The sequence below is a fragment of the Oryctolagus cuniculus genome, chromosome 1, assembly GCF_964237555.1.
Source record: "Oryctolagus cuniculus chromosome 1, mOryCun1.1, whole genome shotgun sequence".
Classification (NCBI taxonomy): domain Eukaryota; kingdom Metazoa; phylum Chordata; class Mammalia; order Lagomorpha; family Leporidae; genus Oryctolagus; species Oryctolagus cuniculus.
In genome coordinates, this window is record NC_091432.1 from 37,718,664 (window position 1) to 37,862,842 (window position 144,179).

A 144,179-nucleotide genomic window follows, 5' to 3' on the forward strand; every position below is an offset into this window, starting at 1 on the left:
GACTGGGTGTTAAAAGACATTAATTATACTCCTTGCTCTGTTACTAACTGGCTAGGAGACCCTAGCTATAATACATATTATTCATTTGTGGGTTTTTTTTCTCCAACAGTCTTTTATTCTTCACAGAATGCCAAGCTCTATACCATGTCCTTAAGATATAAAAGTGAATAAGAGAACTCTTTTTCCTGAAGTTGCTCCAAGTTCTTTTGAGAAGATAGACAAGAAAAGCAAGTGTAACAACAGCAGCGCCAATAAGCGCTATTCCAGAAATAAGTACAGGGTATTAAGTGGGCTTAGAGTACAACACAGTTCTGCCTGAGGGAGGCTGGGAATGCATCCAGGAGGAAGTGGCAGTGGAACGGAGATTTGAAAGGAGAGTTGGGGTTCACCAGGGCAGTGGGGTGGGCCTCAGGGAGAGGAGACTATTCCAGGCAAAAGATACAGCACAGGCAATGGCATTGAGGAAAGAAAAGCATTTTGTTGAAAGCAACTGCAAATTGTCCAGAGAATAAAGGTTTATTGAGTTGTGCAGTAGGAGGACGAACAAAAGATAGAGGATTTTGTACCATATGCTGCCAAGCCTCTAACCATATCCCCTTGGCACTCGCTGCTCCTGTATATGTTGACTACACTTTCTGCTAGCACCTGGGATTCTGCCTGAGCATTTTCTCTGGTCTTAGGGACATGTCTTTTCTTTTCTTTTCTTTTTTTTTTTTTTTGAAGTTTTTATATTTTTTTTTATTTGAAAGGTAAGGAGGGAGGAGAGAGAGAGAAAGGGAGGAAGGGAGAGAGAGAGATGTTCCATGTTCTGTTTGACTCCCCAAATGCTGGCAACAGCTAGGGCTGGGACAGACTAAAGCCAGGAGCCATGAACTCTATCCCGTTATCCTATGTGTGTGGCAGGGATCCAGGAATTTAAATCATCACCTGCTGCCTCCCAGGGTGTGCATCAGCCGGAAGCTGGAAATGGGAGCAAAGCTGGGACCCAAGCCCAGGCAATCCAGTATCAGGGTGGCATCCCAACCAATGTCTTAACTCACTGCATCAAACACCCAGCAGATCAATGAGTCCTGAGCACACTTGAGGGACATGTCTTTTCCATTCACAGGGTGGACTGAAGTCCTGGGTTATGAAAGCCACCAAGAGCAGCCCTAGAAGGACAGAAGTTAGTTGGCTGATAAATACCCAACAAACTCAGCCTCTGAGGCAGTTTCTGTATAATTGCCTATGGGTTCTAATGTGTTCATAAACAAATGTTTTAGCTTTCTTCTCTTCCCTGTGGTACATCTCCCCACCTTGCCTAACATTGCTTCCTGGGATCACTTCCCAAATAAATTACTTGTACTGAAATCCTTGCTTTAGTGTGGGTTTCCTCTACAGTCTTCAGTGCAAGAAACTTACTTAGTAGTCCCAACATTTTGTGTGCCATTATAAATACTGAGATGTTTGCCTCCTGAAAGTGGGGATGGAATAATGCTAGAATGATAATGCAATTATCCTAGTATTTTAAAGATGTGGAGAAAACTCTCAGCATAAAAATGGCAAAGTTGGTTGTTTTGTTTTAATAGGTAACTTGAAAACACAAATGACAGATAGGCCAACTATCAACTCAGACCATGATGTAAAAGATAGATCTCCTTGGCAGCATGTAAAGAGATTAATATCTTGCAGCTTCAAGACTAACTATGCTGAAGATGAGGTATAAGATTTGATTACAAGACAAAGCTACAAAGGAGTTGAATGCACAGGTCTAGAAAGTCCTCTAAGTTTGAGTCAGGGCCCCAAACATAAATAGAATCCTAAGAATGAGGAGATGGGTATATTGGTGGATCTTCTTGGGAACATTCAAACTTCAGATTCTACTTGGTGTGCTGGGCAGCCAGAAGTAGTTGCCTCTCTGTAGACACAGAAGATCATCTTTCTGTGGTCTGGGAACCACGTTAAGCCTCCACTAGAGTGAGACTTATAGCAAGATGATCATGTCCTCAGGATCAGCCACTATCATTCTTCAGCATTTTGAGGAGAGTGGGAAATGTATTTTACTAATTAGATATAATTAAATTACTTAGCACATTTGTGTCTCTTAATGTGTACAGTTAAGAGAACCTTTATACTTTTCAAGTACTTTGTTTCAACTTACTGAATTTTAAAATAGGTTTTATTCTAAAGGTTTATGCCTTTGCATTTAATTTAATGAAAGTGGAAAGAGACAAAGTAAAGACAGCTTTGAGGATCTTATTTTTCAAATAACATAGTATAATAATGCTATAACACAGAACTATCAATCATTACAGATAATTCTTTTGGACAGCACTGACTCCAGATATACAGGATATATAGAACCAGTTTGGGCCAAGAAGCAACTTATTAAAATGGAAGCAATACCAAAATGACAGCAATGGACCATGAACCATATGGATCTAACATGATTACTGGTGGACCATGAATGTTGCATAGGGAATGCAGACAGGCAGCTAACAGAGATAAAGCCTGACTTACATTGCCAAAATATCAAAAGAAAATATGACTCTCAGAACTCAGTAATAACTCTGAAAACAAACCAATAAAGATGGGAAAATATTTGAACAGATGCCTTTGCTTTGCCAAAGAATATACATGAATGGCAATAAGCACATGAAAAAAATGACCAACATCATTAGTCATGTGGAAGTGAAAATTACAACCACAGTGAACTACCATTACAGACTTAGTAAATAGTTAAAGTTAAAACGTCTGACTATACCAAATGTTGGAGAGGATGTGACAGAACTAGAACTCTCATGGAAGAAGTCCATTACTAAATAGCTGGCAGTTTCTTAAGTAATTAACACACTTATCAATCATGTTGGGCAACTGTACACTACAGAGTTTTTTATGCAAGGGAAAAGGAAGTATATGTCTGCACAAATTATGCATTTTTAGAGCAGCATAATTTATGAGAGCCTAAAACTGGAAACAGCCTATATGCCTATCAACAGATGAATAGATAAAAGAAATGGTAGTATATTCTCAAAGATAAAAAGAATGATATATATAACAATACAGATGACTTTCAAAATAATTATGTTGAATAAAAGAAATGAGACAATGTCTACCACCAGACAAAAAAACAGGTTTGATTTAAGTAGTACTTCCCAGGCTCTGTGCTCCTTAATTGTACTGCAAACCCACTATGTGTGTAGCATCTCTCTAGGCCCCTCTATATCATTCCCATGTGATCCTGAGCAGGAAGAGTGGTAGGGATAGAGGCTATGTACAAATTCAACAGCATGATGTCTCACTTAACAAAGCTGATGTAGTTCTCCTTACTGCTGTGTAATTAAACTGTCAGGGTTAGATGCCAGCACCGAATCCTTGCTATATAAAAGCATCCCTCAACGAAATCAACTATCCTACCTGAAATTGATAACATATTCTAGATATGGATTTCTCTATCTTCCCTGCAGTGCCTTTATTTGATGGTCTAGAGAACGTCTCCTCACTGACCTATAATCCCGTCTCCTATCACCTCAGATAAAAGACTCACTTTGAGGCAAAGGGAATATGAGGCAGTCACATAATGATGAGATAAGTCTTTTCTACCATATATTACATCATCTGGAAAAGGCTGCTCTGATTGCTTCTAAAGTTAGCTAGTTTACCACTCTGAGGATTGCCCTTACAAAATTGGGGTACTGCTCTTCAAGATACAGAATATGTTTGTAACCAATAGCCACTCTGTGGTGCTATGTTTCTAACAAATAGAATAAAAAAAAAAGTATCTAGCAACTCACAGATGGGAACAAGGGACTTGGACTAACTCCAGCAACCTACCAGGGAAATTTGCGCATCCCAATTCCACAGTTTTAATTTCTGCTGGTTTCCATGGATGGGGAAGACACTTTTACCAGCAAACATAGTAAGATCTTCCTAACCCTAAGCTACACCTATTGCCTGTTCATTTGGGGCTCCTGTAGTGAGAAACAATAGGATATTTCTATATTGTCAGCAGTAATTCACTTCAGTTATAAAAAGAAGGTACAATTCTGCTATGTAGTTGGAATAGTAAAGAGTATGTATGGAACTCAGGTGATTTACTGGGTTACTTTTGGTACTTCCAGACTTTTGATAAACATAAACCATTTTTTTAATTTTTCGACAGGCAGAGTGGACAGTGAGAGAGACAAGAAAGAAAGGTCTTCCTTTTTCCATTGGTTCACCCCCCAATGGCCACTGCTGCCGGTGCACCCTGCTGATCCGAAGCCAGGAGCCAGGTGTTTCTCCTGGTCTCCCTTGGCACTTGGGCCATCCTCCACTGCACTCCTGGGCCATAGCAGAGAGCTGGAATAAAAGAGGAGCAACCAGGACAGAATCTGGTGCCCCAACTGGGACTAGAACCCGGTGTGCCAGTGCCACAGGAGGAGGATTAGCCTATTGAGCCGCAACGCCAGCCAACATAAACCATTAATTCCAGCAACCACAAGCTAAGAAATGTCAGGGATAAGAAACAGGAATCACTATGGGATGAATGCCTGGGTTATCCTTTAAGGCAAACAAGCTTAAAAAGGAGAAGTATTGGCTGGGAATTAGTATAATCTAAACAGGTGGTAGAGGAGGGAGATAATAAATATTAGTGGTAGCTTTAGAACCATCTACATTAGGGTGTTCTGTAGCTTATGCCATTAATCCTTTTTATGTTTTAAATAAACTATAACTATATACCACATTGAAGAAGCAATAAGGGGCCAGTAGTGTGGCATAGCAGATAAAACTGCCCCCTGCAGTGCCGGCATCCCATATGGGCACTGGTTCAAGTCCAAACTGCTCCTCTTCCAATCCACCTCTGATCTGGGAAAGCAGAAGATGGCCCTGCACCCACACGGGTGACCAAAAAGATGCTCCTGGATCCTGGCTTCAGATCTGCACAGCTCCAGCCCTTGTGGCCAATTGGGGAGTGAACCAATGGATGGAAGATTCTCTCTCTCTCTCTCTCTCTCTCCCTCCCTCCCTCTCTATGCCTCTCCTTCTCTTTAACTCTGACTGTCAAACAAATAAATAAATAAATCTTTTTTAAAAAGCAGTAAAATAAAAGAATTAGCCTAAATATGGAGTAGTAGATTTCAGAGAAGGCCTGGTCTGAAGCAAATGCTTTTGGTCTCCTGCCTATGTCCCTGCTATACTCACTGTTCTTTGTTATACAAGCAGGTGCACAGTGCAAGACTTCAAGGTTATTCCTAGGGGCTTTCATTCAATATAATGTATGCCTGATTTATATGATGAAACCTTGACAAAGATTGGCAGAATATCTCACCTTGCTAGCCCCTCAAATGGGAATACAACAAATATAAAGCAATGCCGCCTGGTCTCCCAGAGGTCCTCTCGAACATGGAGCACAAGTTTTCCACAGTAGTAATCTCATTTATCAATCTAACTTTATTTTCCTTCCCTTCTGAGTTTTACATCTTTACTAGTTGAGGAATAAGAAAGCCTGTATGAAGAGTACTGAACTGGATGAGTTCTACATTCACTTCTACTCTTAAACTCTCTACTTTAAGGACCAAGTCTAAGATTCACCCTCCAGAATTTCACCCTCTGGTGAAACCTATGTCAAATTGAACACATCTTAGTTCTTCTGCCTTCTCAGTACCAGCAGGAAGAATCACTTTAATACAGACTTATTTTACTTTCCAGTAGTTTTAGAATTGCCTGTCTGGTCTCCCCAGCTAGGCACCTTCTCAAGCTATCTCACCTAAAGTAGTAAGCTTCCAAGTATTTTTATTCTCAAAGTAATAATAATAACTTCATCCAAGTACTCACAACAACCTCATGAAGTAGGTTCTGTTATTATTGTTCTTATTCTGTAGAAGTGTGAACTAAGACTCAAGGATATTAAGTCATTTCCCCAAGGACACTTGGCTAGTAAGTGGAAGCATCAGACTTTGAACTCAGACACTCTGTCTTCTAAACTATTTTCTACTCCCACTACTCAATGACTATTTTTAATCATGTTTATCCTTCATGAAAGTTCTGTTTTGAAACATTTATCTGTACAAACAAGTTATGAATTGCCTAATTTTACTAGGTAACAATTATTTCATCTTATAATTTTTAATCAAAGACATATAGAACTTCCAGCCACAAAGTTGAACTAAGTAATGTGATAGCAAGAATGTAATCTCTTATAAAAACCATTTGTTTAATGAATGAATGAAAAAATTAGATTTTTATAATTCTTTCCTAAATTCAAAAAACACTTTATATTTAATAAATATAGAGGTAGTCTTGTGTTAGAGTATTCCAAATATCAAAAACAAGGTCAACAGGCCGGCACCGCGGCTCAATAGGCTAATCCTCCGCCTTGTGGCTCCAGCACACCAGGTTCTAGTCCTGGTCGGGGCGCTGGATTCTGTCCCGGTTGCTCCTCTTCCAGGCCAGCCCTCTGCTATGGCCTGGGAGTGCAGTGGAGGATGGCCCAAGTGCTTGGGCCCTGTACCCGCATGGGAGACCAGGAGAAGCACCTGGCTCCTGGCTTCGGAGCAGCGCTATGCGCCGGCTGCGGCGGCCATTGGAGGGTAAACCAACGGCAAAAAGGAAGACCTTTCTCTCTGTCTCTCTCTCTCTCACTGTCCACTCTGCCTGTCAAAAATTAAAAATATATATATATTAAAAAAAAAACAAGGTCAACAAGCTGTCATCACTTTCTAGACACAAAGTGATCTAAGGATTTCAAATGATAACTCTTCATCTACTGGATTTTCTTCTTTTGGAGGGGTTGAGAGTTGTTTGTGTTTAATGAAGAACCTCAAGTCTCTTTGCAAAGAACAAAATTTACTTCGGTATATTTGGCTATAGTGGTAAGCAATGAAACATCCAGTCTCATATGAGTGCTCCTGATAAGTTAATTCCTGTTTTCCATTTTGAACCCATATGATATAGTTACAGTGATCACTGCAAAATATAAGTCAAGTCCTATCCTAACACCTTCCCACATAATATACTGGTAGGGATGCAGCATTAAGATTAAAATTAGACCTAAACCTTTCTATGGCCTCTAAGATCTACTTTCCAAGTGAAATACTATATGATTATTTCTTCCCTGTAAAATTGAGCAGGTCACAGAATATCCATGATATTGTGTACCTTCTTTACACACCATTTAGTCATAGTCCACTCATCTATTCATTTTTTAAAGATTTATTTTTGGAAGTCAGAGTTCAGAGAAGGAGAGGAGGAAGGAAGGGAGGGAGGGAGAGAGGAGGAGAGAGGAAGAGGAGGAGGAGGAGGAGAGAGAGAGATAGATGACTGATTGATTGATTCATCTTTCATCTGCTGCTTCACTCCCAAGATGGCTACAATGGCCAGCACTGAGCCAGGCTGAAACCAGGAGCCGGGAGCTTCATCCAAGGCTCCCACGTGGGTGGCAAGGGCTCAAACACTTGGGTCATTTTCTCCTGCTATTTGCAGGCCATTAGCAGAGAACTAGATTGAAATTGGAGTAGCCAGGACACAAACTGGCACCTGTATGGGACACCAGCATTGCAGGAGCAGGTTTACCTACTGTGCCACAATGCTGGCCCCCACTCATCTGCTATTAAGACACAGAAATTTGAGTTGGCTCTCTCAGTGTCTCATACTTGAACGTGAATTGACAGCTAAAGGTTAGCAGGCATATGAGGAAAGCGTCTAACCTGAAAGAGTAAGATTCAAACAAAACTTTACTTAATATCCTCACAAATAAGAAAAGACACTGAAGATTTTGCATCCATACCACATACACACAAGTGGAGAAGATAAAAGACCTTTTGATTTTAAAAGTAGTCAAAGCAGACCAGTGCCACCGCTCAATAGGCTAATCCTCTACCTGCGGCGCCAGCACACCAGGTTCTAGTCCCGGTCGCCCCTCTTCCAGTCCAGCTCTCTGCTGTGGCCCAGGTGTGCAGTGGAGGATGACCCAAGTACTTGGGCCCTGCACCAGCATGGGAAACCAGGAGAAGCACCTGGCTCCTGGCTTTGGATTAGCGCAGTGCTCCGGCTGTAGCGGCCATTGGAGGGTGAACCAACGGCAAAGGAAGACCTTTCTCTCTGTCTCTCTCTCTCACTGTCCACTCTGCCCATCAAAAAAAAAAAAATAGTCAAAACAAAGAATCAATCAAATTCCCATCAACTGATGACTAGATAATGTGGAATACATATATAAAATGGAATACTACTCAGATACAAAACAGAATGAAATCTTTCCTTTTGCAACAAAATGGATGCAATTGGAAATTATTATGTGTAGTAAAATCAGTCAGTCCCAAAAAAACAAACATCATATATTTCTCTAATTGTGATAGTTAATATAGAATACAAGGGGCCAGTGCTGTGGCACAGTGGGTAAAGCCGCTGCCTGCAGTGCCGGCATCCATATGGGTGCCAGTTCAAGTTCCAGCTGCTTTACTTCCAATCTAACTCTCTGCTTTGGCCTGCGAAAGCCTGGGAAAGCAGAAGATGTCCCAAGTACTTGGGCCCCTGCACCCGTGTGGGAGACCTGGAATAAGCTCCTGGCTCCTGGATTTGGATTGGCGCAGCTCTGCCTGTTGCGGTCATCTGTGGAGTGAACCAGTGGATGGAAGACCTCTCTCTCTCTTTCTCTTTCTCTCTCTCTCTCTCTCCCTCTCTCCCTCCCTCCCTCCCTCCTTTCCCCCTCTCTGTCTCTCTGAAACTCTTTCAATAAAAAATATTTTAAAATATATAGAATACAAAAAGAAATATAGTAATAAAATGGACATCTTGTGATTTCATTCTTGTTTACCCTTGCATATACGCTTGTAAAACAGGGGTCTTTTTACTTTTTACTTATTGACTATTATGGTTAGTGGTGCATTAGGCCTGTGATTATAGAGTGAACTAAAAGTATGTCTTTGCAAAAATTAAAAGAGAAAAAGAAAAGAAGAAAGGAGGGGCATCGAGGCAGGGAGAGGAGGAGGAAGGGAAGTATGGTTATCTTCTTAGAAATGTACCTATGAAATCTGTTCTTTTTATATTAATAAAAATTTTAAAAACTAGTCAAGACAAATCATTTAATGGAAGGTTTACAAGAAAGGATTGGGGAATCTCTAAGAAAGTACAGAAAAGAACAAAGAGAAAATAGGAAAGGAGAAAGAAAATGCGAAAAAGAATGTAGAAGTTCAAACCTAAGGCCCAGGAGCCACACTGTGGTGTGGCCGACAAAACCACCACCTGCAATGCCCACATCCCATGAGTGCCAGTTCAAGTCCCAGCTGCTCCACTTCCAATCCAGCTCCTTGCTAATGTTCCTGGGGAATCGGCGGAGGATGGCCCAAATGCCTGGGCCCCTGCACCCACATGGGAGATTTGGAAGAAGCTCCAGGACCCTGGCTTCGGATTGGCGCAGCTCCAGCCATTGAGACTGTTTAGGGAGTAAGCCAGTGTATGGAATATCTCTATCTCTGTCTGCTTCTCTCCCTGTAAACTCTGCCTTTCAAATAAATAAATAAATATTCAAAAAAAAAAAAACCTAAGGTTCAATACCTCTCTATTGTGGGTACCAGGGAAATTCCAAAATTATAGAAGTGATGGAATTGCCAGAGAAGAGAGATAAGAAAATTTCCAAGAACTGTAAAATATGACTTTCCAGGAAGAAAGGGATGAGAGAAGTATAAAAGCAGCAAATCTTTATTTACCTCAACACAGGCAGTTAACAGCTAATTCCTAAAATTAACAAACCAAGAAGTAGCAGAGTAAGCATTTTATTTAGAAATTTAGGAGTAAATACCAAAATAAATAGCTATCAGAGTTGAAAGAAATCCCTGTGAGAAATGAGTCTGGAGGTTAGGGAAGGGTAGGTAAGAGTAGGTAAGGGTTGCCACAGAGTTCGTTTTCTATAATACTCATTTTTCATAAAGTTTTTGAAAAGCCATTTATATGCATGGATTTCAATCATTTTATGTACCAAAATAAACTTATTTTAATTATATTTTCTGAAAACTAAGTTTTTTTTTATTTGTTTTGAAGGCAGGCAGACAGAGATAGATTTTTTTTCTGGTTTTCTTCACAAGTGCGTGTGACAGCTGAGGCTGGGCAAGGCTGAAACCTGGAGCTAAGAACTCAACCTACGTTTTCCACATGGATGGAAAGCAACTACTTGACCCACATGGGTTGTGGGAATCCAGCTAGCTACTCAAGCTGTCACCTGCTGCCTCCCGTGGTGAGTATTACCAGGAAACGGGAAACAGGACAGTATTGAGACTCACACACAGGCTCTCCAGGGTTTTATTTCCAGATCTGCTTCTAATTCCAGTTTCCTGTTAATAGGTACCCTGGGAGGCAGCAGGTAATGGTTGAGGCAGTAGGGTTCCTGCCAACCACATGGGAAGCCTACTACTGAGTTCCTAGCCACAAGCTTTGGCTTGGCCCAACCCCTGCCATAAGGCATTTGAGAAGTGAAACAGCAGATAGTAACTATAGGTCTGCTTATCTCTGTTATCTGTGTTCTCTCTCTCTGCTTTTTAAATAAATGCACAGCTATAATAGATAAATTACTCAAAGGGACATGTTCCCCAAGGCATGGTTGCTCGCCTGGAAATATTGACCTTTTGGTCCCATTTTTGAGAAATGTTTCCCTTGTGGAATTTCTTTGGAACTGATATGGTTACTATAATTTTGGGTGTCTTTCTGGTCTGAGGACCATGCTTTAGAAAACTGATTTATTCTAAAGGATTCTGTGTACTGCCAGCATTGCAGCTCAGCTAGACGTATATGGCAGCCAAAGGAAGAAAATAAACAACAACAAAAAAACCTGATAAATGTGACTTTGGTCCCTTTCTGTGTTCCACGTATTCCCTGGCAAGTGTGCAATATGTTGTGATTGTTGGAAAAGCTAATTGAGCACTCAAGCCCCTGGGTACCCTCTCTCCTACTATCTACCCCTATGGAAGTGATGGACAGTATTCAACACAGAAGTTTGCTCAGTATTGATAACCTGGCAGTTACCCAAGAAATGATGATGAAAATGAGGAAGGCAATGGAAGAATGGGACCAAAAGAAGAAATATGGGAGTAGCAACTAGTTTTGGTAAATCAGAGGCCCTGTGAATTAACAATAATCCATAAGTTAAAGATTGGATCCATGTATAGAAAACATTGATTTTTTTTTTTTACTTTGAAAAAGATCTTCAATTTGTAGTTACTGAGCATCTAAGTAAGTACCAAGCACAAGATGTAGGGGGAAAAAAAAACAAAAAGCAATGACTAATACCCTTAAGTACTTTAAATTCTCTTGTTGGATACCTGAAATAAACATAAAAGAAACGTGTAGCTACCATCAGGACATCATTCAGGCCGTGTGTGCAAAAAGACTCTATTTCAAACAGACCAGAAATTAACAGAATAAATAAACTTCAAGAAAGAGTTAGACTTGAGTTATAATGCATGCCTGCTATCTATATGTGAAGCACTTTTCATGTATTCTCTTACAAACTATTCGTAAGTATTTAAAGGTGGTTATTATCATTGCCTCCATATGAGTAAGAAATCAAATAACATAACTGATTCACAGAGCCTGGGCAGCAGTGGAATATTAACTGTCTCATTCCAGACTTCTCATGCCTGCCCACTTACTGCATAGAGTTCTGAAGAATAGTTAACATTTGGAGAGGTGGAGATGAGAGAAGATGCCGTTGTAAGTGAAGAAAAACACCTTGAACTGAGATTTGCACAGGAGAATGCACAGCACAGTCAGCACCAAAAAGGATTTGATTGGAAGTAGCCCTGGACAAGTTGGAGCCAGACAGAGTGGGATACAAATCCTAGCTCTCCCACTTAATGACAATGTGTGAAAGGTGGAAAGCTCCCCAGCCTCTGTTTAAGCATCTATGAAATGGGATAACTGCCTCCAGCATCTCTTGTGAGATTTCAGTGGCATAACTTATGCTTTTAAAAAGCATCTGTCATGAATTCTTCTCTAAGTGGAGCAGGCATTACTGACGGTGGGTGGCTGTCAGTCACAAACACCTGGTCTAATCCGTCATTCAAAGCAAACACCTGCACAAGCTGGACTCTACATTATTCGTTGGATTCTCACGAGTTCTTTGCTTGTTTTCTTTTGACTGGCTTAAGTCAGTCCAAACAGTTTGTGCAGTCCTAGGAAACAAGCTGAGTTTGTCCTGTGCATTTTGGCACCCTCGACCACAGGATGGTGGCGGGGAGTGGGGGGCGGGAGTGGGGGTTGCCAGGAGGCAGGGAGAATGGAAAAGTACCCGGCAGTGCCTCCTGACTCCAACTTCCTGCTGGCGAATCTGCCTCTTGCTGACTCTGAGTCACCAACAGCATGCCTTCCCTCCCCTGCGGCCCATCCGCCCGTCAGGCCGGCAGCTCTCCTCCTATGCTGATTTCCCTCACTCGCTCCCACACGTGTGCTCAAGGTGGAGGCAACCGCGAGGAGGAGCACAAGGCAGCTGCTGCAGCAGGCATTTCTTCCCTAGCTAGAAAACTGATGGCTGCAGCAGCCTGGACTGCAGGGCCTGCCCAGCACCATGGCTCTGCACAGGTTACCTCACCCCTGTGCCTGGGAGCCTTCCATAGGATGGCGAACCATGTGAACCCCCGGCTTGGCTGTTAGAACTTAAAGGCACCAGAATTGCCTCCCTGGTAAGGAAGAAACCCTAAAAACATATCCTTGGGACTAGTCCAATGTACTGTGATAATGGGGCCCCAAATTTAGTGTTATATAATGACTAACAGGAAGACATCCACCACAGCTCTTCTTGAAGATGCTGTTCCTCAGCCAGAGATCAAGTTCTTCATAAGATCTTTTCAGTCTAACTTCCAAAATGGTCCTCTGCTGTAGCTCAGTATGCACTGTGAACTGGACTAATCAATCTCAAGACTGTCCTGGAACATTTGACAGAAACACACAATCCAAAATTCTGAGTTAGTACATTTGGTTGAGGCTCAAGGAGTATGTATGTGTGTGTATATATATATATATGTATATATGTATATATGAAACACCTTAGGTAATTCTACTGATCAGGAAGTGTGGAACCACGTACTGGTCAGTGATTGTCAGGTGCCCAGGTGGGCAGCCCTAAGGCTACGTTAAGGGGAATCAGTTGACACTGAATAGGAAGGGGTAGTTGCAGCACAGGGCTCAAATTCCCAAGAATTGTTATCATAGATTGAACCGTGACCCTCCCAAAAGATATGCTGTGCTCTAACACAAGGTTCCTGTGAATGCGACCTGATTTGTAAATAGGATCTTTGTAGATGAGATTTGTTAATGCTGAAGACATGTTGAAGTAGGGTGGGCCTTCAATTCAGTATGGCTAGTGTTCTAATAAGAAGAGAAAATGACAATTGCAAGGCAGACACACACAGACACACAAAGAGGACCACACGAAAATATAGGCGGAGATTGGAGTCCTTGCAACAAGCCAAGGAGCAACAGGAGTTTTCGGCAGCCACCAGAAGCTGGGAAAGGCAAGGAAGGATTCGTCTAAATTGTTGGGAAGGACTATGGCCTGATGGTGGCTTCATGTTACACTAGAAGGCTTCAGAACTGCGAAAGGATAGGTTTCTATTTTTTTTTTAAGCCAACAACTTTGTGGTAATTTGTTATGGCAGCTCTGGGACACTAGTGTACTCCCTGGGGTTGTTTTCTCTCTATCTTACACACACATACGTACACACACATTTAAACTAGAGCAGCTTGGCTATTTTGACTTATATCACATTTTAGAGTTCAGCATCACCTTTCATTTGGAGAAAGAGAGAAAAGGAGTTTATTGTTAACAAATATTTGGAAACTTACCACTTCGGCCAAACTAACCTGTAAGCTATTCTCCATGATGTCTCTGATGCTATACCTGTACCTACAATACTCTTTACATTTGGACAATTTACCTACTTTCACTTTTTAAAATATTACCCAACCACAAAATCAGAACTTGAACATGGTCTTCTCCATAAAGTCATTACTGATATCCCTTCAATGAGATGATTATTTCTGTGTTTGAATTCCAACCAAATTTTGGTGTTTTCTTTTAGAACCTCTGCCTCATTAAATAGTGTATTCTAGCCACATATAAGATGATTTAGTCCCCATCTTTACTGTATTCTATTTTCTATATTTTATCCATTTTTATATCCAGCTCCCCACTCTGATCCAATGCCTTTTACAGTACATTTCACAGAGAAGTTGGTATTTGGTGAGGATTTATTCAATAGAAGCTGGTGGTAATATTTTAGAAAGGACCCTATTCATTTGTGTTAAATAACTTGAGTAAGAAAGAATGTCTTTTGAGATCTCACATACAATAAACTGCTCTTAGTTATTTTATTTTTTAAAGGGTTTACTCTTTTTTTTTTCAAGATTTATTTATTTATTTATTTATTTGAAAGTCAGAGTTATACAGAGAGAGAAGGAAAGGCAGAGAGAGACAGAGAGAGGTGTCTTCCATCCACTGGTTCACTCCCCAACTGGCCGCAATGGTCAGAGCTGTGCCGATCTGAAGCCAGGAGCCAGGAGTTTCTTCTGGGTCTCCCATGTGGGTACAGGGGCCCAAGGACTTGGGCTATCTTCCACTGCTTTCCCAGGCAATAGCAGAGAGCTGGATCAGAAGTGGAGCAGCCAGGATACAAGCCTGCGCCCATATGGGATGCCGGCACTGCAGGTGGTGGCTTTTTACCTGCTACACCACATCACTGGCCCCTTAATTATTTTATTATAACAAATTAAAAAAAAAAACTCTATACCAACAAGATAATTCACTGAATGTAGGGTTTTAAAAAAAAATCAAAGAAAAGAGAGCTCCAAAGCACAAATATTTGAGTAAAGTAACTCAAAACTCTTAAGAAATAAAAAGAGTACACCTAGTGTTAAGGTGGAAAGAAAAGGGGCCGGTGCTGTGGCTTAATAGGTTAAGCCTCTATCTACAGTGCTGGCATCCCATATGGGCACTGGTTCATGTCCTGGCTGCTCTTCTGATTCAGCTCTCTGCTTGTGGCCTGAGAAAGCAGTGGAAGATGGCCCAAATGCTTGGGTCCCTGCACCCAAGTGAGAGACCCAGAAGAAGCTCTTGGCTTCAAATCATCCTGGCTCCAGTCATTGTGGCCAGTTAGGCAGTGAACCAGCAGAGGACCTCTCTCTGTCTCTCCCTCTGTCTGTAACTCTGCTCCTCAAATATATAAATAATTTAAAAAAAAAGATGGTGAGAAAAATATACAACTTTCTCTAACTTTGTAATCTTACATAACTGAAGAAATTATAGAATAGAGTCCTTTGAAACTATCATTTGCTAAATAATCATCATCCAAAACGTCCCACTGAGGGGCTATAGTACAAATGAACCCATTACAATGTTTTTGATTTAAGGAAATCAGTTGGTGCAATGAAAAGGCAACCCATTATTATCAACTCTGATTTGCTCTTTGATTATATGAGAGAATGTAAATTTTGCAATGCTTCTCAACTAGATATTAGTTTAAAATTCCCAAACATCATTTCCCTACCCCCTCAAAAAAAAATACCTGGCCCTTAATGTTTCCCATGCCATATTCTTTGCTAAAAGACTGGTTTTTTGTTTTCTTATTAGACAAATGGTAGAAATATTTGATATCCTAATAATCTAAGACAATAAGATCCTACACTTGGAACAAAAAAACGATTGTTAAAATCCAAGAAATAAAGAATGCACCTGAATTTGATAGTCTTCATTGTATTTTAATATACACACAACTCAGCCAATAAGAATTGAGCTAACTAGAGCTTTCAGCCTTACATAAACAGCCATGTATGTTTAGGAGACAGAATCTGAAGATTGTAAAAGATATTGTCTTAGGATTCTTAGGTTAGTTTCCAAAATATGCTTTTGTTTCAAATGCAGTCACAGGAATCTCTTTCAGTTTCTATGGCTTCCTTTTTTATTTCTTGAATGTTATAAGGTCAGGGTCCCTATGTTAATCATCGTTAAGTCACCTACACTCATCATAAAACCTGCTACAGTGTAACTATTCAGTGAAAAGCTACTGAATTGGATAAAAGAGTTTTTATTAATCCAAAGAAATCTTGCAGCATTGTAAGCTTTTCAAACATTCATTAAAATGTCAAACAGGATATTTGTGTATTTGTGAAACAAGATAAATAATTAAACAAATAATCAGAAAAATATAACTGTCCGGGATCTTCCAATCTCCAGGTATCTGGTTAACTGAGATTTCCTTTTACCCGAAGATAATGAAGGAAACTCAAAAGGCTTCCTGATGTGGAGAGCACAGTTTTCACACCATTTGCTGCAACAGAAATAAGGGGGTCTATTCTAGTTAATTGGGTAACAGCAGTACTTTTCAAGTATCAACAGTATTCTTTATTTAGTCATCGAATGATACCCATCAGGTTATCACGTACTGTGCTATTCTATTTTCATAAGTGTTCTTTCGTCACCAACACATTTTCATCCTTCTTAATATTTCCAATGGCATCACTTCACTCTACTAACGTAAAAAACAAGCAATCTAAAAATTACCTTCTGCTGTTTCCCACTCATCCACAGAGAGTGAAGTTGCCATTTATGGACACTTGCTGTTGCCATGTTTTTCATAAAGTTTGCCATTCCTCAAGCTGTTTTTAGCCCCCATATCCACGACACTTCTACAGGCATTTAGTATTTCTTTATCTGATGCTTTTCCAAGGCAATACCTCCGCCTCCTCATTGAATCATGCGGGCTGTCTCTTAATCGAATGATATTTTTTGAAGTGTTTCCTCACTGGAGCCCACAAGGTTGTTTCTCATATTTTCCCCCACACCTGCTTTGTATACTAACCTAAGGAGAACTACTTACATGGTTTATTGCCCTTTTTGGAACAGAAATTACGATATTTGTCATTTCCCTATTCTCCACAATCTGGCCCAACAATTGAAAGTGTCTAAAAATATCAACTAATACTTTATTAATCCCCAGAAAAGGAAATATTTTCTGTTTTTAATTGGTATTCTATAAAATACTGGCCAGATTAAAAACTTTGTACTTCAGTGAAATTGGCTTAAAAATTAGCCTTCCCACAGGATAGAAGAGGGTTGCAGAACTGTTCTCAAGACCTAAAAAGGCTGAAAGTAAATGGTTTAGGCTTGTAAGATATATGGTCTGTTTTAACTACTCATCTCTGCACTGCAGTAGGAAAGCAGCCAGAGACACTATGTAAACAAGTGTGATTGTGTGTCGATTAAACCTTACTTACAAATACAAGTAGCTGGCTAGACTTGGTTGATGGACATTAGTTCGCCAGTTGCCGCTCTAGAACAGGGATCAGCAAACTCTTCCATAGATCAAATCCAGACACATGCCTGCCTCATTTAAGTACTTGTGAGTTTAAAATGTATTTTATGTTTTCAAATAATTGCATTTCAAATAATTATATAAGCAATTACACAATGTCCGCTATTATGTTTCTTGTCTCACAAAGCCTAAAATGCTTACTATGTAGTCCTTTAAGGAAATGGTGCTGTGTACTGAATGATTGTGTCCCCCAAAATTTCATGGTAGGAACTTGGGGGCTAATGAAGTCGTGAGGGTGTAAAGCTTTTGTTTATGAACGAGGAAGAAACACAAGAGAATTCTTCATCTTGCTACTTTTTCCATGTAAAGAAGTAAGAAGACAACCATCTGCAGACCATACAGAGTACTTTCACTAGACATTAGAATTGTTGACGTCTTGATCTTAGCCTCTCAAACTCCAGAATAATAGGAACCCATTTCTGTTGTTAATCAGCCACTGATTCTACAGCATTAGTATGGTAATAGCTTTCTGAAATGACTAAAACAATTTGTTAATTCCTGTTCTCTACCGCAATGCGCAGCTTGATATCTGAGTTCCATGTACATTGGGTCAGAATTTCTGTCCCTTATAGTAAAGCCAAAACTTGACATTAATCAGGAAATATGAAGGGAAATTTCTTATGAACTCTTAAATGTCCTCCAAAAGTCATCTTCCTTCCAATAAAAGGAATCAACTTAATACAATTACAATAGCTCATAAACCAAGAGTTTCATTGATTTTCTGAACTCCTTTTTTAAGGAATCAGACAGACTTTTCAGTTCTACTTTGGAAATATGTACCTTTTTCCAAGCTACTGAAGCTATAGCTGATGTTACCCTAGTCTATGCTATTATCCACCTCTCACTCCATCCTAACCACTTTCTTCCTGCTCTTCCTCACACTTCAACTTCCATCTAGTGCATAAAGGAAGTCAGAGTTTTTTTTTATGTTCCATGTTGTCCCTTTATGTAAATTTCTCCAAAAGTTACCCTGATATAGCTATAATAAAATTCTAAACTCTCAAACATGACCTGCATGGTGTTGAGAGATCTATCTTCTACTTGCCTCCCAAATGTCAAATGGTAAGATCTGAACCTACATCACTTGGTCCCATATCCTTTGCCTTCTGTGAGGACCTTGAACTGAACAAAGTTCTTTCACAGAAGAAAATTTTGGCCTTGATTTCTCCTCTGCTGGAATAAATTTTTCCTGACTCTTCACATGGATAACATGGTCAATTTAAGTATCAGAGAGAAGGACCTAAAGTAGGTCCCTCCCCTGATTATTCTTTACTCCAGCACCTTGCTTAATCCTGTATCATAGTTTATTTGTAGGCTCTGTTTGTAGCATGTACCACTCCTGGCACAATTCTTGGCACTCATTAAACTGCATTTGTAAATATGTTCTGAGTACCTAACAAAATATAACAAGGTTCCTATTAACAATCATGAAACAACTCAATATTAAGTTGCAATTTAGCCATTCATAAGACCTTTTCAGATCTATTAACTAATTCAGTCCTCATGGAGAACCATGAAGTAGCTATTTTAAGCTTATTTTATAGATAAATATAATGAACCGCTCACAGGTTGAGTAAAATTTTTTTACAATGTTTACCACCAAATATTTACATACTGTCTCTTGGAGCTGTGGTATTTCACAGGGAGCTCAGAGGTAGAGACCCTGACCTGAATTCACCTCCACAATCTCATGAAAGTGTTGGGTATAGGGGTCATTATTTCTACTGTATAAAAATTACCTGTTTTAGATGAAAAGTGTTTCAAGAATTTAGATATGATGGAGAGTGAATGATAAAACTCTAGAATAAATGAGAAACTAGTACTCATGCTGTACATTTTATCTTCAATAGTAGACACAATCAGCCAGGCCTTGGTAGTGTAATATATAAGTATTACTTGAATGATGTTTCAAGAGGTCAAATGAGGGGAAATCTATCTTATTAAGGTCACTGGAAAGAGAATAAGCCAAAGAAATAAGAAGCAATCAAAACAGTTAAAGTAACACTGAGTCTGAGCCAGGTATGTACAATCTTCATATGTCTATTAATTTTTTAAATTAAAAGGTTTTTTTAGCTATTGTGAATTGAGCTGCAATAAACATTAAGGTGCAGACCGCTTTTTTGTTTGCCAATTTAATTTCCTGTGGGTAAATTCCAAGGAGTGGGATAGCTGGGTTGTATGGTAGGGTTATATTCAGGTTTCTGAGGAATCTCCAGACTGACTTCCATAGTGGCTTAACCAGTTTGCATTCCCACCAATAGCTAAGAGCTGTAATCATCCCAAATGCCCATCAACAGTAGACTGGATAAAGAAATTATGGGACATGTACTCTGTAGAATACTATACAGCAGTAAAAAACAATGATACCCGGTCATTTGCAACAAAATGGAGGAATCTGGAAAACATTATGCTGAGTGAACTAAGCCAGTCCCAAAGGGACAAATATCATATGTTCTCCCTGATCGGTGACAACTAACCAAGCACCAAAAGGGAAACCTGTTGAAGTGAAATGGACACTATGAGAAACAATGACTTGATCAGCCCTTGTCCTGACTGTTGATGTACAATTTAATACTTTATCCCTTTTAGTATATTTTTTGTTCTACTTAATACTATTGGTTGAACTCTGTAATTAACACACAATTATTCTTAGATGTTGAAATTTAACTGAAAAGTGATCCCTGTTAAATATAAGAGTGGGAATAAGAGAGGGAGGAGATGTACAATTTGGGACATGCTCAATCAGACTTGCACCAAATGGTAGAGTTAGAAATGTTCCAGGGGATTCAAATACAATCACATCAAGGTGGCATGTAGCAATGCCATCTCACTAGTCCATGTGATCAATTTCAGTTCACAATTGATCATACTGATAGGTCTAAGAGTCAAAGGGATCACACAAACAAGACTAGTGTCTGCTAATACTAACTGATAGAATAAAAAAGGGAGAAAACGATCCAACATGGGAAGCACAATACACACAGCAGACTTACAGAATGGCAGATGTCCTAAACAGCACTCTGGCCTCAGAATCAGCCCTTAAGGCATTCAGATCTGGCTGAAGAGCCCATGAGAGTATTTTAGGCATGGAAAGCCAAGACACTCTGGCAAAAAAAAAAAAAAAAAAAAAAAAAACCCTAAATGAAAGATCTCTGTGAGTGTGATACCAGTGGAAAGAATGGGCCATCAAAGAAGGAGGTACTTTTCTCTGAAGGGAGAAGAGAACTTCCACTTTGACCATGGCCTTGTAGAAATAAGATCAAAGTTGGTGAACTCAAAAGGCTTCCATAGCCTTGGCAACTCATGACTAGAGCCTAGGGAGATTACTGACGCCATAAACAAGAGTGTCACTGTGTACTTACTCCTCATGTGGGATCTGTGTCCTTAATGTGTTGTCCAATGTGAAGTAATGCTATAACTATTACTGAAACAGTATTTTATACTTTATGTTCGGTGTGGGTGCAAACTGATGAAATCTTTACTTAATATATACTAAATTGATCTTCTGTATATAAAGATAATTGAAAATGAATCTTGATGTGAATGGAATGGGAGAGGGAGAGGGAGATGGGTGGTTGCGGGTGGGAGGGAAATTATGGGGGAAAAAGCCATTGTAATCCATAAACTATATTTTGGAAATTTATATTTACTAAATAAAAGTTTTTAAAAAAGTTTTTTTTAAAAAAAGGAAAACTACAAAAAATATTCAAACAAGAAATTGGATCAAATGCAAACAAGGCAGAAAGAGTGAACTTGGTCTGGGAATTGGCAAAACCATCTCTCAAGCATTGGCTCACCATCAGTGAGTGGAGTGTGCATGGCCCATGGGCACATCAGAGGAACTGAAATATAGATTCATGGTATACATATTACATCTGAACACACCTATAGTAGAGGAACATGCAAAACTAATTTTGTTTGGCTGAAAGCACTCTACTCAGGGAAAAATGTACTATTAGAAGGTGTTGACAGGACAGAGCTGCCATGGGGGAAATTCCCCATTAGTATGAAATGAGTCAAAGGGACCTGAGCTGGTTCTCTGAGGACTTGCATTTAAATTGGTAGAAACATCACTCTGCTATGCTATATTGACAGAGGCACTTCCTATAGCCAAGTGAGTACAAACCTCTAGGTTTTCCAGGGATATTTTCACATGAATCATGAGAATAAAGGTCCTTGAGACTGGCATCTAAGAATGCTGAAGCCACTGGAGACCCATAATGAGTATCTACCAATATTTAAAGGTTTTCTAAATAAAAATGGTAAAGAACTTGATGAATATGTTTCAAAAAGTAGCCCAATAGGTTAATGTTACATTATCAGTTTGATATATGGAATAAGAACCAATGAGCACTCTGCAAAGCTTAAAAAGTGGGGGCAAGTGAGGGGAGACTCACCAGAGTGTTTTAGTCTGGGTCATCTGTTAACAGGAGCCTTGAGTCTAAACTTTTGACAGTATTGCTATCTGAGGTTATATATTTAAGCACTGTATTATCTTCATAGTGTTTTAGTGTTCTAGTATTAAACTAGAAGCCTTAGATCCCATTCAACATTGCCAATCTTCTCTTCCAACTTCTGTAGAATTTCCTTCCCTTGTCTGTAAAAGAGGTTGTACTAGCTCAGCATTTCTCATTGTGGAGTCTATCACATCCTGTCCCTGGAATATTCTTCGCCTTTTCACTACTGCAAAACCACAATCTCCTCATGAGCTAAGTCACTGATGCTCCTCCTTCTAGTTTTAGGTTGAAGATCTGTTCTTTAGAGTAAAGACTAATTGATCAGATTAGGTTAAGATTTGTATTAGGTACACACCTACATCATTCAAACTTGAGGGATTGGAATAATTTATCAATATGTGAATGTCTATATGGAGAGGGTATTTGGTATAGGGCTTAAGTCATCACTCATCCAATATCAGAGTACCTGATCTGAGTCCTGGCTCCTCTGCTTCCAAGCCAGCTTCCTGCTAGTCTGTATCCTCAAGGTGGCAGGTGATGGGTCAGGTATTTTGGTCCCTGTCATCCATGTAGGAGACCTGGATTGAGTTCCTGACCCTTGTTTAAGGTCTGGCTCAGTCCTGGTTGTTGTGAGCATCTGGGGAGTGAGTCAACAAAGGAAAGATCATGCTCTTTTTTTCTCTCTCAAATAAAATGCAAGTGAATAAATAATATTTTAAAATAATAATATCTAGATAGCACATTGCCTACAAACAGAAGAGGCTCAAAGACTAATTATTATAAAAATAAAGAAATTGGAATACTAATAGATATTAAATGAGAAATATTGAATTACTTGTCTTAAGGTTTGTTTATTACCATTATCAGATTCCTTAACATGTGAAAGACTGTGAAGAGCCTATGGAAAGCAGATGTATTGCATGTGGTGAATTCTAAAATATGATTTTATGGAAGAATTTTGCATTTACCATATTTTATGTGTCTCTTATAGTATACCCCTTAAGGTGTTTCTTTTCCAGCCTACCTACAGCTCCACTAAAGTTTGTTATTAAATCTTAGTAATCATTTCCTACAATGAATGCTGTCACAGGATTAAGGGACTGCAATAGTGGATAGTATTTCTCAAATGTGATTGATTATGGAATGCTTTTTAAATAAGACTTCTCCTGAGACTACTATTCTGTGGCATACATTTTAGGGAACCTTGAGATAGAACACCATTTCCTAATGTAACCCTTGAGGCTTTCGACCAGAATTAGAAAGCAATATGCTGTTACTGAAAAGAATAAGAAAATATGACTACTGAGACTTGAATAATCCTCAACCTGATTAGAAACCCAAAACAAGTCACTGAAGCTCTCTAAATCTCAATTATTTTATCAGTAAAATAAAAGACAATGATATCTTTCCTACTTCATAGGACTATTATTAGAGGACAATAGGAAAGTAAAATACAGAGAGGTCAGATTCTGGTTAAAGATATTAGAATGAACAAAGAGTTTATGTTCCTTTCTTCCCAAAAATATATTGAAATGACATTAAAGTGATGTTTTAAAAAGGGCTAAGATCACCAAAGAGGGATAGAGAAGAAAATAGCAGTATTTTGAAGATTTAAAGGCAGGTGGATGAATGCTAGTTGATTCAACTGATTCCTAAAGTACTGAAACCTAAAGACAAAAACAGATAAGTAACTTAATTTGACCTTTTTGGTCCCAGAATTTAATTGTAGGAATGAAGCCTATGAAAGGCCAGAAAGAGAGATGCAGAGTAAAAACAGTACCTGAAGATCTCACTTAAGGAGAAAAGAGAGAGGAAGACATAATTTCCTTCAAAAATAGCAAAAAAGATGTAGAGGATTAAAAATACAAGTCCTAGAACTAAATGATGAGAGTACTTCAAAAAGCTTGTGGAAAATAGAATTTGAAAATAAATTAATTTTGGTACAAAAACCTATGAAATTCAATTTTTTCCTAATAAGCATTTTCCATGAACTTTTTGAAATTTCCCATGTTTCCTTAGCGAAAATTCCAAACATTAGGAATAAAAAGGAATTACAACTATGGCATATCATCAAAAATTTCAGAACTCAGCAAAGGAAAATAACTGACAAATACTCAGGGGTTGGATGAGAAAGAAAATTAAAATACAATCAAACTTTTCCTAAGTAACAACTGAGTTGATAGTTTGCCTGATGTATTTGACCATAGAGATATGCCTTTACACTTATACAGAAGGTTTGCAGATGAATTAGTAATTGAGTAATTAGTAAATGAATTAGAAAACAAATCAAAGAAAACCAATGCAGTAGCAGGCATTATGGCACAGTGAGTTAAGCTAGCACTTGGAATGTCTGCATCTCATATTGAAGCACTTTTACTCCATCATCGTTCCATATAGCTACCTGATGTGGCATCTGGGTAGGTAGTAGATGATGGCTCAAGTATTTGGGCCCCAGCCACCCAAATGAGATACCCAAATAGAGTCTCTGGCTTCTGGTGTCATCCCAACACAGCTCTGGCTGTTGTGGGCATCTGGAGAGTAAACTATCAGAGTATCTCTCTGTGTCTCTGCCTCTCTCTCTGTCACTCTACTTTTCAAATAAATATTTTTTTAAATGAAGTTTCTCATTCCTGAAAATAAAAAATTGTATTGAAATATAGAAAACATAACAACACATCATTCAACTTTAAAATGTTTTCATAAAATTATAACATAAAAATTGAACACAAGGAGCCAGTGTTATGGCATAGTGGGTAAAGCTACGTCCTGTGAAACTGGCATCCGATGTGGATACTGGTTCATATCCCAGCTGCTCTACTCCCTGCTAATAGCCTGGGAAAAGCATCAGAAGATGGCCCAAATATCTGGGACCCTGTCATCCATGTGGGACACCTGGAAGAAGTTCTTTGCCTGGCCCATCCCTGCCACTGTTGCCATTATGGCCTCCTGGGGAGTGAACCAACAGATGGAAGATATCTCTCTCTCTCTCCCTCTCTCCCTCCTTCTCTCTTTCTCTCTCTCTCTTCCCCTCCTCCACTCTCCCTCTCTGTGTAACTCTGGCGTTAAAAATAAATAAATTTTAAAAATAAATGAACATAAGTGTAACAATACATTTTATAACTATATCAAAAGGATTTATTATTTTTCTTTTGTAGTATAAAAGAATCATCACAAACTTAGCAACTTAAAGCAACACACATTTATTCTCTCATATTTCTATGGGTCACAAATTCAGTCTAGCTTAATGTGCTCCTCTTTTCAGGGGTTCACAGGTGGCAATCAAATTTTCAGCTAAGCTGTGTTCTCATCAGGAGTCTTGACTGGAGACGACTATTTCAAGCTCACTCAGAATGTTGACAGAATTTACTTTTTGACTTTCTTCTTCAAATCCAGCAAAGAGGAAGAAAATAAGTCTTGTAGTGAGATGGAGTCTTATACAAAGAAACAATCATGAATGTAACAGCACATCACTTTTATCACAGTCTATTTGTTGGAAGCAAGTCACAGATCCTGTCCACACTCAAGAGGACATTATACAAGGGTATAAAGACCAGGGGGTGTTTATCAAACATAGTACAAAGTGTTCTCTCTGCTTTTATAATGCCCAGTCACATAATGTGGTAGAATTTGAGAGATCCAGATCTAAACCCAGTTCCTCCCTTTAAAAATGATTTTTAGTAAAAATTTAGAGTTATGTAACTGTTGTTAAACTCCAAATGTAGAATATTTCCATTGTACCAAAAGGATCCTTCACACTCACTTGCAGTTAATCCCTATATTCAGCCCACTCCCAATTCCAGGCAAACACTAATGTATTTTTGACTGTATGGACATCCAGCTCCTCCATTTTGTTTGCCACTTTGCAATCCAATCTACCCTTCTTTCACTTTTTCTGCTCTAAGTTGCAAGCAGCTAACTTCTATAAGCTAAATTCTCAAGGATTCCATATTAGCTACTTCTCTAGCACATATTGGGTTCATCCACAAGTCTCCAACTCAAATTTGATAAGCAAATTAGGATTTCAGTTTTTTCTCAACTGCCTTAACCCCTAGCCAAGAACATATTCTCCTCTTTTTGACCCTCTGACTCTTTGGGCAATGGTATACACCACAGTGTGTTGTTAAACACACAAGTGTGTCATTAAACCATTGTCAGATTAACATTGATCATAGTAGGAGTACTTACATTACAAATCAGAGTATTTTTGTTTTCTTTTTTGGAACACTGGTTTATCAGCTCATTACTGCTTGGCTTCCAATTATTGCTAAACTCTGGATTACCCTAGTTTGCATCTAGTTTCCAAGATGTCTCCAAAATAGCTTCTTGGTATTCATACCCTTGTCATCCCTTGTCATCCCCTCTCACACTGAACAGGAATAACTTGTGTAATCATTAATTATTGCAGAATGAATGATGTTTGACCAAGATTGGATCATAAAAGACCTGATGGCTTCTGCCTTACTCTCACTTGAATCACTCCCCCTGGGGAATGTCAGCTTCTATGACACAAGTACATTCAAGCAGCATTGTGGAGAGGTCCACTAGTAAGAAATTGAGGCCTCCAGTGACAAATCATATGATTGAGCCAGCTTACAAGCAGATCTTTCAGCTTTAAAATAGCCACATTTTGACTGCAATCTAATGACAAACTGAGCCAGGACCAAACAGTAAGGTCATTCATGGATTCCTGATTCACAGAACCTCTTTGAGAATGTAAGTGATTACTATTATTTAAGACACTAAGTTTTGGGGTCATTGATCATTTAACAACTGATAACTAACACATATCTTACTTTTTTTTAAAGCCTAAACTATAAAAGTGGCTTTGAAAAGGGACAGTTAATGAGACTACACGTAACATGAGAGAAGTTTCAGTGAAATCCTGAGGAATCATGAAGAGTCTCTTAGTAGAAGCTTTTGTAGAAACTGCAAAGTGAATAAAATATTACTGAAACCTGGAAGAAAGTGGATTCCTGATACATAATGGCAGAAAATTTTACAGAGTTGCCCTCTTTGGTAACCTGAGAAACAGGAAATGTACCTAATGAGTCAGCTGATCTAACTAAGCGGGTTTCCACGTGTAGTGTTGAAAGTGCTGCCTTATTTCTGCTGTTTATAGTAAAATACAAGTAGAGAGAGAAAAGCTAACGGAAGGATGGATTTTAAAAAGGGCCAAGAATTATTAGGCTTGAGATTCCCAGCCTCTTCAATTTATGATACTAAAACAATAAAAATAAATAAATAAAAACTTTGGGCAAAGATCAAATCCAGAACAATTTTAGGCAAACATAATCTAACGATGAAGCCTAAGGTGTAACCTCAGAAAGATCCAAGCCATCACCTGAAAAACTGTTCAATTAAATAACAGAGCTTCTACATAGCTTAAGGATGTTGACACGCAGCACTGTTGGCAGAATTTCAAGGAAAAGAAAGCCTCATCTCAAATAAATCTGTGGATATAGATTTTGTCTATTTAGCACCTTAGAAATGGTGGACAAAAAGTGATCCTTGCTATTTGGCCCTGTAAGAGTGGTAACAACAACCTTGACTCAAAATATTGGCCTGAAACTTGCAATAGCTGAAAAAGTTTCCACAACTCAATATCACATGCCCTAATTCTAGTGAACATATGTCCCAAGGCAAGTGCCTGGAGTGTAAGTGTATGTTTGCCTCTCATCTAAGCTTTCCGAATGCATCTTTAGTGTGTTATATTAATTGTGTTTACTCACCCTCTAGCCTCAGTGGCCCCATTTCCACATTCAGGGGAAGGGACAAAGTATGGGGAAAGTGTCTATGTCAGACCACCACAATAGTTACACATAAAAATAAACAGACACTCACACTATTTCCAGAAATGATAAAGATACAGGGATAAAGGAGGAGATGAGGAGAGACATCAGATTGGAGGTCTTGAAAATTTTAAAATCAGCTTTCTCCATCATTATTCTGAGTGTCTCTCCCAGACAGATTAAGAGTCCCTGAAAAAAATCAATCATTTTTAACCTAAGAGGAATGAGACAAATTAAAACAGCTTAAAATTCAGTGGGACAGGGAGAAATTCTCAAACAATATAGAGTGAGAGTTAGGGAGGCATTGTGTTGCCCTTGCCAATTATTATGAAAAACAGAAAGTTTGCCTCAAACACCAAAATAGAAGGATATGGGAGAGGGAGAGGGAGAGGGAGAGAGGGAGAGGAATCCTCCATCTGCTGATTCACTCTCCAAATGACTGCAACAGCCGGAGTTTGTTGACACCAAAGTCAGGAGCCCAATCCCAGTAACTGAGCCACCAGCTACTGCTTCCTGGAATGCGCACTGTCAGGAAGCTGGATCAGAAGTAGAGGGGCTGGGATAGCACTCTGCTATGGGATGTAGACATCCCATGCCCCAGCTAACTCCACTGCACCACAGTGCCTGCTCCTAAGCTTGAGTTAATAACTTCACCAAATAGTCATACTAAGCAAAAGTAAATGTAGAATAAAAATTAAAATATTAACCATTTCTCTAAATGAAAAATTAGGAGTCTGGTGTGAGAATGAATAAACCATTATAGAGTACACAAAAAAGAAGTAAGGTTTTCATAATCATTGAATTTAAATTTGCTAACCTAACCATGTTACTACAGATAACGATAGATTTGTATCCCACAAATAGATTCCTTTATGTATACACAGTCATTTTTATTGTCCTTGTAAGCCCTGAATTCAAAACCACTTCAGTTATTATCGCCTTTATATTTAAAATGGATAAATTAACTAATGCCTAACTGCTATAATGAAGATTATGGTTCCCAGATGGGGAAAAACTAGGAAAGCAGCTACCCCTTACAGGATGTTATTTCAAAAAAATTCAGTTTTGTTTCAAAATGTAAAAATAATTCCATGTCATCTGGTGGGACTACAACAAAGTACTTAGCTCTCTCAGTTCACATAACGGAACATGCTTAGACCATTACACCAAGTATCCTCTTTTACAGATTGTTTCCACTAGTTACATGTACTAAAGCTTAGCATAAAATTTAAAATGGTTTTATAAATTTCAAAATTATCTAGTTTTGAGCTATTTTCCAAAATCCTGACTTTATGATTCTAATGTATTCTGTCTCTAAAGAAACTTTCCACCACTTACCATGGGTCCTAAATGTACCATCCTTACTGCTAGGTACTTTGTTGCGAATCCTTCCTGACCCTGGAGATCATACCATCTCCCCCAGTGGTGGAACGGACAAGGCGGAAACACACATTCTCAGAGAATCACTTTCTAGCTGAATTCCCTTTCTCAGCCCTAACTGACATAGATGAAACATTCAGAAAGAATCTGTGATAAGAGCTGAGCATTTTGGAGGAAAATTTTGCTGTCCTTGAAAAGAGACAAACTGACAAAGTGCTTTCCATCCTATGCATTCTGTTGACTGTATACTGTTAGAATAGTGTGGATATATCTTCGGGGAGATATTCACCTAAAATTGAATGCAGAGTCCAGTGAACTATTAAATTTCCTAATAGGAGATCTCTAGATTTGCTAAACATAGAAATGTGCATTTTTATTCCTTTAAATATTATAATTATGCAAATCCATAACTTATACAAATCTAAACATCTAGTTCTATGAAAGAGAATGAGCATTGTTGGGGTGCTTATTATGGGGTAGACATTGAATCAGGTACTGATCACTCTAACAATACTGAGATAGTAAGCACTTCAAGGATAAGGACTGTGACTGATACACTTTTGTATGCCAAGGGTCCAGTCTGTTGCTCTGAAATGTTTAATGAATTAAAAAGTAAAAAAAAAATTCATAAGTTATAAAACACTTACACACTTTAAATTGTTTCTAAATTTCAGATGAGATATAGGGTCTTAATTGGACCTTGAATCCTTGACACTACAAAGGTGAATCTAAAAAGTTGACAAGATTGGCCACAGTGAGAAACAAACCTCAAGGCATGTTCAGGTAGATCAAGTTCTCTTTTATCTTATTTAAAACTCAAGTGTTTAAAAGAATGTGGCCTTGGGACATTGTTAGTAAGAAATGAAAGTGCAGCTGTAGAGGTGGACTCTTGAGAGGACAAGTAAGATAATTGTAGTCTTCCTTCTCCTTTCTATCATGGATCTCCCGTAGGGTGCCCAGATTTTACAGCAACTATTAGAAGAACCAGGGTTCAGCGCAGAGACCCCTATCTAGAATTGAGGAGATATAAAAGGTATTAAGTATGAATTTTTCTGTAGAAGTAAAAAGAGAAACCAAATGTTTGTGATTTTTTTTCAGTGGCAGAGGTGGAAAGGAACAACTGAAAGAAGTGAAAGGCCTTAGCAATGAAATTTATCTGGTATGTAGGAAATTATTTTTAGGTATAAAGCTTTATTGTAAAGCTACTCACTACATAGTGTGTTCAATATTCTCTGCAACAGGTGGTGTCTTGAAGGGATATAAAATTGAATACATACCGTGTGATCACTCACTAGGACATGGGAAACCTGAATAATATAACATCCTTTCCCTGAGTACAGTTATATATTTAAGATTTATAGCCTATTGAATCAGAAAAACAACTTGCTTGCTAAAACACAATGTAACTCAAAGCTCACAGGAGATCCCCTTAACCAAGAGCAATTTTAAACAAAGATGTTCCTGTGCAAATAATCTGACAAATTTCACAGAATTTGGCTCTGAATGGTCTGACAAATTTGACAAAAATGAAAAAGAACTTTGAGTTACAGTAGTCTCATTTTCTGTCATAGGGAAGGATTTAAATCTAAGAAGAGTCAAAACTTTCCTTGGAACTGGAACCAAGGAGGAATTTGTCATGTAAAACTAGTAACAAAGAATGCTGCTTAACAATAGGATGGGTGCTATCTTTAACCTCAATTCTACAAAAGACAGAGACAGGCTGTTTAAAAAGATAAATTTTATATTGAATCTCATGTTTTACTTAACAAAGAAATATAATGGAAATAGTTCAGTTTCTCAGAACATTTGTCTAGTGCTAAGATTATACTCAAATACTCCAGTAATTATCTGTGCTAGAAATTGTCTATGTCAACAATTAATGACAATGACAACTAATAAATGTTGACCCTCTCTGTTTACCAAGAATTTTTTACATTCCCCATCATATTACGTTTTTATCATAACCCTGTGAGACAGGACCCAGCACTGATCTTCTTTTAGGGACAAAGAAAACCTGCAACCGCTAAGTAAAAGGCTAAGCTGTTATATCCAACAAAATACAGAATTCAAACCCTGGTGTTCTGACATAAAATTTTATATCGCATCTCCTACTTACCTTCTTGTCACTTCTAGTTAAGTATAATCCCAATGTATAGTAATTCTCTTATGAAAGAGGCAAATTTGGCTTCAGATCAGATAAAAGCTTTACTTCAGTAAACTTTAGTCAACAGAATGAAGGGAAATGGGAAGAGGAAGTAAGATTGAAGCAAAAATAAAGTTTTCTTAGAGTGGACTAAATTCTGACATTCTTGTTAACTATTGTAAAAAAGAAAAGTAATGTCTTCTCAATCATCTATGCTTATTATGGAGAAACCAGAGTTTGATACTATAGAATACAGACCAAGTTATTTTATTGACATTGACTGAAATGAAAAAAAAACTTTTTTTCTTAAAGAATATTAGCATTTCCATAATTCTATAATATTTTTTCATTTCTGTCAAAACATCCATTTTCAACATAATTACTAAAATGTCCTCTTGGGGTGGACATAATTTTCTAACCTCCTTCCATTAGTTAGGGGCAATGAAGTTCTACCAATGAAGAACTTTTCAGTGTTCCTAATGTAACCTGGCCAGTAAACTGGTGGCATTTATTTCTCTAATAGACTTTCTTAGGAGTAGAGGAATAATTAGGACTTACATAATTTGGCTAAAGAAAGCAGAAAACTCATGCCTTCTACATTTACCCTATATTAATTCATGTCTCATTTTATTCATTCATTAATTTTTGCTGGTAGGCCTGCTGGGATGAGTTAACTCCAAGAGATAACACCAAATATGTGACCCTAGTGGTAAAACAATTACTTTTTTATTATTATTTATATCTTCTTTTTAAATTTTTATTGTTTTTTAATTTTTTATTTATATACAGGGAAAAATTCATGTATTTCATATAAGCAGTTTTAAGAACATAATGATACCTCCCACGCTTCCTTCCTTTGATCCTACCCTCCTTAAAGCTCTTTCCTTTCTTACATTTCTTTTAATTTTTGCAATTACATACTTTCAACTTACTTTATAATCACAAGCTTAAACGTCCACTAAATAAGAAGTTCAACAAGAAATAAGTAAAAAGCCACTGTTCCCCAGGACTCTAGACAGGGCTATAAACAATAATCTAATCTCAATGTCAATTTAATTCATATACCTTACATTCCCTTTTTAACCTGTATATTAGTTACCACAAGTCAGGGAAAAACATTTGTCTTATGGGGCTGGCTTATTTCACTAAACATAATGGTTTTCAATTGCATATGTTTTGTTGTAAAAGATAGGATTTCATTCTTTTTGTGGCTGAGTAGTATTCCATTGTGTATATATACCACAATTTTTTTATCCAGTCATCAGTTGATGGACATCTGGGATAATTCCAAATCTGAGCTATTTTGAGTTGAACTGCCATAAACACAGGGGTATAGATAACTCATTCATATGCTGATTTCATTTCCTTTGGGTAAATTCTCAGGAGTGGAATAGCTGAGCCATATGGTAGATCTATTTTGAGATTTCTGAGGAATCTTCATGCTGTCTTCCCTAACGGTTGTACTAGTTTACATTCCCACTAACAGTGTATTAGTGTACTTTCCCCCCCACATTCTCACCAGTATTTATAATTTTTTTGATTTTTGGATGACAGACATTCTAACTGTGGTGGGGTGAAGCTTTTTTGTGATTTGCATTTCCCTAATGGCTAGTGTTCCTAAGCATCCCTTTTTTTAAATTTATTTGTTTTAGGGCCGGCACCGTGGTTCACTAGGTTAATCCTCTGCCTGCGGCGCTGGCATCCCATATGGGCACAAGGTTCTAGTCCTGGCTGCTCCTCTTCCAGTCCAGCTCTCTGCTATGACCCGGGAGGGCAGTGGAAGATGGCCCAAGTGCCTGGGCCCCTGTACTCGCATGGGAGACCAGGAAAAAGCACTTGGCTCCTGGTTTCGGATCAGCTCAGCGCCAGCCACTGGGGCCATTTGGGGGGTGAACCAATGGAAGGAAGACCTTTCTCTCTGGCTCTCTCTCTCTTACTGTCTATAACTCTACCTGTCAAATAAAATTTTTAAAAATTTATTTATTTTATTTGAGAAGCAGAGTTACAGAGAGGCAGAGGCAGAAGCAGAGGCAGAGAGAGAGGTCTTCCATCCACTGGTTCATTCCCCAGATGGCCGCAATGGCCAGAGTTGAGTCAATCCGAAGTCAGGAGCCTGGAGCTTCTTCAAGGTCTCCCACAAGGGTGCAGGGGCCTGAAGACTTGAGCCATCCTCTACTTCTTTCCCAGGCCATAGCAGAGAGCTGGATCAGAAGTAGAGCAGTCAGGACTCAAACTGGCACACATATGGGATGCTGGCACTGCAGGTGGCTGCTTTACTCCCTGTGCCACAGTGCTGGCTCCAGTCTTGAGCATCTTTTAATTCATCTGTAGGCCATTCGCGTTTCATCCTTTGAAAGATGCCTGTTCATATCCTTAGCCCACTTCTTAACTGAATTGTTTGTTTTGTTGTTGTTGAGTTTCCTTAGCTCCTTATAAATTCTTGATATAATACTTTATCAGATGTATAGTTTACAAACAGGATTATTTGGTTGTGGATGTATGGATTAATTTATGGGGTCTCTAATCTGTTCCATTAAGTCAGATGTCTATGCTGATACCAGGTGTTTTGATAATAACTGCCCTGTAATAGACCGTGAAATATGATATTCTGATGCTTCCAGCCTTATTTTTATTAAGATTGCTTTAGTCAGTGTCAACATAGAAAAATCAATAGCATTTGTATACATAAACAATGTCATGGCTGAAAAAGAACATATAAGATCATTCCCATTCACAATCGCTCCAAAAACATTTAAATACCTTGGAATAAATTTAACCAAGGATGTAAAAGATCTCTACAATGAATCTTACAAAACATTAAAGAAAGAAATATAAGACACAAAAAATGAAAAATCTTCTGTGTTCATGGATTGGAAATGAACATACTACATAAAGCAATTTAAAGATTCAATGTGTGGGCCAGTGCTGTGGCATAGCAGTTAACACTGTTGCCTGTAGTGCTGGCATCCCCTGCTGCACTTTTGATCCAGCTCCCTGCTAATGCACTGGGAAAGCAGTGGAAGATGGCCAAAGTTCTTGGGCCCTTGCACCCATGTTGGAAATCCAGAAATTCCTGGATCCTGGCTTCAAATCAGCCCCACTCTGGCCTTTGCAGGTATTTAGGGAGTAAACCAGTGGATGTATGGAAGACCCCTCTCTTTCACTCTCTGCCTCTGCTTCTCTGTAACTCTGCCCTTCAAATAAATCTTTTTATAAAAAGATTCGATGTGATCCCAGTAAAAATACCAAAGAGGTTCTTCTCACATCTAGAGAAAACAGTTTCTGATAAATTGCTCTTTGTAGCCTATCCTTGCTATATATAACAAAACCGCTTGACCAGTGTGAAGGCATCTAATCTTGGGAGCGACTGTGTACGCCAGGCATTCAAAGCAACATCCCCTAATGTTACAGGTGTCCACTGTTTATAGATTAATTCATGTATGTAAAGTAATGTTATAATCCCTAGCTTAAAAATTCTTACATAGACAAATTGGATTTCTTTTCTTTTACCTTGACAAGACAAATATTAGAATAAAAAGGCCAAATACCCTAAGAACATTTATAAAAATTCTCCCTCATAGAATATAATAGTCCTTGCATATTTTAAGGAATTATTAAATGAAGTCATCCAGGATGACTGAAATTTTCCAAGTATAAGCCAGTGCTATTCATATTTATTTCACACAGCATGATTTTGGTGTGACTTGAGGTATATTACTTTGGTATTTACCTAGAAGAGAAACCACTTGATTAATTTCACACTACCAAGTGCCCTAATAATAAGGTTAGAAATAGTATCCCTTAAGAGAGGTCACTGAATTATTATACAGTAAACATTTAGCAATCTAATAAACAATTATTTGACCATATGGCTGCAATGGATGAAGATCAATCCTAAAAGCTAGGAATTCAGTGTGAACCTGACAGATTAGTCTCTTGACCTCATTGAGCATAGGATCTACTAAAGAATTCAGATATAAAAGAGTCACAGGGAAGCTACATATTTCCAATTGTACTGAGAGTTTTAGTAGAAAATTGGAAAGGGTTTGTTAGCAGATATGACCTGGGCAACATAGACTGTGGATCTGGGGAACTGAATACTTAGCAATACCCCTTGAGAAGTTCTTCTTAAAGAAAAGCTTAAAATAGTACCATTTGGCTAGGTGAATGATACTTTGTATATCCATGTGTGTCAGAGCATGCCTTGGGGAAGAGAGAAGATGAGCATTACAGGAAGAGGAGATAGCAATGTTTAATGATGCAGTAGGAAAAAGAGAGTAGGCCTATGAGGCTGGAATGGTGACCTGGTGATTTGGGGGAACAAGAACGGAGAACAAGCTATTTACTAGATCCTGTCAGCCTTAGAATATTGGAAGAGAATTAGACATTAATCTCAAAGCAGACGGAAATCTATTAAGCAGGGAATTAACACCATCATATTTGCATTTAAAAAAAAATACCCCATCTGGAAATTAGATTAAGAAAAGCAAGAGTAGATACAAAGAAGGCACTTAAGTTGTCAGAGTGCAAATAGAGAAAAGTAAATGTAATGTAAAGGACCTGGAAAGTGATTGGATTTGAGGGGCAAAGATTTGGTTTTTAAAATCTTGGGTTTGGGATATGAGCAATTCTTTGGAGGCAGGTGTCATTTTCTGAGATGGGAAACACAAGTAGAGATACTCAGGGTCTAACACAAATCTTGAAACTACATACTCATATCTGCAGATACCATATCTGAAGATGTAACCAATCATGGATCAAAAATTGAAAAGATTTGCCACTCTACTGAACATGCAAAGACTTTTTCCCTTGCTGTTATTTCCGTAACAGTACAATATGACAACTACTTATATAGCATTAGCATTTTTAAGTCTTATATGTAATATAGAGATGATGTAAAGTATACAGGAGAATATAAATAGCTTATATGCAAATATAATGCCTTTCTATATAAGGACTTTGAGCATCTGTGACTTTGGTATCTGCAGGGTATCCTAGAACCAAAATCACCCAGATACTAAGGGATAGCTGTATATATATGCATACACACACATACAACTTTATTTTATACATATATGTGTGTGTATATACACAGAGATATAAATTCTAATTTCAGTAAAGTTATAGGAAGATTGTATATAAAAACAAGCAATAACTGAATGTAAATTAAAAGGAATAATTATATCAAAGTATTTTAAGGGCAGGTTCACCAATAATATTTAAGAGTAATTTCCTTTTTAAATGATTTAATAACAGATATGTTTAAATTTATTAATTTTTCTTTAAAATATTTAGTATTAAAAGAAAATAAGTAAGGGCTTTGAAGTCCTATATCTCAGACAGATTTCCAGATGAAGAGTCTGTCATCTAATATTAGGTTATCTCAGTGAACACTTTCAATTATCTTTTTCTTCTCCAGAGTGTATATCCTAAAGAGTTTCTTCACTGAATGTTGCATTAAAGCTTTTTTTAAGTGTCTTTTTTGATTTGAAAGGCAAAGTGACAGAGACAGAGGAAAAGACAGAGATCTTCCATCCTCTGGTTCACTCCCTGCATGGTTGCAATAGCCTAGGCTGGGCCAGGCCAAAGCCAGGTGCCAGGAACTCCATCCTGGCCTCCCACATGGATACTGTGGCCAAATACTCGGGCCATCCTCTGTTGCCCTCCCAGGCACAGTAACAGGAAGCAGGAACTGAAGCAGAGCAGCCAGGACCAAAATCAGTGCTCCAATATGGGATGCTGATATCCCAGGCAGCAGCTTAACTCACTATACCACAACACAGCAACATTTAGATTTTAAAGCAGTGTAACATAACTGGGTAGCTATTTCACAAAATAAATAGTATCAGGGAAATATTTGGATGTGAGTGGAGAAGATGCTTAGGTCTTGATCATGAGTAAAATAATATAAAAATTATTTAAAAAATGAAATGTTACAGTGTTGGGGCCAGCACTGTGGTACATCTGGTTAAACCATGGCTTGCAACACCTGCCACTTACATGGGAGCACTGTTTCAAGTCCCAGCTATGCCACTTCTGACCCAGCTCCCTGCTAATATAACTGGGAAAGTAGTGGAGGATGGCCCAAATACTTGGGTCCCAGCCACCCATGTGGGAGAATTGGATGGAGTTCCAGGCTCCTGGCTTGGCCTGGCCCAGACTTGGCCATTGTGGCCATTTGGGGAGTGAACAAGCAGATGGAAGATGGATCTATCTTTCTATATTCCTCTACCTCCGCCTTTCACTCTGCCTTTCAAATACATGAATAAATAAATAAATCTTGAAAAATGAAATTCTATATTTTCTAGAATACATTTTATTTTCACAATCTCATTTGATTACAGTTGTTATATGAGTAAAACCTAATAACAAGCTAAAATCCTACAAAATTGAATGACTTCTATAGTACTATAATCTGTATACCCCATTAAAACTTAGGGAAACAAAACCAAGTGACTGGAGGATAAATTAAAGACACAGTGATAATAAATTTTTCCGAATCAAGAAACATTTTCTCCCAAGAAATAGTCCTGGCCAGCATGTATTAAAATGACTGAAATAAATGAAAAGATGGTATCTCAACAGTGATTATTAAGGGAAGCCTGGGATTTCAAGGGCATAATCTCTAACATTTGTGGTGGACATCAAGTAAGACTAAAATCTACTCTCCCACAACACAGCTGTTGATGTCTCTGTCATCAATAGCTCTAGACTAGACAGGCAAAAGGTCTGCACTGAAATGGCAATCCTTATGTTCCTATTCTGTATGTTGCATCACAGTGGCCTAGAAGAAGAAAGACCATCCCCACCAGCAGCATCTTCTCATTCTGGTGTCATCTAAAAATACCTGCAGACAGTGATACCCTGCAGTTACCTCACACTCCTGCCCATCAGCCATAGCCACCTCCTACCTCCCGCTCACTAATAGCACAGTCCTGTATCACCTCCTACTCAGCCAAGCAACACTACTGTAGCTGCTTTAGATACACTCATATCTATATATATAGTCTCATATATAAATATATATTCAGACACACACGCGTGCACACAAAAATGCTTTTACAAAAGAAAAAAGGAAAGCTAATCTTGAAGGTAGGATGCACTTTGGAAAGTTAGTGCAATGTGCTACTTGGGAAATAGTTCCTGTTATGTCTAGGTATCCACCTAAATGCCTGTAGAGAGGTATTTAATAGTCTCAGGCATGAGAAACACTGGGCTTTATTAACCCTTGACTTTGGATCAATCAGAGTCTGTTTCCTAAATCCACTGCTGTAGATCTTCTTTTTCCCTCATTTTAATATTATAGCATAATATCACAAACTTAATATTTATATTATCATAAAATAGTTTCAGACCAATCTGAAATACTGCTTATAAAATTGCTTATTTCTGAGTTTTCTATTTAAACTTCTGATTGGCACATGATTATACATATTTATGGAGTACAGTGCAGTGTTCTGATACATGCACACATTCTGTGCTCATCAAATTAAATAATTAGCATACCCATCACCTGAATTAAAATCCTCTCTTGTAGTTATTTTGAAATATGGTGTATTTTCTATTTTAAAAATATTTTATGAGTACTGTACTCACAAATAGCTATTGTACAGCTACTTATTTTTACTTTATTATTATTAATATTTAGTAAACCCCTGAGGTATTGGTATGTGATTTCAAGACAGAAATGAGTGAGAGGGAAAGAAATCAAGAGCAATTGCAGGGGAAACAGAAACAAGAATGAGAGATGCTTGTCTCTGATAGAAACAGCAGGCAGAATTACAATTAGCTTAATGAGAGCAACCGCGGCTTGCAGCCGGGAGCAGGGAGCCTGTGACTCCTAGACTCATCCGCACCTAGCAACAAGCTCCAATGAACACCATGGAGTAGCACCTAGGGCTGTGAACAGTAACTGAGATCACAGCTGGGGAAAGCTCTATGAGGGTGAAAATGGCATCAGCATGCAAAGGAAGGTTTCCATTCCTGTCTCATCGTGTCATTTGTCTAACAGTGATTAAGCAGACATGGAGTGGGCACTGTGGAAAGAAAACTGAGCTACTTGTCAGAAACCCAGGATTCCAATCCTGACTTCGACACCAACGTGCTCAGTGTTCTTTGAGCAGCTCTCTTCAAACATCTGAGCCTTAGTTTTTCCCACCTGGGAAATAGCTCCCTCTCTCAGGTGCCCTACCAAATGACTGTAAACATTTAATGAGAATTATATGTGAATTACTTTAGAAAGAATAGCACGGGTTATGGCTGTATGCTCATAACTGAAAACCCCTACCTGGACACCACTGACATCCTAAGCAAAACTAAATGTCTCCCACGGCTCCCAACCTTCCTGTCTCAGTTAATGACACCATGTTACCAGAATGTCAGTCCCGTGGAGGCAAGTATTTGGAACAGTGCCAGGCATGTCATGGGCCCTCAGTTAACGTGCAGTGAATGAATAAATGAATCTACTCAATCGCTCAAATAGTAAAGGCATGTTTTCTGTGATACATTCTTGTGCTTCATTCTGACACATCCATTAAGTCACTTTTGGTGGCTATGACAACCCGTCTTCCTCAGTCTCTTTCACTCAGGATTCCACTGGTGAATGTTTACCAACTGGCTCTCAGGGAAATATTTCTGGCATTTGCCGGTTTTCCTGATATGTAATCCCACAATTGATTTTGAGCTACCCTCTGATTACACATGGAGTTGAAAAGCGATGCCCACGGGCTGGTGTGAGTCAGCCCCATCTCACCACAGCACCCACTGCTCAGCTACAAGTTAAGATCCTCATCTCAAGCAATCCGGTTCTGGATGATCCTCAATATACTCACCATCTACACTGCCATGATCATGATCTTCCAAAAGCAAACATCTGGTCATGTTGTGCCCCTACTTAACAACCTTAAAAAATAAATTCACAATGCACCGTATGACAGACTGGGCTCTCTCACTCAGAGGCAGCTTGCTGAGACCCTCAGCAGTGCCAGCCCGAGCTCTAGTCATTTCAAATACTCCTTTCTTCAACACCTTACACGTCATTTCCCTCTGCTTCTGCTCAGACTTATTTCCTCTTTAACCCTCACTTATCAGCCCCAGGAATAATACATTTCTTACTTATTTGCATCTCCATGTCATTGTCTCCATACTCCTAAGAGAACAAGAATGGACTTTTTTTGTAATTTGTTTATGTATCTCACTCTTGACAGTCTGGATAGCACTTCATCTAGGTTGTTCAAAGCTTTGTTACTCAAAGTGCTCTGTGGACAAGCAGCATCAAGTTCACCTGGCATTTTGTTGGAAAAGCAGCTTCTCAGTCCTCACCCAGACACACTACAGTAGCATTTTCATTTTCAAAAGACAGCCTCGGCCGGCGCTGCGGCTCACTAGGCTAATCCTCCGCCTTGCAGCACCGGCACACCGGGTTCTAGTCCTGCTTGGGGTGCCGGATTCTTTCCCGGTTGCTCCTCTTCCAGGCCAGCTCTCTGCTATGGCCCGGGAGTGCAGTGGAGGATGGCCCAAGTACTTGGGCCCTGCACCCCATGGGAGACCAGGATAAGTACCTGGCTCCTGCCTTCGGATCAGCGCGGTGCACCAGCCACAGCGCGCTGGCCGCGGCGGCCATTGGAGGGTGAACCAACAGAAAAGGAAGACCTTTCTCTCTGTCTCTCTCTCTCACTGTCCACTCTGCCTGTCAAAAAAAAAAAAAAAAAAAAAAAAAAAAAAAAGACGGCCTCATGATTGAGAAGCACACTATACTTTGAAAAAACTTGTTCTAAATAAAGATCACTAGGACCAGTTACTGATGAACGTGACAGCCAGACAAGAGTAGTAACACCTTTGGAAAACACAAATTTATTGATAGTTTTTGAACTGAGGGAATGTCATAGAAAGAGCACAATTCATAGGTAATCTCTCAGCTTGATGACCCGGTTTTAAAGGGTGAGACTGGAACAGTGGTTCTTGACTGAGGACAATTTATGCCCACACCCATGCAGCTCCACTCCCTAGGGAATAGCTGGCAGTGTAGGAAAACATTTTTGGTTGTCAACGGCAAGTGCTACTGAAGTATAGTAGTTAGACGCTACAATGCACAGAATAGCCTTTCACAATGGATAATCACCCAATATGAAACATTAATATTACTAAGGTTAAAAAATCTTGGGGCTATGGCACAGAAGATTAATCCTCTGTCTGTGGCACAGGCACCTCATATGGGCACTGGTTCAAGTCCCAGCTGCTCCTCTTCCAATCCGGCTCTCCGCCATGGCCTGGGAAAGCAGTAGAAGATGACCCAAGTGCTTGGGCCCCTGCACCCATGTGGGTGACCTGGAGGAAGCTCCTGGCCATTGCAGCCATTTGGGAGTGAACCAGCAGAAGAAAGACTTTTCTCTTGTCTCCTCTCCCTCTCACTGTCTGTAACTCTACCTCTCAAATAAATAAATAAAATCTTTTTTTTTTTAAAAAAAGCCAGATCTTTAAAAAAAAAATCTTGGAATAGAGGAAGAAAAGGTGGAGGGCTAATGAAATAATATGTGCATAATAATGAACCACCATTGGCATCAGGGCAGTGTTAAGTCAGCTCAGAAGGGAAAAGTTAGAGTTGATCCAAAATAAATTAACAGAATTTAGTGATAAAATTTGAAAACAGAATGAGAAGATAGCTCCTGATTTTTTCCCCTTAGGGTGAAAAGAAGAATGGGAGCAACACTGGCAAAAATAAAAGCAATTGTCGTGTCCCTTTGGACAGAAGATGTGCATGGAAGCAAGAAGCTAGAGAAACCACAGAGGGAGATGTCATTTGGCATGCAGTGAAAGTGTACAGGAGGGCGCCAGCATCCCACGTTGGAGTGCTTGAGTTCAAGTCCTGGCTCCATTCCCCGTCCTCACTGCCTGCTAATGCAGATCCTGAGAGGCAGCAGTGATTGCTCAAGCAGTTGGGTCCCTGCCACCCATGTGAGAGACCAGCTCCTGACTTGGCCTGGCCCAACCCCAGTGGTTGCAGGTGTTTAGGGAGTTAACCAGTGGTTGGAAATGATCCCTTTCTCTCCAACTCTTCCACCCTCCCTTCCTCTCTTTCTGTCTGCCTCTCAAATAATTAAAAAGAAAAAGCACAGGAATCCTGATTTCAGCAAACTTACTTTTTAAGCACCTATTATGTTACTGGAGCTGTGTTGTTTCCCACTGTGTTTAATAGCCCAACAACCTTAAAAAAATTTTCTATTGACAGCATTTTCCTGTGAACATCCAACAACACACAGAACAGCCTCTCATAATGAGAAATCATCCAGCCTAAGAAATTAAGGTTCACAGAAGGTACCTAACTTGCCTAAGATAGAATTAGGCTACAAAGTCATAAGTTCTGACTCCCACTCAATATGGTCTTCTCCCTAATAGATATAATGGTAGAATGTCACCTGTTTCCACAGTCAATTCAAATAGGCATCGGGGCAGGCATTAGGGAGCAGTGGGGTTAGGCCACCACCAGTGGCCCCTGGCATCCCATGTCTGTTTGCCAGTTCAAATTTCAGCTGTTCTTCTTCAAATCAAGCTCTCTTCTGGTGCACTTAGGAGGGTCCCTGCCACCTTTGTGGAAGAAAAGGCTTCAGCCTGGTCCAGACCTAGCTGTTGCAACCATTTAGGGAGTGAAACAGCAGATGGAAGATGTGTCTCTAGCTTCCTTCTGTCTCTTTGTTACTCTTTAAAATACATAAATAAATACTTAAAAATAAATAAATGAATAGGCATTCATATATAGGTCCTGGCTCACCAGCAAAGAATGTCATTAGTGATCAGAGATGCCTGTCATGTAGTATAAGAAAGGCACAGTAGCACATACACAGTGTATTTTTAATATTCATTCTCTACTACATGCACTCAGAACCTGAGATTGTAGAGTCAGTCTTTCATTTATTGTGAGGATCAAACATAAACATTTAAAATAGAAATGATTAAAGTTCTACCTAATTAGTAAAAATATTTTTAATTAGTAAAAATATTTCCTTTTGTGTGAGAAGACCACTAAATTCACCCCTATTTCTTCTTACAAAGTGATGGAAATGAACTGAAAAAATCTGACATTCAACACACATACTATTGAAAAAATATTAATATCATTGAGTGCATACAATACTCTAGTCATTTATTTGTTAAAGTGAAACCAAAATTATTTTCAGTTTGTGTCAAAACTGTAGTGATAATGTGATAAACCATCAACTGTGAGGCAGAGAGGAGAAAGATTTGAGACACTAAAAGGGAAGGGAAAATTAGACATTTTCCTTTTCTACCTCACCTGTCCCCACAAACTTGGACCTCAATTTGCTGCCTGTCAACCATATTCATTGTACAAGGACAAAGAAAAGTGATGCCTCCTTTCTGAATCTCTCATTGATCTTTCCAGATAGAATTATTTTGTCCTTCATCAGAGTTCGCATAATATGGAAAAGAAAATTCTGCACAATTCACCATATTGATGACTTATTTGCATACTTACATAGTTACTAGGATACAACTTTTTTTTTTTTTTTTTTGACAGGCAGTGAGAAAGAGAGACAGAGAAAGGTCTTCCTTTTCTGTTGGTTCACCCCCCAATGACCACTGCAGCCAGCGCACTGCAGCTGGCACACCGCGCTGATCCGAAGGCAGGAGCCAGGCGCTTCTCCTGGTCTCCCATGCGGGTGCAGGGCCCAAGCACTTGGGCCATCCTCCACTGCACTCCCAGGCCACAGCAGAGAGCTGGCCTGGAAGAGGAGCAACCAGGACAGAATCCGGCACCCCGACCGGAACTAGAACCCAGTGTGCAGGCACCACAGGTGGAGGATTAGCTTAGTGAGCTGCAGCACCAGCCAGGACACAACTTTCTTTAAAGCAGGGATTGTTTGCGATTCATTTTGTAGCCTTAACACAGAGAAGAATCAGATTGTTAGTAGTACTCAAGAAGTGCTTATGGAATTCAAAGTAGCATAAACTCAGTCCCTGTAAGAGGTGTAGTCCCAGTTTGTATCTTTTGTTCCTTTCAAACATACCAATCTTCCCAAACTGTTTGCATTTTTATACATTGTTTAAGTGATTTACTTAAGTATAAAACGAGATGAGTATCTGACTTCTTTCACTTAACATGATTTTTTTTCTAGGTACATCCACATTGTAGGGTGTGGTGGTTGTTGATTCCATTTTCTTGCTATATAATATTCTATTGTGTGGAATATATCATACTTTATTATTTTTCTGTTGATGGACATTTAGCTGCTTCCACCTGTCAGCTATTGTGAATTGAGATTCTACCAGCAGCTGCATACAAAGACACCTGATTCTATTTATATGAAATGGCCAGCATAGGCATAAAGCAGATTAGTTGTTTCCAGGGTAGGAGAAGGAAGGAAAAATATGGAATGACTATTTAATTGGTATGGAGTTTCTTTTTGGATAATGAATAAGTTTTACAACCACAATGTGGTGTTGAATGTTCATTATGAATGCAACTAATGCCACTGAGATTATACATTAGAATTATTAATGTTATATGTATTTTGCCACAGTAAAATACAAAAATAAATGGAGATATGAGTAAAAAGACAAGGCATTTGGACCAGAATAGCTACTGGGAGCAAGATTCTTAGTTCATAAAAAACACATCTGCCATTCTACAATACACTGAAGTTTGCATGCAGAAACTGAAATAACTATGTACAAAGCTCATCATGCCCTATTCTATTGGTGCTGTCAGTGTTAATGCAACAATTTTTATAGTAATTTAATAATCCATGTCAAAAATCATAATAAAACTTTCATACCATTTAAACTTGAAATACTTCTAGGCATAATTAATTTAAGGAAATATTTCATAAGATCAATATAGTTATTCCCATAAAAATGCTTATTATAAACATGCCTATAATAACTAAACACTGGGAGAAAATATTCATATATAATTATAGAGAATTCATATATAGAGAATTATTATTTAATACCTACAACACTAACATAATCAAATGTAATGGAAACTATTTACAGATTTTATGTTAGGAGAAAATACCTGAATATTAAGTTTTAAATCACTATGAATACAACTTTCTTAAAAGGTATGCAAGGATTTAACTGACATTAGAGAGTTGCATATTGAAATGGAAAGTGTGATAAGACAAAATAATCACTTTTTTTCCCTTTAAGAAATTTCTTGATTCCAGCTCCCTGTTGTGGCCTGGGATAGCAGTAGAAGATGACCTAAGTCCTTGGGCCCCTGCACCCATGTGGGAGACCCAGAAGAAACTCCTGGCTCCTGGCTTCAGATCAGCGCAGCTCCAGCTGTTGCGGCCAATTGGGGAGTGAACCATCGGATGGAAGACCTCTCTCTCTCTCTCTCTCTCTCTCTCTCTGCCTCTCCTCTCTCTGTGTAACTCTTTCAAATAAATAAATAAATCTTTAAAAAAAAAAGAAATTGATTTACTTTTCAATCAGGCTGTCATTCATTCAAAAAATAATTTTGAGTAGCTGGCATGCACTGGGCACTATGCTAGGAGTTACAGCCACCATGATGAACAAAACAAGTTTCCTGCCCTTAGTAGTATTTCATCCTAACAGAAAAATGACAAAATCAAGTAATTACCTAGTTAATTAATTGTATTTATGACACGTGATACGCAAAAGATGGGCAAGGATATTTGGAACATGGATGTGTTTCATTTTGAGTTCTCCATTGGAAAGGTCTACTAATGGTTGAATATATCAACAGATAAGAGGAGATGTCAGGGCTATCAAAATAATTGTGAAAATTATTAGCATTTTGCTGGTAATTTAAGCAATAGTATTTGGATTCATAGAACAAGAAGTTAGAAGACTAAGAAATTTCAACATGTAGAAGTAGTTTAGTGTAGTTGTCCAGAACTTAGACTCTCTAGCCATATTTCAAGGTCAAGTCCTCATCTCTGAGAGTTACATCATTTCCTGTGCCTCGATTTCCTTACCTGTAAAGTTAGGGTAACATCTCACATGCTGTTATGAGAACTCACAAAAGATAATATTCATGGGCTACTTACATGAGTGGCTGACACACATCAAGAGTTACAGATTTAGCTACATGAAGGTCAGATGTAAGATGAAAATCTCCTAAAGGACCGTAAGAAAGAAATAGCCAAAGAAGTAAGAGGAGTAGAACAGGACAGTAAGGTGAAAGAGCAGTGCATATAAGAGTGTCATGTTGAAAGATTATGGACAATGAGGACTGGAACATTTACTTTATGTTACGCTATAGAGATATTGGTGTAGAGGACATAGGAGCAAAACTGATGTGAAAAAAAGAAGGAACTCTGGTTTTATGTTTCCTGTTCCTAATAACAGTCATAAAAATGTTATAGTTTTTTTTAAAGGAGCCAAAGAAGGAGGAAAGGAAAAAGTCACAGAGAGCATCTTTCACACAGCCCCAATATGGCCTCCAATCCAATGCTACAAAGGATTCAATAGTCGATAAGAATTCACTCTTCAACATGTTACATGGGATCATAACCTTTTCTGTTCTGCCAGCAGGCTCAAATGTAAAGTCTTAAATATTTCCAATATCTCTTGTAAAGGCCAACCCCTTAATTGCTGTCCTGGCTCTTCCCTGAAGCTCTAACAATTCCCTGTGTTAGTGTCCAACTGATTGAGTTACAGAGGAACCGGCTAGATTTATCATCACAATTGCTCTCACTGTAATCACATTTGGACCCAAATCTGACTGGAGTGAAAGCATGAGTATTGAGACCCTTTTTCTAATAATGAGGAATGCTTTGGGCATTTCTAGTTTGAAAAAGAAATGCTCAGTGTTGTGTTGACTGCCAAGAAATAAAAGGGGCTCCACACCAGAGTGAAATGGAAAGGAAGCGAAAGGAAAGAGAGAAGGAAAGGAAAAGGAGAGATGACAGGCAGCAAGGGGAAGGAAAAAATAAAGGAAAAGAATGATTGACAAGGCAAAGCAGGTACAGCAGGGCAGAGCAAAACAAGGCAAGGCAAGGAAGAGTTGAAGCTAAAATGGGCTTACAATACTGCAGTGGCTGGCTGGTGGCTTGAGCAGCAGAGAAGTTTGGTTATTACATAACCCATTTTCTCCTCTGTAAAATATGGGTGATTTTAATGAGTACTTCAGTGGATTACTGTGGAAGAATTAAACAATACAGGAGGAGTCAGCACTGTGGCGTAGTGGGCTAAGCCTCAGCCTGTAGCGTTGGCATCCCATATGGGCACCAGTTCGTGTCCCAGCTGCTTCTCTTCCAATCCAGCTCTCTCCTATGACCTGGGAAAGCAATGGAGGATGGCCCAAGTGCTTTGGCCCCCACACCCACATGGAAAACCCAGAAGAAGCTCCTGGCTCCTGGCTTCAGATCAGCTCAACCCCGGCCATCACAGCCATTTGGGGAGTGAACCAGCAGTTGGAAGACCTCTCTCTCTCTCTGCCTCTGCTTCTCTGTAACTCTGTCTTTCAGATAAATAAAATATTTTTAAAAATACAGGAAAATTATCCGATACATAGGACTTGCTCATCACATGTAGGCTTTCTGCCTTCCTCAAAGACAAGTATAGCTTCAGAAACTGCCTGGGGATTTTTGTGTTGCTATTTTTATTATTAAGACAACCATACCTACCTGTTGAACTTACCCAGAAAGCCAAAATTTTAATCTTAGAAAAAGTCTTAACCCAGATAATGAGTTGCTTTTACTGGCTTCAAAGAGCCCAGGGATCTGCTTGACTCTCTACCCCTATGGCACTCTGTACTTCTCAGTTAAAGCCACTGACCCCTGCCCTCTCAGGCTCATTGCACCACAAGCTAGGGGGCAATTCTATCTTCCTTAAAGCCATTTAATGATCTCAGGATAAGCAGCTTAGAAGTTCAACTCTAAGTCATCCTGCTAATAACCCTGCTTGAATTCTGCATCCAGTGCCCTTCGATTGTGTTCTGGTTTTGCTCCTCTTCACTTTGTTTCATAGGGTCTTGGATGAACTAAAAGTTGTCCTACTATTCTCAATACCTATACTTCCAACGTAGAGAACTGTGCAGATTGCAGCCTTGGTCCACTGATATTCATACATCATTATCTCTTTATTGATCATGGCTAATTGGACCAGTGACAAATATCTGCCCAAGACTGAAAATCATATTTCCTCTTCCACGCATTTGAAACCTGTACACTAAAAGGTTATGGCACTTTGTCGTAAGCCAAGCAGAAAGGTCATGTAGAGCAGAGACTGCCAATTAGGGGAAATATGAACTACTTGCTATGAATGAGTGAACAGAAAAGATCAATGTGAGAGAGAGGGATAAACAGTTTCCCAAAAAGAGAGACGAGAGCCTGCAGGCTCTAAAACTAGAGCAAGGACACAGAGTATAGATAGATGATGGTTTTTCAGTTTCTTGCAATGTGGCTATAATTCCAGAATTTTATTTATGGGCAATTTTCCTACAACAACACCATGTGCTCCCTTGTTCTTAATTATATAAATATATTTACTTTGTTCTTTGTTGTTCAACCAAACATGCCCAAGACACCAGGCAAGGAGCCCAATCTTTGAATCAGTCTTTAGGTAGAGTGTCTCCTATCACCTTGTCTTTTTTTAAAAAAAAAGATTTATTTATTTATTTATTTATTTGAAAGTCAGAGTTACACACAGAAAGTGAAGGAGAGGCAGATAGAGAAAAAGAGAGAGGTCTTCCATCCGCTGGTTCACTCCCAATTAGGTGCAATGGCCGGAGCTGTGCCAATCTGAAGCCAGGAGTCAGGAGCTGCTTCTTAGTCTCCCAAGTGGGTGTGGGGGCCCAAAGACTTGGGCCATCTTCTACCACTTTCCCAGGCCATAGCAGAGAGCTGGGTCAGAAGTAGAGCAGCCAGGACTCGAACTGGTGCCCATATGGGATGCCGGCATTGTAGGCAGAGGCCCTACCCACCACGCCACAGCACTAGCTCCCTACCACACTGTCTTTATTCCACTGCACACTTGTAGCAGTTTCCTTCCAAAGGTGGCCTCTGCCCTCCACTTGAAATATCCACATCTGTCCCCATGCTTTTTGACAGGAACAACCCATTTCCTAGATGTACTGCTTTTGTCTGCTGTTTCAGTCATTCTCCTCACAAGCCAATGGATGACAGAGATTAAGATAACATTAAAAAAAAAAAAAAAGGTAAAAACATCTGACACAGAAATAAAAAAACTACAAAAACTTTCTCACACTGTGTAATTTTCCAGCTCAAGGATGGAGGAGGGGAGTGTGTTGAGAATGAGAAGAGAATGTTGTTTAGTTCTAATTCCAGCTCTGCGGCATCAAAATAATGTGATCTTTAAAGAATCCCAGCAAAGTTCAGCAACTGAATCTTAAAAAAAGAGTGGCAATATTACCCAACCCATGATGCTACTATAAGGGTTGAAAGAAAGAATAAATATGAAAGTATTCTGTAAATTATTCAGTGCTGCACAAAAATAAGAAGCCATCATTTCCTTTATTGAAAATGAACTTTAAAGGCCTGAGCTAACAAAAGCATCTCAAATAGTAATGCCAGTGAACTCAGAAGCTTACATTTAAAACTTAATCTGTAGATGTCTTAAGAGTACTACATTGGGTCTGGCTTTGTGGCACAGCAGATCAAAACTGCCTGTGACGCCGGCACCCCATATGAGCAGCAGTTTGAGCCCTGGCTTGCTCCACTTCTAATCCAGCTACCTGCTACTGTGTCTGAGAAAGCAGTGGAAGATGGCCCAAGGGCTTGGGCCTTGCCACCCGCTTGGAATATGCTGATGAAATTCCAGGCTCCTGGCTTTGGCCTGGCCCAGCCCGACCATTGTGGCTGTTTGTGGAGGAACCAGAAGATGCAAAGCTTGTGCTCTTCTCTCCTCTCTCTATCTCTAATATTGCCTTTCAAATAAATACAATAGCTCTTTTTTTAAATAAAAAGAACACTACATTTACTTTGAAAACAGCAAATAGCCCCCATCCTGATGACATCCTCTCTTGACACACTGGCTACTAAAATACTACTTAGGGGCTGGCGCTGTGGCGTAGTGGGCTAAGCTTCTTCCTGCACAGCCCCAGCATTCCAAAGGGGTGCCATGCTCTTTTTCTGATCCAGCTCTCTGCAATGGCCTGAGAAAGCAGTGGAAAATGGACTAAATGCTTGAGCCCTTGCCCCCGTGTGGGAGACCTGGAAGAAGCTCCCGGCTCCTGGCCTAGGATCAGCCCAGCTCTGGCCATTGTGGCCATTTAGGGAGTGAACCAGCAGATGGAAGACCTTCCTCTGTCTCTCCCTGTGTCTGTCTGTAACTCTGCCTCTCAAATAAATAAATAAACTTAAAAAAAACAAAAACAAAAAAAAAAAACACTGCTTAGACCAGGATAAAGAGGAAGCAGAGTAATTTAGCTCTGTGTGAGTATACAATATTTTTGAACATTAGGCCTTGTTAGGCAGTGATTTCTATGTCCTGCTCATTTCTCCAGGAGTTAACTTAATGAGAATGATTTTAGGGACTTTATGTAAGCTCAATAATATAGTGCAATAAGGGTAAAGAAGGAAATGATACAGTTCTTGTCCTTAGAGAGTTTTGACTCAGTCAAGAAGATAATGCAAATTCACTTTAATGCAGCACTTTCATGTATTTATCACTCATACAGTCACTCATTCAATCAACTAACATTCACTGAAATTGTAAGGCACAAACTGCTTCAGCTAAAGTAGTAAGACTGTTCCCTGTGCATTAGACAATGAAATCCCCACTTTATGAACTGCAGTTGAGATAGTCAAATGGAACTTTAAGTGAAAAGAATGACTCCTATTCTTGTAACCAGATTGAAAGTATTAACATATGTAAAGAAATAATAGGATGTCCTCGTAAGAGCAGCAAAGGCAGTAGTCTTATAAGGCAGTTCCAATCCAAGTCCTGTCTTCCAGAATGGGAAATGGAGGGTGCTATATCCCTCAGTGGTATATCCCAGTAGTGAAGATGGATGCAGCAGGCTATTATGGCTTCAAGTATGAGGCATAAGAGAATCTCCTAGGAGATCTCCCTGCTGTGATCCTGTGCAATCTCCCTAGTCCAACAGAGAGTGATAGATCTCATTGTATCTTTACTTGATCTTAGCCAAAAGTTTGGCTTCCCATGTCAGGTCATTGTGAGTGTAAGTAGAAATAGCACTGAGACCAGATTTCTAGACTTGTAAGGATATAGACCAGATTTTGCTCCTTAGGCACCCAATTGGCCAGAAAGCTTCCTCTGGATATATTCTCACTACAACAGTGTATCCTCCTTGCTGTTCCAAGCATGTTGGCAAAGAGCATACACTCTGGAGCCAAGACTACTTGGATTTAAGTCTCAGCTGTGTGAAACTGGGCAAGTTATTTCACCATTCTGTGCCTCAGTTTGTAAGCCACTTTTTGCCTTGTTTGTAAAATGATAGTTATAGCAGTATAGACCTCATAGGACTATTATGAGAATTTACTGAATTAATGTGATATGTAAAGGGATAATATACTACCTGGCTCTATTATTATTATTCTATTCAAATGTTCTGTTGCAAAAATTAAAGTAATTGCCAATATGTAATTTCACTTAAAAAGTACTAGTGGGGAATATAGAAAACAAAAAGTGAGAGAACACATGATAGAGGGCCTCAAAAGTTAGACTATTCCAAGAATTAAGACCAAGCAAACAAACTAAGGATGGAGGATTAATTGTGTAGACTAGAAAGACTAATGTTGTAGTGGGTAGATAACAGCTTAGAAAAGGGTGAAAACTAGCTGGCGCCGCAGCTCACTAGGCTAATCCTCCGCCTTGCGGCGCTGGCACACCGGGTTCTAGTCCCGGTTGCCCCTCTTCCAGGCCAGCTCTCTGCTGTGGCCAGGGAGTGCAGTGGAGGATGGTCCAAGTCCTTGGGCCCTGCACCCCATGGGAGACCAGGAGAAGTACCTGGTTCCTGCCATCGGATCAGCGCGGTCGCCGCAGCACGCCGCGGCCGGCCATTGGAGGGTGAACCAACAGCAATGGAGGACCTTTCTCTCTTTCTCTCTCTCTCTGTCCACTCTGCCTGTCCAAAAAAAAAAAGAAAAAAGTTGCTCTCTTCCTTTTATGTATGAAAATGAAGACTTTGACAAAGCAACACAGCATCAACTTCCTAAGACTTGTAAAATACTTGCTCCATGGCATGGGACATGTAATAGCTCAGAAATTTTCATTCATTAACATTGTTAGTGTGGTCATGTTGTTGTTGTTGTGCTTTGCCAGGGTTAGACAGCTATTGAATACTAGGGCTATGATTCAAACCCAGCACTGTCCAATTACAAAGCAAATGCACAGGTAATGTGCAGATCTGTGGCCACAATATAGATGTGTTGAAAGATAACTTGTAGGACATACACACACTCTGCCCTCAAAGACGTTATAGTCTTACAATTGTAGCTGGACAAATTGTTCAAAAAACAACAACCTCCAGAACATAGCCAGTGTGGAATAAAATCCTCATAAACTAGGTTATAAAACTCAGTTCAGTATTGAGAGATGGGAGAGCATCCTAAGCAGGAGAACACAAGAGAGCAGAATCCTATAGGTGTGGACAAACAGGAAAGATACACGTGATATAGAGATCCATGCTAGAAAGTGCCAGATCCCCAAACACAGATTTTCAGACGAGTTGGATGCAAACTTAACCAATCCAGCTCTGAAATTCCTGTGATTAAGCCCAGGCATTGCCTCTAGGTTTGCCTTGGAATGAAACTTGAGTTGTCAAAAGGAAAGCAGCCAGAGCTGTGTTTGCATGGTGCTGCTTGCAGGAGTTACGCTCATAAGAAATCGTGGGAGGTGCACACGGAACTCCCCACCCACTGAGGTTGATAATCCATGCTAATTGTACACATTTCCAAAGCCTCCCGTGTGAGAAGGAAAAAATAAAAATGTTCTCTTAACATTTTTGAAGTTCATAAATGTGGCAAATGTTCAACAACTATATTTAACTCCTGTTGACTATTCCCTAGCTCTTAAAATGCATTAAATCTATAATTTCATGCACTTAACAGGAAAGGCAAAATTCCCTGCTTTTTTCTTTCACGTTTTTAAGTGACTACTCACTTAGAAAGGTCTAGCTAGACCTAGAAGGACTAGCTCAAGATTTATGCTGCCAAAAGTTGTTGCTGCCTAAACATGATTCTCATTGACCTCCTTTCTTTGCTTAGTATTTTGCATGTGTGCTGAATTCCCAATGAGGTCCCAGGTGCTAGCAGGGTGGGGAAAGAATTGGGAGAAAAAGTCTAGAGCACTCCGAATCCACAAGGCAGACAGACGTAAACACTGTCAGAATTTGATGCCCCTTATTTGCTTCCAATATATCTATACATTGCTAATACAAAGTTATCATGTCTTTTAACAACTGTTTATCTTCTTACTTGTCTCTCCCTACACTGAGTTCCTCCAAGGAAGAATTGTGCCTTGTGTCGGGGCAGGCTAACCTAGCCAAGTGCCCAGTAAATGGAAATAAAATGGCACCATTTAGTATACGCTTATTATTTTCCTGGTGCTTGTATATGTTTTCATCATTTAGTGTTTGCAACATTCCTTTGAGAAGGTCATTCTTATTTCCATTTTGTAGACAAATTAGGCATCAGAGACTGTAAGTAACTTACCTAAAGTCACACAAACAGAAAATAATAGCATTAGCATGGAAAAGAGCCCCAACACCCATCACAGGATATGTTCTTAACCCCTATTTTGTATACTGCTTCACTGATATTTAACAAATATGCATGAAATTAGGCTTTGCAGAGTAATGACTGAGGCTTGCCTTTGCTGCTTTATGCCCTGAAGTAAAAGAACATGGGCGACAGGCCACGCAGGAGTTCCTTCCCAAAACGTGCGCAAACACATGTCTGCATTCACAAAAACGGCCTGTAACTATACCAGGAATTCCGCATCCCCCACCCCTCTCCTCCTGGAAGATGTGTAAGTGTTAGTAAGCCCTGCAGACAAGCAATCCGTCAGGCAGAAAGCAGCCCAGAGCCCTTAAATAAAACATTCTCTCAGCCTTGCGAGGAGAGCATGGAGACAAATACCGCGGATGTGAAAGGTGTCGCTGGGATTACCAATGACGTGCTAATGGCTGCTCAGGCAATCTCCGGGCCTCCTGCGCTCTGAGTCACCCTCTCCCTTTGGAGCCTGTGCTCACGTCATTAAGGGACCGAGAGCTATTCACAGATCACTGACTAAAGGCAAGCTTGAGCCGGGCCTGCACACCCCTGGCCCTCTGCAAAGGACTAAGGTCACAGACAAGAGGCCCTGGAGCTTTTCATCACGGCCACAGGGAAGACAAAGCTTTCTGCCTTCCTCCCATCCATTCCTTTAGCTGTTCTTTTGCAAATGAGAATGTTCCTCTTACAGAATCTGATGGAAACTCTTGCCAGGGAATATTCAGAACTTTGAGGAGGACAGTATACCTTTGACAGTTTATTATTATTCCAGAAAAACTTCCTGATGTGATTTTAATTGCACATTCATTTCATGAGTAACCAACACTGGAACTTTCAGTTTTTAGAGTATATACATATGTTTGCTTTTTTAGATTCTTTGTATGGCTGCTTGGTTGAATTTACTGTATTTGCTTCTTCATTTTTGCCATAATGTAAGCATAAAAAATATAAATGTAATATTTGCAGACAGTCCACTATCCTAACTAAATCCTTTATAATAGGACATCACTTGGTTTTCCCTCTAGGCACCTTTCCCTAAAATTAAGATGTACTTTGGTCACTCGGTCAGTATCTGTGACACATAATTCCAAATCAAATTTAGGGGGTTACAGTTTGGCAAGTCTGAAAAGTAGTATAGGGTGTTTGATGCAATGGTTAAGCTATCTCTTGGGGCACCCTTTCCTATATCAGAGTTCCTACATTCAATACCCAACTCAACTTTGGATCTAGTTTCCTGATTATGCACATTTTTGGAGACAGCAGATGATAGCTCAAGTACTTGGATTCTTGTCATCCATATGAGACACACAGAATTCCAGCTCCTAGCTTTGACCTGACCAAGTCCTAGCTATTGTGGATATTTGAGGAATGAACCAGTAAATGAAGAGCTCTCTCTCTCTCATGTGTGTGCACTCTCTCTCTCTCTCTCCCTCTCCCTCTCTCTCCTTCCTAATAAATAAGCACATAATTTAAAAATACTATATTTAGCTACAATTTGGGAGTGATATGGCAATAAAAGTTGAATCTGATAAAGCAAGATGGGAGGATCTATTTGGTGGAACAGGTAACAACCATAAAATTATTTTTTTCCTGAATACCTGCTTTGATAGCCATTTCTATTTTTTCTCAAAAATCATGCAATAATTTATACACATTAGAGTTCTTCAAGGTTAATCACAGGTTTTATCCTAGGAGATAATTTTTCTGATTGACAGAAAATAAAAGGTACTCATTATGTAGGGCTAACTAGCTGGGGATGTATTTTAGTTCAATTTGCTTTGTATGCTAATATCAAAACTTGTGGAGTTAAGCATTTAGTCAATGAATTGAATATCACACTGGAATCATTAAGAGGAATCATCAAAATGATAAGAAATAGAAAAATAATTTTCCAGACTTCTTGAACTCTGATACCTAGTATAAGAGTACAGTTCTTGGTATCAATTGCATTGCTTAATCAAAGAATGATCTTAAAGCAAAACTGCAACATGTTGCCCCTTATTACAATAAAAATTAGAATTAATATAGACAAATTTTCCTGATATGTGCTCCACATAATATCTACTTTAGGAATTGTCATTTATAAAAGCGAGACTTATCTTAGGAACAACTATAATTCTTATTTATAAAGAAGCATTGGTAAAGGAATACTGGGATAAAGTACTTGATCAGATGGCCTGTCTGTTTAAGGAATTTGGGGAATCAAGTATGTTGGAGAGCCGTGGAGCATTTGTAACAGATTACATACATCTCAAGTTTTTGTTCTCAAGTGTTTTTTTTAAAGACTCAAACACTCAAATCGTAAATTTCAGTTGGAGCGATACACAACTAATAAGAAGGTCACCATAATATCTATTGCATTCATTCCATTCTCCCTCCGTTGATGAATTCAGAGAATGAAGTCTTGTTAATACAGAGATTTAGACTGTTCTAGGGTCAATTTGAGGACAGTGTCCAAGTGGTTGATGGGAAATGAGAAAGCAATTTTGTACAATGCATTGAATGACAATGAACTAATTTCAACAGGCTCCTTGAAAATCCACCAAGACTGTGGGAAAATGGAGAATCCACAAAGTTATCTTGAAACATCACATCAAGGCACAGCTAGGAGGACTCTAGGGTGCTAGGGAGCTTGTCATGTATGAAGATCTTAGAAAGAAATCACTACTGAGCAGTTAAAATATGCAGGAACTGTCCTACACCTTTTTCAAGTCATCTTCTTTAGTCCCTGCAATGACCCGGTGGGGAAAATTATTATTGCAGGTTACTCAGGAGTTCAGACACTTTAAGTAATTCAAAAGCAATGGGTAGTGAGCACTACAAACCTACTGAGGGTGTGTGTGTGTCTGTGTGTAAATGGAAGGATAATTTTGGGAAGAAACTTGGCCTGCAACTCAAACCTTCATAAGTATTTTTTTTTAAACTAGATTTATTACACTAGTTGTCTAGGGCATTTTTAAAAACATTTTTAAATACCTTGGCTCTGGGGATTTTTCTCACTGTTTCACTGTTTCAAAAAGTAACTGGAACTTCAATTTATCTTGTCACCATACTTTGGCATATTTTATATCTATTCATTTAAATAGTACACATGAAACACCTGGATAAGGGAACAAACCCATGGCTAACCAAAGCCAATCAAAACAAATAGTAGTTTGGAGAAGCCAAAAGGAATCAAGGTTGTGGAATACAATATTCCTGGGTTCCATGTAAACTCAACCACCTCCATATGAATGATCCTGATGTAAGTTACTAATCCAAGTATCAATCTCCTTATCTGCAATTGGCAAATGCATAATAGTTATTTATTGAGTAGTGGTAAAGACTGAGAAAAAGATAAACTTTTATAAAACTGCATTCTGCTATTGTTTAACAAATTTGAATTCTTTTCCCTGGTATTTGGGTTGATTTTTTTTTTTTTTTTAGGGAGAAGGAAAAGGAATTCTGGATCTTCCATAGGCAGGCATAAAGAATAAAATTGATCAGGTTTGTGAGCGGGAAGACCATGCCTTCTCCAAGTCCCTATGTGACCTCATGCCCCTACCCAGCCACACCTGTGTGCCTACCAGCCAATCTGGTCAATTAACCACTTCCCTTTGAATGTGGATTAAAAGCCTGGGACACCGTGTGCCTGCCCCTTTCCTTTCTTTGGCCTTTTGCCAATGTGGGTCTTGCTGCAGCCCTGTGCCTCCAGGGCGCATGGACTTTGGGCCACCTGCCTCATGCTTCCTGGCCTAGATGCTCCTCCACGTGGCTGGCTCCTGGTACCCTCTCTTTTAGATAAGGTTCTCACTCTGCTATACATTTTTCTCACTGAATAAAAGCTTAAAACATATCATGCTACCTCATTCATCTATGCCAGTATTCAGAATTATCTGAATATTAAGCAAGAACCCACATGGGCTTATTAATATTAGGAATGTATTAATAAACATATGGTGACATTGTATGGCACCCCATATTCTGATTACAGATCCACTGGATACCAAATACCACCAGAACCAGACCGAAGAGGTAGCTTTTTGGGAAACTCTGATAGATCTAGACCTAATACTGCCTTTGCTGAGTTATACACCAAATATTCACACCCAGCAAAGCTGAAAGTTCTGAAAATACATATTCAAAGTATATAATCTAATTCCTGGAGTATGATGGTACGATGAATTTGTATCTAAATGTCTTTTAGCTGGCTTGATACATTTTGGAGAATAAATGATTGCAAATGATTTTGTCAAAGATTCATTCCTTCACCTTAAAGTCTGGGAAATCTGACCCTTTTAATGTTGTTGTTGTTGCTAAGATTATTAGACAATAGAAAACAAAAATGTTTTCAAATTTTTCTCACAAATGAAAATGCATGAGAGTTTGCACATGGTCTAAAGGGAAACTCTGGCTGGCGCAGCGGCTCACTAGGCTAATCCTCGCATGCGGCGCCGGCACAGCGGGTTCTAGTCCCAGTCGGGTTGCTGGATTCTGTCCCGGTTGCCCCTCTTCCAGTCCAGCTCTCTGCTATGGCCCAGGAGTGCAGTGGAGGATGGCCCAAGTGCTTGGGCCCTGCACCCACATGGGAGACCAGAAGAAGCACCAGTTCCTGGCTTCGGATCAGCGCGATGCACTGGCCGGTGCAGCGGCCATTAGAGGGTGAACCAACTTCAAAAGGAAGACCTTACTCTCTGTCTCTCTCTCTTTCACTGTCCACTCTGCCTGTCAAAAAAATTAAATAAATAAATGGAAACTCTAGGATTTCTAATGACAGAGATAGTGTAATATGATCCTTCAACCATCAATTCTTCATTATTTAATTCCACATTACAAATTGATATTTTGGGCCAAAGAGAGTGCTTGTTTATCTCACAAATATGCCGGGACCTTCCATCATTACCTTCAGCATGCTCATGATCCTTGGTCAAACAGAGAAATTATGGAAATAACAACTGAAGATAAAATAAGAATCACATCATGCGTTCCTAAGATGTATAGTAGACCACTTCATTATTTCAGTTATTTTAGAAATAATAAGCGCCTAATATGTTCTAGGTATTGCACCAGATGTTCCAAGTAAAGCAGATCCCTGACTCCAGTGAGCTGACATTCTATAGATTCCCACTAAATCCAGGTTTCCTAAAATGGTACTATTGATATAGTACCGTAGTACCATACGGCCAGTGACTTGTTTGGGAAACTCCTTTACATTAGAGTGTTTATAAGCATCCCTCGCCTCGCCTCTGTCAACTAGTGATTTCTCAGTTTTATCAACCAAAAATGTCTCCAGATACTGACAAATGCACCTGGGCGGAGTCTGAAGGGAAAATTACCTCTGGCTGAGAACCGCTGGTCTAGACCTACATACCCGTCAGTAACTGCATCAGTGGAAGAGTTGGTTTAGGCCAACCAGTTAGATTCAGAAATGAATTATAATTTATTTTGGAGTTGCCTAGAGAAGTTTATGATGTAACATCTCAACAGAACTCCAATTAAATCACACATAGACTTCTGAAACTTTAACTTTTTTCAAGCAACATATTATTTTTAGAGGAAAAAAAAAGAACACTGCATCCAATTGCATAAGAGATTTTCATATGTATCAGATACAATAATGAACAATGTTTAGGAGTTACTGTTGTCTACAAAATGACTTCTGTAAAAAGCATCAAAGAAGTGCAAGTGTTTTGTTATCATTTGATAAATTGTTTTACTCATCCCTGCAATTCTACAATCACATGTACATACCCTTCACTTGGTTTCCAGAAATTTCACACAACATAAAATGTTACCAGTGACCTGAAACTAATACCAAAAACCCAGCAAAAAAAAAAAAAAAAGTCAAAAAAAAGAGAAACAAATGGCTGTAGGAAAATTCTTCAGTCATGTAAGATTATTTAGATTTGCAATACAGAAGGGTTTTTTTTTTTTGAATTCTTAAAAAACTTTGTTTGAAAAGCAGAGAGACAGAGGGACAGACAGACATACAATGAGCAAGTTTCTTTTTTTATAAAGTTTTTATTTATTAAATGTATATTTCATAGGTACAGCTTTTGGAATATAGCAGTTCCCCCCACACACACCCCTACTCCCATCCCACCTCCTACTCCCTCTCCCACCCCATTCTTCATTAAGATTCATTTTTATGGCAGATGTCCTAAACAGCACTCTGGCCTCAGAATCAGCCCTTAAGGCATGCAGATTTTGCTGAAAAGGCCATGAGAGTATTTCAGGCATGGAAAGCCAAGACACTCTGGAAAAAAACAATGACCTAAATGAAAGATCTCCATGAGTGAGATCCCAGTGGAAAGAACAGGTCATTAAAGAAGGAGGTACCTTTCTCTGAAGGGAGGAGAGAACTTCCACTTTGACTACGACCTTGTCTAAATATGATCAGAGTCCGTGAACTCAAAAGGTTTCCATAGCCTTGGGAACTCATGACAAGAGCCTAGGGTGATTACAGATGCCGTAAACAAGAGTGTCAATTTGTTAAGTCAACAACAGGAGTCACTGTGCACTTTCTCCTCATGTAGGATCTCTGTCCTTAATGTGCTGTACATTGTGATTTAATGCTATAACGAGTACTCAAACAGTATTTTTCACTTTGTGTTTCTATGTGGGTACAAACTGTTGAAATCTTTACTTAATATATGCTAAACTGATCTTCTGTATATAAAGAGAATTGAAAATGAATCTTGATGTGAATGGAAGGGGAGAGGGCCGGCACCATGGCTCACTAGGCTAATCCTCTGCCTTGCGGCGCCAGCACACCAGGTTCTAGTCCCGGTCGGGGTGCCGGATTCGGTCCCGGTTGCCCCTCTTCCAGGCCAGCTCTCTGCTGTGGCCAGGGAGTGCAGTGGAGGATGGCCCAAGTACTTGGCCCCTGCTCCCCATGGGAGACCAGGATAAGTACCTGGCTCCTGCCATTGGATCAGCGTGGTGTGCCGGCCGCAGCGCGCTGGCCGCGGCAGCCATTGGAGGGTGAACCAACGGCAAAGGAAGACCTTTCTCTCTGTCTCTCTCTCACTGTCCACTCTGCCTGTCAAAAAAAAAAAAAAAAAAAAAAAAGGAAAGGGAGAGGGAGCGGAAAAGTGGAGGGTTGCAGGTGGCAGGGAAGTTATGGGGGGAGCCATTGTAATCCATAAGCTGTACTTTGGAAATTTATATTCATTAAATAAAAGTTAAAAAAAAAGAAACTGTTAAAAAAAGATTCATTTTTAATTATCTTTATATACAGAAGATCAAGTCTAAGTAAAGATCTCAACAGTTTGCACCCACACTGACACACACACACACAAAACGTTTAAAGTACTGTTTGAAGACTAGTTTTACCATTAATTCTCACAGTATGACACATTAAGGACAGAGGTCCTACATGGGGAACAAGTACACAGTGATTCCTGTTGTTGATTTAACAATTGACACTCTTATCTCTGATATCAGTGATCACCCAAGGCTCTTGTCATGAACTGCCAAGGCTATAGTAGCCTTTGAGTCCACAAACTCTGACATTATTTAGACAGGGCCATAATCAAAGTGGAGGTTCTCTCTTCCTTTCAGAGAAAGGTTCCTCCTTCTTTGATGGTCCCTTCATTCCACTGGGATGTCACTCACAGAGATCTTTCATGTAGGCCATTTTTAGCCACAATGTCTTGGCTTTCCATGCCTTAGAAACTCTCATGAGTTTTTTAGCCAGATCCGAATGACTTAAGGGCTGATTCTGAGGCCAGAGCGCTGTTTAGGGCATTTGCCATTCTGTGAGTCCCCCTTCCCATGTTGGATCATTCTTCTATTTTTAATTCTATCTCACACATGAGTAGAAGGAATCCAAAATCTTTGATCCACCACCTGCCTCTTCCCAGGCTCCATATTAGCAGTTGGCTGGGGTTAAGAGTCCGAACCAGATACTGAGCCAAGATACTCTGATATGGACTGCAGGGATTATAATTGGTGTGTTAAAAATAAGAGTGTTAATTGTTAAATCAACAACAAGAGTCTAGGTTAACAGTACTTTATTAAAATCTATATATACCTCCCTTGATTTAAATGCTTATATACCAATGTATTCATTTAGTAAACACTTAACTAGGACCATCAAGGCAAAAGTAAAGTGCTTAATGATTAAATAAGACTTGGACCCTTCCCTTGGGTACCTTAACATCTAGAAGAAGAGATAAGATATACATATTCTATAAGGAGCAAAAAGATAAAATGGCAAATGCCTTTAGCTTTTTTTTTTAATTATAGAAAAGGTGTGAACATTTGGCCTAGTGTGTAGTCAAACCTCCAGTTGGGATGCTAAGAGCACACATCAGAGTGCCTCCATTTGAGTCTATATTCAACTCCTAATTCCAACTTCCTGCTCATGTTCACCTTGGGAGGCAGCAGTGAATGCTCAAGTTGTTGGGCCCCTGACATCCACATGGTATACCTAGATTGCATTTCCAGCTCTTGGCTTCGGCTTTATCCAACCTAGGCCATTGTGCGCATCTGAGGAATGAATCAGCAAATGAGAGCTCTCTGTATGTGTACATGTCTCTGTGTGTGTCTGCCTCACAAATTTTTCTTTAAGTGTTGCAAATATAGGAAGATTCAAGAGGTAGGGATTCCTTTCCAGGTAGGATATCTGTGAAGATATTTCCTTGAAGGAGCTTTGAAGGATTGGTGGGATTATACTGGCAGACATAAAGAGAATATTGTAGACAGCAAAGAAAGCATTAGTCATATCAGAGAAGGAGAAAGTTCTGGGGTATAGATTGAAAACAGCAAGCAGCTCTGTTTGAATGGAACAAGTTAGAAAAAAAAAAAAGAAGTACCAGGAAATAAATCTGGACAGAGTCTAAAATCAGAGTAGGTAGATATGATCTTTTAACAAATGAAATTTCAATTATACTTAATGAAAGAGAGAGTTGGGTCATAACCTCCTTCTTTTTATATACTTCATAAACATGATTTGGTTATTAGAAAAATGGGCTTCTTGCCCACTTAGCAAAGGAAACCAGATATTGTCCTTTATGCTGATGACTGTTTTATTTTTATAAACTGGGAGTGGCCTAGGAAAAAAAAAGGATTGTTTGGCTAATTACCAGAAACATCACTGGCTAATATACTATACAGAAATATAAATCATTTATTTGGCATTCATTATTTCATAATTAAATGCAAGCTCACATGATAAGCAAGACTCCTGAATGCAGGACAGTTTTTCAGCTACATGGGGGCATTTGCAGTCTGCTCTTGGAAAAATGGTGCAACCCATTAGGACAAAGGGCTACTCAAGCTCATTTTCCTAAGGGAATATGCTAAGGGATTTTGTGACTGAAGCAGCTAAATGTTAAGATTGAAAATTACTACCATGATTTGAGAGACTACTGTATGGTAGATATTGTGTACAGTCCTATTTACTTGTTTATCTTGCAAATACAAGAGAACACCTACTATGTAGATGATGTGTTGCCAAGCACCAGAAATAGAGTCAGAGCGAAGACAGGTTCCCACTTTCAAGGAGCAGTGTCCACTGGTGGAATTAATCAAATGATGACAGTAATAATGTATAATTACAGACTAATAACAGAGCTCTAAAGGGATGACAACAAGGCACTCAGAAAACACATTAAAAAAAATCTGACATAGGCTGTGAGATGAAGAAAGCTGAATCATGAAGGTCACTAAAAGAAAGTGGGGGGCGGAGAGGGAAAAAGCCTTCTGATCAAAGGGAACACAAAAGCTCTGAGGCAGTAGGGAGCATGACGTGTCTGAAGAATTCAAAGAAAGCCAGCAAGTTGGAAAACAGAAAGAGAAAGGTGGGGAGAGAATGCGTGATGAGACAAGAGAGTTAGGTAGTTGGCACTAGGTATGGATTTGTATATTCTATACCTATGATCAAAGAGAAACTATAAGAAGTTTTAAAGTTGGGAGTTTAGAAGAAGGGAACTTGATCAGATTTCCTTTGTAACAACATTACTTTTGCTGCCATGTGGCTATGGAAAGAAAAAGGGCGAAGGGTGAATTCTCCCTTGGAGGCTATTATAGTATCCTAGGCAAGAGCTAGGGTCAGTGCTAAGGAAAGAGTAGGATACATAGAGGAGCAAGATGGAAAGAGCTAGGGATGGAGGAGGCTCTGACAGATTTATAGGTGGTGGAATTGGCTTATTCAAGGATAGGGATGACCAGGAAGGCGAGAGGTGAAGGATGATGTTCTAGAATACAGAACTGGAGATACGGTGGTACCAGTCATTGCCTAAGACACAGGAAACAATGAAAGGGATCTAATTTCACAGGAAAGAAGCAGCACTCTCTTCATAAGTCCTCTCTAACTCAGAGTGATTGTTAGGTCCATTTTACAGATGAGGAAACTGAGACTCATATAAGGGAGTCAGTTTCTCTGTTCACAAACCGAATTCTAAATATCTCTAACACCTGTGCCCTTGAGATTTTATTTTCTTTTTTTTTTATATTAAAAGAGCAAATCATAGCTTATGATGCAGTACTCTGGGAACTCAAATAGTTACTTATCTAAATTCTTGAGCAGACAATAATTGCCTTTAGAAAAAAGTGTACATATGTGTGTTGTATGTGGGCAGTTGTGGGGTAAGGGGAAAGGGGTGTCTTTTCAATTTCTGGGGATTTTTCTATTTGAAAGAATGACTTGCCACTGCTTTTTCACTTACATAATGTGTAATAACTGCCTTGGGCCAGTGCTGCAGCTCACTAGGCTAATCCTCCGTCTGTGGCGCCGGCACTCGGGTTCTAGTCCCGGTCGGGGTGCCAGATTCTGTCCTGGTTGCCCCTCTTCCAGTCCAGCTCTCTTCTGTGGCCCGGGAGTGCAGTGGAGGATGACCCAAGTCCTTGAGCCCTGCACCCCATGGGAGACCAGGAGAAGCACCTGGCTCCTGGCTTCGGATCAGCAGGGTACGCCGGCCGCAGCAGCCACTGGGGGCTGAGCCAACGGAAAAGGAAGACCTTTCTCCCTGTCTCTCTCACTGTCCACTCTGCCTGTCAAAAAAAAAAAAAAAAAAAAAACCTGCCTTGATGCATAATTCTATTTATATGTAGGATTATTATATACAGGTGTCATATTACAGTCAAAATTTTTTTTGACAGGCAGAGTGGACAGTGAGAGAGAGACAGAGAGAAAGGTCTTCCTTTGCCGTTGGTTCACCCTCCAATGGCCGCCGCGGCCAGCGTGCTGCAGCCAGTGCACCACGCTGATCCGATGGCAGGAGCCAGGTAGTTCTCCTGGTCTCCCATGGGGTGCAGGGCCCAAGTACTTGGGCCATCCTCCACTGCCTTCCCAGGCCACAGCAGAGAGCTGGCCTGGAAGAGGAGCGACCGGGACCGAATCCGGCACCCCGACCAGGACTAGAACCCGGTGTGCCGGCGCCGCAAGGCAGAGGATTAGCCTAGTGAGCCGCGGCGCCGGCTATATTACAGTCAATTTCAGATTGAATACTCTGATGTGTGTCTGAAAGACCAGTATCTGACATATATAAAGCTCCAATAAACACCAGTTATTATTATTACAGTTAATAATATTAGTTATTGTTTATAGGATCTAAGTCTTGCTCACTTCCAGTGTGTGTCTTTACTAGAACTATCCTCCAATCCAGAATTGCCATACTTTTCTACTCTGTCAAATAAGCTTGTCTCTCCATTCAGAGGCCAGTTTAGGACTCACTAATTTAGGAGGAAAGAAAGCCCTCCTAGAAAAATTTCACTCATTAATTCCCTTGACAAATATATTTCTATCCTTTTCTAGATATGGAATACTTAAGTCAGGAAGATGAAGTTCTTGCTTTCATACACCTTGTAGTATATCGAGAATAGATGGCCACTTAACCAATAAACATATCATTATGTAATGCCATTTTTCATGCAGTGTAAATGCCACTTAAAATTAAACAAGGCAACGGGAAAGCAGTAGAAGATGGCCCTAGGCCTTGGGCCCCTGCACCTGCATGGGAGATCCGGAAGAAGCTCCTGGCTCCTGGCTTCGATCGGCGCAGCTCCGGCAGTTGCAGCCAAATGGGGAGTGAACCAGTGGATGGAAGACCTCTTTTTCGCTCTCTGCCTCTCCTTCTCTCTGTGTGTAACTCTGACTTTCAAATAAATAAATAAATCTTTAAAAAAATTAAACAAGGCAAGGGTATAAAGAATATTAGAGAGTTGAGGATGATATTATATCTAGGGTAGACAAGGAAGTTCTCTTCATTATTTAATATTTTAGTAGACGAACAAATGAAGCAGCAAGACAAGATGAGTGGAGAGAAGGATGATGGAATATGACTTGTCTGTTCAAGGGGCAGCAACGGGCTCGATGTGATTGGAGAAACACAAAGAAAAAAATTTGAGATGAAGTCAGAGATTCAAGCAGAGCCAGATGGCAAGCTACAAAGAGGACTTTGGAAGTTGTACTGGGTAAGATTGGAAACCACTGGAGTACGTTAAAAGAGAAATGATATGCTTTGACTTGAATTTTATATCTAAAACATAATCACTGTGGATGCTACATAGATAATAGGCAGTAGCAAGGTAAAAGTATAGTCAGCGGCCAATACGATAGTTCTGAGGAGGAGTGGTTTTGCACTGTTCTAGGATGATATCAGGGGAAAAAATGATCAAATCCTAGATATATTTCAAAAATGCATTAACAATATGATTTGTTTATAGATCAAATATAGGGTGGGAAAGAAGGAAAACATCATGAATTATATCAAGGTTTCAGGCCTGAACTAAATAATGGAGTGATAACTTATTGCGATGGAAAAGATTGAGAGAGTGGCAGGTTTAGAAGGGGAAAAGAATAGTTCAGTTTTGGATTCTTTTAAAGGGAGTTGGTTATTAGAAATGGCTGTGGGGGTGATTATTTGGCTTAGCAGTTAATATGCCATTTTGGATGCCTGCTTCCCATATCAGAGTGCCTTGGTTTGAGTCCTGGCTCCACTTCTGATTTCAGCTTCCCGCTAATGCATACCTAGGGAGGCAGAAGATGATGGCTCAAATAGCTAGGTTCCTAACACCCATATGGGAGTCCTAGATTTTTGTTCCTGGTTCCCAGTTTTACACTTGCCCAGTCCTAGCTGCTGTAGGCATTTGGGGAGTGAACCAGTAGACAAGAAATCTCTTTTCTCTTTCTTCTCTTCTCTTCTCTCTTCCTCTCTCTTTTCTTCTCTTTCCCCCTCTCTCTCTTGCTCACTCACTCACTCTCCCTCCCCCTCCCTCCCTCTTTTGCTATACCTCTGCTTTCAAATAAAATTAAAATAAATTGAATAGAAACTTAAAATAAATAAATTCCTGTGAATATGTTCAGTAGATGGCTGGATAGAAATAATAGGAGTTCAGGGGAAAAACCAGGGATAAAATATAAATTTGGAACTCATCACCCTAGAGATGGCATTTGTAGTCAAGGAACTGGATGAGACCAAGCAGTATGAATGCGGGAGAGAAAGAGATCAGAGTACAGGTTTTGAGGCACCCCAGCATCCAGAGTTGGAACAGAGTAATGACAAAGGAAACTGAAGTACAAAGCGAACTAAGAGATAGTGGTGTCCTGGAGAACACATTCAAGGAACCAGGAGCAATTACTTTTAGAAAATGCTGGTGATGACAAAAGAAATAAATAGTTCTAAGTCTGAATGCCTCAAATTTTATGTCATTTTTCTATATTATTTTTCACCAGTTTGTACAGAATCTATTCCAAGGTTCACATCTGGCAGCCACTGGGCCAGATTTTATTCACAAATATATTTTGTTTGGCCAGCACTGACTTTGTTTAAAAAAATTGAATTTGGAAGACTTTGTGTTGACCATGTGTTCTGCACTTAATTAAAGGCCTCCATGTTTTGTTTAAAGTAGTATATACTGCTGAATCCGGCAGACATTTATGATGTGATGTTAAATGTATACATTTATAAAATAACAATAATAACATAGTTATATTAAAGTACTTCACAGTCACAATGTAAGAATTTCAAAGGAATATCCTTGGGAATTCCCCATTCTGTTTAGTTCTATGTCTTTGGCAGGGAAAGCTATACCATGCTAAGAATATTCCATACCTTGATACTAGCATTGAATATGTTATTTTGCTGGACAAAAGCAACTTTGTGGATGTGATTAAGTTTAATTAGTTGACCTGAAAAGAGACAGATTCACCTGAATTACCTGAGAAGGACCAATGTAATTTTCTGAGTACCTAAAATAAATTTTTGATACTATTACCTGACCAGGTCACTGCAATATTAAACTTTGGTGTAATTTTGAAATAATGTTAGCATAAACAAAGTTTTCTGGGTGTGGCCAACACAGATGTGGTGCACGATTTTGGCCACTCTCATCTTTCTACTTTCATTTCTAAAAACAACGGCCCCTTCCTGCTGGATCTGCAACCATAGAGAGCTAAGTCTCTCTGAATGGCCGTGTTCACTCCTGATCCAAGGTCTCTTTGCATATGTTCTTCCCTCTTCCTTGGACTCTTCCCTTTCTCTTGTGGAGAGTAAATTCTTGTTATTCATTCAGATCTCAACTCAATAATCACTGCTTTCTGAGAGAAGTCTATCTTTTCACTAGGTCAAAGGACATTTTTATAGGTTCTCATAGAATCACTCCTTTGTTATTACAGTTGCAATTTAATACTAATCTGTGATAATATAATCTGTATCATGTCACATCACTGTAAATTCTAAGGTGTCAGAGATGTCCATTCTTGCCTTCTAGTATAGTTCCTAGTGCCCAACTGGGTACTGGCACAGAATAATTGTTTCATTTTAGATAGATACATCAATAGCTAACCATCACAGGCAGAATAATGTCATCCCCTCAAGATATCTGTCCTAAGGCTGGGATCCTGTAAATGTGTTAGATTACAAGGAAAAGTGGAATTAAAATTGATTTTGGAATTAAGCTTGCTTATCAGTAAACTTTAAAATATGATTATCCTCGACTCTGGGCATTCCCATGTAATCACAAGGATCCTTAAAAGTTGAAACAGAAGACAAAAGAGAGAATTTATCAGAGGAAGTCACAGATGGAGTTAGGTCTGAGGATGGAGGAAGGCATGAGATACGAAATGAAGCAGGCTCTTGAAGAAAAGGAGAGGAAATGGGTACTACTGCATAGCCTCCAGAAGGAAGGCTCTGCCAACACCATAATTATAGTCCAGTGAGACCCTTAAAGGATTTGCAACCTATAGAATGGAAAGATAAAAAATTTGTGATGCTTAAGCCTCTAAGTGTATAGTAACTTATTACAGCAGCAATAGGAAACTAATGTAATAATCTAGACCATTGCTTTGCCCAGAGAAATTCAATATACTTTGTGATTGACTTGAGATCACATAATATTTATTGAGAAAATTGAATTGCTAGCAATGTAATGCATTATGACAAAGTATATACCATTCAGAGCTGGGAGAAAAAAAAACTTTTAAAACAGCATCTCTAACCTCTCTCACATATTACAGATTTTTTAAAAAAGAAAATGAAACACAAAGAAGTAAATTAATTAGCAAAAATGTACACATATAGCTGGTGGGAAAGCCATAGGGAGGCCATCTATGTATTAAGATAGTGAGAGAAAAAAAATGAATGAGAATAGTCAGGGAAACAGGTTAGGATAACCTGTTCTACATAGGGTGAACTTGAAGGGTAACAAGTAATATAGCACTTTCTGTCTTCCAAACCAAAAGGCTAGGAGGTCTCTACCAAGTTTTTATAGAATATAAAATAAAAATATAATAACAAATAACAGATTGGCTGCAATAGGAGAAAAAGTATTCTTTGAGTAGGATTTGCCATGTGGGATTAGTGACTCTCTCATTATCTGTTGCTTGAGTTTAAAAAAAAAATTGCTCACATTATACAAATAGATTCATTTACTCTTTGGAACAAAAAATATGTGTGTTTAGGTTGTAAAATGTAATATTGGCAAGCCAGAAAGCTATCATGTTAACAAATATCAATGGTTTCTATTGTGTTGTAATATAGTAGGCCATTGGTTCATGTCAATAGCGTGACTTGCTTTTTACAACAGAGTTTATTTAATATTGTATGGCTTTAGACCTAAATGCCTGTCTTATGTTACCTACCAGATCTGAAAGATTTCAAATAGATAAATCCTACTGCAAACTATCATTCTTCTATGAGAAGAGAGCAGAAGAATAAGGAACACACAAATAATTTGTACAATATCATTGACCTTTGTGCCAACAACATATTTCAGTTGGAAACTGTCCTGAAAAGGAAAACATACTGGGACTTCCAATGACTTGATTGGCATGTGAAAACAATCAGTCACAAGTTTTAGATTATAAATATACTAGACTTGGTTTTTCTACTAAATTAATAATATTTTTAATCTGAAAAGTTTAATGAAAAACACGAACCTGCCGTTATATGGGCATATGCAAGCCTCACTAACTTAGTAAAGATGACTCTGGTTAATGGAAAGTGCCATGCAAGTGTAAACTGTTATTTAAAAGACTGTATACAAATTAAAGAAAAATGACTAATAGTAACATATTGTTCTGTGATGTCTTCCCCAAAGCAAGGCAAAAATATCATTCAACCAGTCGGCCAGCCTTTATTTAGTATCTAATCTGTTTTCAAAAGTATTCAAGCCTAGGATGCAAGAGAAGCAGATGGTTTCCACATTTACCAGAACAACTAATTCTAGTGATGAATGTTTACCAAGAACTCAGTATATGCCAAAAATTTTTACCTGGATTAGTCATAATCTTCAATTCAGCCCTTCAATTTGTAAATTTCTGTTCCCAATTACAAGTGAAGAACCACAGAAGTCATGAAGAAGTATCTTACCAATAACTATACCAGTAATAGTACTTATGGAATCTAGACTGACCCCAAAGAAAGTTTGCCTTCCACTCTGCATCTCTCTTCAGAAACAGTACAACAGATTTGCAAGACAGAAGCAGGACAGCCATCACAAAGCAACATGCACACAGATACTTGCACTATTCTTTCCAACAGAAAATGTGTTTTGTGTCTTTAGGACCTAGTACAGCATTCTGGTTCAGTGATCAAAATTTGAAATAAGACTTCCTGGATTCAAGTCCACTCTCTGAGTTGGGAAAATTGCTTGATGTGTCCCAATGCTTTTTATCTCTACTGCTTTCCTCAAAGGATTATTAGCAGGAAGTGCATAGACAGCCTCGTTATAGGATTGTTATGTAGTAACACACAGGACTTAGAACAAGTGCTGTTCTATAACTGACACTATGTGAATATTAGTTATCCTCAGTGTGAATTAAAGAAGATGGTGGGGGGAGGAATAGAAAAAAGTATTTTGTAGACAGTGTTGAATGAATAAAGCAGAAAAGTTAAAACATTGGTCAAATCTGTTCCTCTTCGAAGCAGTCACTGTATGAGTCTAAGCATATAGCACTCCCTGGAAATTAATGGGGTACATCATTGGGCCTGTCTTCAAGAAACTTTCAGGTCTCCATGCATTTATCACTGAGGCTGCCCAGGACATGTGAGGTTATAGTTGTTCTCAGGGGATTCAGTCAAACCCAAAAGTTAATGCTATACTTAGTCTTCACCTTTACCCTACAGTTCTCCTGAACTTCTTTCTGGAATACTCAGCTTTGGTCATCTGTTTGTGTCTTCCAGTCAATCCAAATTGCCACCTTACTTTTTAGCTTATATACAGAGGTTTTTTACAGTCATCTCCTGGCTGAATTCTCTCATTTCCAACAGTTCTAAGTGATTTTGTTTCCTGTGTTATCTCTCATGCTTCCTGATGGTACGCTCTTATTTTTAACACTGATCCTTTCCCAGGTAATTGCTAGTTCTTCCTGACCTGGATTAAACAGAATTCCTTTGAAGAGCTGTCTGTGACCTTTTTGAGGCAATCTCTCACTCTTCTCTACTCCATCTAGTTTATATCCATAAGTATACTGCTGTTACCAAATTGTAGAGTCACTGGTCTTGATTTTTGTCTCTGTCAAATTACTTAAACATAAAAAAATGATCTCTGGTGTCTGATACTACAGAAGCTATTCAGATCATACAATTTATTTCTGCCACTCTCATATTCTATGGCATAGAATTTAGCACTTGACTTATCCCATATTACTTTATGTCATCATTGCAGATGCAAGACTAGTCACTTGAGCAAAATCATAGTCAGTAAATCAACAAATAACTGATGGAGTGATTTTGATCTTTCTATCTCAGTTCTCTGAGGCATACAGAGGAAGTCTCTAAAGAACTTAGTATCTAATTAGGAGGAAACAACACTGTTCTAGACTTAGGTGACTAAATTCTTAATTATAAATTTCCTTCATACATTTTTTAATCTCCTGAACTGTGTCATCCGCAACGATAGTGCTCAGGAGATAATCACTAAGAACTTGATTTATATTAACTATCTTACAGTGGTATCATTGAAGACAGAAATTTTTGTGCTTAGAAATCAAAATTACAGGATAGCATACAAATGCACAGATGGGTGAACAACTATTAGAAAAAGAAGGCTTTGGGGAGCCGTAAGAAAAACAGGATTAATTCTGAATAGAAAAAGGAAAATACCCTAAAGGGTAAATATAAAAAAGCAGCATGAGTGTTCTTTACATGAAATAGGGACATTTTCTAAAAGAATTTAGAGAGTAATGAAACCTATCCTTACATTTTATTATTCTACAAGCATCCTTTCTCTTTGATAATGATATGAATGTGATCTATAACCATTATTTAGCTCATTCATATAGTATTTCCTGGCAAACAGTGACACAACACACTTAAGCAAAAGTACATGGGCTTATTCTTCATTCAATCTGGAAAATATTAAGTATTCTGTGCCAGATGGGAGACTATAAAATAATTTGCTAATTTTTTTTCTCTGGCCCCACAAGAAATCAAGGTGACTTGCAAATGAAAATAATACTCTCTTCTAAAGCTGTCTGGCCGGAGGAAAATTCCAGGGTAGACCTTCTAGTAAGTTAATAATGGCCCTCACTCTCAACTATAAGACTAAAATTATGTCTTTGCAAAAATTAAACAAAACAAAAAGGAAGGAAGAAGGGGAAATCAGGGAGGGAGAGAGGAAGAGGGGGAAGTATGGCTATCTTCTTAGAACTGTACCTATGAAATATATGAAATCTATTCTTTGCATTAACAAAAATTTTTAAAAATAAATAAAAGCAGAGGATATTTCTTTCTTAGCCCCCCCTCCAAAAAAAAGAAAGAAGAAAGCAAAAGATCATGGATATCAATGGGCACTTATTTATTCACTTATTTTATCAATGATTATTGAGTATTTCTTAAATGTAAGACCATGTGCCAGTTGCTAAATGATAAATTAAAAATGTATAAAAACACACAATAATTTTTAAGTGTTAAGAGCTTTACACGAATTATGTTACATTTTGTCACAATCCTTGAGGCATCAATATTCTCCTCATTTCACAGGTGAAGTAACTGAAACGCAGAAAGACTGAACAACGTTTCTATTGCCACTACTTACAAAGCAGCAAATTTAAGATTCAAATCTAGAATGTGTCATATTATATATTTGAGACTGAATGGGAAAGATGACATCTAAGTGAGCTTTGAAGTATGAAAAATTCTGTTAGTCAGCTTATGATAGGATATGCTGTGGTAACAAAAAATCCCAGAGTCTAAACAATTTCCTTTTTCTTTCTGCACTATATGCCCACTATGGTCCAGTTGTACATCTTATTCTGCAACTAGGTCAATAGGAAATATGCTTAATGGCAAAGGAAAGCCAATAATGCCAGGATCGTGTAATGACTCTGTTGCTGCTCAGAAGTGGCTTAAATAACTTTGATTCACATCTTATCAGTATAGGCAATTTACTGGTCAATTCTGCTGTCAACTGAATGGTGAGCTAGAATTCTCTTATAGGGAGAGTCATTGCAGTAAAGTTTAGACAAGCGGAAATGGGGAAGGATATTCTAAATAGATGAAATAACTTGATTCCAATCACCATAAAAAGCAGCCTTTTATATACTTACAGAGAATAGAATTTCAAGTCAATGTGAGAGGTTTTTATTTTTTTAATTCTTTATTTAAATAAGGTAAATAAATTTCATGATTTCATATATAAAGATTTAAGAGCATAATGATACACCCTCCCAAACAAAAACAAACATTCTCCCTCCCAAACATTCTCACCCTCCCTCTTCCTTCCTTTTTTATTTTTTCATTTAATCTTTATAGTGACATACTTTCAGTTTATTTTATAATCACGAGCTTAACCCTCATCCAAATTTAAGAGGTTCAGAAGAGTTAAAGTTTGGAAATATTTGTAGGCTGATCTGACACGGTTTGTTTAAGAGACAGGCGGTTGAATGAAAGGGAAAAGAGAGACTGCCTCAGGCTTGAACAAGAATAGGACATTTCTTCTCCCCTACTGTGTGCCTAAGTGTCTGGCAATGGTATCTATACAATTCAGACAGTGACACCAAACACCACCATCTATTCTCTGATCTGCTCTCAGGACTTTGAGCTGAACTGGGCATTGAAAGCCACCTGGCTAAGCTCACAGCCCTCAGGTCTGAGTAAATTGGCCACTCACTGTCCACAGCATTGAAGTAAGAAAGGCAGTTCTTCTATTCACACCCTTCGTTTTCTAAAGCAACCTGCAAGGCTGAAGTAATTTTCTCTTGGAAACCAACAGAGCCTCTAATGGGTTGAAATTACCTTAAGGTTACTTTCTGAGTTTGGTTCTGGAATCAAGAATTAAACATGAGCTGATTTCTCTGATTTTATAGTGAGTTCTTATTTCCAAAGAGACTTTATATAAGCTATCTGTACAATGTCTAAATATATTGTGAATATAGTGGAAATTTTAGGCAAACTGAAGGTTGTTTTTGACGTGGAATAAATCCTTGTTATCTACCTGGTAACTGATGACTTATTATGAATCTCAACATCATAGTTCCTTTATTAAAATTGAAACCATCTCACTTCATGCTTTTTCAAGTATCTTTTTAGGTATATTTTTATTTTAGTTACATTTTAATTTTGATACATTAGAAACAAACAAGAAACCAGAATAACAGATGTCATTAGAAAATCAATTGACCTCCTGGTGCTTCTGTGGCCCCATCTGAAAGTGCGGAGGCTATGTGACCTGGGTGCCATCTCTACCTTTTTTGGTTGCTTGAAACAAAAAGTCCCAAAGTGCTTGCTGGTTTGAGGAAGGATAGATAAAAATCAGCTTTCCTAAATCTCTGAGTGACCAAGCAAAAGTAGAAACCATTTCATATAAATCACTAGAGACAAGTAAGCAATATTGAGAGAAAACCAAATGCCTAGTATACCAAAATTGTCACAACAATATCTCCAATCTGAGGGGATTATTATGATGTTAGAGATCACGGCGGGGCGGGGGGGGGGGGGGGGAGGCTTTTCCAACTCTTAGACTTCTATCTAGCTTCCCAAACAAGCAAAGCATTTGCCAAAATAAATAAATAAATACATGTCCTTTAAAATCTGAATGAGGCCCTGTGAGCCTTAGGTACCGAGTAGTGTTCATATCACAGAATTTTTAGAAGTGCGATTCAATTAGAGATTCTATAACCTTGACTTGAAGCAACACTTGGAAATATCATTTCAAAGCATCTTCAAGGTTTCCTCCAATGGATTTCAAATATTTTTCCCCATATTCCTGGTCAGGGAGAGGAGAATCCTGAGTTACAAGGATCTATTGTGTCTTTCTCACTCTTCGATCAGGGTGTGCAGCTTTTCTATGTATTGACCATTGCATTCCCATGAAATATTTCTCTTGAAGGCAGGATTCTGCCACTTTTGGTCAGGGGTGGGGGTGGGAATAAAACAGCACCCAAATCTGAAAACCACCACTCTAAGCAGGAAAAATTAAAGAGAAAACTTAAAATGATAGCAGGGTCTACAGCCTCTTAGCTCCACTGGGCCTTTCAAAAGCAGGGAGGAGTGAGAGAGTGGTAAAAGACTTCTCAGGAACATGGCAGTGGGTAAGAGGAAAGAAAACACACGTGCCACCATGATTCTTTCACTACACACAAGCTGCCCATCACAGCAGCTCAGAAGGATCCTATGCAATGTAAAATATTGTAGGTAACCAGCCGAGCTTGTCAAGCACGCTTTAACAGGAGCACTTTAAGAAAGTGTTGTCATTTCCTTGTCACACTCATTTCTCTACCTTCCATTATCTTTTCAAAATCATATTACAAAATATTATGAGCTTCCTGTATCAGACACTTTGGGTCTTAGTCACTCAATTATTAAAATTGTATGATTTTTAAAATTGCCATTATGTGTGGGCTGTCTTTACCAAAGTGACAAAGCAATTGAGTTAACCCAAATGGTGCTATGATTGCAGCATCAGAACATGGAAAATTATAGTGTTGGAGAGAAAAAAAAATAACAGCTATTTCACATCATTGCCAATAAAATCCTGGGAAACGCACCATGACACCATTATGTGAGACAGAGCAGAGCAAATGCTCCCAACATATTACACTCTGGGTAAGAGGAAAACAAAGCCAGTTAGAACTTTTCTCTCTATACCAAGTTCACTTTCTATAGCAAACAAGGCTCTCTGGTAATGTGGCATGTCATATTTCACAATAAGGGCAATTCTGACCTGCTGTCAGCAGTTTCTCCTTTAACTTGTGTACAATGTGACATTACAATAAATGTGTATAATATCTAATAATCAAATCAGAGCAATTAGTATATCTTTCATCTCAAACATTTCTTTGCTTTGGGACTACCCAAAATCTTTTCTTCTAGGGTAGGCATTGTGCTACAACAAGTTAAGCCACCATCTGCAATGCTGACATCCCATAGTCCCAGCTGCTCTGCTTTTTTAAAAAGAAATTTATTTATTCATTTGAGAGGCATTACAAAGAGAGGGAGGGAGAGAAAGAGAGATCTTTGATCCATTGATTCACTCCCCAAATGGCCACAATGGCCAGTGCTGGGCCAGGCCAAAGCCAGGAACTAGGAGATTCTGCTAAGTCTCCTGTGGGAGACCCATTGTGATGGGTGCAGGGGACCAAGCATTAGGGCCATCCTTCAAGGTTTCTCCAGGCACATTTTCAGGGAGCTGGACCAGAAAGTGGAGCAGCCAGGACTCAAACTGGTGCCCATATGGGATGCCAGTGTCATAGGCGGTGGCTTAACCTGCTACACTACAAAACTGCCCTCTAGCTGCTCTGCTTCCCTGTTAATGCACCTTGGAAAGCAGTGAAAGATGGTGTAAGTGCTTGGGTCCCTGTCTCCCATATGGGAGACCCAGATGGAGTCCTGGCTCCTAGCTTCAGCCTAGACCAGCCTTTAGTGTTGCAGCCATTTGTAGAGTGAACCACCAGATGCAAGTCTTCTCCCTCTCTTCAATTGCCTTTCAAGTAAATAAATCTGTTTTTAGATCTCCAATTTTGAAATATGCAATAAATTATTGTGTACTCTACTTATCCTACTGCACTATAGTACAACAGTACTTATTCCTCTAACCATATTTTTGTGCCCAATAATCAACCTTTTTCTTATCATTCTCAATGCCTACTCTTTCTAGACTCTGATAACCCCTATTCTGCTCTTTGCATCTATGAAATCAGCATTATCAACTTCCATATAAAAGTGGAAAAGCAGGACCAGTGCCATGGTACAGTAGGTTACTCCTCCGCCTGTGGCACCAGCATCCCATACGGGCACCCGTTCTAGTCCTGGCTGTCCCTCTTCCAGTCTAGCTTTCTGCTATGGCCTGGGAAAGCAGTAAAAGATAGCCCAAGTCCTTGGGCCCCTGCGCCCATGTGGGAGACCAGGAAGAAGCGCCTGGCTCCTGGCTTTTGGATTGGCGCAGCTCCGGCTGTTGCAGCCATTTGGGGAGTAAATCAATGGAAGGAAGACCTTTCTCTTGTCTCTCCCTCTCACTGTAACTCTAACTCTCAAATAAAATAAATAAAATCTTTTTTTAAAGAATGGAAATGCATGTGGCCTTTGTCTTTCTGTGCCTGGATTACTTCACTTTAATATCCCCCAGTTATATCCATGTTGCCACAAATGACAGGATTTCATTATCTTTATGGTTGAATAATATTCCATTGCTTATATGTAATACATTTTCTTTATTCATTCATCTGTAAATGGATGCCTCAGTTGATTCCATATCTTGGCTTGTGAATGGTGCTTCAATAAACAGGGGAGTGCAGATATTTCTCTGATATCTTGACTTCACTTGCTTTGTATATATACCCAGTAGTAGGCCATATTTGCATTTATATTAGATGATCATATTTGTATTTATAAGTTTTTGAGGAACCTCCACATATATACAGTGATGGTCTTCATCTACCGTGTGGACTGAGCTCACTGATGCTAAACTTTCCTCCAGATTTCAAATGTTTACCACTAGGACTTCTCCACACTGCCTGGATTATCTCCACAACCTGGTTGCTGCTTTCTCTACTAAAGAAATCCCAGTCCTAGGAATTGTGGCTTCATTCTAGCAGCTTTAAAGCCAGTTGTTCTCATTTTCAAAGCTCTAAAATCACAAGTACATTGTGAGTCATTGTAGCATTTTATTTTGCAGACCAATCAGCCATTGTTTGAGAATTAGAATAGAACCTAAGACGGATTTCTGGGCCTGAGTGGGTGCTGTGAGGATGAAGGAATGGGATCTCAGAGCTACTGCAAGGACAGTTACTTTGCTGCACCTCCCAGGCAAGCCCAGATTTTGAATCCAACTGTCAGGAGGAAAGTATTGCAACAGTGTCTTCACAGACATGGATGTATATCTTATAACTAAGACAGGACTTCACTTGGACCTCCCCCACTTACAGTGAAATCTTGGTCTCTTTCTCTCAGGTGAAATACTGTGAGGACCAGATACCCACAGGGGCAGAAAAAGGAGACTGGATACTGCTGTCATTGGTTTTGTTTTTTCCTTCATAGTAACAGTGACTTTACCAAAAATTGTTTTATTTGAAGGAGTACTGTATTTCTGGAGCTGATCAAAGCCACGGCAGAGTTTAACTTCACCTGGGGGATGGTAAGCCACCTTCCCAGAGACTGCTGCCACACCTTCCTCTACACTTCCTCTCTCCTTATCCTGCTATTTTTCTTCCTTTCTCTTTGCTAAATCTTTTCCCTGAGAACTTCTTGCCATCCTCCTCTGTGCTAAGAGTACTTACATTTCAAGGAATATTTGCATTTTCTCTATTAGAAAATCAATTTTGTTGGATGACCTGCAGCCTCTCAGAGTATATCAGCACTTTCTATGAAGATCCTATGAGATCCTACGAATAATTTTTATCTCACCCAGCCTAATGTCAGAGATTGCACACCAGAATTATAGAATGTTGACCCTGCATCCGAACCAAAGACATGTTTGGCTGCATTGTTTTGCTTAACTGTCAACACTTTAAAATTCAAGACACTCCCTAGGAAAAATCAGAGAACCAGCCTCATTTAGAGCAACCTGAACAGCTAACTGCAGTGGGACTGCATTCCCACAGGCAGTACACACCTATAACTTAGTAACTGACCCTTTGAACAGGTGTACCCTCTCCAGTTTGGCCCAGCTACCTGCCTGCCCTAGTAGGTTTTTGAGTTGGCAACACATTCAGTTTCATTTAGTAAATAAATGTAGGAAATCTGGCATGTCTGGTTCTGATTCTTAGCTCTGTATGAAACAGTTTAGGCTTCTGAGGGCACTTACTAAAGTCACTGGTAATGGATCAAATCCCATTTTCACACAGTAGGAGATTCTCCAAATTAGTTTATTATTTCTAAATATTCTTGCACTGAGGATTTCTAAAAACACACTGACCATCGATTGGTTCTTTGAGATTGCCTTGTCATCTACAGATTAGTGATTTGAAATGATTTCGCTTTCCAATTATACTTATTATATCTGGCCCACCTCCAATGTTCCATGATGTAGCACTGTGAGTGGGCTGTTGCTTTTTCTGTTTAATACTTGCAAACTCATAGCATGGCCAAGATGATCATTTAGTGGTGAAGGATGGAATAACAGAGCCAGGTCACCCCACCCACACCACTCCTGCTGTCAGCTTTCTGGGGGTGTGGATTCCATTTCAGATACCAGTATCTTTCAGTATCACTTTCAATACAGTCCTAAGATTGGGGAGGAATATTTCAGTGCCTGATAGATGTTCAAAATTTAAAAAAAAAAAAAAAAACGTTTTCAAGAGACTATTCATTGGTCTGTTTTATTTTCAGGATGCACAGGAAATGTTTGTCTTACCAATTTGAGATAAATGTAATTGACCTTTTAAACACAGAAACTGAAGTGATTTAGAGAAAAGAGAGAGAAGTGGTTCAGCCTAATCCTATTAAAATGAATAACAATGGCAACTCTTCTATAAGACCTTCAGCTAATAAAAGCAGAATGTCCCTTCTAATGGTTATTAAAAGACTGGATATATAGAGATATGAAGATGGAAGAATTAGTAGCAGGAGTCCAGTTACCGTATCCCAGAGTGAGGCCATGAGAAGAGCATGACATTGCTAGGCAACGATGTGCAGTCAAACAAGTTTTCACTTGCTCAGTGTGCTGTGGTAGGTAGGAAGCAAGATTCAAGAAAAGCAAAGGGGAAAAAGATGAAATTATTTATTTTAATGTGATAGAGATGGAAGGAAAAAAGGCAGACATAAGCTAGTCAAAGCCAAATTTTCAGACTATGAAATCTGAATTCTAGAAAATAAGGATTTTAGAAAGCCTTAAACATTCCTTTCTCCAAATACAAGATGATTTTTATAAAATCAGGATCAGAGGTTAAATAGGTATTATCCTTTCTGTACATTAGATCATGATAAAAGGACTTATACTATGTTACAGATGAGGAACAAGAGATTCAGATCAGTGAATTAAAGTACCCAGGATTAGATACTGGAAACAGAAAAAGCTCGGATTTGAATACACTCCTATGTGATTACAAAACTCATGCTCCTTCTGTTATTCCGTATTAGGATTCTCTTATTTGAGTCTTCAAGGTTTCTCACAAAGAAAAACATTTCATCCAGGAAAACATAATGGTATAAATAGTTAGTGATGCATGCATGCATTCATTTTAACAAATATTACCTCCTGTATCCCAAACTCAGGAGATACAGTGGTGAAAAGGTAAATTACCTGTCCTCTTGGATCTTATGTTCAAGAAGAATTTGGAGATACTAGCAGTATTTAAATTTAAAAAGTAGGCTATATTATTTCAGGCAGAAATGAATGCTATAAAGTAAGGAGAATAGGGTGAGGCAGCAAGACAGGATGTACAGTCAGCCTTTATGAGTTGTTATTAGTCTACATTAATATCTAGGAGAGACTATTTAGCTTGTGATTTCTCTTCTATTACTGCTTTATGTGTTTATTTTATGCATTTTAATTGTAATTGACATAGTAATTGTGACACAGTATATATATATATATATATATAAAATGCAGGGTAATAGCATACCAATCACCTCAAACATGTCATTTCTTCATGTTGGGAGCTTTCAAGGTTCTCTCAACCAGCTATTTTGAAATACACAATTTTTGTCAACCAGCTATCCAACTGAACCCCTATACCTATCAACCATTCCCTCTTCTTTCCCTTGACCCTGAACTCTTATGAGCCTCTGGTAGCTACTATTCTACTTTCTAGTTCTAGGAGATCATCTTTTTGGCTAGCATACATTGGTGAAAATATACAGTATTTGTCTTTCTGTGCCTGACATATTTCACTTACCATTACATTCTCCAGCTCCATTCATGTTGTGGCAAATGACAGTATCTCATTTTTGGTGGTTGAATTATATTCTGTAGTGTATATGTTATTAGGTGTTTATTCATTCATTTACTTGTTTTTGTACTTCTACATAAGGAACTGTAAAAACGTGCTTTCCTTCTAAGTTCTTGATCTTGTTCTAGAGATGCACTGCTCTCTCCAAACAAATATACTGAAATTAATACTAAATTTTTTGAGAGTACCTACTTTGCTACAATCATCACCTCCTAACTGGTGCTCTACTTCCATTCCTACCAATGCACAATATTGTATTCCATTCCATCCCATTATCTTCACAGTAGCCACAATCTTTTTGATGAAAAAAAATCAGATTATAACATTCGCCTACACGAAACTCTCCATTGTCACCCTATGGAACTTGGAAGAAAACTTATAGTACCATGATAAAGCTTTTCCCACTTCTCCAATATTACCGTGTACGAATTTTCTTGTATCATATATCCTATCATTTTACATTGTTATGATTAGAGGCTTTATTGTAATGATCAGATGTAGCTGAGTTCATATCTGAATTGGTCATTTTATCCTTCCAAATTAATTTTTCTTCTCTACTCAAAGAAATAACCTGGAGAATAAATTCTAGCTCTTCTGATTGGAATTTGAAAACCTCAAACGGTGACTTGATCAGCCCTTGTCCTTACTGTCAATGAAAAACTTAATACTTTATTCCTTTTAGTATTTTTTGTTCTACTTAATACTATTGGTTGAACTCTTTAATTAACACACAATTATTCTTATGTGTCTAAATTTAACTGAAAAGTGATCCCTCCTTACCTCTTACCTCCATTCCATCACAAAGCTTTCCTTCCACTTAACCAATGAACAAAAAATATGACCTATTTATACCTCTGAGTTCCTCCCTCTGCTCCTTTATTTCTGCCTCCAAAATAGTTCCTCACTGTCTGCCTCCCTTTTCAATTACTTACGTTTTCTATAATTATTTTTAAATAGCTTGATCTACTATCACTTCCTCCAAAAAAACCTTCTTTGATTCACTTAGAGGAAGAGAAGCTATTTCTCATCTCTTATATGGCATCTTTCATTTTCTAACTTTTTTGAAATTTTCTATATTTGCCTATTCTCCTTATACTATATAGATAAATGATAGTTCTTGTGCAAAACAGTTCATCTCACTAATCTCAGTGACTTAACCAAACGAAGATTTGCTTGTGGTTCATATTCAGCATGATTTGTTAGGGGAGGGGAAACTCTACTTTTCCCAGTCTGTTAGTATTCTAGGGTGCTCCCTCCATCTAAATGCTGTGACATCTCCCTGGAGTCCTCCAGTGGATGCACTGAATCTAACTGCTAGCAAGATCAGAAACATCATAAAGAAGTTATTCCCACTTAATAGCCTTAGCCTGAGAGTGACATATCTCTTCTCTCATTACATTCATGAGCAGTGGTCAAATAAATCTGTATCTCAATACAGATATGCTGGGAAGATAATGCTAGCAGTATGATCAGGTAGAAGAAAATGCATTTGGCAAGAGTCTATACAGTTTCTTTCATAGCCCTAATTGCAGATTCTTCCAAAAACCTACTTCAGTGTGTTAAACATTGATTATACTCAACACTTATTCCCAAAATGGAAAGATTACTATGTTAAGAGGACTGTGTGATGAAGCTTGATTTTCATATTCTCTAGCCCTGCTACTATTTCCAGCTTTGGATTCTTCTATCCTTTCATGTGAAGAAAGCTTGATTTAGTTTTCTGATTAATTATGTCCTCCTGATACGAGCAATAAAGTCAGTATAACATGCAGGTATATCCTGAATGAGACCTATTTTCCCTTTTACCCTACCATGGTGCCTGAAATGTATATATGAGTCAATTACTTTGTTATGTCTACAGACAGCATCACACAGATTATGGTTTTGTTATTGTCACTTAGCTATTAAAATGTAATAAAATTAAAATTTAAGTACAAAAAAGTTAAATTGTTGTATAAGAGATAAATATCATGAACTTTCCCTTTGGAAAAATCATGAAGAAAACTTTAAAATAATTTGAGCAAAATGACTACAAAAGCACTACATGTCAAAATTTGTGAAATGTAGCTAAACTAGTACACAGAGGAACATGTATAGCTCTAAATACATTAATTAAGAAATAAGAATTTTGACAGAAAAATAATCAGGATGTTGAAAGAGACAATCTGTGATACTGATGAGGGGCAGTGAGTGAATAAACTGTATAATTAACATGTATAGGTTCCCTGTAAGTCAAGTGGAGAGTAGCTGGGCATCTTGCTGAAAAGGGCTACCCGCCAAGATAAAGTGTTTCCCTGACTCCAGGAGCAATCATCTGCTGCTTCCCAGAATCCACTAGGAGAAAACTACATCAGAAGCAGAGTATGCTGGGACTCAAACCAGCACTCTCTATAGGATTTGGGAATCCCAGGCAGTGGCTTAACCTATTGGACCAATAGTTTTACCCCAAAATTCATATCTCTTAGCATATACATTTTTCTTCTTCCCAAAGTTATCATTTCATGTGTTTAACATGGTACTAGATGCCCTGACCAACACAGTAAGAAGGTAGAGAGAGTGGCATGCAGCAGTAGAAGAGGCAGGGGAGGATTAGAAAGGAGAACACAAAGTTGGTGCCATTTTTTTAAACACTGGAAAATAATGTATTTTCAAGGGGGAGACAAGAAATCCAAAGGGCAAGCCATTAGAACTAATAAGGTTTGATCAAAACAGCCAAAGTAGAGATGAGATTAGTTCTCCAAATCGGTAACATCTATCTGCAATAATAACATGCAAAGAACATGATAATGAAAAAATAAACCTATCTGGAAATTAGTCAAGTAATAGTGCTCAAAACTTTGTGGAAAAAATTTAGAACATTAAAAAATGACCTCCATCACCTCTCCTTTAAAATAATTAAAAAATTGAACAGAGAAGTACACTTTATTCTTGGAGTGAACAACAATATAATAAACTCTTCACTAATGACTGTATAATATAAGGTAGTTTCAATCTCAAAAAAAGGAAGAATTCAACAAATTTAAGCTACAACCTTTAAATTAATAATAAATATACACTAATAGGCTGATAATTAATAAGTGATAGTAACCCACAGTTTGGTACAGGCATTGAGTTAACAAGTTGACCAATGGAACATAGTAGAAATCCTAGAAACAAATCTATTTATGTGAGAACCTACCATATGGTAATGATAGCATCAAGATCTTTAGAGAATGATATCAAGAAAAAATAACGTATATTTCCTACTTCATATTATACATGAAAATTAAACTCTAAATGAGTTAAAGACGAGATTGCAAAGGTAAGAATTATAAGCTGATAATGCTGATAAAGTAAGAGATTATTACTTTTATACTTTGGACGTATGGAAAGCTTTCTTTAAGAAGATGCAAAATCACAAGCCACAAGTTTAAAATCTGATGAATTTACATAAAAAATTAAAGTTATCTGTTTAATGAACATCATTGTCAAAGTTAACAGATGGGTAGCAGACTGGGAGAAGATATTTGCAATATCAAAATCTGACAAGAATGTAACATCCAAAATGTACAGAGAACTTGAGAGAATCAGCAAGAAAGGGACATAAAACATGTTTAAATGGTCAAAAGTCATCTAAAGCATTCATAGATGATTTCAAAATGATTAGAGTAAATCAGCATTCATTCTCACCAGCACTCAGAGGAATCTTGGATAAACAAACATTATATAACAATTTTTACCCAAGTGATGGACAAAAATCAGAGAGATGGATATTTAAGCATTGCTGAGAATGTCATAAATGGGAAGAATTTACCATCTGCTAAAGGGAAGGTAAATGATATACCCACTATGAAGATTATAATTTAGCAACCTAACTCTTGCATATATAGTACAGGGAAATTTGAACACCAAGTCAAATATGACACCACCCTATATCTAGAATGAAAAAGTGCACATTTTTGAATCATCCAAATGATCATCACAGTATAACCCTGTGAATTGTACTTATAAATACTGGCTTCCTTTTTCTTCCTACAAGCAAAATATCTTCAAGTCTCTTTCAATTGAGGCCAATTTAAAAATCTCATGGCATTGGGGCAGGATCGGAGCGTTGTGGTACAGGTTAAGCTGCCAGACATCCAGTATCAGAGTGCTGTTCAAGTCCAGCTACTTCACTTCCAATCCAGTTCCCTGCTGATAGACCTGAAAAACGGCAGATAATGGCTCAAGTATTTGAGTCCCCGTCAGTCATAAGGGAGATCTGGATGGAATCCCTGCCTCCTGGTTTCAGTCTGGCCCAGTCTCAGATGTTGTGGAAATTTGGGGAGTGAACAACCGCATGGAAAATATTCTCTCTCTCTTACTTTCTTTCAAATGAATATATACAACTTTTTAAAAAGCAATATCATGCGATTATGACATCAGGTCCCTATACCAGCCAAAATAGGTTAGGTCTAGCTGTAGTAACAAACATCTCCCAAATACCATTGGCTTAATAATAGCAAAGGTTTATTTTCATTTGTACTATTCATACAGCACTTTGTAACAGGGTGAAGGTGATCATACTCATCACCCTGACCCTGGGACCCACACTAACAGAACAAAAATTACATGGAGTATTTCTGGTCACAGAAGCAGAGAAAGTACTAGCAGAGGTAGAGTACACTTCCTCTACCTGGAAGTGACACGTGTCACTATTATTCACATCACTCATGTGACTAAGTCAAAGCTCAACATACAGAAATGTAATTCCTCACAAGAAGCTCCAGTTAAAACTAATAGTAATAGTCGGTTTCATTGGATATTCCTTGTAGCATTGCTTGCAGTGAAGAGTTTGAATTAACCTGTGTGTCTACTGAGAAGGGGAATTAATGAAAAAAATAAAATATGATGTAAATCTGCTATCTTATGTAGCCCCCAGAACTAGTAATGTATTTACATATATTAGCAAAAGCAGATATATCTGTAAAGTATGAAAGTATATAAAAGTATAAATCAAAATATAAGAAAGTAACCATAAATCAAGTCACAGTACAATTTGATTTTGTGTTTTCAGAAATTTCATTTTCCAAATAAGACATTTCTCAAAGACAGATATATATCCAAATAAACATATACTGAAGAAAAGATATACAGGGATTGTGATGCCTCCAACTTGATTTTTTTTTTTCTGAGAATCACTTTGGCTAGTCCGGGTCTTTTGTGAGTCCATGGGAATTTTAGGATTGTTTTTACTAATTCTGTAAAGCATGTCATTTTATTTTGATAGAGATTGCATTCAATCTATAGATTGTTTTAGGCAGTATGGACACTTTAATGATATTGATTCTTCAGTCCATGAGCAAGGAACATCTTGACATTTTTTGTGTCCCTAATGATGATTTATTTCATCAATGTTCTATAATTTTTATTGTAGATATTTTTCACTTCTTTGGGTATAAACACATTAGCTCAGAAGGGGTTTCTATGAGGGAGAGTTGAATCAAGTGGATTCATAAACAAGAAATAAAGCCTTATAATGACTGATGATGTAGTACACCATATACAGAAAATGGCCAATTCAATTATCTTCGAATGATGTCAAGTAAGAAAAACTACTATGTCCCTTTCAAAAGCAAATATTTTAGATATATAAATTAAAATATTATTTCAGATATAAACACCCTCCACAATAAATTATCAGGTGTGTTCCTGGATCCATCAGGCTCTTGGAGAAATGAGATGTGGGTCATGTACAGCTTTCATAGAGGATAGGCGCATCAAGAAGTGATAGCAGTGTTTTTTTTGTTTTTTTGTTTGTTTGTTTTGACAGGCAGAGTGGACAGTGAGAGAGAGAGACAGAGAGAGACAGAGAGAAAGGTCTTCCTTTGCCGTTGGTTCCCCCTCCAATGGCCGCCGCGGCTGGCACGCTGCGGCTGGCGCACCACGCTGATCCGATGGCAGGAGCCAGGTGCTTCTCCTGGTCTCCCATGGGGTGCAGGGCCCAAGTACTTGGGCCATCCTCCACTGCACTCCCGGGCCACAGCAGAGAGCTGGCCTGGAAGAGGGGCAACCAGGACAGAATCCGGCGCCCCGACCAGGACTAGAACCCGGTGTGCAGGCGCCGCAAGACGCAGGATTAGCCTAGTGAGCCACGGCGCCGGCCTAAGAAGTGATAGCAGTTTTAATTCAGATAGTGATTTTCTCTCTCTCTCTCTCCCTCTCTCTCTCTCTATATACATACATATATATATATATATAAAGTTGTCTTATTAATAATCATAATAAAGCAACAGATTTTAATTGCAGTGTTAAAAATAAGGAAAACTAGGGGCCCACGCTGTGGTGCAGAGAATTAAAGCCCTGGCCTGAAGTGCCAGCATCCTATGTGGGCGCTGGTTCTAGTCCTGGCTGCTCCTCCTCTGATACAGCTCTCTGCTATGGCCTGGGAAAGCAATGGAAGATGGTCCAAGTCCTTGGGCCCCTGCACGCAAGTGGGAAACCTGGAAGAAGCTCCTGGCTGCTGGCTTTGGATCAGTGCAGCACCAGCCATTGCGGCCATCTGGGGAATGAACCAGCAGATGGAAAACCTCTCTGTCTGTCTCTACCTCTCTTTGTAACTCTGTCTTTCAAATAAATAAATAAATCTTAAATAAAATTAAGAAACTAATAGAGAAGGATAGTGAATTGTCCCAAGTTTGTACCGGCAGTAAGAAATCAAATGGTGAGAAAAATTCTCACCTTAGAAATTCTTGTTTAGTCTTCACTCATAACACTCAATCTTACCCAAGAAAGAATTCTTCCTATCCACGGAGGATGTTGCCTCTAAGTAGCCCTCAACTCTTTCATGTCAGCTCTTCCCACACTTGTCCTTACCTGAGGGACAGTGCAACTCCAATCCAGAAATAAGCTGGAGGGTATGCAAACAGCTTCCAGAATTTTTCTTATTCTGCACTCAAACATTATCTGGAAATACAATTTGTCCTGATGTGTCTTCCCATTAGTGCAGTAAAGGCAAATGATTAAGCAGGTCACCTAGCTCAAATACGGCAACAACCCAGTGGAGGGGAGAGGTGTGCTGCTACTTCTCAAAGTCATGCTGCCAAACCTTTTCATCTACAGTAAATAAATTACAGAATGGCATAAAATTTTCAAGGAAAAAAAAGATAAAAGATAATGTTATGTCAAGCTGGGACCTAAGAAAGACTGGGCATTTAGTGGAGCATGAGAGCACCTTGAATTGGCAAATATATAAGAGAATGAGGTCAGGACAGCAATCAAAAAAACAGTAGATACGATTTAATCCCTTTAGGTATGACACTGAAGTATTTAGGGTTTTTTTTTTTTTTTAAGTATTAAGACCACTTTTTTATATCAGGGATTAGAAAACTACAGTCCACAGCTTATTTTAGAAGGCCAGCAGGCTAGGAAAGTTTTCTACATTTTTAAAGAGTTGCAAAGAAGAAGACAGAGGAGAAGAAAGAGTAAAGGAAAAAGTGATAGACAATATGTAGCTCACCAATGACAAAACATCTGACCCTTGATGGAGTAAGGATGCTGATGACTCTTCAACATCACGGGTAAAATTGACATGCTTCCAGCTCCCCCAAGGAAAATATGAAAACCTAAGACTAACATTGTTATAGTATTTTATTCAGAGCATAGGCTTCAACAACCTGTAGCAAACAAAGTTTGACTAGGACATGGCCATGACTCCAGGTTTACATACTATCTGTGGTTGCTTTTGAACAACCACCACAGGGTTGAGTAGGCTGACATTTTCAATATTTGCACATTTAACACAAAACATGATGGCTCTACAATAACAAGAAATAATGAAACTCCCTTTGAATATAGGCAGATTCTGATTGCTTAGAGCTGAGGGACATTTAAGCTTGTTTAAAAAGTTTTTGTCCATGGAGGCTGTACTTCTTTTAATTGTTTTTTCCTTCCAAACTGCTCTTGCTCTATGCCCCATTATATTGCTCTAGACTTTACTACTGCAAATACAAATAATTGTAAAGTATAGTCCTGTTATTATAGGCCTGTTATTCAAACTATTGGTAAAAACTCAATCAGATTTAGATCTCTCTAACTCAGATAACAGCTGAATAAAATTTTCCAGCTGAGGCACAAGTGCTTAGCCTGATGTGTAAGATGCCTGCATACCACAGTGGAGTGACCATGTTTGATCCCTAGCCCTAGCTCCTGACTCCAGTTTCTTATTAATGTAGACTGGAGGTGGTGGCAGTGATGGCTCAAGTAACTGGGTTCCTGTTTCCTGTCATTCATATGGGAGATTTGGATTGAGTTCTCAGCTCCTGGATTTAGTCTCAGCCAGCCATTATAATCATTTGCAGAGTGAACTATCATATGGAAGATTCCTCCCTCCCTCCCTCTCCCTCTTTTTCTTTCTCTATCCTTCCCTCAATCTTAAATAAGCACTTAAAATATTCTTTAGTTAAAACATATGTAATAAGACTTAAGTAATTCTACTATGAATAAACGGATACATATTTAAAAAGGTACACACACACACATACACACATCTACCATCACATTCCTACAAAGATTTTCTTGAGGACAATGTCATTTACATATTATCACAATGTTGAATGTCATTGAGACATTTTCATGAAGACATAAAGAGAACATCTCAGAATTTTACACTTGCAATGCTTTTATTATGTGGATAATGTGCATATAGTAACCTATTGCTCTATGTATCTATGTATTATCTCAGATCTAAAATCACCCTTCATTACTGATCTGCAAAAATATATCTGGGCCCTCTAAGTATGTTTCCTTCATTAGTTGGCATATTATTAAGCTTTATCAATAGAAGGCATTGAAGAAGGGCTTTACTTTCTGGTTAACATGTGTCCTCTCCAATGTTAGTGTGCCTGGCTTACTCGGTGCTCAGCTCCTTCAAGACAGGCAACTACAGCAACAGACCTCAGAAGCATGTATAGCTTCTTGGGAATATAGCAGCTAAAGCAGCAACTGGCTAACAGTTTCCCCTTGTAGGTCTCTCAAGCTACCTCTGGTGAGACACAACATTCCTGGGCAACACAGATTACAGATTTCTAGTAAATTCCACAGAGCATATTGCCATCACTACTGTGCATATCCTCTATACAAGGTCTGTTTCTCAGTCCTGGAGGGCAGGCAGGAGAGAAGATATTCTCCTTGGGAATTCTATCTCAGTCATAATGGTAATTTCTGGACTGTATACATGCTTTTCCTGTGATCTCGAGTTCCCTTTTCTTGCTACTCAATGCTTTGTTATTTCAGCCTAAAGTTACCTCAACAATTCTTTATATTCAACTATCTTCATTAAAATCATATATATTTCTATTTGTTGGACTTATTCTAATACTACTTGGTATTCTAATACCAAGTGATATTCTAATACCACTTGTTTACCACTTGGGAAGTTAAAGTGGTTTTATAGTATATGTTTCCATTTAGAAACACACACACACACACAATGTGTAGTTTAACATATTTTAAGTAATTCCTTTTAAACAAAGTCTATAATCTTTAGTAAAATTATTCCACAACAATATTTATTATTTATGACACATTGAGTTATCCAAGTATTAAATTACTAAACAAATATATCCGAGATGCTAAACAAAATAATTAATTATAAATATATTATATTGCTCCATGCTTAGTCTTGACAACCAATCCCTGAAATGTTGATAATCCAGGAATGATTATTTTAGGGTTTTGGCCCTGCCTCTAGGGCTGCCTGCCACATTGCACAGTTGGCTCTTGTGCCTTGAAGTCTGGATTCATTAAAGTCTTCTGACTCATTACCATGACTCTTTCTAACACTGAGCTCACATATGCTCTCACCACCCGCTTTGTGCTAGTGGCACCTGCTATGGCTGCCTTGACTGCATCCTCTCATCTGCGTGAGCAGTTCTGTCTCATGCAGGAAATCCCATTACTTAAGCAGGAAACGAAATAGATTTCTCCATGGGTGTTGACAGGAAAACCATTATCAGGAATAAAGCAAACCATCTTCTATAGTTTTTTTTTCTCCCTGTAAGATATACCCCAACTACAAAAAAGGAGCCAGCTCTCAAAGCAACACTTTTCCCTTTACCTTTTTGTTGTTGACTGTTTAAGAAAGAAATACCAAGCAACCTTTAAAGATTCAAACCAAATTCAAGAGTAACTTAGTTGGGGATCTAAATCATGTCCTTGAGAGAAGACGTCAGGAGACTGAGGTAGCTTTGAATACTTCTACCTCAACATCATTGATTTAAAACCAGGTACCAGTTCATCATCAAGAATTAGGATATAAATTGCAAAATTTTTAAATAGTAGTAATTGGAAGAACTACAAACATCCAACACTAGTTAATTAGTCAAGCAAATCATGGCTCCTCTCCACAAGACTCTGGTATACAATCACTAAGAAAAAATCACATGAGAATGCTGAAGAATATTGAGTGGCATAAAGAAATGAATTTTATACAAAATTAAGTTAAAACAAGTTTTCATGAGGCAGCAACTACAAATTTCAAGTACATGCATACCCACACATACAAGTAAAAAAATGCATAAGTGTTTGCTTTCTCTACAATAAGCTTGAATATTCCCATAATTACAAAAATGCACATTATGTTTTAACAGTAAAGAAGTGTTGAAGTGTGCTCAAATTTTCAAACTCAAGAAAAAAAAACTACAATCTCTGTTACAGATAGATTAGAAATGCTTCCTTGCATTGCTGTTCTGCTACTCATTTCTTTAAAAATAAAAAACATTCAGTGTGTAAGATTGGTTAATGATCTCAACAAGGTAGGGATCAAAAAGTAATTCAAAAGAATCAAAGATTCCGATCAGTTAGCTTCAGTTAATCACATATTGAAAAGTGTAAGTCCCTGAGGGTAAAACCAGCATGGAGATAGTTTTATCTAAAAAGTAGGCAGATGGTGTAGAAATGATGACAATAGATGATAGGTCCATAGATAAAAAATAGATAGATCCATTGATATATGTGTAATGTTCAATGAAAGTAGAAAATAATAAACAGAAAACACCACACCACCATGGAGGCAGTGCTGCATTAATCTCTATCTGAATTTACAGAGGAAAAAAAAATGGCCATGTAAATGAGTAAATGAATGCTATCATATATAGATTAAATGGAAAAATGGATAACTCTGATTATGAATTTGTTTTTGAGTTAAAGAAGATATGCATCATTCTCAGTGTCTTTTGCTACTTGCTATTTGATTATTTGCTGGCCAATAAACTAAATTTAGTGTAGCATCTTCATTTAACAGGAGCCAAAAGTATTACTAGATATTTAGCTAAGGATTTTAATTACTATTATTAAACTATAAATTAAAACATTATTTTTTAAAGACTTATTTGTTTATTTGAAAGTCAGAGTTACACAGAGAAAGGAGAGGCAGAGAGAGAGAGAGAGATCTTCTATCTGATGGTTCATTCCCTAACTGGCTGCAATAGCCAGAGCTGCACCGATCCAAAGCCAGGCACCAGGAGCTTCTTCCGGGTCTCCCACGCAGGTGCAGGGGCCCAAGGACCTGTGCCATCTTCTACTACTTTCCCAGGCCAAAGCAGAGAGCTGGATCAGAAGAGGAGCAGCTGGGACTAGAATCCAGCCCATATGGGATGCCGGCACTTCAGGCCAGGGCATTAACCTGTTGTGCCACAGCACCGGCCCCAACATTTAATTATTGAATATTACGATTATTGCTACTACTACAATTTTGCCCTCTGTTTCAATATCCCAGGTATTTCAATAAAAAACATTTAATCAATACCATCTCATTCAATGTATTCAACTTTCCTACGAGGTAGGCATTTTTATTTTCAGAAGAAGATATAGGGTCTGGTCTGAAAGATTCAATGACTTGCTGGAGGTCACACCATATATGAAGCAGTATTCTAATGAAGATATTCCTGATTCCCAGATCTGTTCTCTTTACACTATCCTAATATGTTGATTTTCCTATGGCTCAGTATATTGACGTGGTCTTAGAGATTCTCAAATGAGGTACCTGGGTTCCTTAAGCCCAAAGGTGTGAGGCTCATTGGCAAAAATTAGAACTGTCAAAGACTTTGGCAACACTGATCCAACAAAAAAAAAAATACAACAAAGGGAAATAAAGCTAAAATCAGACTTTACTCTTAATTTCTAGGCCAGGGGAGCCAACTCTCATGAGTGACTGGTGGTCTGGTAAGAATTTTGGAGTCTAACAGTGGCAACATAGCATTGCGTTGGTCTACATTTCTTGAGGATGTTAGAAGTTTCTTGAGGAGATAGCATCAGATAATCTTCTGTATTCAAAGTACAGTGAAAGTCACAGCTGAATGAAAACTGTAAATGCAGTTAGAAATCGGCAGTTTCAGCTGTGAATTTGTCATTTAGTGTCTGCATCAAAGGAGGAAATAAGTGAATCAACAGCTAAAACACTAGAATTCTAGAAATATTTTCATATATTGCTCAAATGCTCTTGGTCTTCATATTTCTCCCATATCCAGGAGAAATGCATAGGACTGTTCCTTCTACTTCACAGAGTTTTTGCAAGTCTCCTGTGAAACAGTGAGTTTGAAAACATTGTTGAGAGTATTAAGTATTATGTGATACGTGTGACAAGTCACTTTTTTGTTGTAAATAATGTATTCAGTTGGATTCTACTTCTCAAATAATTTTTGAGGCTTTTTAATTACAAAAATAATATATCTGCATGGTCCAAACTGTACAAGTTACAGAAAAAATGAAAAGCCACAGCTACAATGGCATGTTGGAGTTGCCTTGCATAGATTTTGAAAGTCAATTATGTTCACCTTGTCTGAATTACATGTTCAGCAATGTCATGTTGGTAGCTCAGAATCAACCATAATGAGATCATTTACACCATGGAAATTGGCAAGTGCTACCAAGCAGTGCTGTTTTTTTTTTTTTTTTTCTGTAATCAGTGTTAAATATTTATCAGCATGCCACTGCCATAATGCTAGAGTTTGTCATTTTGGTAAACTAAATAAGATAGATTGTTGTCATTCTACTAACTAAAAAACCAAAGAAGATTCAAAATAAGAATCAGATACCCTATCATCAGCCCTTAATGTGTCATCTTCCAACAGAGAAGGGAAGGAGTGTCTGAATAAACAGTGAGGCAAAAATGCTTTATGAGCTCTAACTCCAAGTCCTGCATTAGCTTAGCTCTTTCTTAATATTTAGGTATCTAAATGGGCTGCACAATGCTTGTGGTTTTCTTCCTTTTTTCCTTCTTCTTTTTTTTGTTCTTTCATTCTTTCAAGAATTTTAATCACTAAATGCCAACAGTCACAGATCTTGAGGTTTTGCCTGTGCCCAATTTGTTTTGTTTGTGGCTCATTCTTAATGGGAACATTTCTTATCCTTGCATAGATGGCCAAGGAGTAGGGTTATTGGCATAACTAACCCTTAGATATTTGAGTTCCCTGTTCAAGTTCCAAATTATGTACAGTTCTAAGACACTATTTTGGTGGCAAGTAGGAACAAGAGTGCCACCACAGCTTGCCTTTCATCCTTATTTTATGGAACTATTTTCTGCTGCCACCACCCTAGAACATCAGGAACTAATTTTCCAGGGATTTCAGAAGTTCAATGAAGTCATTTGAAACACAAGATTTATTCGCTCTACCCTTATCCATGTTCAGTCAATATACACAAAGTTTCTAAATGACATTTTGTCCACCAGAGGGCACTCATATTGTTCCAACTATAAAACTAAGGATTAAGGTGACTTAAAAAGAAATCCTAGAGAAATGAAAGAACATCCCTCTACCCCCACCACCACCACCAGCACCACCTCGGACTACTCAAATCTTCACTAAATGCCAAACCAAAGAATAAAGTTCCATTATTCTATTTTATTTCCCCCCTTCAACCATATCACTAACCCCTAGATGTAGACACACACACACACACACACACAAACTCTTGTCAAGTATATTCATTAATTTGTGAAGGAAGTAGGGTGAGGGTCGGGAAGGACTCAGAGTGAAAGTTTATGTTCTACAGTTTCAAAGTTCTGACTTTGCAAGAGGGTATATTTCTCTTTAAAATGTAAAACTATTGAAGAATAACAAGAAATTGGTTTTCATAAAGTTATATGCTTGATGCTTTAAGATGGTACATCTCCTAGTTGTTTTCCATCATGTAGCTGATGAACTACATGCTTCAAATGACAGATTCTGCCCTTCTCTTGGACCTTTACACTTCTCAAGCATTAGAAAAACCAGAAGCCACCACAAGACTGTGGTCTAGCATGTTGACAGCCTCAGCCACAAGCTATTACCACTTCTCACAAAAGAAAGATAAACTTATGATTTCTGAGACATGTTGTGTAGCTCATTAGTGGTTTCAACTAAGTGATGTTTATTGGTCTTAAAATGTTTCTTTCTTCAACACAAGTAGACTTTTACCACTGTTTCCATCTTTTCGAAACATTCCAGCATGCAGTTAGACCCCAGTAATTGCTAAATGTAAGCCACCAAGTCTGAGGTAAGGATTCTACCTCATTCCAGTGAGGTTACCATGCCAACCATTTGCCTCACACCATTTTGTTTCTCTACAGGGGCATTTTTATTCATAGATTTCAAAGTTAGACAAATCAAAAAACTTCATTAAGTTATTTCTGCTTTAGAATTACTCACCAATTAAGTCTCAGAATCATCTCTATTTTTAAAGTGTGCAGTTAAGCCACCTTAGAATGATCTGAAATCTAGCTATTCATTGCCTACATAATAAAAAACACACATACTATAAGTACTTTGCAAAACAGAAGAGAGATAATGAAATAAAAGTTAAATGTTTTGTTCCTTTGGAAAATGGTGGAAAAGTAATTATCAGAGAATTGCTAATAAACATTAAGAAAGCCTGGCCCAAAATTGCCAGTTACTGTAAAGCTTTGAAAAAATTGGCTTGTTGGCATGGTCAATACTAAATACAGAATTGGCCCACCTTCCCCAATTGGCATCTGGGTTCAGTTTGTTCTCAGTAAGAGGAACTTAACCAATCATGCTGACTGTTTCAGTTTAGATGAGAAAGCAGCAATGTTATATGAAACAGCAGGAATAGGTGTATATCACTTTCAATTATCCCCTGAGGGGGAAATATTGTTTTATTATGTTCACACAGTCCTTACATAATTGGCATTAGGGAATTGGCTGGTTTGTTATTGAATGGTCCACTTTGGGCTTAAATGGTTCCTTTTAGAAGTATGCAGTTTACCAACCAGAAGCTTTCAAAAATAAAGTATGTTATTATAAGGGCTTTAAGCTGAGTAATATTAAGTGGAAAACACTTAACTTTCTTTGCAATACATAATATAATATGGAGACAGAATTGCATAATTCAGATTTTATATGTAAAATATAGTAGATGCAAGTTATTTAATATAGGTAATATATGGAAAATATAAGATTAAGGAAAAAAATGAACTATGATTTATACTGGCACTTTTCAAATTAACTTTTCTCATTGATGTGATACTTGGTGGTTGCTTTATAAATCAGAATTTTGTGGCTGTATCAGCTTAAAGTTAGCAGAGATTTATTTCACATAGGGAATTATCCTATGACACATTATGACTTCAGTAATGAAAAAAGCTAAGTAAATCTTTATTTCATTGATAGAAAGAAAATAATACTATACCTGGGGAGTGGGAAAAGGTTGATCAATTGGTACTAAGTTACAGTTAGATAGAAGAAATAACTCCTGGCATTGTATTGCACAGTAGAGTAACTAAGATAATGATACTGTACTATAAATTTCAAAAAGCTAAAAGAATTTTGAATATTTTCCCCCAAGAAATGATAGATGTTTAAGGAGATAGATTTGTTTACTTTGATTTGAACATGACATAATGTACATATGTGTTGAAACATCACATGGTTGGCCGGCGCCGCGGCTCACTAGACTAATCCTCCACCTGCGGCGCCGGCACCCGGGGTTCTAGTGCTGGTTGGGGCGCTGGATTCTGTCCCGGTTGCTCCTCTTCCAGTCCAGCTCTCTGCTGTGGCCCAGGAGGGCAATGGAGAATGGCCCAAGTCCTTGGGCCCTGCACCTGCATGGGAGACCAGGAGGAGGCACCTGGCTCCTGGCTTTGGATTGGCGCAGCGCACCAGCTGCAACGTGCCGGCCATAGCGGCCACTTGGGGGGTGAACCAATAGAAAAAGGAAGACCTTTCTCTCTGTCTCTCTCTCACTCTCTCTCACTGTCTAACTCTGCCTGTCAAAAAATAAATAAAAACCATCACATGGCACCCCAAAATTAAGTACAATTGTGTCAATTAAAATAGATGAATTAATAAGTAAAATGATTCCACATATCCTATCCATTTTTTTCTTTTTTTCTTTTTCCTTTTTCTTTTTCCGCTCAGTGATTTAACACCTACTCCTTTTCTCAGTTTCCAGTTTAATTTTCAAACTTGGGAAGACCTCCAAAAACTTGCATGATCAAGGCAAATCTTTTCATGATATATTTTTAAAGCAACATGAATTTCTCCTTGAAGTTAGTAAAGTTATGATTTTGCACTGATTTCTATAGCTCATTGATAAATATCTATCTTACTTCTAATATTTAAACTCCACAAAAATACAGACAGTATCGGATTTTGCTGTCCATTGCATCACCAACATCTAGTTACAGTGCCTGTCATGCAGGAGGCACTCAAGTCTATTTATTTATCTATTTGTGTGAAATGAATGGCCAAATGAGGCCATGATGAGATTAATGCCATGCTACAACATAATTTTAAAACCACATAAAATCCAGTTAGCTGACCTAAGATAATAGACATTTAATAACAAAGCTGGGTAGGACTCACCTCCTTTCCTACTTTATTTTCCGAGTGTTCCTCATCAGAAAAAAAAAGCATGAGGGTTCAACTCATACAATAGAAAGTAGAAATTGTCCAGTAAAATTTGTTTTTTTAATTGGAGTAAATAAATCAAGTATTCTTTGGTACTTGCACACACATTAGCAATTCTCCAGGTAGTTATTTTTAAAGCTGAATTAAACTTCATTCAAACAAATAAAATATTCCCTCAGAAAATAGATATTTTTAATAGAGAAGAAAGTGATCTTTAAGAAGAAAATCTGTATCTGCTTAAACAGCTATAAAAGTAGACACTTATTTAAGATAGGTAGATCAGCTACAGAACAAGCAATTTTTGTTATTTTGTCATTAAAAATATGCATATATTTAGTTTTTGTCATTGAAAGTTCAGGTATCCTACAGAGGGAAAACTCATGACTCAGAAAGGAGAATTAAATAGCATGAAACTCGTGTCATGTTTTTCAGTGGTAGGCATGGACTTATGTTACAAGTACAACAGTATCTGTTGCAGGTGGCTTAATCAACAGAAATTTATTTTCTTACCATTATAGAGGCTAGATTTCTAAAGTCAAGATGTTAGCAGGGTTGGTTTCCTCTGAACCTCTCTCTTTTCACACAGATGGCTCTTGCACCCCTTTGTCTCTGCACAGTTCTGCATATGTGGCTACATCAGAGACAAAAAGAAAATCTTGAAAGTATGAAGACCATCATGTATCAGAGAATCTTCATAAGGTAAACAGCTGACTCATAACCTGAGGCTATGAAGACCAATGGGCAGTGGAATGCCATACTAAAACTGTTAAAAGAAAAATAATTATAAGAAAATGCTATGAGAGTCCAGTTTTGTGGTACATCAGGTTAAGATGTCACTTGCAATCCCTGAATCCAATTTAAGAGCCCTGGTTCAAATCCCAGATGCTCTGCTTTCAATCCAGTTCCCTGCTAATGTCTGGGAAGGCAACAGAAGATGGCCCAAGTGGTTGGGCCCCTGCCAATCGTGTAGAAGAATGGGATTGTGTTGCTGGCTCCTGTTTTGTGCCAGGCCCAGCCCTTGCTGTTGCAGTCATTTTGAGTGTAAACCAATGGATGGGAAATATTGCTTTCTCTTTTTCTCTGTTTCCGTCCCTCTGCCTTCCGACTAAATAAATCCTTAAAAAAGGAGAAATAAAATGTTATAAGCAATCGAATTAAATAACTTCCAATAAAATAAACTAATTCCTAAGAAGACACAAACTACCAAAATCCCCACCATAATCTTTAACACCATATATTCTTGTCCTTTCCTAGTATCCTCATTTCTCATCATCCTCCCTTTAATTTATATTATCTCAATTACACTGGCTCTCATTCTGTTCTTGGCATCAGAGATTACACAGTATTCTACTCCCTTAGCTTATGGATCATTTTATTTTTGACAAATCAGTTTTAATTCTATTTCCACAAGGAAACTGTTTTGATGTTCCATTACTATTTACAAAGCTCTTTCTTAAATAAAATTTTCAACCCCAACTTAAGTCTTTGCTTCCTGTCTTCCAGGAAAATTTCTCTCAAATTAATAGAAGATATCTTGACATTAGCTGAAATCATAGATTTGGGTGCAAAGACTAGATGTCTTTAATCTAATCTTTACCCTCTGAGCTTTGTCTAAATCAGTCATTGTCATTCAAAACCTTTTATTAAAATCTCATTATGGTTTGGGGTCTTGAAGAATTAAATTTTAGAGGCTCCAAAGTTCACAATATTTCCTCAATGCTTGGCAACTGTCTGGTTATTTCTGGATTTGTCTTTACTTTTGTAGAAATATTTTAAGAAATGGTTGAAGAAAAGACCAATTTAAATGATTGATCTGAGTTTTTCTATCTCCATCTCCTAGAAGAGAGTTTCTCAATGCCAGTGCCATTTATATTTTACATCAGATAGTTATATGCTGCAAGATCTATCCTGTGCACTGTGGAATATTTATCAGCATCTATGGTCTCTATTCATTACCTTCAGCCCAGTCAATACAAACAAAAAAGTCTCCAGATACTTCCAGATGTCCCCTGGCATGTAAATCATATCTGATTAAGAATTAAAATTATAGGTTTAATAGGCCCATCTTCTGTCTTCACATTATCACAGACAATACTTTTACTGCATATTTGGTCAAATTCCTAGCATGGGCCTGGAGATTTCCTCTTGATCACACAATCTCACACTTGTCCTGCTTAATCAGAGTACCTGCAGCTGGTTCTGCTCTTGTCTTTCATGATGAGGTGGTAAGGAAATAACTTAGTCCCCAAGGCCCTGATGTTCCTTCTACCTTCTTGTGATAGAGAATTTTATGTGTCAGTGATAGTGCCCAGGTACATAATTCTAGGGATGTCTCTTTGGCAGTGCTTTTGGATGAGATTGACGCTGAAATTGGTGGACTATGAGTAAAACAAGTTGCCCTCTATTGTAAGTATGCCTCATCCAATCGGTTACAGGCTTGAATAGAAGACTGACCTCTTCTGAGCAAGGGGGATTGGCTGCAGCAGATAACCTTCAGGTTTGATTTACAACATCAGTTATTCTGTGGATCTGCAATCTGCTGGCCCAATCTGTAGATTTTGCACTTGCCAGTCTCCATAATCAATCATGCATGTTAATTCTCAAGATAGATTTCTTCCTGTGTATACACACATCCTGTTGGTTCTGTTTCTCTACAAAACTCTAATACACTGCTCATATACATATCAAGCTAAGACTTTATTCTATATTCCCATATTTATTTATTTCACTTGATCCTATGTCCCTTGAGAACAAATATATTACATTTTGTGCCCCCAGAATGTATCCATAATAAAGGGATTTTTAAAATATACATTGAATTAAATAATTAATTAATGACTTAATACTTCATCCCAAATCATTCCTCTTATTTTACTCACAGCAAGAAAAGTCCTAGTATGACCACCGCATCATGATTTTTATCTAATTTGCTACATTATTGATGGTATTCAGCATATGGTAGTTGTAGAGGTGTCTTTGGATGTGTTCCCTCAGGAACAAGGCAGCATAGAGTTTACCAATATGTCTTAACTTCAGTTTAAGTTCTAGCTTTGTCATTTATTAGTCATGTAACCTTTCAAACCTTAGCTTCTTCATCTTTAAAATGGAAAGAATACCTATACCATAATGTACTGTGAATTAAATGATATTGTCAATATAAAACATTCATCAAAATACCTGACCATGGCAAGAATACAAAAAAAAAAAAAAAAAAAAAAAAAAAACCAACCGCTAACAATAACAATTGTGTCCTGGAGAAAAGCCAAGGTCAAAGACATGACATCAGTACAAATTGTCTTTAATCTAAAGGGAAGCTAAGAATAAAAATTGCATTGTAACAGCAAATGAGAAGAGGTGACAGGAGCTGAAGAACTTGCAAAATTAGAAAATTAAACAGGCAAGTGGAAGATGTTATAATCAAGTTCTGAAAACCAAGTGTTGGTGTTTGAGGGACCCAAAATTTATAAAGGGGGTGCCCTTAATTGTGAAAACCAGTTTATCTAAGAAGACTAGCATCGGAAAGACTGTGACAGTGTTCTAACCACCTCTAGCAGATTAGTGGGATGGCTGGGCCCAGAAAAATCATATGCTAAAGTAAATCTCAGAGCCTACATACCCCCAGAAAAATGCTTCCTCCCAGTCACATTAAGGCCCAGAGCTTCCCTACCACGTATGATCTCAGCATCTAATCAAACTGTTAATGATACAATGTTCATTTTACCAACTCATTATTATACACCTGTATCAGTGAGGGTCCCAGCAGGAAACAGATGGCACATTCAAATTGGGAAAATTAAGGTGACTTTAATAAAAGGGTTTTTGCCAGAGTTGTGGGCAGCATATAGTGAAATTATAAGGGACAGCACATTACACTACATGAAGGCAAGTGACTAAGGATCACCCCCAGGCCTGAAAGGGCAAGGCAAGGGATCCAGGAAGGAACCTGGAGATAGAGAAAGACTTGTGTACAAAAGGACACTGACAGAGTTATGGGCTTTACTTGAGGAAAAAGCCTAGCCCTGGAATACGGAGAGAACCAGAGTAATGATATCCTGACCACACTTGTATCTTCCTACTAGTTTTCTGCTAACGTCTCCACCAAACCCAACCAGAAGCAAAGGCAGAGAGTGCCAAGGTCAGCTCTGTAATTCACAGCAGGGTGGCAAAGAGTTGAACTGGAGGGACACAAATGGCCCTACCTTCCTAAACCTCTGATATATCCCCAGAATGGAATAACATCATACAGCTGTTCCAGGGTAAAACAAACACTGTCTTTTCTGATAGCCTCATCTACCCACAAGCTCATACATCCAGTTCTTTCTCATTGTGGAGAAATTCTCTTGCATCTGGTATGGTATTATTTTGGCTGTTCTCTTCCAAATCACCTCCTTGTTCGCACACAGAAATTGTGAAACAGTAAGCCTATATCACTAGGCTCTGATGTGTTAGCTAGCACTCCCATGCTGGGCCCTCCATGACACAATGAAGTACAGTAAGATATAGTTGGCACTAACCTGACAGATTACAATGAAAGCTTCCTTTGAGGAGTTGGACATATCAGGATTTTACAGGACCTCAGGTCAGTGTTCTGACTGGTGATAGTCATTGTTTAAAACCATGTAAAGTAGATTCTGTGTTTTTAATAGTTTGGTTATTTGCATCTTGGAAAAATAGCACTTCACTGAATGGTTGGTCTATATTATCAGCTTCTAAAGTTTGTCTTTTTTTTAAAGTTTGATAGTTTTGTACACCAGACTTGAAACACTTATTTCTCAAAACTAGCCAAGACCAAAATGGAAGCCGAGAACAAAGAAACGAAACTGTTTTCATAAGTCAGAATTCACTAGTATCAGAAATCTTGAGAGATGCTGAAAAACACTTGTAGACTGGTTTACAATTCTTGTTAGCTTAGTTAATTGATATCACTGCCAAAATTTACTTTGGGCTGTGAAAACTTTGAAAGTTCACTTTCTGAAACGAATACAATTCTAAACTCCATGAATAATGCTAAGTGTTTCCCCCTCACTACCATTAAACAGGACTGGGATTATATACCATGTTGGAAATCTTAAAGTCAACACATAAGAATCACCTGAAGTCATTAATTACTAAATAATACTCAAACAATAGAAAGAGACTTATATTTACAGATGAATAAAAGAACTCACTGGGTGGTCTAACCCTAAGTTATTTCTTGGGGCCTTCTTGGAGTCAATGTCTTTTTGGTAGCAAGCCTGGCACCAAAGGGATAAGGCTGTTTTCAATCACATGGGCTCCTCTTGACTTCGCTGCTTACATCAGACTCCCAGGGAAGCCTCATCAAGATCTTCCTGATCCCTGGTTCCTCACCAGTTTAAACACTCCTAGGTAAGGACTTCCTTAGGTGACTGAATAGGGAAGCTTAAACATTTCCTATCTTTCTTCCTGAATGATATGTTAAAAACTGTTTGCTGTTTTAATCCCAAAGTGTAGCTTTAAGGAGAGTCAGCCATGGCTGATGGAAAATGCTTAGACCTGGAAAAGGAAGGTTTGTGTATTTCTGGTCCAGCACTAATGGCTGGTGTGACCTTGAGAGAGTTGCTTTACCTCTTGTCTCAGTTTCCACTTTTATAACATGAAGATGTTAAATTATGTGACTTCCATGTTACATTTTAGCTTTTGTTCAGATGGAAGCTCAATATATAGCAGAGCTGCTCTGCTTTGAAAGGAAGGTTGAGACACACATGTGAGTTAGCAGTTAAGATGCCTGTTCCTGCCCTGTATCAGAATGCTTGGATTCAATACTGACCTTGGCCTCCTGACTCCACCTTCTTGCTAATGCAGACTGAGAGATAACAGTGATGACTCAGATAACTGGGCTCTCACCACTCACACAGAGACTTAGATTAAGTTCTGGGCCCAACATTAGCTTTGGCCTATCCCAGCTGTCACAGGCATTTGGGGAGGGAACCAGCAGGTAGAAGCTTGCTTGTTCAATCTCTCTGCCTCTAGAATAAATAATAATATATATATTATGTATGTGTGTCTGTGTCTGTATTTATATAGGAAATGTAATTTCTACCATCTCTTTTAAATATCACTTAGTATTCAAAGAATGATCTTAGGATTAATAAGAAGCTGAATCCTAGGTACCACTAAAAAACCTGGGAGCCTGACTATCAGTAGGGTTTAGAATCTGCATTTAAACAAGCATCTTGGGTGAATCTCATACACAACAAAGCACTGGGCCAGGTGTTTCTTAAGTCCCTGTCTACTCCAACATTTTTTTTTTTTTTTTGACAGAGTTATAGACAGTGAGAGAGAGAGAGAGAAAACCCTTCCTTCTGTTGGTGCACTCCCCAAATGGCCGCTAAAGCGAGCACTGCGCCGATCCGAAGCCAGGAGCCAGGTGTTTCCTCCTAGTCTCCCAAGTGGGTACAGGAGCCCAAGCACTTGGGCCATCCTCCACTGCCCTCCCAGGCCACAGCAGAGAACTGGACTGGAAGAGGAGCAACCGGGACTAGAACCCGGTGCCCATATGGGATGCCAGCGCTGCAGGCAGAGGATTAACCAAGTGAGCCACGGCGCCAGCCCCTACTCCAACATTCTAAAAGTGGTTCTTAATATTAAGACTTATAGAGATCTTTTGATATCTGATGAAAGTAATGAATTTGTTCCTTAAGAAAAATACAAACACACACATACATTCCAACATGTATGACATTTTTACAGGATTTCAGTAAATGTATGTACCCACCAATGTCTATCCATGGAAATCTCATGGGCCCAAAATTAAAACCCTTACAAAATGGACGACTTCCTAGTGATATTTCAGGGTGACTAGGATTGATTTGTAATGATTGCACTCTTTTGGCTGCAGATATTACACAATACCAAAGATTGGCTCTGACATTCTCAAATTGCTAAAAATATTTAGTATTTTATTTCTATTGGTTTGTTTATTTTATATGAAAGAGAGACAGAGGGCAAGAGAGAGATACAGAAAGACACATAGTGATCTCCTATCCACTAGTTCACCCCCCCAAATGCTTACAAGAGTCAAGGCTGGGCCAATCTGAAGACAGGAACATAAAACTCAATCCAGGTCTCCCAAGTGAGTGGCGGAGACCCAAACATCAGCTTCTGTCTCCCAAGGCGCACGTTAGTAGAATGCTGGATTGGGAGCTGAGCCAGGACTCAACCCAGGAACTCTAATACGAACGTTGGTGTCTCGAGCAATGTCTTAGCCACTGTGCCAAAGGTCCACCCTGCTTGTTTTCTAACAATCAGGAAAGCACTATCCTGAGATTTCCTTGAACACCTCATAACTGACAAGAGGATAAAATGGCTAAACCATGGAAAGAGTTGACACTTTCCAAAGATTCTTGGTCTAAGGACTCTTCAGTTTCCAAACTCGTACATTTCTAAAATGAAACCCATAGACATCCCTGTCCACAGAACAAGAAGGTCATGTTTTTGAACAAGAATGATACAGGAACCTCACTGCTAGAAACGCAGACATTCTTTTCAGACAACCCAGGGGCAAGCTTGGAACTGGCTTCCAATTTGCCAAACAATAAAACCTTGTGGTGGCGCCAGACACCCCTATAAAATGGCTGCTTCATGAATATTCATGAACCATGACAAGGACCAGAATGGTCTCCTCCCAAAGCTCCACCTTCATGTTTCACAGCACCCCCCAGATGTGTCATGCAATATGAAATTCTGCCATGGGACACAGGCAAGGTTCTGTGTCTTCAATGATTTCTTTATGCTTTCTTAAAAAAAAAAAAAAAAAAAAAAAAAAAAAAAAAAAAAAAAAACACCTCCCTCCACAATCTGGGCAACATTGGCTTTCATTTTGCTGTTGGCCCAACAGCAAAAGACCCTCCCAAGTCAGCTCCCCCACCTACTTACTCTCACTCAATAGGGAACCACTTAACTACATGAACATTAACTAATTTGGATTTTGCTTTTCATCCCAGCACTAATAGGAGAGGAGGAATGTGTTTGTGTTTGCAAGTTTTCCATGTGGGTTAAGATTGTTTGCTCAAGTTTGAAGTTTGGAGGAGAAAGGAAAAAACAAGGCCTATGCCTCATCTTGTCCTTTGGAGGTAGGCAGAAGAGCCATTGTTCCCAGAGCCGCTGAAACTTGTGGGCTGAGAAACCTCATCTCTGAGGTTTCTGAAAAATTTCCCCACAGACTTATCATTGTCAGCATCCGTGGCTGGTTGTTTTGTTTCGCCTTTCATTCCTTATTTATTGCCAAAACAAATGGCAATGACAGTTGAGAATGGAAAGAGTGGCAAGAAGGAGTGAAATATAGGAGTAAGGCATTGATATAAACCAGAGAAGCTGCTAAAAAGGGAAAGGGAAGGAGTCCCTTCTCCTCTAAGAGCTCAAAGTACTTTCATCATCCGGCAAGGCTAGACCAAAAGCAAAATTATTTTTAAAAGTAAACAGAGCAGAAGTGAAGTAGTGAGTCACCCCTCCCACAAAGAAAATGTTGACTTTTAATTCTTTGTAGGTAAAACAGGGCCCAGAACAATGGAGAGAAACATGTTTGAGTGTAAAAATTCCAATGTGTAAACTAAAGCAGAAGCTGGAAAGGTCAAAGTACAAACTTAACTTTCCTAATTTCAAGAAAAAAATACCCTTGTCTGAACAATGGCAAAATGTTAAGTATGCTACCAATGACCAGACACTTATTGAGGATTGTGAGTTTTGGATCCCAGCTTACCTGTTTAGTGGAATATGCAGAATCTTCCATGCTTCTCTTTATACTATAGTTACTATAGTTTTCACTCAGAACAGGAGTCTCTATTATGAAAGCTCTGACTTTGGCCTATTTGCCAAAAGATGGGGAGAGGGGTTGGAGGGGCAGCAGAGACGAAATGTTTCCAAATCTCTTCCTCACTGAGAAGTCTCCATCATATTGAATAGATATCTTTGTAATCTGACTCCCACTTACAGTCCCAACTTCAAGCCTAATAGTTTGCCTCTTAAATTTTATGCCCCAGGCCAGCGCCGCGGCTCACTAGGCTAATCCTCCGCCTACGGCGCTGGCACTCCGGGTTCTAGTCCCGGTTGGGGCGCCGGATTCTGTCCTGGTTGCCCCTCTTCCAGGCCAGCTCTCTGCTGTGGCCAGGGAGTGCAGTGGAGGATGGCCCAAGTGCTTGGGCCCTGCACCCCATGGGAGACCAGGAGAAGTACCTGGCTCCTGCCATCGGATCAGCGCGGTGCGCCGGCCGCAGGGCGCCTGCCTGGCGGCCATTGGAGGGTGAACCAATGGCAAAGGAAGACATTTCTCTCTGTCTCTCTCTCTCTCACTGTCCACTCTGCCTATCAAAAAAAAAAAAAAAATTATACCCCAACAATTTCAGAAACTTTAATTTCCTCCTAGTCTTTGCAATGCCTTAGGCAGGCCTGTATGTTTTACCCACAACACCCTAGGCTAACCTCTCCTTGTTTATTCTTTCCCCTCCACCTGATCCTACTTATCTATCAAACTATAACTCAGGTGTCAACACATCTAGGAAATCATCCTTAACACCTTGGACATGGTATAAGGTATGCAAGCATACCATTCTCAGGAGAATTAACATATTTTATTGAAACTATTTTCCTGTCTATACCTTCTACCAAATAAAATATTACTCAAGGGCAAAGATGATGTATTATTTATCTTAGTATCTCCACTGCCAAACTAATGTAGACATTTAACTGAAACCAGTCAAAGAAGAAAAGAGTAATGAACCAAATTTCAATTACAAAGATCTGCTAAGCAGGTCTATCTTGCCTCCTCCACTCAATAGCTGGGGCTAACTTCAATTGCTGACAACTTCAGTCTTTCCTAGTAGCAAGAACAGTTCTTTGGGGAGACTCATGGTACAGCTTGTATAGCCTCGTTCTCCATCCCCAGTGAACTCAAATTCTGCTAATCTCTGCTCCAAGTCATTTAAGCTGAGCAAACTGATTCTCCAGGCCCCACCTGGTTAATAACCAACAGCTGACATCTAGGGCAGACCTGAACAAAGCAGCATACTTCCCTCCCTTATTAGCCCATTCCTTACTCTCTGCTCAATCATTATAGATGACTGTGTTAAATTTGAATTTTCTGTAACAAGCATGAAAAAAAATAGCCTGTATGTGGACTTTTATTCATCTCTTTCTTAAGAACCTAACATACTGTGTAAAACATCGGATATGCTTCATTAATGTGAATGAATCAATTATGACTTTTATGATTCCTCTTAAGTTTATAATCATGTTTTGTAGCACAGTTTACTGTCTACCAAAATGTGTGTTCTACCCTTCATGTTATTGGAATGTTGCAAAAATAGGCTTCTTAGCTGGAGACTACATTTCTAACATTCTTAATATCTATCATGGCCCTGTGACCAATTTTATAAATAAAATGGTAATAGAAGAAATATGTATCCTATCTGATCCAAGTCTTTAAAGAAGTAGTTGTAAAGTCCCCATGCTCTTTTATTCCTGCTGGTTTGATGCTGGTGACAAATGGCCCTAGTACAAGGGTTGGCAAGGTTTTCCACAATAGTAGGTATTTCACACTTTGTCACCATATGATCCCTGTCACAACTGCTTGGCTCTGCCTTTATAGTGTAAAAATAGCTATGGGTAATGAATAAACAAATATTTTTGACTGTGTTATAAAATCTTATTTACAAAAAACAAGTGGAAGGCCATATGTAGGCCTTGGTACCTAAAACCCATGTTTTATAGGATAGCAGAGAATGAGATAGAAGCTTGAGTCCTTGAATCTCACATGGGGAAAAACCAGTACTACAAACCAAAATCACCTGCCTTGGCTTACTACATAAGTATAATAGCAAACTTCTATTTTATGACACCAAGGATATTTAGACCTTATTAAATAAGTTATTATTAAATAATAAGTTATTAGTTCATGAATGTAGAACATAATGAAAGCATTGCAGATTAAATATACGGAGTTAACAGAGGCACCAAGTGAGCTTAAGACAGAGCTACAGGATTTGCTTTTCATACTTACCAGTTCCTGGCTTTTACAGTCATTTATTCTTTCCTATGTTTTTGCTCATCAGCTACTCTTGTGTCCCCCTATCCCATTCCTTAGTAGGTGCTCAGATCAAAAGGTAGTAAACCAGAATACATTTCATTCCACAGGCTTGTTTTAAAACTGGACTAGCTCTACTTACTGTGTTCCTAGATATCATTATTCCTTTAAACTTAGTTGCAGGATATGATAGACAAGCTGGTAAAGAAACAACGACTTCATTATCTCTGGGAAACGTAAAAGGCTTAGTCCCCTTCTTTTCTGTTAATGTCAATTAGACTTTAAAGAAATGTAGCTTAAACCAAATATGATACAGAGCACAGCAAGATTTTTATTTAACTTTTTTTAAAGATTTATTTATTTATTTGAAAGTCAGAGTTACACAGAAGTAGGAGAGAGAGAGAGAGAGAGAGGGATCTTCCATCCACTGGTTCACTCCCCAATTGGCCTCAATGGCTGGAGCTGCACCAATCCGAACCCAGGAGCCTGGAGCCAGGAGCTTCTTCCGGGTCTTCCACATGGGTGCAGGGGCCGAAGGACTTGGGCCATCTTCCACTGCTTTCCCAGGCCATAGCAGAGAACTGGATTGGAAGTGGAGCGGCTGGGACTCGAACCCTCTGGTTCCACAGCACCAGCCCCTTTACTTAACTTTTAATTACAAAATTATCTCAGTCTAGGCATCAAACATATGTCCAATGTTTGGGGTGGGATATTTGGGAGAAAACAAGTTTAAAAGACACACTCTAAACTCATAGTCATTCCTGCCCTCTGATTACTACAGAATTATAAGAGGTATTTAATAGTATGCTTTTTCTGTTGCAAGTAGCAGAAAATTAACAAACTCAAATCAACTGATTTAAATGGAAAAGACTGGGATAGAATTTTGATGGTGTTGTCAGAATTCTGGGTACATTTTCTTATAATTATCTTTTCTCTGTTCTCCTGAGGACAGGTATGTCTTCAAAGTTGTGTGTGTGTGTGTGTGTGTGTGACCACAGAATCCCCAGACCTTATAATTGTATACTACCTCATTCAAAATAAGAGATGGGTCTTTTCTTCAATCATAGATAAAATAATACCATGTTTTGACTTGACCAACTTGGTCAGGTAGATGGCACATGTTTATCAGCTTGGTCCTGAGTTTCTGTCTGTCTCTGACACAATCACTGTACTAAATGCCATGAACAAATGCTGATTGACTTATGCTAATTAGGGCCTTCCCAATCTGTATACTAATCATGTAATAAGAGAGGGGTGAAATGAATTTGGAAAAACAATAGCAATGTCAATCCACCATTGTAGCGAAGGTCAACACAGCTGGTACCTTCCCCACCTAGAGTCTCTCCAAAGATAGGTGTCAAGTCTTCATGCAGGTAGCTTCCACGCCACCCTATCCTACCAACTCATTAGTCCCTGCTTTACTTCTTTGTAAGAAGTCATCCACATTTTGCTTCTGAGAGACTGAACATTGGAGCATTAAATCATTCTGCTAAGATGTTGTAGCTATTAAGTAATATAACCAGGGTGCAAACACAGTTCCATCTGACTCAATCCCATGCTCTTATGTCCTGCTATGATGTTTTTCATCCACAAAATGGGCCCATCTGAGAAGACCTTATCACTCTAGTTTGGCCCGCATATTAGTAGAGTTTCTGGTCATATGCAACCCCAACTGTGTCGCTCCCCCTCTTCGTGGAGGAACGACACAGGACCCTGCGCTGTTCTTTCATCTGCTCGGCCCTCCCCGGGTTTGCTGCTGGTTCTTCCCGGGATGGCTACTATCCCTTCCACCTCCGTGGAAGGGCAGTTCCCCCTGGCCACATTCCCCACTTCCGCAGGGGAGCGGCACACCGCCGGCCGGCTCTCTCGGGGGCTGCACAGGTGTTCCCTTAGATGTTCCCGTTAGATGTTCCTGGCGCATGCCGTCTCTCTCCTCCTTTATAGTCCTCCTCCGCCAATCCTAACTCGGCTGCCCACACGCCGAGTACACTGCTCTCCTCCAATCAGGAGCAAGTCCTACAGTTTATTGGCTGAACTGGAGGCAGCTGTGTAGAAGCTGTTTTCTTCTCTCCCAGCGCCATATTGTGGGAGAGCAGATGCACAGAATAAGTCCCAATTCCAGTAACTCAGTCCAGTCCGGATTGCTCCCCACACAACTGAACTGTTGACTCTGTTCTGCCCTTTTATATGTACTGTTCACTGAGCATACAGAATCTACAGTTTGAATTTGAAAAACAAAAAGTATAGTAGACCCTTATAATCATCTCAGTCTTGTACCACATAGGGAATGCATTTGTATGTATTTGAATGCATGTGTATACGTGTGTGTGTATATGTGTGTGTGTTTTATTTTCCAGTGCTTTTAAAATCTTAACAACCAGTGGCCTGCCTTGGTTCTATTTAATTGCAAAAAATTCAGAAATCTGTGCCACATGACTAGCCTCCTTTCAGAAACCCTCCAGGGTGTCTCATAAAATCATCCCAGGGTTCTTAGTCACCACTAAAACTAGCCTGTCCAGTTTGTCACTTCTAAATTAGTGCTCCAACATACCACACTTCACACAGCCTTATCATTTAAGGATCTTGAGATTATGAATGCTGAAGCCTTCTCCAGTTTTTAACTGCATCATCCTTAATGGTCTTGTCAGTGGTATGGTAGGTTTGGCGTATGCAAGTAAAGTAAAAGGCTAAGTGCGAGAGGTGAAAGTGAGACAATTCCAAATTTGAAATTCAGTTTGCCTACATAATGTGATTTTGGGGGCAATTAACCTCCCTAAACCTCTATTTCTTTTATCTGTAAAATTGGAGTTATAATAATACTTACTCCATGTGTTTGTCATGAACACAATATCTGACACATAGAAAGATTTCAAAAAATGTTCATTGCTATTACTATCATAAGTTTTATTTTCATTACTCTTATTATTAATCAGAATTAGCATTTTACTCAAATGACCAAATTCATTCTATTTCTTCACTGTGGGACATTAGCTGCATGTAATTTCCATCTGCTTAATATGTTGCCTTAGGGAATCTAAGCTTTAATTTAAATAAAAGTCTATTTTTTCTTTCAAATAAAAGAAAAATAAACAGATGCAAAACGTATCTTTAATATCTTGGCTATTTACCTTCTGATTTATGGCATCCAACACTATGCTTAAATTTTCCATTCCATTTTTTTTTTTGTTAGCTAAAATAGTAGATCCTCTTACAATCTCCTTTAGTAATTACTTTTGATACTTACCAAGTCCAAGCAACTAAGAAACAGGTCCTATAAAGAAAATGTCATCTCTATACAGCCAATAGACACAGTTTTCAAAGGGCTTAACCTGAAGCTCTGGCCTGAGCAGTACTTCAGTGTTACATCCCAAGGGCCTCAGAGCTAATGAAACATGTTGCAATCCTAATATCTACTTAAGCAAATTGAATGTGGCCATCCAGGAAAATTACTCTGTTGTCATAGTAACTCCTCTACTACTTAGGTCAAGAAGAACAGGGAGGGGGAAAACTGGTTGCAAAATCTACAACCAAAAATAAAGTTGTGGGTGGGTATGCAGCTGAGACAAAAGTTTTAATTCAATATGATGGAAAACACCTGAAATGTAACAAGCCCCCCCCCCCATATGCTCCCCTTTAGCACATTCAGACATAAGGTTGGGGGTGTGTGAGCAATAGATTCACAGAATGTGAAACACAGAAGAGCCCTTGGAAGATCTAATTTGAGCCATTTGTTTTACAAATAAGGAAATAGAAGCACAGAAAGGTAAAACAGTTTACACAAGTTCACATAACCAGTTATCAAGACTTCTGATTTTCTGACCAGGGCTTGTCCTTATCATTCTCTCCCTGGGAGGAGAGATCAAAAAGTACATTCAACAGAACTTCTGGAGTCATTACCATCATATTATTTCACTTTTTAAAAATTATAAAGGATTGATTTAGTATAGCAAAAGGAAGATTAATCTTAAACTGGTTCCAGGAATGGATCATTTTTTGAAAAGTTAGAAAGATCTCACACATTATACAGCAATTACATACTGACTCTGTGTTAGGTACTACCCTAGCTCCTGGAGATGCATGTTTCCAAACATTTACACCACAAATCGTTCTTATAAAAGCAGAACACCTTATATTTATATTAAGAGCCAAAATTCTGAAAATATCTGATTCCAAGGAATTTATCCTCTATTTCACAAACTTTAGAACATATGGCAAAGTTATGGTACTAACAAGCAACAGCTGCAGCCTCATTTTAACTCTATGATGCTTTAAAAAGCAAGAAAGGGTAGAAAGTGAAAAACAAATGCCACTGAGACCTTTTAACATTGTGATCAACGAAAACGGGGACGCCAGCTGGTCAAAAAACAAAGCCTAAGAAATTGATTCAGTATATAGCATGGTCCAATAACATGGAAACTGGCTCCTCTCTGTATGATATTTATAAGACATGTGTATATAGGTTAAAATCACTGTACCATGCCCATCAGAGCTGATTTGATTTGCCAGACCAGGACCAGGTGCTGTTGTCTTGCCCTAAAGTGTCTCTTGCCTTTGTTGGTTGAACTCTCTCTTGAGTAGAAAGAATCCCTAGATTGTGACTGCAGAAGAAAGAAGTGTTTGTACTACATTTTCAGATCAGCATACCCTGACACCAGGAGAACTCTGATGACTTTCCAGACTTAAATCCATTGGATATTTAAAGAGATAAGAGCTCACTTGTTGTTGGCCAGAAAGAGCCAACAAAAAGATCCCATAGAGATATGGAAGTAGTCTACACCAAGTTTCTGACTAACTAAACTGTCAACTGGACATAAAATAGGTGACAATAAATGTTCTTTGAGTGGATAAATATCTGGGTAGTTGGAGAGGGACAGTCATGCTTAAAAAAGTGATTGTGTTGATAAATTCAACAAGTGTGACCGGTGAATACATTCATGTAGTCAGTAACTCAATGAACAAATTCAATTGATTACTTTACATAACAGAATTAACAACAGGAAAATAATTCGAGGTTGTGTCCCTCATAGGCCTCCTATTCTGCTGACAGGTGAGAGAAAACAAAAACTGATTAAAAGAAAAATTACATGTGATAAATTCTATGAAAAAATAAAGCAGAATGAAGAGGTACAGGATGATGAGGACAGAGGCAATAAACACTGATCAAAGATGGCTCCCCTGAGAAGCGTTTGCAAGACACTAAACAGATGATCATTACATGATTAAAGTAAAGATGGCCAAGAAAAGAGTGGTAAGTGATGAGGTTAGGGAAAAGGAAGAACCAGACCTTAGACAATTTTAGGAAACAAGGAAAGATTTAGGATCTTTTCTAGTGGACTGGGAAACTACTGGGGGGTTTTCAGGAGGTGTTAGGTGATATTATTTACATTTTAGAATATCACTGACTGCTTCATGCAGAATAGATTGAGGATAAATAACTAAAGTGGGATAAGGAAGAAAGGTGGGGATGAGTTTATGATAACTCAGATCCAGGCAGCGTGTGACGGTGTTAGGGATTACAAAGAAACTGCTTACGGGGTAAAAACTGCTTGGAGGAAGAACCAACAGGACCTGTTGATGGATCCAATGTGAAACACAGGAATAATCTAAAGATTATTTCTAGACTTGAGACCTAAGCAAAACTAAAGAAATTATTGTCCCATTTTTAAAGATCTGTTTATTTGAAATAGCAGAGTAGGAGAAGGGAGGAGAGAGAGAGCAAGAGAGAGAGCGCGAACTCTTTCATCCTCTGTTTTATTCTAATTCCCACAACACTCAGGCTGAGCCAAGAGTCAGGAATTCCATCGCATTCTCCCATGAAAGTGTCAGGGACCCAAGCACTTTGACCATCATCTGCTGCCTCCCAAGAACATTAGCAGAAAGCCGGATGTGCAGTAGAAGCAGGACTCAATCTATGCACTCTAATATCAGATGTGGCCAAATCAAGTGATGACTTAACCAGCTATGCCACAACTGCCTACCATGCACTGTAACTCTTGCCCCCAGTCCCATTTTTGAGATGGGAAAGAGAAGGGAAGATTTTTTGAAGACTAAAATCAAAATTTCTGTTGAAACCATTTAGTTTGAGGAGTGTGTTGAATCTGAGAGTCCTTTGAATAGCTGGATAGATGTCTGGGGCTCAGGGGAGTTATAAGGTCTAAAGGTAAAATGTGAGAGTCAGAAATGTTATGTACTAATCGATTTGTAGTGACTGTTGAAGAACTCTGAAGTAGATTCTGAGCTCAATGAGAAAGAATGCCAAGACTGGTTACAATTCGGGTATCAAGAAATTCCAAGATTTGGGCAACTTCAGCACAGTAAAAAGGATTACAGGTCCTAGCTACTACTAGGAAGTCATACATTGATGCATATTCCAATAGAAAATGTTTTCTGCACCAAGAAATAAGCTGGGACCTCAGTTTAGGTTAGGCTTCAATACTGAAAAAGGAATCCACAGTGGGAAAGAATATGAATAATAATAGCTACCGTTCACTCAGTGCTTCTTTTGTGCCATTAACATTATGATTTCACTTAGTATTTATCATCACCTTGAAAACTATGTATCATTTATCTTTTTGATAGATTATTAAATGAAGATTTCAGCTACCAAGTTGATAACGCTAGCAAGGGGTAACACTGAGAGTCAAAAACCAGTTTTGTATAACTCCAGTGTCATCATTATGTCATGGGAGACATCAAATTAAGGACTAAGTCAGAATACAGATTGGGTCAATATGGTGAGTAGAAATAACTGCAAATCAAGGCAGTGGGTCCTTCCAGGGAGGGAGACTCTGTGTCATTTGGATGGCAGAGGGAAGGGGAGAGCACGTGTTGAAAATTCATTTTCATTCATTTATTCTGCTAATATTATTTTATTTATTTATTCGACAGATAGAGTTACATAGTGAGAGAGAGAGAGACAGGGAGAAAGGTCTTCCTTCCATTGGTTCACTCCCCAAGTGGCCACTATGGCTGGAGCTATGCCAATCCAAAGCCAGGAGCCAGGTGCTTCTTCCTGGTCTCCCATGTGGGTGCAGAGGCCCAAGCACCTGGGCCATCCTCCATTCCCCCCCCCCCCCGGACCACAGCAGAGAGCTGGACTGGAACAGGAGCAACTGGGACTAGAACCAGCACTCATATGGGATGCCAGTGCTGCAGGCAGAGGATTAACCAAGTGAGCCACGGTGCTGGCCTATTCTACTAATATAAAACTCAGAAAACTGTGGGAAGGGCTGCTACAGCAATTCTGATTCTGTGAATAAGATGGGCTTGTGTTGGAGGATACAAATGAGAGCTCTCACAAACACAAAGTGCAGCACAATTCCACCACAGTGTAGGAACCTCATTGCCTTAATTATGCTGGCTTTGCAGTCAGGACCTTGCAAAGGTTACACAGAGAGGTATGAAATTTTCTTTCCAGTGTCTCTCCAAAGAAACTCCAGGAGCACAGACCTAATCTATCAATCTATTATTATTTTAAAAATCAACTTTGTATAGGCCAAGAGCCTATGTTTGTTTGTGTTTTTTTTTTTTCACCACACCAGCTGACTTATGGATTCAACCAGACAACAAAATTCTAGTTACTAAACTGAGTATTCAATTTGTGCCAGCAATTCCCTGTTATCTGCCATTGGATAAAATATTTCTGCTACCCTCATGGAATTTACTACTCTGTAAAGAAATCTCTTTCTCTCTCTCTCTCTCTCTCTCTCACACACACACACACACACATACACACACACACAGTCTTAAAGAGGAAGAATATAAAAGTCATCTGAGAGATATACATAAAATGTTTTTAGAAGAATCAAAAATTTACTGTGAGGATTGAGAAATGTTTTATAGAGTTTTTGTTTGTTTGTTTGTTTGTTTGAAAGAGAGAGATGGCCAGAAAAAATTCAAGTAAAGAAAAGGAGCTAGAAATTATACAGCTCATGTTTTAGGGTCAGTAAATCTGCTTTGAATGTTTTTTTAGAAAGATGGTCTGCAGTAGGGAGAGATATTTTCATACTCCCCTTGATGTTTTGCCAGTTTGAAGGAATTAATGGTGAGTATTTTAGAGGTGGCAAACCTATTTCAGAATGTGATAATAGTGACAAATATTCATCTAAAACAAATATAACTGAATCCCCAGGTTAGAAACCTTGAGTTAGATTCTTCCCTAGTTCCTACAAAACTTCAGTTAGGCCGGTGCCGCGGCTCAATAGGCTAATCCTCCACCTGCGGCGCCGGATTCTAGTCCTGGTCGGGGCGCCGGATTCTGTCCCGATTGCTCCTCTTCCTGTCCAGCTCTCTGCTGTGGCCCGGGAGTGCAGTGGAGGATGGCCCAAGTGCTTGGGCCCTGCACCCCATGGGAGACCAGGAGAAGCACCTGGCTCCTGGCTTCAGATCAGCGCGGTGCGCTGGCCGCAGCGGCTATTGAGGGGGGTGAACCAACTGAAAAGGAAGACCTTTCTCTCTGTCTCTCTCTCTCTCTCTTACTGTCCACTCTGCCTGTCAAAAAAAAAAAAAAAAAAAAAAAAAAAAACAAACAAACAAACAAAAAAAAACCACCTTTAGTCCTTTAGTTAAACTCCAGGAAAAGGCAGGTGTTTATACCACCGAGTCAACATGACCAGGTTTAACTGAGCCTGGGAATGGCCCTTCCTTTTGTTCAGTTGTATTTGATGCATGTTAAACCACAGGGCTGTTTATTCTGGTGGTACAGCGTGAGCTAAACTCAAGGGCACTGAGCCACCACCTCCTTAGGTAAACTCCCTAGTGAATGGTAACTGCTCCGCACTAGCCAGAGAAACAAGGAACTGGTGTCTTACATGGCAGCAGCTTGCAAATATAAATTGCTGTGTGGCTATTTAAAAGTATAATGAGCTCAAAACCAGAATGTGTACACACAAACATGCTCCCAACACATACATACATTTATGCATCTTATGACAGTCATTTGAACTTAGTAATACAGCCTTTGCCACTTAGTAGAGACCACATGTGGACATAAGTGTTACCTAATAATCATGTATTTCTATTACTTGCCTGACCCCTGAAATCATTTGAATTTGCAACCCACATTATAGATACTACATCATAATTATCAGAGTAATGTAATTTAGTTAGGAGTAGAAGCTACAGAATCAACCTATCTGGTTTTGAATCTTTACTTGAATGAAATCAGATACTTAATTTCCACGTTCACAGTAGAACGTTGATAATAATATTTCTCTTACAGGATTTCTGAGTGAAGTTATAACTAGGTGTGATTTGTACATGCTTCTTATGTTCTCATCTCGCTTTCATCCATAACCACTGTTCCTGCCTGGGGGAGGATTGTACTTTTATGCCCCATTGAAATCAGGCTTAGTCATGTGACTGTTTTGGGCCAAGAAAATGTGAACAGAAGTGAGGTCCATCATTGCCAGAGGAGTTTAAAACTGTTTAATATTTTATCATTTTCTCTAGACACTTTACCTGAAGCTGCTCCAGGTAAGTGGCCCATCTAATAGAAGAATTTCAAGGACAATGTGGAGAAGAATCCCTAGCTGACTCATGGCCGAAACAGAGTAAGTGAGAAACAAATCACTCTACTTTAAGCCACAGAGATTGCTGAGTTGTTTGTTCCTACCACATAATCAAACTTAGCCTGATACTATAATAATTATTGCTATTATTTTGTTATTTTATCACTACAATTATCGTAATTGTAACTATTACTCAAGGTGGCTGTCCTCGTCAGGGCCCCTATCCTTTATTTCCAGATCACCTCGCAGATCATCAGAGGCCCGGAAGTAGAGCAGAAGTCTCAAAATCTCTTCTCTGTGGACCAACACTCTTCACCCACCCAATTCCATCTTTCATTCTAAGCTTACTTTGCTGATTTCTACTTCTCATTGTTAGACGCTGGCAAACTAGAATTTGTAAGGCCACCATGTGTTTGTGTAAATGAAGTTTTTTTTATTTAATAAATCTGAATTTACAAAGTGCAACTTTTGCATTGTTGTGGCTTCCCCCCCCCTTAACCTCCCTCCCTCCCGCAGCCCACCCATCTCCCACTCCCTCTCCCATCCCACTCTTCATCAAGTTTCATTTTCAATTATCTTTATATACAGAAGATCAACTTAGTATATACTAAGCAAAGATTTCAACAGACTGCACTCACACAAACCGCACAAGATATAGAGTACTGTTCGACTAGTAAGTAGTGTTATCGTTAACTCTCATAGTACAACACATTAAGGACAGAGGTCCTGCGTGGGGAGCATGTGCCCAGTGACTCCCGTTGTTGATTTAACAATTGACACTCTTATTTATGACGTCAGTAATCACCCGAGGCTCTTGCCATGAGCTGTCGAGGCTATGGAAGCCCCTTGAGTTCACCAACTCTGAACTTATTAGTCAGGGCCATATCACAGTGGAGGTTCCTTCCTCCCTTCAGAGAAAGGTGCCTCCTTCTTTGATGGCCCATTCTTTCTGCTGGGGTCTTGCTCACCGAGATCTTTCATTCAGGTTGTTTTTGCCACAGTGTCTTGGCTTTCCATGCCTGTGAGACTCTCATGGGCCTTTTAGCCAGATCCAAATGCCCCAAGGGTTGATTCTGAGGCCGGAGTGCTGTTTAGGGCACTTGCTATTCTATGAGTCTGCTGTGTGTCCTGCTTTCCCTGCAGGATCATTCTCTCCCTTTTAATTCTATCCTTCATTATTTGCAGACACTGGTCTTATTTGTGATATCTCATTTACCACATCTTTTTGATCAATTATGTACTTAAACTTATCAACAAGTGAGATGGCATTGGCACAGGTCTCCTTGATAAGAGTGAATGGAATCCCCTGGCACATTTCTAACTCTACCATTGGAGGTAAATCCGAGTGAGTATGTGCCGACCTGTATATTTGCTCCCTTTCTTATTCCCACTCTTATAGTAAATGAAGTTTTGTTGGAGCATATTCATGCTCATTTATTTCTTTAAAAGGTTTATTTATTTGTTTGAAAGGCAGAGTTCCAGAGAGGCAGAGGCATAGAGAGGTCTGTCCTCCATCCGCTGGTTCACTCCCCAAATGGCTGCAATGGTCAGAGCTGCACTGATCTAAAGCCAGGAGCCAGGAGCTTCTTCCGGGTCTCCCACATGGGTGCAGGGGCCCAAGGACTTGGGCCATCTTCTACTGCTTTCCCAGGCCATAGCAGAGAGCTGGATGGGAAGTGGAAGAGCCTGGACTCCAACTGGCGCCTATATGGGATGCCGGCACTGCAGGCAGCGGTTATACCCACTACATACAGTGCCGGCTCCCACGCCCATTTATTTACATGTTGTTTATGGCTACTTTCATGCTACCATGGCAGAGTTGAAGCATTGCAATACAATCCATTTAGCTCACAAATTCTAGTATGCTTGCTAACTACTTGTATGCAGAAAAGTTTGCTGGCCTCTGATAAATACTTTTTATGTACGTAAATAACCATTCTCCTTTGGAAAAAAGTCTTAGACTTTCAGAGCTCTACTCACACAAACCCTCTCCAAAATGTTATCTGAATTTTAGAAGGTATATGTTTTCTGTGACCTAATGGTAAAAGGAGAGAAGGGCAGACCAGGGCCTCAAGTGAAAGTGACAACCTCTGGATCCTTTTATGGCATGGATCGCTCTCTGGAATAATGACCTCTGGCATTAGACTGGTCTTATGCCTGAGTGCAATGTTGACATTCAGGGCTCAGCTTTGCAGTTGTCTGTTCTCTTTTTGCCTGATCATCACATGTTATCTTCTTTAATGACTTGGTTCCTGATGATGCCCATTGGTTCCTATGGTCTTTGGAACTCCTGTGTAGTCCTCAACTACTGGACCACATTTTCTTCATAACAGGAATTCCCTCTGGCAAACTTCCAAACAAAATGTCAAATGACTTCCACACCCTATCTCAGGGATGAGTGGTAAATGAAGATGACTAGTGAGGGCAATACTTAGGCATCCTTCTGATTTATCATTCTGTGTTGTCACCAGGGTTCAACTGGTGACATCACCCTCCAAAAGAACATCACCCTCCAAAATCCCAAGCAGAAAAAAGACCAGAGATCTCCTAGCCCTGGGAAGTCCCTTCAGATTGTCTACTATTCTTCTGTTTCTGCTATTTCATTCTAAAGGAGGAAGAGGCAGACACATCCTGCCCATCACTTTCTGCTACTTCAAGTCCCTCTAACTGATGGTAATATCTCCACATTGCTCTTCCTTCTACACTCAGGATATCTGTTACTAAAACTCCTCAATAAGGTCTACCAATTTAGGCTTTTAATATATTAAAAGGATGTGGAAACAAGAAAATTAAATATATTTAAAGATGCTTCATTGTTCTTCTTAACAAACTTGGACCTGAAAACTATTTATTATTGCAGCTTCAAAAAACTCTATTTGGGTTATTTGAAGCTAAAGTTAACTTTCGTCATTCCTGCTGAAGTATGTGACAGATGTAACCTTAGACCTACAAGGGGAAAACCCATACACACACACACACAAAACACTAAAAATAAAAGTACATTCAAAGTGTTCACAAATGTTATTTATGATATTACTTATGTGTGCACAGGATCAAATCCATTTAAAGGGACCAGGTATCTATGAAAAATACATTTAAAAAGTAATGCAGAGGCCAGCGCCGCGGCTCAATAGGCTAATCCTCCGCCTGCAGTGCCGGCACACTGGGTTCTAGTCCCGGTCAGGGCACTGGATTCTGTCCTGGTTGCCCCTCTTCCAGGCCAGCCCTCTGCTGGAGTGCTGTGGAGGATGACCCAAGTCCTTGGGCCCTGCACCCACATGGGAGACCAGGAGAAGCACTCCTGGCTCCTGGCTTCGGATCAGCGTGATGCGCCGGCCACGGCAGCCATTGGAGGGTGGACCAAAGGCAAAAAAGGAAGACCTTTCTCTCTGTCTCTCTCTCTCACTGTCCACTCTGCCTGTCAAAAAAATAAATTAATTAAAAAAAAAGTAATGCAGAGAGACTACACAAAAGCCTCCTCTTAAAGTTATTGGATGCACATCACTAGATGTGGAGAAGGCATTCTATAGAATGATATTTTCATTCAAGTAAATTGACATTTCTTATCCCACATCTTTTGTTTCTTTAAAATAAAGTGGTTGCAGTCTGGACATTTGGTGTATGGGTTGGGACACCACATACAATATCACATTCCATAGTGGAGTACCTGGGTTTGGATCCACTCCCAATTCTAGCAGGAGATGTCTCAAGTGTTTGGGTCCCTGATACTCACATGGGATACCCAGATTGGGTTCCTTGCCCATGGCTTCAGCCTGGTACAGATCCAGCCATTGCAGGTATTTGGGGAATGAACTGGTGGGTGGGAGAATTCTCTCTCTCTGACATTCTCTTGCCCTCTCGCCCTGGCTCAATCTCTGGTTCTATCTTTGTCCTCAAATACAAATAAATAAATAAAGTGGTTTATTAAAAATCAGTTGAGGCCACTTTCAGCTCTAGAATCAACTTCAGAATGAAACAATGTGCCATAGAGGACTGTCTCTGCAGTCTCACAACCTTGCATTTGAACTCTGGCCCTGCCATTTGGTTGCAGTGCATATCCATTTGCAGCCACTGCAGGAATTTCTGTATCATGTCATGGGCATCTGATCCTAAGAGATTAGAACCTCATCTAGCTATTTGACTATTTTCTGCCACCCAAACCACATTGGTTTACATTATGGGTTTGCCACAGGCAAAAATAGCAATCCAAAACACCTGCACTTTAAAATAAAGTATTTATTACTTTTAATTTAAAGGACAATTGCTCTACGCAGAATACCACATGCATCAGCAAGACAGATTCCAGTTTCCAGACTCTCTGGATCTGACTGAACACCCCTTTTTTCCTACCTTTCCCATATGACTGCTGAAAGTCCAGCCCCATTCCCCAAATTTGAGCTATGCAAGGCATGCAGAAAGTAAAAATTTCAATGGCCCCTTGCATTTCTAGTTCTTGGCCCCTAATACTAACAACAGTGCCTTTCTTTATGACCATTTAAATAATTTCTCCAGACTTAGCCATAACTCAAAATTATGTCTGATCAGTTATTTAGTAGTGAATCAACTATTTTATCAAGTGCCAGCAAATTGGGAAGAGATGATAAAGCTAGCTATATGCCAAATATCAAGGCAAGAAGACAACCTGAGGTTGCGTAATTTTGATTGTCATTAAATCTTGAAACAGGAATTGAAATGAATAGCATGTAAAAAAATAAAGAGAATTAAGGGAACCACGTGTCTATTTTCTAATATTTGTTTAACTATTTCTAATATTTCTTTGGGTTATGAACCCCACCTTTTTATTATTATTAAGGAAAAACAGGATGGAAGTAATATACTTGGCAGTTATAATGACAATTACTATACAACGTCTGAAACATTCCTCAAGGACTATTATCACTTGTAGCCTTGCACACAAGTTTTCCCACTTTACCTGAAGAACAGGTTGAGGAGAATGGGCGTGCTAGGGTAGTGTCAAATGCGCATAACCGAATCAAGCAGGTCTGCATGAAACCAGCAGACCCAGGACATTGGGATGGATTAGTGACAAGGGAGAAAGCCAAGGTAGAAAAGGGGAAAATATCCACCAGATAGTGTTTACGCCTCGTAGTATACCAACTTTTTGCAACAGGAACTGGCAAGCTAAATAACTTGTTCACGGTCCTAGGGCAGAGACAAGACATGAAACCAAGCTGGCAGACTCCAGATTCTGGTCTCTCCACAACTCTGAATATTCTGTCTACTTCCTACATTATGAAATACCAGATCATAAGAGAAGTAATGAGAAAGTAGCTTAGATCAGAAACAGTTGAGAAATGGAATAAAAATGTTAAGGAAAGTCATTGAAGAACATAGGCCATGAGCAATATCTGGGTATTAGTAGGCATCTTTAGTTGTGATGACTTTACCATATTGTGAGGAATCTGATCTGCCACAATAACTAGATGGCAGGTATGGGAGGTACTCCATAGAGTAGTCCAGGAACTACTGTCTTTAATCAAAGGACATTGGAAATCAGGTAGTGTTTTCATAGAGGGATGGATCTCTAAGTAAAGGCAATCCATGAACCAATGGCAGAATTTTTGTAGAGTCAATGCAAAAGGAAACAATAAACAAATTCAGGAGGAAAGGTTGATGGAATTGTGGAAATGCCATTTCTTTGACATTCACAAAAATAGTTGCTTGATTTTTCTAGATATAATAATTGAATAAATACTGTTGAAAATCTCCATTAGATCCTAAGTATAAGAATTTAGAACAAAAGCCAGTAAGACTTTGTCTATTGCTGTGGGCTGAATGTCCCCCAGACATCATGGGTTAATCTCCATTGTGGAGGTAGGAACAAATAAGGTGTTTTTAGGAAGTGATTTATTCATGAAAGCTTCGTCGCCATACATGAATTAATATCCTTGTAAGAAAGCTTCAGAGAGAAGCTCTCTTGTTCTTCCACTCTTCTGCCAGGGGAGAACACAGGCAATTGCTCCCTGCAGAGGATGTAACAACAAAGCATCATCTGGTACCTTGATCCTGGACTTCTAGCCTCCGGAGCTGTGAGAAATATATTTCTGTTGTTTTAGATAACTCCGTCTGTGGTATTTTGTTATAATCGCACAGAGAAAGAAATCCCTCCATTCAAAGGACTTATAAGCCAATGAGAAGTTCATAACCATAGAGAAAGTATATGAATTTATTATTTTTGAAAAGGGATACATGAGGACTAATACAAAATGTGTACAATGTTTTTCTCACCCTTATAAGTACTGATTAAAAGTATAATACACCTTTATATTGTAGGTTCATGGGGCTTGAGAATTTATGGTACATGACAAAGTGTCATTACATTTAAGAATCTTAGTATATGAAGCAAACACTAATATTTACATGCATTGGAGCCACTAGGAAAAGGTTTCTGGGAGGTACAAAGCATAAGAAAAGAGAGCAATATTTCACTCTACTCTGTGACAATTTGTCCTTTGTCTGAACTCTAATACATAATATAGCTCTTTATCATGGTGCCTGCTAAATGCTCCCTAGTCGTTAAGTTGGTCTCCTATCCACAAACTAGGTTACAAAATCCGGAAGAGCAGAGATGGAGTCCACATCATCCCTCGAACTTCCCCCAATGTTCAGCTTGATGCCAAACAAAGGCAGTGCCTAGTATTGGCTCCCTTGAGCTGACATAAATGGGAAGAATTCCAGTTGAGAGAAGAGGAAGGTTCAACGATTCTCTTGGCAAGGAAAGATTGGATAGGTTTTCACTATTTTAATGATACACTCCTATTTTTTCAAAGACCTGAGTTTTCAGGCAGTAATGTGTAGATTGCACACAACAAGAAGTTCTAGGCCACTGAGAAACTTAGCACACTGGCAGAGCCTGCATTCCATGCTTACATTACTTACTCATACAGGGCACATTGGCTTTCTTTTAGTGATGTTTCATCATAGAAACTATCAACCCAAGAAGAAAACAATCCAAGAAATTGAAGTGCTCTCTAAATACTCACTGAGCTGCACAAGTTATCCAGCAGGGCAGTGCTCACACGCCCAGAAAACTCTCCAGTGACTGCAAAGGACAGAAGCCACAACTCCATCCTTTCAAAGCCTGCAGATTTAGAAATGGTTCAAATGGCCTCCAGGATTTTCACCTGTGTTTCCCTCTGTCTTTTGTTCTCTCGTTCATCATTTATTTTTGCAGCATATTATTGAGAATCTATTTGTGCCAGGATCAATAATTATGCCACATGACTAGACAACATTAATAAAAAGCCCCCCAGGCATTCAGAAGATATAAGGAATCTGATGAGCCACTTGAAGAACGAAGGGCAGAACCCAAAGGAGACAAAGCGGTGCTCTACTTAGGCTCATTTCTCAACATGGATCTTGTTTCTCTAAAAGTATTTTGCCTTTTCTTTGAATTTTTTAGGATAGTTTCTTCGTTAGGCCTGGACTGTGTCTGATTTTTTTTCTGGTACTAAAGACAGTGGAGATTCTGGTTTGATAATCTCATTTGACTTTGGAAAAGATAATTTCTTTGGGTTTACATGTTATTAGGAAAGACTACAGGTCTTTTGGCCTTTCTCCTACCCTATCTTTTTTCTAAGGTATTTGTTTGGAACTCATCTGAAAACACTGAATTATATGAGTAACTTAAACACATAAATGAACATAAACTCTAAGGCTGTGCTTTGTTAAGAGAATGGACCTTACAATTCCTCACAATTTGATGGGACAAGCAGGGTGTGATATGAGGGAGGGGTTGATATGACAGTGGACACACCAATTTAGATGAACCAGCTAGAATGTAGCTCTTGATGATCAAACATGGTTTATCCATTACTTGCCTTTCCCTTGCTGCCATCCTCCAGTTCTTCCTTAGCCTTTCCAATTTATCAAAAGATTCTCAAAGAATATACACCTCTCGGAGCCTTAGCACAAATTGTCACCCTGCTTTTCAAGTGTTTTCAGTTGGTTGTCTCTATGATTTTTCTCTCTCTTACTAGCCTATGGTGTTCATGAGGGTGGGAGCCTGGTCTGCCTAACCACTGTGAATCTCTAGAAGTCAGCACAATGGCTGACACCTAAGAAATACAGAATACACATTTGACAAATGAATAAGCATGATAATAATTGATATGTTCTCAACACAGTATATAGCAGGAACTTTGATAAGTGTTTTTTTTAACTTTTATTTAGTAAATATAAATTTCCAAAGTACAGTTTATGGATTACAATGACTTTCCCCTCCCATAACTTCCCTCCCACTCGCACCCCTCCCATCTCCCACTCCTTCTCCCATTCCATTCACATCAAGATTCATTTTCAATTATCTTTATATACAGAAGATCAATTTAGTATATATTAAGTAAAGATTTCATCAGTTTGCACCCACACAGAACATAAAGTGTAAAATACTGTTTCAGTACTACTTATAGCATTACTTCACATTGGACAACACATTAAGGATAGATCCCACATGAGGAGTAAATACACAGTGACTCCTGTTGACTTAACAATATGACACTCTTGTTTATGGCGTCAGTAATCTCCCTAGACTCTAGTCATGAGTTGCCAAGGCTATGGAAGCCTTTTGAGTTCACCTATTTCGATCTTCTTCCGACAGGATCATAGTCAAAGTGGAAGTTCTCTCCTCCCTTCAGAGAAAGGTACCTCCTTCTTTGATGGCCCTGTTCTTTGCACTGGGATCTCACTCACAGAGATCTTTCATCTAGGTTTTTGTCTTGTTTTGTTTTTTTATGCCAGAGTGTCTTGGCTTTCCATGCCTAAAATACTCTCATGGGCTCTTCAGCCAGATCTGACTGCCTTAAGGGCTGATTCTGAGGCCAGAGTTCTATTTAGGACATCTGCCATTCTATGAGTCTGCTGTGTATCCCCGCTTCCCATGTTGGATCATTCTCTCCCTTTTTGATTCTATCAGTTAGTATTAGCAGACACTAGTCTTGTTTGTGTGATCCCTTTGACTCTTAGACCTATCAGTGTGATCAATTGTGAACTGAAATTGATCACTTGGACTAGTGAGATGGCATTGGTACATGCCACCTTGATGGGATTGTATTGGGATCCCCTGGCATGATTCTAACTCCACCATTTGGGGCAAGTCTGATTGAGCATGTCCCAAATTGCACATCTCCTCCCTCTCTTATTCCCACTCCTATATTTTACAGGGATCACTTTTCAGTTAAATTTAAATCTACGACCCGACACCATCAGATTATTAGAGAACATTGGAGAAACCCTGCAAGATATAGGTACCAGCAAAGACTTCTTGGAAAAAATCCCAGAAGCACAGGCAGTCAAAACCAAAATTCACATTTGGGATTGCATCAAATTGAGAAGTTTCTGTACTTCAAAAGAAACAGTCAGGAAAGTGAAAATGCAACCAACAGAATGGGAAAAAAAATTTGCAAACTATGCAACAGATAAAGGGTTAATAACCAGAATCTACAAAGAGATCAAGAAACTCCACAACAACAAAACAAACAACCCACTTAAGAGATGGGCCAAGGACCTCAATAGACATTTTTCAAAAGAGGAAATCCAAATGGTCAACAGACACATGAAAAAATGTTCAAGATCACTAGCAATTAGGGAAATGCAAATCAAAACCACAATGAGGTTTCACCTCACCCAAGTTAGAATGGCTCACATTCAGAAATCTACCAACAACAGATGCTGGAGAGGATGTGGGGAAAAAGGGACACTAACCCACTGTTGGTGGGAATGCAAACTGGTCAAGCCACTATGGAAGACAGTTTGGAGATTGCTCAGAAACCTGAATATAACCCTACCATACAACCCAGCCATAACACTCCTTGGAATTTACCCAAAAGAAATGAAATTGGCAAACAAACAAGCTGTCTGCACATTAATGTTTATTGCAGCTCAATTCACAATAGCTAAGACCTGGAACCAACCCAAATGCCCATCAACAGTAGACTGGATAAAGAAATTATGGGACATGTACTCTATAGAATACTATACAGCAGTCAAAAACAATGACATCCGGTCATTTGCAACAAGATGGAGGAATCATTATGCTGAGTGAATTAAGCCAGTCCCAAAGGGACAAATATCATATGTTCTCCCTGATCAGCAACAACTGAGCACCAAAGGGAAAACCTGTTAAAGTGAAATGGACACTATGAGAAACAGTGACTTCATCAGCCCTTGTCCTGACTGTTGATGTACAATGTAATACTTTATCCATTTTAGTATTTTTTTTTTGTTCTAGTACTATTGTTGAACTCTGTAATTAACACACAATTATTCTTAGGTGTTTAAATTTAACTGAAAAGTGATAAGTGTTTTATACACATTGATTCATTTAGTCATAGCAAAACTCAACAAATTCAATATATTCCCTATCTCAATATATGCTTCAGTTTCTCTGTTTGCAAAGGGAATGACAATAGGACCAACAAAGAAGATAATTGAAGCACAGAGAGGTGAGCTGAATTGATCATGGAACAACAGAAGAGCCAGAAGTAATCTTGTAATTGGGCCATTGATCCCAAAACCTAAGACCCCACACTGAAGGACTGAGTAGATTGAAACCTCCTCTGAAATCCTGGTGCTTATTTATAAAATATTGAGATTCATGTGGTTAAAATTGATAATGAATATTTAAATGAAGTATGTTCATTACTCCTAACATCTACTGCTATAGAATTTTACAATGAAAAAAAGAAAAAGACTGGAAAGCATATCAAATTTTCTTTGTAGTGGGATCTTCCATGTCTAGGAAAAATCTGAGGAGAAGCTCAATAGGTAAAACAAGTGGCAGCAGATAGTTAAGGTTCATTGGAGCTGAAGAGATCAACTTCTGTTGTGTAGCCTTTTGTCTGTTTTCCAGTGGTGCTTCTGAAACTTTTCAATGTCTGTATAGAACTCAGTTTGAATATTAGTGCTCTAGCCCATATCCCTTCCATTAAAAATGGCAACTCTAGTGTCCTTAATATTTTGTAAATGCATTATTTTTGTTACATTTATGAAATCATTTGCCCAAGCACACACATCTAGTAAGCGGAATAAACCAGGTCTTCTGGCCTCATTATATCATATCAGGTGAATCAATTGCCAACCCTAGGGGCCAGTGCGATAGGTCAAGCCTCTGCCACTGTCACCGGCATCCAATGTGGGCTCTGGGTTGAGTCCCAGTCCCCAATGCTCCACTTCTGATCCAACTCCCTGATGATGGTTTGGGAAAACAGTGGAACATGGCCCAAGTGGTTGGGCTCCTGCACCCATGTGGGAAACTCAGAAGAATCTCCTGGCTCTTGCCTTTGGACTGGTCCAGCTCCAACTGCTGCAGCCATTTGGGGAATGAACCAGTGGATGGAAGACCTCTCTCTCTCTCTATCTGTAACTCTGCCTCTCGAATAATTAAATAAATATTTTTAAAAAATATTGCCAACCCTAGTTTCCTGCCATGGAGGGTGTCCTAGTTATATATTATATTGCAGAAAATGTAGCAAATTTCTGAAAATATAATAATTTATTTTAAACTTTTTTGGTGTTGATAATTAGAGAATAAGGTGAATTTCATAGAATTGAATAAGATAATGTCAATGCTAGGATATTGCAAATAAAAAAGGTTGAGATTCAAATAATATTCAACCATGCAAACTACACCTACACATTCAGATTCTGACCTTGAACAACTAATCCTTAGAAAATCCACAATCCATTAGTTTTGCACAGTTGTATTTGGTTGGAGCAGCAAGTGAGTTGATGTTTTTCAAAACAAGGTAATGAAAGCCCAGTGTTTACTGTACTAATGTGGATTCTTCTCTGTCCAGAATTTTCAGAATTTTAATAATAACCAACGTCAATGTTTAATTTAAAGCTAGAGCACACTGGTTAAGAAACTGCTAAAAATAATCTGCTTCATATTGATGGCTTTGGCTTTGTTGACTCATAAAATGTCAGGGTTGGAGAAAAATAACTAGCGGAAGCCTCAGCTGTGATTGTACCTTTAATTATTGATGCTCGATTCTTAGTCTTCAGGCCCAGCACTAAGATGTGACACGATGGAACAAAGGCCATATGATGAACTAAGTAAGCATGAGGAAGCTCACACTTGATTGTGTCAACAGGACTCCTAAACTTAATAATAGAACTCCTGGTGTCTAATATTGCCAAATTTCCTGGCATTCCTTTACATTTGATGGTGAAGGAGAGGGGTGGCTGTGAGTTGTCAGTTGTGGAAAGGAAAAATGAACAAAGAGATGCCTATGTCCTTAGCACTGTCACACGTGATAGTCTGTACATGCAGATTTGCAACAATGGCTTACAAATCGATTCTTTTTTTTCATTTAAAAGAAAGACTTAGTCACCCAGGAGATTCAAGATCCATCACTGTTGATACGGGACAATTATGGAATTAAAGAATCACCAAAACTGGGTTCTAGTCCTGGCTTTGCCTTATACCAGCTGCATGTGCCTGACCTATTCAATATCATAGTTTTCCTATCTCACCATGTACCTAATGTACCTGAAAAAAAAATCCTTACTGACCATTTCCTACCATTTATTGAGGACAGATACCATGCTAGGTGCTTTACATACATTAAATTGTTCCATTCTATACTCACATAAGGTACTCACATTTTTATCTTTCTCCCCAGATAATGCTTGCAACTCCACGAACCCAGTACTTGTACTCATAAAGTAAAAAGCCAGAATTGATTTCTGAAAAATCACAATTGGAGACATGACATAGGCTTTCCAGGAGGTATCAACATGCAGTGAATCATGAGTTGCTCATGACAATGGGAATAAGTCAACATTCAAGGTTAGTTTCTTTCTTTCTTTTTGTCTCCAGTTCCCTTTTCTAAACTGTATCAATTTGTGACATTTTCACACAGCAAGAATACAAAGTCAAAGGAAACCTATGCACTCACCACCTCCTATGGGATCTGATTCAATGGTTTGCAGCTTTGAGGTACAGCAGGCAGACAGAGCCTTTGGACATCTCAACAGTGTTAAAGAAGCACCTGCCACAAGTTGTGCCTCTCAACTTTACTGGCCTTACTTCCCAACCCCAGACACACCATGAGGTGGGAAGGCACCACAAGCTGCTTTATTGTGCTTCTAGAAAGTGAAAATACCGAGGCAGTTTCTCAATAATGAAACTTAGGCCAGCCCCAGAAATATTTTCATATAACACCAGTGTTAGCTGCATATTGAATTGCTTCTCTCAAAGAAGAGAAGTTTGTCCTGAACAAGCCATACTTTTACATTCAACACATTTGTTTCATTTGTCACCCACTCAACTTTTCTGCACATTCTACTTGTAGTAGGCTTCTGGAGGCCTGTGCCTTTTATAATAAAATAGGGTTTGGGTAGGGGCATATTAACAATTAATAGAAGAACCAGGTACTAAATCCCATGTGAACACAGAAAGAAATGGAACTAAGGCAGACTATGGGAGAAGGGGAATCCAGAGGAATTTCCCAAACAGGATTGTCAGATTTGGAGAAAAATAGAAAGCATCTTGGGGGCCGGCACTGTGGCATAGCGGGTTAAAGCCCTGGCCTAAAGCATCCGGCATCCCATATGCGCGCTGGTTCTAGTCCCAGCTGCTCCTCTTCTGATCCAGCTCTCTGCTATGACCTGGAAAAGCAGTAGAAGATGGCCCAAGTCCTTGGGCCCCTGCACCCACGTGGGACATTCGGAGGAGGCTCTTGGCTCCTGGCTTCGGATTGGTGCAGCTCCAGCCGTTGTGGCCATCTGGGGAGTGAACCAGCAGATGGAAGACCTCTCTCTCTGTCTCTACCTCTCTCTGTAACTCTGTCTTTCAAATAAATAAAAAAAAGAAATAATAAGAAAGCATCCAATTATATGTGAATTTCAGATACACAACAAATACTTTTTTACTGTGGGTATTTTAGGACAAAATGAGATATTATTATACTTTTAAAAAGTATTTGTTGTGTATCTGAGATTCAAATTCAACTGATATCCTATTTAACTTGGCAATCTTCTTGCCAAAAGAGATTGCCTGGCTATCTTATTTTGGGAAAATATTGGAGATTCTTTATCCATAGGTTTGATTTCATTAACAATAAGTTACAAGTACATCTTGACATAAGAGTGGCCTGCCTCTCTGTCTTTGGCACTACCAGTGCTGAATTTGATTACTCTTAATCAGAGAAGTCAACAGATTAGATGACTTAGAACCAATATCTTTCTTATTAATAGGTCCTTTCTAGATTATGTACTTGGCATATACAAGATATGTGGGATATGCAAGTGAGAAAGTCCTAATTATTGCATGCATTTTTTTTTATTCTTCTGCACAAGCTCCTACTGCATATCTCAGTTTCTGTAAGGTATCTCCTTCTAAAACAAAGCAGACACTTCATAATATTAAATGTTTAAGTAAGCAAAATAAAGACATGGACTAGAAGGTAAAAATTTATACAACTTCTTTTAGCCTCTGACCCTTGGTTTACTCATCTGTAAAATTAAATGGTCAAAATAGATGTATGATATGTCTCCCTAGCCCCTTTTAAGGCAAGTCTGAGCTGTTTTGCCTATGTGTATATCCTGGGACAGTTCTGTATTTTAAAAAATCCATGAAGCTCTTCCATTTCCCTTTAGTGAGGCCAAGATTTAATGTGTAAAGATAATATTGAGCAATAACTCATTGGGAAATTACTTTTGCTAAACTTAGACAGTGTTTTTATTTCATAATTCAACACAAATCCCTCCAAATTTCTAATCCTGGGACTAGTTTCAAATCCTTGGAGCTTCCCTATCTTTATGCAATGCCCCAAATAAGAATCCAGGCCTTTTTTCTAAAATTGTCTATTTATGTGTAGTCTTGGGCCACAAATGCTGCCTGTTTGGCCTAGTTATTTTAAAAGGCAAACATTTTTCTCCAACAAATAAGGATTATGTTTTCTCCTTTATTTCCCCCTATATTTATGTGTTAGAATTAACTGGCAAATTGCTTTTTTCCTCTCAATATGTGCAGTTAAATTAATGGTACAAAACCCTAACTGCATACTGAGAGTCACCTAGACAACTTTTCAAATGACCTAAGCCAGAGTCTCCTAAATAAATTAAGTAAAAACCCCAGAGAAAGGAGACCCTGACTTGACAGTGATTCTAATCTGCAGCCAGAACTGAGATCTGAATTAAAACACCACACGTGAGTCCATGGAATAAAGTTTTCATATCACCCTTGCAAAATGCATGAGGCCAACAGTAAGTCATCCATTCTGGGAGCATTATGAAGAGACAGATTCAGGGGAAAAATAATTTTGATGTGATTCTTCAAGTCTAAGGGCCACAGGGAACTTTCAGTCATTGTTATCATTGGGTGTAGATGAGTGTTTGTTTGGGATTCTCTTGGGGTTTAAGAGTGCAATTCCAAAATCACCACATTTAGCAATGCCATGTGAGAATGTAACAGAAGCTGACATCTGTTCTCATTCATCACACTGAAGAACTTCTTTTCAAAATCTCAACTACTTAGAAGATACGTACAGTTTTTCAAGAAAACCGATCTGCCGAGCTCCCTATCGTTATAAGCCTCCTTCTGCTGCTCCTCTTCTTCCTTCTCCTTCACTTCCTCCTGTGCTACCACCATGAGCATCTTGTTTAGTGCTTCTCAGGAGAGACATGCAGTGATGGCAGGAGTAAGTTCAGCTTCAAACAGTATCCAACAAAGAGAAGTTCACTTTTCCTTCTGATCATGGTCTAACTCTGAATACATTCATACAGCAAATATTTATTGAACACTACAGTGTCATGACTTAAACTTCTCTCATTTTTCCATTTCCCTCTAATCTCTGCCATATACCTTTGTAGAGTGGTCAATTCATGCATAGTTTTTAAAATAATATACATTTTTCATGAACTTTTTGAAAAACTCTTAATTCCAGAAAAAACTCTTGATTCCAGAAAATTTTTGCGCCAAAGTAAACATCTTTTCATTCTATTTCTGCAAACTTTTAAAAAATACCTTTGTATTATCCTCACTTTATAATTGAGAATTCTGAGGTTCAGAGGGGCAAAATAATCATGTCATAGGTCACATACATAGTAACTAGTAAAGCCAGTGTTCACCTCAGCTGCTACCTCCTCCCATGACCCATATTCCTAATCACTGGTAGAAAGTGATAGCTCTCCCTGGGGTTTCTCAGCATTTGGTTTCCATTTATAAGTCACATGTATTGCTTTGCTTCATACTGTGATCATGTTTGGACCCTCTTCAAAAGATTTTTACTCTCTGAAACCACTTACTATATTTTGTTTTTTTTGTGCCCTTGATTGTGCCAGCACAGTGTTTGGTTGACATGTCCAATCAATAATAGATAAAGTTGAATGGATTTGGGAGTGAAAGAGTGAATGCTTCAGTAAGTGGCAATTTCATTGAACAAGTCATGCTCTGCAGTACAAAGGGAGGTTTAAGGCCATGGATTTGATATCTGCATGCTTTTATTCTAGAATCACAAGTTATATTAATCAAAGATAGCTACTAGCACCAACTAAGTGGCTTGTGCTAGGGCTGGGTACTGAAGACTTCAGAAAGGATAGTTAGTGTTCTAACAGCTGTCTAATGTAAAATGAATCAGAACAATCAGTCCGGAAACAACCATCCATTTTATCTTATGTGCTCATCCACTAAATTGGTGATGATTGCTGGAAAAGCTCTACAGAGAATGATCTGAGACTCTACTCAAGTTTGATAAGCAGTATCTACCATTGGTAAGGGAAGAGAAGAGCAGGTTGCACCCATGCCACATAACTGTTACTTCTAAGCTCCTTCACATAAACACATATTAATGAAGGTTTTCCTAGCACTTGATTCACTGCCAAATACAAATACTAAATTCTTACATCCTTACAGCAGTTGGAATACAGAAGCTAGTTACAGGAGAAAGAGGAATTAGGAACAGTAGGTCAAAGAATGTCCACAAAAATAGCCTTGCAGGGTCAGAGTTATTTAGAATCAATTGAAGTATCTGGGTGTATCTGACTGATTTACTTGATGTATACTAAGCTGATCTTCTGTATATTAAGATAATCAAAAATGAATCTTGATGTGAATGGAAGGGGAGAGGGAGTGGGAAAGGGGAGGGTTGTGGGTGGGAGGGACGGTATGGGGGGGGGGGAAGCCATTGTAATCCATAAGTCGTACTTTGGAAATTTATATGCATTAAATAAAAGTTTAAAAAAAAAAAAGAAAATCCCATTAGAGCATTTTAGGCATGGGCAGCCAAGACTTAGTGGCAAAAACTGTTCTGCATGAAGGACCTCTGTGAGTGAGATTCCAGTGGAAAGAAAGGGCTATCAAAGAAGGATGTACTTTTTTCTGAAGGGAGGAGAGAACTTCCACTTTGCATTTGGCCATGTCTAAATACTGACAAAGTTTTTGGACTCAAAAGACTTCCATAGCCTTGTCAGCTCATGTCAAGAGCCTCAGGTGGTCACTGACATCAAAAATAAGAATGTTAATTGTTAAATCAACAACAGATGTCACTGTGCACTTGCTCCCCATGTAGGACCTCTGTCCTTAAAGAGTTGTACTATGACAATTAACCGTAAAACTTGTCTTCAAACAGTACTTTATACCTTGTGGTTTGTGTGGATGCAAATTGTTGAAACCTCTACTTGTATAGAGTTGGTCTTCTGTATATAAAGTCAATAAATGGAATGGGAGAGGGAGTTGGAGGTGGGATGGGAGTGGGCCTGGGAGGGCAGGAATAGGGGGAAGAGCCACTATATTCCTAAAAGCTGTACATATGAAATTTATATTCATTAAATAAAAACCTTCTAAAAAATCTCAAAAAAAAAATAAAGAAAGAATAAAAACCAAAGGCACAGGCATTATATGATAAGAAATGCAGTTCTGGGCTGGCGCCGCAGTTCACTAGGCTAATCCTCCGCCTGCAGTGCAGGCACACTGGGTTCTAGTCCCGGTTGGGGTGCCGGATTCTGTCCAGGTCGCTCCTCTTCCAGGCCAGCTCTCTGCTGTGGCCCGGGAAGACAGTGGAGGATGGCCCAAGTCCTTGGGCCCTGCACCCTCATGGGAGACCAGGAGGAAGCACCTGGCTCCTGGCTTCGGATCGGCGCCACGTGCTGGCCGTAGCGGCCATTTGGGGGCTGAACCAACAGAAAGGAGGACCTTTCTCTTTGTCTCTCTTTCTCTCTCACTGTCTAACTCTGCCTGTCAAAAAAATTGCAGTTCTGTAAGATCTAGCCAACCCAAGGGGCCAAACATACCACAGCATCTACACCTCGGATTTGCAAATCCTACAGACCATCTCAGAACTGAGAATTCAGCTCTCCATTAGGATAAGCAATGAGTATCAGTGATAATATAATAAAATTAGTCCAGTTAACTTTAGTGTGTGTAAATGGATTACATCCTGTGGAGAGTTAGGCTGATACTCATTTAAATTAATTCCAGATGAGAAAATAGAAGTGACAGAAAACAACACAACACTCCTATTGCAAAACTGAGTTATGTTATCCTTTAGGAACACATAAATGGTTTTAAATGCATGCAAGAATACAAAAAGTCAGCAACAGAACTCAAATAACTTTCTATCATTTGGTTTGGGATCATCATTCTTAATATTTTAAATAAGCACAAGTGAATTCACATAGCATGCTTAATTGTAAACTATTCTCAAAGATAAAATTGTCAAAGAGTAACTTTTCCTCAGCTGAAATTTTTAGCTCAAAACATTTTAAAAATATTTATTTATTTTATTTGAAAGGCAGAGTGAGAGAGAGGGAGGTATCTCTCCCATTTGCTGGTTCATTTTCAAATGTTTATAATAGCCAGGGCTGGACCAGGCTGAAGCCAGGACCAGGAACTCCATTGGGCTCTCTCACATGGCTGGCAGGAACTCAAGCAGTGAGCCATCACCAACTGCTTCCTAAGCACACCAGCAAGGAGCTGGATTGGAAGTAGAATAGCCAGAACTCAAACTGGCATTCCTATATGTGAAGTGGGTGTCCCAAGTGAGAGGTTAATCCACCATCCCACAATTCTTGCCCATCCTCAAAATGTTTTAAGACATTTTCCTGAAGAAGTTGAATTCACCTCAAGACATTGGTGAATTAAGCATATTTTCATTATTGATTTGAGAACTCTTTTTTTTTTTAAAAAATTATAATTTATTTGAGAGGCACTGTTAGAGAGAGAGAGAGAGGGAGAGAGGGAGAGAGAGAGGGAGAGAGAGAGAGAGAGATCTTCCATTTGCAGGTTCATTACTCAAATGGCCACAACAGCCAGGGCTGCGCTTGACCAAAGTCAGGAGCCAGGAAACAGGAGCTTCATCTGGGTCTCTCACATGGATGGCAGGGAACCAAGTACTTGAGCCATCTTCCACTGATTTCCTAGTGCATTAGTAGAGAGCTGTCTTGGAAGAGAAGCAGCAAGGATAGGAACCAGACCCTGTATCAAACACCTGTGTTTCAGACAACTGCTTAAGCCACTATGTCACAACACTGTTCCTGGATACCGTTTTTATAAATAAGGGATATGTGTGGAGTTACATTTGTGAAGTTAATTATCTCTGTGTGCTCAGTGTGGGTGCTACTCAGAGTTCAGATGTTAGCTGTGAGCCTTCATTATACCCAAGGAATTTAAAAATGTTTAAATGTTTGCAGTATAAAGACAGTTAAAATTTTCCTGTCTTCTGGTCCATCACTTAGCAAATGTTTCCTCTTCATATATCCAAGCTATAATTTACCAAAACATTTATAATATCTCATGCAATACAACTATGCAGTACCATGAATGACCAAGAAAAGGATTTAATGTATGAGAGAAGGGATAAAGGTGCTGGCTTCATGGCATAGTGGATTAAGCCAAGGCCTACAACACTGGCATCCCTTTAGGGCACCAGTTCAAGACCTTGCTGCTCCACTTCTGATCTGGTTCCCTGCTAACGCACCTGGGAAAGCAGAAGAAGATGGCCCAAATGCTTGGGAATCTACACCCACACAGGAGGCCTGGAAGAATCTCCAGGCTCCTGGTTTCAGCATGCCCTAGCCCCTGCCATTGAGGCTATTTGGGGAGTGAATCAGCTATTGGAAGGCCTTTCCCCACCCCCACCAACCCAGTTTCTTCCTCTCCGTAACTCTGCCTTTCAAATAAATAAAAAATAAATCTTTAAAAAAAAGGAGAAGGGATATACAAAACAGAGGTAAGAGAATTGAGTATATGGTAATGGGGTAGTAGGTATGGCAAGGTTTACTGCCAGTGCCTGTGGTCTTGTCTACCATTTATCAATTGTTTATATAAATTCAATATTTTTTCTATTAGAATCATGAATTCTAGTTATTGATTAAAAATAGTGTGGGGAGCAACTCGGACTAGACTAAGTTACTGGAATTAAGACTTATTCTATGCATCTGCTCTCCCACAATATGGCGCTGAGAAGGGAGAAACAGCTTCTACACAGCTGCCTCCAGTTCAACCAATAGACTGTGGGACCTGCTCCTGATTGGAGGAGAGCAGCGTACTCGGCGTGTGGGTAGCAGAGTTGGGATTGGCGGAAGAGGACTATAAAGGAGGAGAGAGACAACATGCACCAGGAACATCTAAGGGGAACATCTATCTGAAGGAACACCTGTGCAGCCCCCGAGAGAGCCGGCCGGGGGTGTGCCGCTCCCCTGCGGAAGTGGGGAATGTGGCAGGGGGAACCGCCCTTCCACGGAGGTGGAAGGGACGGTAGCCAACCCGGGAAGAACCAGCAGCAAACCCGGGGAAGGCCGAGCAGATGAAAGAACAGCGCAGGGTCCTGTGTCGTTCCTCCACGAAGAGGGGGAGCGACAAATAGGAAGGCAAAGAACTATAATCATATACCATCATATACCTATATATCAGTGTTGAACTTAAGTATATCACTTTTTATATAATTTTAATGTAAATTAAAATTATCACATGTCTTTCTATATCAACAACTATTTAATGTATCAAGTTCTTTATGTTCAGATATTGTTACCTCATATTAACATACCAAAAAATTACTTAACTATGCTCTTAAAAGCCTTTATTCCAATTTTCATTATAAATGCTGCAATGAAAGTCTTCATAGCAAAATATTTGTGCAGATGCATGATTCTCTTAGATGACATTTCTAAAAGTGGATTTTTTGCTTCAAAGGACTTTTCAAGACTTTCATAACATGATGCCAAATTGCCTTCCAGAAAGGATGAGCAAATAAATTTAGTGAATGTTTCACCACAATCTCACCCAAACTGCATATTTTAATGTCTTTTAAAAAATCTTTGCCAATATGATGAAGAGAAAATGTCACTGTGTTGTTTTCTTAATTTGTGTTTGATGTGTACCTTTTCCAAGGACTATTTGGATGAGATCTATTCTTGGTTTTCTAAACCTGCTTGTCTACACCCAGCACTGAAGAATGTGGTCGTGGCTGACCTCACTGGTGCTTTCTTACTCTCCTTTCATCAAGGAAGGGCTGATTCTTTCTGACAAGGTGAACAGTGCCCATGTGCATACTTCCAGGCTGAAGGGATACAGAAAGATTAGTTACTGCCTACAATATTCCTGGCACAGCAAAAAGATGCTCTGAAGATATATTATGAAAAAGACAGGTGAAATGGTAAAAAATCTTTTTATCAGAGAAAGCCCTAACTTGGATTTATTGTCAAAGACAATAAGGTTACTCTGTTCAACCAAATACAAGATGTAAAAGGTAGATGGCGACCACTGCCAGCAAGGAGATGCAGGCTTTGCTAACAATCCTGGCAGCTTCAGTCTAAGAAGAAACATGGAAAGGCTCATTTTTGTTGGTACAAACAGGAGAAAATCACAGATGTCTGATCATTATCTCCTGGGTCTACACATTTCTCTACAAATTGATAGAATGTCTGTTTAAAGAAATCATGTAAGAGACTTAGAGAAAAGAGAGGAAAAGAACTCACTCCCAAATTTGTCACCTGAGAAGCCAGGTCCAGCTGGGAAATATTAACCTAAGTTTCTGATCTAAGAGGCATAACTCTGTCCCCAGGACCACTGAGGGCTCCCAAGGACTTTTCTTATATGCCCGTTTTCTCTTCCAATGTAAAATGGCTTTGGATTGAGGAAAGCCCAGACTGCAGTCATAGTTTCTTGTTTTGAACTTTCCCTTACCATAATCTTAGATTTGAGGCCATGGCTAAGTTGCTACTTTTTTTAAGCATTAATTTTTTTCGTCAACTAAAATAAATATTTCTTTATCAAAGTATTCATTTGGAACTGGCATGTGTTCCACCAAAACTCATATGTTGAAGCCCTAATATCCAATATGACTATATTTGGAGATAGGGCTTTTAGGGAACACTTAAGGTTAAATGAATTCATAAGGGCATGGTTTTAGTCAGATAAAATCTGTTGCCTTACACAGAGAAAAGAAAGATCCTTTTTTCTACATGCATATACACTGAAGAAAGGCCAGTTGAGACATAGCAGGAAAGCAAGCCAGGAGGACAGCCCTCACCAGGAATCAAATTGTCCAGCACTTTGATCTTGGACTTCCCAGCTTCCAGAGCTATTGAAAATAAATGTTGCTTAAGACATACAATCTATGGTATTTGATCATAGTGGCCTGAGACCATTAAGATGGTGTGTGAGAGAATAATTAAATAAATTTTTGAACAGAAAACCCACATCGCACATTGAATGCTTAATAAGTTAACTTTACCTTCCTTACTCTCTTCCCTCTTCCCCATAACCTCACCCAGATATTTGCTCAGCATGTGTCTAACAATATAATTTTTTTCTATCCTTGCCTCTGTTCTCTCTACCCTTGATCTTAATGTTTCCATCCTCATCCTAATAACTAGTATAAATTTCTTAATGTTCTCTCTTCTTGGCCATTTGTTTTTTACATTCTCAATGCTGAGTTGCACTTGATATTGACTAATGAATTTGTCATTGGTGAGAAAAGACTTCCAGTGCCTTAGAACAGTGCCTGGCACATAGGGAACATTGCAAATGTAGTTATTGTCATTATTATCCAGCATCCTGACATTGTAATCAAACTATTTTTCTTTTCTTTTCTAGCATTCAATAAGAATAGGCTTAGTTAGTCATACTTTCCCTACAAATGAACAGCTACAATGAAAATGCCCAAACCAGCTATGGCCTTTTTGTATATGTGTGGAAGCAAGATGTGGAAGACTCAATTTTCTGTTGTAGGATGCCACAGACTAGAGAAAACTTGATTAACACAGACCCAGAACCATAGTGAGAGAGAATCCGAAAAGAATTCAAGAATACTCCCTCTCATATCCCTTTACTTTCAGTGTCTCTCACATTTTTGCTAAGAACTATTGAGTTCTCAGTAAAAGAGCAGGAGGTTCTAGTGAAAAAGAAGTGACTGTGTTAGTGTGAGCCAGTATAGAGATTGTCAAGATCATTTTGAAAGTGTCTGGGTTGTTTTGAAGCCAGAAGAGATACAACCAGAATGCAGAACCAAAAGACCATTTCCTAAAAGAACATCAAACTAGAGAATGCAATGGAGATTAGGAGAGAGGACACAGCAAAAGAGATGGAAACCCCAAAACAAGAGTATACCACAGGTAGTACGGAGTTGAAAGCCGTGTACACTGAGCATCCCCTGGTGTGTTTCTTTTTGATGGAATTCAATGTGTATTATCAAGGTGGTGTTGCATTAATTGGCGGTGCTATCTAATGGCTATGAGAGTTGGGTCTGATCCCAGTCTGCCTAAATTTGTATTTCAGTCCTGTCACTTGCAGCTATGCTATGTTGGGCCATGTATTCAACTTCTGTGCCTTGATTTCTTCATTTATAAAAGGGGAGAATGTAGAGGTCAGTGCTGTGGCATTGCAGGTAAAGCTGCCGCGTGCAGTGCCGGCATCCCATGAGGGCACCAGTTCGAGTCCTGGCTGCTCCACTTCCAATCCAGCTCTCTGCTATGACTGGGAAAGCAGTAGAAGATGGCCCAAGTCCTTGGGCCCCGCAACCATGTGGGAGACCTGGAAGAAGCTCCTGGCTCCTGGTTTTGGATCAGTGCAGCTCCAGCCGTTTGGGGAGTGGATGGAGGACCTCTCTCTCTCTCCCTCTCTCTCTTTCTCTGTCTCTCCTTCTCTTTCTGTGTAACTCTGACTTTCAAATAAATAAATAAATTTAAAAAGGGGGGAATAGTACAAACCTAATGGGGTTATTTGTGAGAAATATATAAGGCAAAAGAAGTAAATTGTCTAGAATACATCCAAAATTTAGAACAAATACTAAATATGTGCTTTAGCTCATATTATTATCATCACTATTGTTATTCCATGATTACTGCTTTATTTTTATACATTTATACCCCTCTAGGTTCCATCAGGGTAGATAAACTAATTAAGAAGAAAATTTAGAATCATAGTTATTCATTATGTCTGGTCTGCTATGTTGCTATCTCTTTTTAAATATGTATGAATCATTGTGCCATTTTGATACAGCTTACAAAGATAATAAACATCAATTGTTGACTAACTACTTTATGCCTGGTACTAGGTACATATATGTAATCATATTTAATCTTCATAATAAGTCTTAAAAAACCACTATTATCATTGCTTCTAGAATAGAGGTCAGAAAACTACAAATTGCAATCCAAATCTGGCCTGCCATCTGTTTTTGTAAGTAAAGCTTGTCAGCACACAGCCACACCATTCTTTTAAAAATTGTCTATGCTGTGATCATGCTACAATGGCAGGACTCATTAGCTGAGATATGGACTGTACAGTCTACAAAGCCCAAAATATTTACTATCTGGCACTTTACAGAAAAAATTCAGTGGCCCCTCCACTCTAGAGCTGAAGGCACTGAGACTCAGAAATAAAACCTGAGTCCAGGATCACAAAGCTAGATGCAGAGAAAAGAACCAGTCTGCCTGGTTTCAAAGTCAGATTCTCAATCAATGTAATAAGTCTCCAAAGTTACTGGTCTTAATGTAGAGGCCAGGAGGAAGTGTCTGATGCTTGATGAAATAAACAGATGGAGCTATGAACATCAATTAGTCGTCTAAATATCCGACATCAGGCCCGTGAGTCAACAGCATTTCCCGCCATAGCCACCCACCAGATAGGCAGGCTGTCCTGGATCATCTTACCAAATGCCAGGCAACATGTAACGTACTCAAAGCACGTACTTCCCTTTAGATCCATTGTATCATTTCAGCAGCACAGAACTCTTTCTCTCTCTCTTTCCTTCTCCCCCTTTCTCCCTTTTGCTCTCAAA